Source organism: Cyanistes caeruleus, unplaced genomic scaffold (genome assembly GCF_971803275.1).
Source record: "Cyanistes caeruleus unplaced genomic scaffold, bCyaCae1.hap1.1 HAP1_SCAFFOLD_123, whole genome shotgun sequence".
In the NCBI taxonomy this organism is placed as follows: Eukaryota; Metazoa; Chordata; class Aves; order Passeriformes; family Paridae; genus Cyanistes; species Cyanistes caeruleus.
The window spans coordinates 455,999-596,908 of record NW_028255920.1 but is presented as its reverse complement, the minus strand read 5'-3'; the positions used below and the strand labels follow the sequence as shown (position 1 = coordinate 596,908).

Below are 140,910 nucleotides of genomic sequence, written 5' to 3'. Positions count from 1 at the left end.
CTGTCCCAAATCAGTATTTGAGTCACTTTTTGACTCAGCAATTTGACCCTATTAATATGACAGCTGGATCAATTTTGAAGTGAGCTTGGAGAATCATTTCCAGAGGTGGTGATCCAGTCCTTCACTGATGATTTTTCGTTTCTGTTTGTTTGCTAACTATGGGATGCTGGTGCAGTGTTTTAGTAATTAATAGTAGTTTTATATTACATATCTTATTAATAATGTTTATGATTTATTGATTTTTAACTGCTATAGGTTCTTACTGATTGTTTATGGTTTTGTGTTAATGTTGATGTTTATAACAGAAGTACATCTCATTTTATTTTTTTTTAAAAAAAAAACGGGGGAAATTGATGCTCTAAAAGCATTTGATTAGTGTAATTTATTAACTTCAAGGGGAGAAGTGTCTGTGTTTTGTTGGTAGGTTCAAAAAGGTCACCTGTCCCTCTGACCAGACTGTGTGCCTCTGAACACACGAGATCCAGTGAACAGAGAAGTCACCACACAGCCTTGGTACTCCAGACATGGATCAGAAGTGGAGCTGTCAGGACACAGTTGTGTCTGAACACTATACAGACAGTTTACCAACAGAAATTTTATGTTGTTATTATGATGTTGTGTCTCTACCAATTTTTCAGTTATCCTTTGTTTTAAGATTTAGAAGGATGTGAAGAACAACCTGAACATCAAAGCCCTCAGTCACCGATCAGCTGCCAGCTGACATCACGGGAGCAGTGAACGTTCCAAGACTGAATCTTGTTAAATCATAGTCTGTTTGTGAAGGAAATTCTGTAGAAGGTCTAAGAAAAGTGTAGAGACTCCATCTAACTGTATATAAAGCAAATTGTAGTTGTGTGTTTACCCTTTCAGCAAATTGCTTCCACACTTAGACTACATATATACCAGAGCACCTGTGTTAAAAGTAGTTAGATAATAGTTTAAGATAAAGAGTTTAGCCTGTGTAGTAATTGTTATATTAGTATAAACTATAAGCATTCCCCCCTTCAAGAGGTAGTGTAAGCATCTTTGAAAGTTCATTTAACGTTAAAGTTTAGCTGTGAGTTTGCAAGTATGGTGTCATTTACATGGAACAGACTGCTTATGGTAATTGTGTTGTGTATAGTCCTGACCAACTGTCTGCTAACTAACATCCAAAAGTGACAGAACATATGGGTCACTCTGGCACACTGAACTGGCCAAAGGTCAATGTGTCTGAGCCTAGCCACACCTGGAGATCCTTCCACACCTGTCTCATAGGAGACCCTGAATGGGATCCTCAAGCAGCATTTAAAGGTTTAATTAGTAATGAGACTCGACTGAATCAATTTGCAATGTTGCAAGAGTGCAATTGCACTGTTGGCTTCACATTAAGACAACTTGAAGCCTGCTGGCAAGCAAAAATTACCAAAGTTCTCAATGTTACTATGCAGCCCTCAGAAGAATTAGATTTGTTAGGTTCCACCAATACCTCAGGTGGATGGATAATGTTTGAACCCCCAACAAAACGTCATTCTAACAAAGTAATGCAGCACTGGGCTGCAGACAACCCTATAGCTGATCTCGTTACTACACAGAGTAAAGCCTTTATTAGTGGTGCAATCTCACAGAACAATTACCAAAGCGATTAATTAGTTCCATATTCCTAATCTGTGGAGATAGAGCATGGAATGAGATTCCTGCTAATCCACATAGAAAACCCTGTTATTTTGGGAAACTTACTTTGTTTCCATCCAAGCTTACACCAATTGCTGAATGTAGTTGATAAAATAAAAAACATCAGTCAGTCAAAGTGAAGCCTGAATGAATTAAAGCTTAGCAACTCTAAAAAGGCTCGCTTGTTAGACTAAGAAAGAATTGAATTTAACATCCACAATGTTAAGTGAGCTTCAGCCGATGTGAGTAGTGTACATCATGCAGTATTACAAAATCGAGCCGCAATTGACTTTTTGCTCTTAGCACAAGGACATGGTTGTGAGGAGTTTGAAGGCATGTGCTGTCTGAATCTTACTGATCATTCAGCTTCCATCCATGAGCAACTACAACAGCTACAGGATGGGTTACATGCCCTGAAAGAAGATAGTGACCCCACTGGAAGTTGGTTCTCAAGCTGGGGCATCACCGGATGGTTGAGGTCTCTTGTGCTAGAAGGGGGACGGACTTTATTTATAATGTTAATGGGGATGAAAGTCTAAGTTGTGTGTTATCTTGTCTTCATAAGAGTATAGAATGAGTCACATCCAAAGCCTGGTTTGTGCAAAAAGAGAAAGGGGGAATGGTTGCTATATTTTATATATTAGTAAAGGCCTGTCTGCACAAACCAGTCTTTGAAATAAGTCGTGATATTAAAGGCTAAAGTCCTTGAAACCTTCCTGCAGAAGAGAGAGTAAAGCAAAACAATATCTTTGTGTGTAGGAGAAAAAATGTAAACCTGTGTGTGTTAGCCAATAGTAACTTGCTCTGCCCGCGGGCCCTGTAGAACCCTAGAAAAGGTGTGCTAAAGATAGAAATAAACGGCGTTCACATTTACTTCTGTGAAGAGCGGTGAGTTGCTGGCGGTCCTCCAATAAAGTTCTACAAATGAAACATAACAAATGTCATTGGGGTGCAGAGGCATTGGTGAAATTGATGAAACAAAAATTAATCTCGGTACGGATGCTAACAATGGCAAAATCAGTAATGTCAAAATGTGAAATCTGCTTAAAAAACAACTCAGTGGCTAGACACAGGCATAGCTAGGGAAGATTAGGATAGGAACAGAATCAGGGTGACACTTGGCAAGAAGCCTCTAGTAGAGTGAAATTTGGGTGGACCCTAGAGTCTTTACTTGGCCCTATAGCAAACTATCAGAATAAAGAAATGTTGTACAAACTTACAGGTCCGGCAGATAAATTAGCAAGAGTGACCAGAGAAAGATTTAAAGAACTAAACGTACAATTACAATTTACTACTCCTGAAAGAGCATGGAGTGTGTGAGTTTTTTAAAGAGATGGATTGATCATTGCTGCATCCACACCGCAAATGTAACTGCACATGTAGAATATGACATCAATCAATTGCAACAAATAGAGCACGAAGCATAGGAAGAGCAAAAGGATTTGTCTCCAAGGTGGTTAGGCAAAATCTTCAAAGGTTTAGGGTGGAATGTGAGTTCATGGATTAAATCTATCATTGAGAGTGTGATCATCTTACTAACTGTATTCTTAGCAATTTGGTTAGTTGACAGCATCTTCAAGGGAGAAATACAGAAGAAAATGTCCTGGAACCAGAAAATAATAAAGGCACTGATGTGAGGTCCACACCCACCATCTTCTGGTTCTCCAATTTGTGACAACATCCAGGACAAAGCTTACATCAATAAAGGATTCGAAGAACATCAAGTATAAACTCAGAAACAAAGGATTGTATCAAGTGAAAACATTTGCACTTCTAGTGAAATAAAAATGCTTTCTAAGGGGGGAATAATAGTAAAAGGTCTTAAAATCTTAGAAAATTCAGGGACTTAGAAATAAAGTTAGGTTTGGCAAGCCTGGGAAAAGTAGGCTCTGGGAAATGTCAGGCCTTGTCCTTGCTAAAGATCAGGTGAAACTGCACCTGTGTTAGCAGTATATAATAAATGATACAATTGTTAGATGTGATTAGATATTATTATTGTTTAAAGAACATGAGGAACAATGTTAGGGGTCTGAGGGGGATCATGAGAAATCCATGCTTGGGTAACATCAATGTATACAATAGAATGATGTAAGTTTAATAATTAATATATAAGTTATATAACGATAGAGTAGAAAAACATGTTCAACTCAAAACCAAGTCGGGTCAGATTTGGGTATGTGTACCCCTGACACCCAGATGTCTTAATAAAGCACCTGCATATAATCATTCGTGATTGTGCTCCTGAACGCTAACAATTTCATCAGATTTTACTGGAATTTTGTGAGAAATTTGTGGAATTTTGTGTGATATTTTGTAAAATTTTGTGAGATATTGAGGAGATTTAGGGAATTTTGTGGGAAATTTTCTGGAATTTTGAGGATTTTTCTAGAATTTTGTGGGATTCTGAGAAGACTTGAAGAGTTTTTTGGTATTTTTCTGGAATTTTGTGGAACACTGTGGAGATTTTGTGGATGTTTCTGGAATTTGGTAGGGTTTTGTGAAGATTTAGGGAATTTTGTGGGATTTTTCTGGAATTTGGTGGGATTTTTCTTGAATTTTGTGGGGCTTTTCAACAATTTTGTGATTTTTTTTTTTCTGGAATTCTGTGTAAATAGGAGGAGATTCTGTGGGATGTTTCTGGAAATTGGTATGGTTTTGATAAGATTGAGAGGTTTTTTTATTTTTCTGCAATTTTATGGGATTTTTCTGGAATTTTGTAGAAATTTATGAAGATACTTTGGGATGTTTCTGGAAATGTGTAGGGTTTTGAGAAGTTTTCGGAAATTTTGTGGGTGCTTTCTGCCATTTTGTGGGATTTTAAGGAGACTTGAAATATTTTGTGGGAGGTTTATAGAATTATTGGGATTTTTATGGAATGTTGTGGGGTTTTTGTGGAATTTTGTGGGATTTTGAGGAGACGAGGAATTTTGAGGGATTTTTCTTAGGCTTTGTGGAAATTGGAGCAGATTTTTTAGGATGTTTCTGGAATTCGGTAGGGTTTTGAGAGGTTTCAGGGATTTTTGTCGGATTTTTCTGGAATTTCATGTGATTTTTCTGAGCTTTTGTGGGATTTTGATAAAATTTAAATACTTTTGTGGGATTTTTTTGGAATTTTGTGGGATTTTTTTTGAATGTTGTAAAATTTTGTGGGATTTTGAGAAGTCTTGAAGAATTTTTGGGGGATTTTTCTGGAATATTGTGGGATTGTTCCTTAAATTTTGTGTGATGCTTCTGGAGTTTCGTGGGGGTTTTATGGAATTTTGAGGGATATTGAGGAGACATGAAGAATTTTCAGGCATCTTTCTTAGATTTTGTGGGAATTTGTGGAGATTTTGTGGGATGTTTCAAAAATTTGATTCAGTTTTGAGAAGATTTAAGGACTTATTTTATTTTTTTCTGCAATTTTGAGGGATTTATATGCTATTTTTTGGGATTTTTTTTTAATTTTGTGGGATTTTTCTGGAATGTTGTGGGATAATGAAGAGACTTGAAGAATTTTGAGGGATATTTCTGGAATTTTGTTGAAAGTGGAAGAGATCTGTGTGGATGTTTCTGGAATTTTGAGGAAATATTTTGGAATGTTGTGGAAATTGGAAGAGATTTTTTTTATGTTTCTGGAATTTGGTGGCATTTTGAAGAATTTTGTGGCACTTTTGTGGAATTTTTGTAGAATTTTGTGGGATTTTGAGAAGACTTGAACAATTTTGTGGGATTTTTCTTAGATTGTGTGGAAATTTGTGGAGATTTTGTGGGATATTTCCAGAATTTGGAGGGGGTATTGTAGAATTTTGAGGGATATTGAGGAAACATGTAGAATTCCACGGGATTTTTCTTAGATTTTGTGGAACTTTGTGGAGATTTTGTGGGATGTTTCATAAATTTGGTAGGGTTATGAGAAGATTTAAGGATTTTTTGGGGTTTTTGCTGCAATTTTGTAGGATTTTTCTGGAATTTTGTGATATATTGAGGAAACTTGATGAATTTTGAGGGATATTTCTAATATTTTCTGGAAATTAGTGGAGATTTTGTGAGATGTTTCTGGAATTTGGTGAAGGGAGAAAATTTAGGTAATTTTCTGGTATTTTTTTCAAATGTTGTCAAACTTCTCTTAAATTTTGTGGAATTTTCTCAAATTTTGAGGAATTTTTGTAGAATTTTGTGGAAATTGTGGAGATTTTGTGGGATGTTTCTGGAATTCAGTAAAGTTTTGAGAAGATTTAGGGAATTTTGTGGTATTTTTTTCTTTAATGTTGTGTGATTTTTTTTAAAATTTTGTGGGATATTGAAGAGATTTTTGTGGAATTTTCTTGAATTTTGTGAGATTTTTTTCGAATTTTGAAACATTTTGAAGACTCATGAAAAGTTTTTTTAGGCATTTTTCTTAGATTGTGTGGAAATTTGTGGAGAATTTTGTGGGATATATCTGGAATTTCGTGAGCCTGTGAGAAGATTTAAGGAATTTCTTGCTTTTTTTCTAGAATTTTGTGGGATATTTCAAGAATTTTTGGGATTTTTTTTTTGAATGTTTTGGGGTATTGTGGATCATTGTGGGATATTGAGGGGACTTGAAGAATTTTGAGGGATTTTTCTAAGGTTTTGTGGAAATTTGTAAAGATTATGTGGGATGATTCTGGAATGTCGTAAGGTTTTGAGAAGATTTAGGAAATTTTGTGGGTGTTTTCTGCCATTTTTTGGGATTTTTCTGGAATTTTGAGGGATGTTTCTGGAATTTTGTGATGTTTTGGTGTAACTTGGGTGATTTTGAGGAGACTTGAGGAATTTTGATGGCCTTTTTCTTAGATTTTGTGGAAATTAGTGGAGATTTTGTAGGGTGTTTTTGGAATTTGGTAGGCTTATGAGAAGATTAAGGTAATTTCATGGGTTTTTTCTGGAATTTTGTGGACTATTTCTGGAATTTTGTGTTATTTTGAGGAGACTTGAAGAATTTTGAGGGGTTTTTCTTAGATTGTGTGGAAATTTGTGGAGATTTTGTGGGATATTTCTGGAATTTGGTGGGCTTATGAGAAGATTCAGGAACTTTTCCGGAATTTTGAGGGAATGTATCTGGAATTTGGTGGGATTTTTTTTGAATGTTGTGGAATTGTATGGAATTTTGTGGGATTTTGAGGAGACTTGAAGGATTTTGTGGGGTGTTTCTAGAAGTGTTAGGATTTTTTTGGAATGTTTTGTGGTTTCTGTGGAATTTTGTGGGATATTGAGGAGACTTGAAGAATTTTTAAGGATTTTTCTTAGGTTTAGTTGAAATTTGTAAAGATTATGAGGGACATTTCTAGAATTTAGTGGGGTTTTGATAAGATTTTGGAACTTTTGTGGGTGTTTTCTGCCATTTTTTGGAATTTTTCTGGAATTTGGTGGGATGTTTCTGGAATTTTGTGGGTTTTTTTGTAATTTGGGTGATTTTGTAGAGACTTGAAGAATTTTGAGTACATTTTTCTTAGATTTTGTGGAAATTAGTGGAGATTTTGTGGGGATATTTCAAGAATTTGGTAGGGTTTTCTGAAGTTTTATGGAATTTTGTGGGATTTTTTGGAAAGTTGTGGTAATTTTCTGGAATTTTGTGGGATTTTAAGCAGCCTTGATGAATTGTGTGGGATTTTTCTTAGATTGCATGGAAATGTGTGGAGATTTTTGTGGGATATTTCTGGAATGTGGTAAGCTTATGAGAAGATTTTGGGAATTTTGTGGATTTTTTTCAGAAATTTTGTGTAATGTTTATGGAATTTTGTGGGATTTTGAGGAGACTTGAAGAATTCTGAAAGGTTTTTCTTAGATTGCGTGGAAATTTGTGGAGATTTTATGGGATATTTCTGGAATTTGGTGGGCTTATAAGAAGATCTGGGGAATTTTGTGGATTTTTTCAGTAATTTTGTGAGGTATTTCTGGAGTTTGATGGGATTTCTTTAGAATGTTATGGAATGGTCTGGAATTTTGTGGGATTTTGAGGAGACTTGAAGGATTTTGTGGGATGTTTCTAGAATTTTTTGGATTTTTTTGGAATGTTTGGGGTTTCTGTGGAATTTTGTAGGATATAGAGGAGCCCTGAAGAATTATGTGGGATTTTTGTTAGAATGTGTGGAAACTTGTGGAGATTTTTTGGGGGATATTTCTGGAATTTGGTAGGGTTTTGAGAAGATTTAGGTAATTTTGTGGTTTTTTTCTGGAATTTTGTGGAATGTTTCTGAAATTTTGTGAGATTTTGAGGAAGGAGACTTGAAGAATTTTGAGGGGTTTTTCTTAGATTGCGTGGAAACTTGTGGAGATTTTGTGGCATATTTCTGGAATTTGGTAGGCTTATGAGAAGATTTTGGGAATTTTGTGGATTTTTTCTGGAATTTTTTGAGGTGTTTCTGGAATTTGGTGGGATTTCTTTGGAATGTTGTGGAATTGTCTGGAATTTTGTGGGATTCTGAGGAGACTTGAAGAACTTTGAGTACATTTTTCTTAGATTGTGTGGAAATTAGTGGAGATTTTGTGGGATGTTTCTGGAATTTGGTAGGGTTATGAGAAGATTTTTGGAATTTGTGGGATTTTTTTGGAATGTTGTGGTAATTGTCTGCAATTTTGTGGGACTTTGAGGAGACCTGAGAGATTTTGTGGGTTGTTTCTAGAATTGTTAGGATTTTTTTTGAATGTTGTGGGGTTTTTGAGGAATTTTGTAGGATATTGAGGAGCCTTGAAGAATTTTGTGGGATTTTTCTTAGGCTTTGTGGAAATTTGTGAAGATTAAGTGGGATATTTCTGGAATTTGGTAGGGTTTTGAGAAGATTTAGGGAATTTTGTGGGTTTTTTCTGTAATATTGTTGAATGTTTCTGGAATTTTGTAGGATTTTGAGGAGACTTGAAGAATTGTGTGGGATTTTTCTTAGATTGCGTGGAAACTTGTGGAGATTTTTGTGGGATATTTCCGGAGTTTTGTAAGCTTATGAGAAGATTTAGGGAATTTCGTGGGGTTTTTTCTGGAATTTTGTTCAATGTTTCTGGAATTTTGTGGGATTTTGAGGAGACTTGAAGGAATTTGTGGGATGTTTCTGGAATTTTTAGGATTTTTTTTTTGAATGTTGTGGAGTTTCTGTGGAATTTTGTGGGATATTGAGGAGACTTGAAGAACTTTGAGGGATCTTTCTTAGGTTTAGTGGAAATTTGTAAAGATTATGTGGGATGTATCTGGAAGTTGGTGGGCTTATGAGAAGATTTTGGGGACTTCGTGGGGGTTTTTTTTGGAAGTTTGTGAGGTGTTTCTGGAATTTGGTGGGATTGTTTTGGAATGTTGTGGTAATTTTCTGGAATTTTGTGGGATTTTGAGAAGACTTGAAGAATTTTGAGTACATTTTTCTTAGATTGTGTGGAAATTAGTGGAGATTTTGTGGGATGTTTCTAAAATTTGGTGGGCTTACGAGAAGATTTTTGGAATTTGGTGGGATTTTTTTGGAATGTTGTGGTAATTTTCTTGAATTTTGTGGGATTTTGAGGAGCCTTGAAGAATTGTGTGGGATTTTCCTTAGATTTTGCGGAAATTAGTGGAGATTTTTGTGGTGATTTTATGGAATTTGGTGGGGTTTTCAGAAGATTTAGGGAATTTTGTTGGATTTTTTTGGAATGTTGTGGCAGTTTTCTTGGATTTTGTGGGATTTTGAGGAGCCTTGAAGAATTGTGTGGGATTTTTCTTAGATTGTGTGGAAATTTGAGGCGATTTTGTGGGATATTTCTGGAATTTGGTGGGCTTATGAGAAGATATTGGGGGTTTTGTGGATTTTTTTCTGGAATTTTGTGGGATGTTTCTGGAATTTGGTGGGATTTCTTTAGAATGTTTTGGAATTGTCTGGAATTCTGTGGGATTCTGAGGAGACTTGAAGAATTTTGAGGGCCTTTTTCTTTGATTGCGTGGAAATTAGTGGATATTTTGTAGGGTGTTTCTGGAATTTGGTGGGGTTTTCAGAAGTTTAAGGGAATTTTCTGGAATTTACTTGTAAAGTTGTGGTAATTTTCGTGAATATTGTAGGATATTGAGGAGCCTTGAAGAATTGTGTGGGATTTTTCTTAGATTTTGTGGAAATTAGTGGAGATTTTCTGTAATTTTGTGGGGTTTTCAGAAGATTTAGGGAATTTTGTTGGATTTTTTTTGAATGTTGTGGCTGTTTTCGTGGATTTTGTGGGATTTTGAGGAGACTTGAAGAATTGTGTGGGGTTTTTCTTAGATTGCGTGGAAACTTGTGGAGATTTTTTGGGATATTTCTGGAATTTGGTAGGCTTATGAGAAGATTCTGGGTAATTTTGCTTTTTTTTTCTGGAATTTTGTGAGATGTTTCTGGAATTTGGTGGGATTTCTTTGGAATGTTGAGGAATTGTCTGGAATTTTGTAACATTTTGAGGAGACTTGAAGGAATTTGTGGGGTGTTTCTGGAATTTTTAGGATTTTTTTGGAATGTTGTGGAGTTTCTGTGGAATTTTGTGGGATATTGAGGAGACTTAAAGAACTTTGAGGGATCTTTCTTAGGTTTAGTGAAAATTTGTAAAGATTGTGCGGGATGTATCTGGAAGTTGGTGGGCTTATGAGAAGATTTTGGGGACTTCGTGGGGGTTTTTTTTGGAAGTTTGTGAGGTGTTTCTGGAATTTGGTGGGATTGTTTTGGAATGTTGTGGTAATTTTCTGGAATTTTGTGGGATTTTGAGGAGCCTTGAAGAATTGTGTGGGATTTTCCTTAGATTGTGCGGAAATTAGTGGAGATTTTTGTGGAGATTTTCTGGAATTTGGTGGGGTTTTCAGAAGATTTAGGGAATTTTGTTGGATTTTTTTGGAATGTTGTGGCAGTTTTCTTGGATTTTGTGGGATTTTGAGGAGCCTTGAAGAATTGTGTGGGATTTTTCTTAGATTGTGTGGAAATTTGAGGCGATTTTGTGTGATATTTCTGGAATTTGGTAGGCTTATGAGAAGATATTGGGGGTTTTGTGGATTTTTTTCTGGAATTTGGTGGGATGTTTCTGGCATTTGGTGGGATTTCTTTGGCATGTTTTGGAATTGTCTGGAATTTTGTGGGATTCTGCGGAGACTTGAAGAATTTTGAGGGCCTTTTTCTTAGATTGCGTGGAAATTAGTGGAGATTTTGTAGGGTGTTTCTGGAATTTGGTGGGGTTTTCAGAAGTTTAAGGGAATTTTCTGGAATTTTCTTGTAAAGTTGTGGTAATTTTCTTGAATTTTGTGTGATTTTGAGGAGCCTTGAAGAATTGTGTGATATTTTTCTTAGACTTTGTGGAAATTTGTGGAGTTTTTTTGGAGATTTTCTGGAATTTTGTGAGATGTTTCTGAAATTTGGTGGGATTTCTTTGGAATGTTTTGGAATTGTCTGGAATTTTGTGGGATTCTGAGAAGACTGGAAGAATTTTGAAAGCCTTTTTCCTTGATTGCGTGGAAATTAGTGGAGATTTTGTAGGGTGTTTCTGGAATTTGGTGGGGTTTTCAGAAGTTTAAGGGAATTTTCTGGAATTTTCTTGTAAAGTTGTGGTAATTGTCTTCAATTTTGTGGGATTTTGAGGAGACATGAAGAATTTTGAGGGGTTTTTCTTAGATTGTGTGGAAATCTGTGGAGATTTTGTGGGATGTTTCTGGAATTTGGTGGGCTTATGAGAAGATTTTGGGAATTTTGTGGATTTTTTTGGAATGTTGTGGTAATTTTCTTGAATTTTGTGGGATTTTGAGGAGCCTTGAAGAATTGTGTGGGATTTTCCTTAGATTGTGCGGAAATTAGTGGAGATTTTTGTGGTGATTTTCTGGAATTTTGTGGGGGTTTCAGAAGATTTAGGGAATTTTATTGGATTTTTTTGGAATGTTGTGGCAGTTTTCTTGGATTTTGTGGGATTTTGAGGAGCCTTGGAGAATTGTGTGGGATTTTTCTTAGATTTTGTGGAAATTAGTGGAGATTTTCTGTAATTTTGTGGGGTTTTCAGAAGATTTAGGGAATTTTGTTGGATTTTTTTGGAATGTTGTGGCTGTTTTCGTGGATTTTGTGGGATTTTGAGGAGACTTGAAGAATTGTGTGGGGTTTTTCTTAGATTGCGTGGAAACTTGTGGAGATTTTTTGGGATATTTTTGGAATTTGGTAGGCTTATGAGAAGATTCTGGGTAATTTTGCTTTTTTTTTCTGGAATTTTGTGAGATGTTTCTGGAATTTGGTGGGATTTCTTTGGAATGTTGAGGAATTGTCTGGAATTTTGTAACATTTTGAGGAGACTTGAAGGAATTTGTGGGGTGTTTCTGGAATTTTTAGGATTTTTTTGGAATGTTGTGGAGTTTCTGTGGAATTTTGTGGGATATTGAGGAGACTTGAAGAACTTTGAGGGATCTTTCTTAGGTTTAGTGAAAATTTGTAAAGATTGTGCGGGATGTATCTGGAAGTTGGTGGGCTTATGAGAAGATTTTGGGGACTTCGTGGGGGTTTTTTTTGGAAGTTTGTGAGGTGTTTCTGGAATTTGGTGGGATTGTTTTGGAATGTTGTGGTAATTTTCTGGAATTTTGTGGGATTTTGAGAAGACTTGAAGAATTGTGTGGGATTTTCCTTAGATTGTGCGGAAATTAGTGGAGATTTTTGTGGAGATTTTCTGGAATTTGGTGGGGTTTTCAGAAGATTTAGGGAATTTTGTTGGATTTTTTTGGAATGTTGTGGCAGTTTTCTTGGATTTTGTGGGATTTTGAGGAGCCTTGAAGAATTGTGTGGGATTTTTCTTAGATTGTGTGGAAATTTGAGGCGATTTTGTGTGATATTTCTGGAATTTGGTAGGCTTATGAGAAGATATTGGGGGTTTTGTGGATTTTTTTCTGGAATTTGGTGGGATGTTTCTGGAATTTGGTGGGATTTCTTTGGCATGTTTTGGAATTGTCTGGAATTTTGTGGGATTCTGCGGAGACTTGAAGAATTTTGAGGGCCTTTTTCTTAGATTGCGTGGAAATTAGTGGAGATTTTGTAGGGTGTTTCTGGAATTTGGTGGGGTTTTCAGAAGTTTAAGGGAATTTTCTGGAATTTACTTGTAAAGTTGTGGTAATTTTCTTGAATTTTGTGTGATTTTGAGGAGCCTTGAAGAATTGTGTGATATTTTTCTTAGACTTTGTGGAAATTTGTGGAGTTTTCTTGGAGATTTTCTGGAATTTTGTGAGATGTTTCTGAAATTTGGTGGGATTTCTTTGGAATGTTTTGGAATTGTCTGGAATTTTGTGGGATTCTGAGAAGACTGGAAGAATTTTGAAAGCCTTTTTCCTTGATTGCGTGGAAATTAGTGGAGATTTTGTAGGGTGTTTCTGGAATTTGGTGGGGTTTTCAGAAGTTTAAGGGAATTTTCTGGAATTTTCTTGTAAAGTTGTGGTAATTGTCTTCAATTTTGTGGGATTTTGAGGAGACTTGAAGAATTTTGAGGGGTTTTTCTTAGATTGTGTGGAAATCTGTGGAGATTTTGTGGGATGTTTCTGGAATTTGGTGGGCTTATGAGAAGATTTTGGGAATTTTGTGGATTTTTTTGGAATGTTGTGGTAATTTTCTTGAATTTTGTGGGATTTTGAGGAGCCTTGAAGAATTGTGTGGGATTTTCCTTAGATTGTGCGGAAATTAGTGGAGATTTTTGTGGTGATTTTCTGGAATTTTGTGGGGGTTTCAGAAGATTTAGGGAATTTTATTGGATTTTTTTGGAATGTTGTGGCAGTTTTCTTGGATTTTGTGGGATTTTGAGGAGCCTTGGAGAATTGTGTGGGATTTTTCTTAGATTTTGTGGAAATTAGTGGAGATTTTCTGTAATTTTGTGGGGTTTTCAGAAGATTTAGGGAATTTTGTTGGATTTTTTTGGAATGTTGTGGCTGTTTTCGTGGATTTTGTGGGATTTTGAGGAGACTTGAAGAATTGTGTGGGGTTTTTCTTAGATTGCGTGGAAACTTGTGGAGATTTTTTGGGATATTTTTGGAATTTGGTAGGCTTATGAGAAGATTCTGGGTAATTTTGCTTTTTTTTTCTGGAATTTTGTGAGATGTTTCTGGAATTTGGTGGGATTTCTTTGGAATGTTGAGGAATTGTCTGGAATTTTGTAACATTTTGAGGAGACTTGAAGGAATTTGTGGGGTGTTTCTGGAATTTTTAGGATTTTTTTGGAATGTTGTGGAGTTTCTGTGGAATTTTGTGGGATATTGAGGAGACTTGAAGAACTTTGAGGGATCTTTCTTAGGTTTAGTGAAAATTTGTAAAGATTGTGCGGGATGTATCTGGAAGTTGGTGGGCTTATGAGAAGATTTTGGGGACTTCGTGGGGGTTTTTTTTGGAAGTTTGTGAGGTGTTTCTGGAATTTGGTGGGATTGTTTTGGAATGTTGTGGTAATTTTCTGGAATTTTGTGGGATTTTGAGAAGACTTGAAGAATTGTGTGGGATTTTCCTTAGATTGTGCGGAAATTAGTGGAGATTTTTGTGGAGATTTTCTGGAATTTGGTGGGGTTTTCAGAAGATTTAGGGAATTTTGTTGGATTTTTTTGGAATGTTGTGGCAGTTTTCTTGGATTTTGTGGGATTTTGAGGAGCCTTGAAGAATTGTGTGGGATTTTTCTTAGATTGTGTGGAAATTTGAGGCGATTTTGTGTGATATTTCTGGAATTTGGTAGGCTTATGAGAAGATATTGGGGGTTTTGTGGATTTTTTTCTGGAATTTGGTGGGATGTTTCTGGAATTTGGTGGGATTTCTTTGGCATGTTTTGGAATTGTCTGGAATTTTGTGGGATTCTGCGGAGACTTGAAGAATTTTGAGGGCCTTTTTCTTAGATTGCGTGGAAATTAGTGGAGATTTTGTAGGGTGTTTCTGGAATTTGGTGGGGTTTTCAGAAGTTTAAGGGAATTTTCTGGAATTTACTTGTAAAGTTGTGGTAATTTTCTTGAATTTTGTGTGATTTTGAGGAGCCTTGAAGAATTGTGTGATATTTTTCTTAGACTTTGTGGAAATTTGTGGAGTTTTCTTGGAGATTTTCTGGAATTTTGTGAGATGTTTCTGAAATTTGGTGGGATTTCTTTGGAATGTTTTGGAATTGTCTGGAATTTTGTGGGATTCTGAGAAGACTGGAAGAATTTTGAAAGCCTTTTTCCTTGATTGCGTGGAAATTAGTGGAGATTTTGTAGGGTGTTTCTGGAATTTGGTGGGGTTTTCAGAAGTTTAAGGGAATTTTCTGGAATTTTCTTGTAAAGTTGTGGTAATTGTCTTCAATTTTGTGGGATTTTGAGGAGACTTGAAGAATTTTGAGGGGTTTTTCTTAGATTGTGTGGAAATCTGTGGAGATTTTGTGGGATGTTTCTGGAATTTGGTGGGCTTATGAGAAGATTTTGGGAATTTTGTGTATTTTTTTGGAATGTTGTGGTAATTTTCTTGAATTTTGTGGGATTTTGAGGAGCCTTGAAGAATTGTGTGGGATTTTCCTTAGATTGTGCGGAAATTAGTGGAGATTTTTGTGGTGATTTTCTGGAATTTTGTGGGGGTTTCAGAAGATTTAGGGAATTTTATTGGATTTTTTTGGAATGTTGTGGCAGTTTTCTTGGATTTTGTGGGATTTTGAGGAGCCTTGGAGAATTGTGTGGGATTTTTGTTAGAATGTGTGGAAACTTGTGGAGATTTTGTGGGATATTTCTGGAGTTTGGTAGGCTTATGAGAAGATTCTGGGTAATTTTGCTTTTTTTTTCTGGAATTTTGTGAGATGTTTCTGGAATTTGGTGGGATTTCTTTGGAATGTTGAGGAATTGTCTGGAATTTTGTGGGATTTTGAGGAGACTTGAAGGAATTTGTGGGATGTTTCTGGAATTTTTAGGATTTTTTTTTGAATGTCGTGGAGTTTCTGTGGAATTTTGTGGCATATTGAGGAGACTTGAAGAACTTTGAGGGATCTTTCTTAGGTTTAGTGGAAATTTGTAAAGATTATGTGGGATGTATCTGGAAGTTGGTGGGCTTATGAGAAGATTTTGGGGACTTCGTGGGGGTTTTTTTTGGAAGTTTGTGAGGTGTTTCTGGAATTTGGTGGGATTGTTTTGGAATGTTGTGGTAATTTTCTGGAATTTTGTGGGATTTTGAGAAGACTTGAAGAATTTTGAGTACATTTTTCTTAGATTGTGTGGAAATTAGTGGAGATTTTGTGGGATGTTTCTGAAATTTGGTGGGCTTACGAGAAGATTTTTGGAATTTGGTGGGATTTTTTTGGAATGTTGTGGTAATTTTCTTGAATTTTGTGGGATTTTGAGGAGCCTTGAAGAATTGTGTGGGATTTTCCTTAGATTTTGCAGAAATTAGTGGAGATTTTTGTGGTGATTTTATGGAATTTGGTGGGGTTTTCAGAAGATTTAGGGAATTTTGTTGGATTTTTTTGGAATGTTGTGGCAGTTTTCTTGGATTTTGTGGGATTTTGAGGAGCCTTGAAGAATTGTGTGGGATTTTTCTTAGATTGTGTGGAAATTTGAGGCGATTTTGTGGGATATTTCTGGAATTTGGTGGGCTTATGAGAAGATATTGGGGGTTTTGTGGATTTTTTTCTGGAATTTTGTGGGATGTTTCTGGAATTTGGTGGGATTTCTTTGGAATGTTTTGGAATTGTCTGGAATTCTGTGGGATTCTGAGGAGACTTGAAGAATTTTGAGGGCCTTTTTCTTTGATTGCGTGGAAATTAGTGGATATTTTGTAGGGTGTTTCTGGAATTTGGTGGGGTTTTCAGAAGTTTAAGGGAATTTTCTGGAATTTACTTGTAAAGTTGTGGTAATTTTCGTGAATATTGTAGGATATTGAGGAGCCTTGAAGAATTGTGTGGGATTTTTCTTAGATTTTGTGGAAATTAGTGGAGATTTTCTGTAATTTTGTGGGGTTTTCAGAAGATTTAGGGAATTTTGTTGGATTTTTTTGGAATGTTGTGGCTGTTTTCGTGGATTTTGTGGGATTTTGAGGAGACTTGAAGAATTGTGTGGGGTTTTTCTTAGATTGCGTGGAAACTTGTGGAGATTTTTTGGGGTATTTCTGGAATTTGGTAGGCTTATGAGAAGATTCTGGGTAATTTTGCTTTTTTTTTCTGGAATTTTGTGAGATGTTTCTGGAATTTGGTGGGATTTCTTTGGAATGTTGAGGAATTGTCTGGAATTTTGTAACATTTTGAGGAGACTTGAAGGAATTTGTGGGGTGTTTCTGGAATTTTTAGGATTTTTTTGGAATGTTGTGGAGTTTCTGTGGAATTTTGTGGGATATTGAGGAGACTTGAAGAACTTTGAGGGATCTTTCTTAGGTTTAGTGAAAATTTGTAAAGATTGTGCGGGATGTATCTGGAAGTTGGTGGGCTTATGAGAAGATTTTGGGGACTTCGTGGGGGTTTTTTTTGGAAGTTTGTGAGGTGTTTCTGGAATTTGGTGGGATTGTTTTGGAATGTTGTGGTAATTTTCTGGAATTTTGTGGGATTTTGAGGAGCCTTGAAGAATTGTGTGGGATTTTCCTTAGATTGTGCGGAAATTAGTGGAGATTTTTGTGGAGATTTTCTGGAATTTGGTGGGGTTTTCAGAAGATTTAGGGAATTTTGTTGGATTTTTTTGGAATGTTGTGGCAGTTTTCTTGGATTTTGTGGGATTTTGAGGAGCCTTGAAGAATTGTGTGGGATTTTTCTTAGATTGTGTGGAAATTTGAGGCGATTTTGTGTGATATTTCTGGAATTTGGTAGGCTTATGAGAAGATATTGGGGGTTTTGTGGATTTTTTTCTGGAATTTGGTGGGATGTTTCTGGAATTTGGTGGGATTTCTTTGGCATGTTTTGGAATTGTCTGGAATTTTGTGGGATTCTGCGGAGACTTGAAGAATTTTGAGGGCCTTTTTCTTAGATTGCGTGGAAATTAGTGGAGATTTTGTAGGGTGTTTCTGGAATTTGGTGGGGTTTTCAGAAGTTTAAGGGAATTTTCTGGAATTTTCTTGTAAAGTTGTGGTAATTTTCTTGAATTTTGTGTGATTTTGAGGAGCCTTGAAGAATTGTGTGATATTTTTCTTAGACTTTGTGGAAATTTGTGGAGTTTTTTTGGAGATTTTCTGGAATTTTGTGAGATGTTTCTGAAATTTGGTGGGATTTCTTTGGAATGTTTTGGAATTGTCTGGAATTTTGTGGGATTCTGAGAAGACTGGAAGAATTTTGAAAGCCTTTTTCCTTGATTGCGTGGAAATTAGTGGAGATTTTGTAGGGTGTTTCTGGAATTTGGTGGGGTTTTCAGAAGTTTAAGGGAATTTTCTGGAATTTTCTTGTAAAGTTGTGGTAATTGTCTTCAATTTTGTGGGATTTTGAGGAGACTTGAAGAATTTTGAGGGGTTTTTCTTAGATTGTGTGGAAATCTGTGGAGATTTTGTGGGATGTTTCTGGAATTTGGTGGGCTTATGAGAAGATTTTGGGAATTTTGTGGATTTTTTTGGAATGTTGTGGTAATTTTCTTGAATTTTGTGGGATTTTGAGGAGCCTTGAAGAATTGTGTGGGATTTTCCTTAGATTGTGCGGAAATTAGTGGAGATTTTTGTGGTGATTTTCTTTAATTTTGTGGGGGTTTCAGAAGATTTAGGGAATTTTATTGGATTTTTTTGGAATGTTGTGGCAGTTTTCTTGGATTTTGTGGGATTTTGAGGAGCCTTGGAGAATTGTGTGGGATTTTTGTTAGAATGTGTGGAAACTTGTGGAGATTTTGTGGGATATTTCTGGAGTTTGGTAGGCTTATGAGAAGATTCTGGGTAATTTTGCTTTTTTTTTCTGGAATTTTGTGAGATGTTTCTGGAATTTGGTGGGATTTCTTTGGAATGTTGAGGAATTGTCTGGAATTTTGTGGGATTTTGAGGAGACTTGAAGGAATTTGTGGGATGTTTCTGGAATTTTTAGGATTTTTTTTTGAATGTCGTGGAGTTTCTGTGGAATTTTGTGGCATATTGAGGAGACTTGAAGAACTTTGAGGGATCTTTCTTAGGTTTAGTGGAAATTTGTAAAGATTATGTGGGATGTATCTGGAAGTTGGTGGGCTTATGAGAAGATTTTGGGGACTTCGTGGGGGTTTTTTTTGGAAGTTTGTGAGGTGTTTCTGGAATTTGGTGGGATTGTTTTGGAATGTTGTGGTAATTTTCTGGAATTTTGTGGGATTTTGAGAAGACTTGAAGAATTTTGAGTACATTTTTCTTAGATTGTGTGGAAATTAGTGGAGATTTTGTGGGATGTTTCTGAAATTTGGTGGGCTTACGAGAAGATTTTTGGAATTTGGTGGGATTTTTTTGGAATGTTGTGGTAATTTTCTTGAATTTTGTGGGATTTTGAGGAGCCTTGAAGAATTGTGTGGGATTTTCCTTAGATTTTGCGGAAATTAGTGGAGATTTTTGTGGTGATTTTATGGAATTTGGTGGGGTTTTCAGAAGATTTAGGGAATTTTGTTGGATTTTTTTGGAATGTTGTGGCAGTTTTCTTGGATTTTGTGGGATTTTGAGGAGCCTTGAAGAATTGTGTGGGATTTTTCTTAGATTGTGTGGAAATTTGAGGCGATTTTGTGGGATATTTCTGGAATTTGGTGGGCTTATGAGAAGATATTGGGGGTTTTGTGCATTTTTTTCTGGAATTTTGTGGGATGTTTCTGGAATTTGGTGGGATTTCTTTGGAATGTTTTGGAATTGTCTGGAATTCTGTGGGATTCTGAGTGGACTTGAAGAATTTTGAGGGCCTTTTTCTTTGATTGCGTGGAAATTAGTGGATATTTTGTAGGGTGTTTCTGGAATTTGGTGGGGTTTTCAGAAGTTTAAGGGAATTTTCTGGAATTTACTTGTAAAGTTGTGGTAATTTTCGTGAATATTGTAGGATATTGAGGAGCCTTGAAGAATTGTGTGGGATTTTTCTTAGATTTTGTGGAAATTAGTGGAGATTTTCTGTAATTTTGTGGGGTTTTCAGAAGATTTAGGGAATTTTGTTGGATTTTTTTGGAATGTTGTGGCTGTTTTCGTGGATTTTGTGGGATTTTGAGGAGACTTGAAGAATTGTGTGGGGTTTTTCTTAGATTGCGTGGAAACTTGTGGAGATTTTTTGGGGTATTTCTGGAATTTGGTAGGCTTATGAGAAGATTCTGGGTAATTTTGCTTTTTTTTTCTGGAATTTTGTGAGATGTTTCTGGAATTTGGTGGGATTTCTTTGGAATGTTGAGGAATTGTCTGGAATTTTGTAACATTTTGAGGAGACTTGAAGGAATTTGTGGGGTGTTTCTGGAATTTTTAGGATTTTTTTGGAATGTTGTGGAGTTTCTGTGGAATTTTGTGGGATATTGAGGAGACTTGAAGAACTTTGAGGGATCTTTCTTAGGTTTAGTGAAAATTTGTAAAGATTGTGCGGGATGTATCTGGAAGTTGGTGGGCTTATGAGAAGATTTTGGGGACTTCGTGGGGGTTTTTTTTGGAAGTTTGTGAGGTGTTTCTGGAATTTGGTGGGATTGTTTTGGAATGTTGTGGTAATTTTCTGGAATTTTGTGGGATTTTGAGGAGCCTTGAAGAATTGTGTGGGATTTTCCTTAGATTGTGCGGAAATTAGTGGAGATTTTTGTGGAGATTTTCTGGAATTTGGTGGGGTTTTCAGAAGATTTAGGGAATTTTGTTGGATTTTTTTGGAATGTTGTGGCAGTTTTCTTGGATTTTGTGGGATTTTGAGGAGCCTTGAAGAATTGTGTGGGATTTTTCTTAGATTGTGTGGAAATTTGAGGCGATTTTGTGTGATATTTCTGGAATTTGGTAGGCTTATGAGAAGATATTGGGGGTTTTGTGGATTTTTTTCTGGAATTTGGTGGGATGTTTCTGGAATTTGGTGGGATTTCTTTGGCATGTTTTGGAATTGTCTGGAATTTTGTGGGATTCTGCGGAGACTTGAAGAATTTTGAGGGCCTTTTTCTTAGATTGCGTGGAAATTAGTGGAGATTTTGTAGGGTGTTTCTGGAATTTGGTGGGGTTTTCAGAAGTTTAAGGGAATTTTCTGGAATTTTCTTGTAAAGTTGTGGTAATTTTCTTGAATTTTGTGTGATTTTGAGGAGCCTTGAAGAATTGTGTGATATTTTTCTTAGACTTTGTGGAAATTTGTGGAGTTTTTTTGGAGATTTTCTGGAATTTTGTGAGATGTTTCTGAAATTTGGTGGGATTTCTTTGGAATGTTTTGGAATTGTCTGGAATTTTGTGGGATTCTGAGAAGACTGGATGAATTTTGAAAGCCTTTTTCCTTGATTGCGTGGAAATTAGTGGAGATTTTGTAGGGTGTTTCTGGAATTTGGTGGGGTTTTCAGAAGTTTAAGGGAATTTTCTGGAATTTTCTTGTAAAGTTGTGGTAATTGTCTTCAATTTTGTGGGATTTTGAGGAGACTTGAAGAATTTTGAGGGGTTTTTCTTAGATTGTGTGGAAATCTGTGGAGATTTTGTGGGATGTTTCTGGAATTTGGTGGGCTTATGAGAAGATTTTGGGAATTTTGTGGATTTTTTTGGAATGTTGTGGTAATTTTCTTGAATTTTGTGGGATTTTGAGGAGCCTTGAAGAATTGTGTGGGATTTTCCTTAGATTGTGCGGAAATTAGTGGAGATTTTTGTGGTGATTTTCTGGAATTTTGTGGGGGTTTCAGAAGATTTAGGGAATTTTATTGGATTTTTTTGGAATGTTGTGGCAGTTTTCTTGGATTTTGTGGGATTTTGAGGAGCCTTGGAGAATTGTGTGGGATTTTTGTTAGAATGTGTGGAAACTTGTGGAGATTTTGTGGGATATTTCTGGAGTTTGGTAGGCTTATGAGAAGATTCTGGGTAATTTTGCTTTTTTTTTCTGGAATTTTGTGAGATGTTTCTGGAATTTGGTGGGATTTCTTTGGAATGTTGAGGAATTGTCTGGAATTTTGTGGGATTTTGAGGAGACTTGAAGGAATTTGTGGGATGTTTCTGGAATTTTTAGGATTTTTTTTTGAATGTCGTGGAGTTTCTGTGGAATTTTGTGGCATATTGAGGAGACTTGAAGAACTTTGAGGGATCTTTCTTAGGTTTAGTGGAAATTTGTAAAGATTATGTGGGATGTATCTGGAAGTTGGTGGGCTTATGAGAAGATTTTGGGGACTTCGTGGGGGTTTTTTTTGGAAGTTTGTGAGGTGTTTCTGGAATTTGGTGGGATTGTTTTGGAATGTTGTGGTAATTTTCTGGAATTTTGTGGGATTTTGAGAAGACTTGAAGAATTTTGAGTACATTTTTCTTAGATTGTGTGGAAATTAGTGGAGATTTTGTGGGATGTTTCTGAAATTTGGTGGGCTTACGAGAAGATTTTTGGAATTTGGTGGGATTTTTTTGGAATGTTGTGGTAATTTTCTTGAATTTTGTGGGATTTTGAGGAGCCTTGAAGAATTGTGTGGGATTTTCCTTAGATTTTGCGGAAATTAGTGGAGATTTTTGTGGTGATTTTATGGAATTTGGTGGGGTTTTCAGAAGATTTAGGGAATTTTGTTGGATTTTTTTGGAATGTTGTGGCAGTTTTCTTGGATTTTGTGGGATTTTGAGGAGCCTTGAAGAATTGTGTGGGATTTTTCTTAGATTGTGTGGAAATTTGAGGCGATTTTGTGGGATATTTCTGGAATTTGGTGGGCTTATGAGAAGATATTGGGGGTTTTGTGGATTTTTTTCTGGAATTTTGTGGGATGTTTCTGGAATTTGGTGGGATTTCTTTGGAATGTTTTGGAATTGTCTGGAATTCTGTGGGATTCTGAGGAGACTTGAAGAATTTTGAGGGCCTTTTTCTTTGATTGCGTGGAAATTAGTGGATATTTTGTAGGGTGTTTCTGGAATTTGGTGGGGTTTTCAGAAGTTTAAGGGAATTTTCTGGAATTTACTTGTAAAGTTGTGGTAATTTTCGTGAATATTGTAGGATATTGAGGAGCCTTGAAGAATTGTGTGGGATTTTTCTTAGATTTTGTGGAAATTAGTGGAGATTTTCTGTAATTTTGTGGGGTTTTCAGAAGATTTAGGGAATTTTGTTGGATTTTTTTGGAATGTTGTGGCTGTTTTCGTGGATTTTGTGGGATTTTGAGGAGACTTGAAGAATTGTGTGGGGTTTTTCTTAGATTGCGTGGAAACTTGTGGAGATTTTTTGGGGTATTTCTGGAATTTGGTAGGCTTATGAGAAGATTCTGGGTAATTTTGCTTTTTTTTTCTGGAATTTTGTGAGATGTTTCTGGAATTTGGTGGGATTTCTTTGGAATGTTGAGGAATTGTCTGGAATTTTGTAACATTTTGAGGAGACTTGAAGGAATTTGTGGGGTGTTTCTGGAATTTTTAGGATTTTTTTGGAATGTTGTGGAGTTTCTGTGGAATTTTGTGGGATATTGAGGAGACTTGAAGAACTTTGAGGGATCTTTCTTAGGTTTAGTGAAAATTTGTAAAGATTGTGCGGGATGTATCTGGAAGTTGGTGGGCTTATGAGAAGATTTTGGGGACTTCGTGGGGGTTTTTTTTGGAAGTTTGTGAGGTGTTTCTGGAATTTGGTGGGATTGTTTTGGAATGTTGTGGTAATTTTCTGGAATTTTGTGGGATTTTGAGGAGCCTTGAAGAATTGTGTGGGATTTTCCTTAGATTGTGCGGAAATTAGTGGAGATTTTTGTGGAGATTTTCTGGAATTTGGTGGGGTTTTCAGAAGATTTAGGGAATTTTGTTGGATTTTTTTGGAATGTTGTGGCAGTTTTCTTGGATTTTGTGGGATTTTGAGGAGCCTTGAAGAATTGTGTGGGATTTTTCTTAGATTGTGTGGAAATTTGAGGCGATTTTGTGTGATATTTCTGGAATTTGGTAGGCTTATGAGAAGATATTGGGGGTTTTGTGGATTTTTTTCTGGAATTTGGTGGGATGTTTCTGGAATTTGGTGGGATTTCTTTGGCATGTTTTGGAATTGTCTGGAATTTTGTGGGATTCTGCGGAGACTTGAAGAATTTTGAGGGCCTTTTTCTTAGATTGCGTGGAAATTAGTGGAGATTTTGTAGGGTGTTTCTGGAATTTGGTGGGGTTTTCAGAAGTTTAAGGGAATTTTCTGGAATTTTCTTGTAAAGTTGTGGTAATTTTCTTGAATTTTGTGTGATTTTGAGGAGCCTTGAAGAATTGTGTGATATTTTTCTTAGACTTTGTGGAAATTTGTGGAGTTTTTTTGGAGATTTTCTGGAATTTTGTGAGATGTTTCTGAAATTTGGTGGGATTTCTTTGGAATGTTTTGGAATTGTCTGGAATTTTGTGGGATTCTGAGAAGACTGGATGAATTTTGAAAGCCTTTTTCCTTGATTGCGTGGAAATTAGTGGAGATTTTGTAGGGTGTTTCTGGAATTTGGTGGGGTTTTCAGAAGTTTAAGGGAATTTTCTGGAATTTTCTTGTAAAGTTGTGGTAATTGTCTTCAATTTTGTGGGATTTTGAGGAGACTTGAAGAATTTTGAGGGGTTTTTCTTAGATTGTGTGGAAATCTGTGGAGATTTTGTGGGATGTTTCTGGAATTTGGTGGGCTTATGAGAAGATTTTGGGAATTTTGTGGATTTTTTTGGAATGTTGTGGTAATTTTCTTGAATTTTGTGGGATTTTGAGGAGCCTTGAAGAATTGTGTGGGATTTTCCTTAGATTGTGCGGAAATTAGTGGAGATTTTTGTGGTGATTTTCTGGAATTTTGTGGGGGTTTCAGAAGATTTAGGGAATTTTATTGGATTTTTTTGGAATGTTGTGGCAGTTTTCTTGGATTTTGTGGGATTTTGAGGAGCCTTGGAGAATTGTGTGGGATTTTTGTTAGAATGTGTGGAAACTTGTGGAGATTTTGTGGGATATTTCTGGAGTTTGGTAGGCTTATGAGAAGATTCTGGGTAATTTTGCTTTTTTTTTCTGGAATTTTGTGAGATGTTTCTGGAATTTGGTGGGATTTCTTTGGAATGTTGAGGAATTGTCTGGAATTTTGTGGGATTTTGAGGAGACTTGAAGGAATTTGTGGGATGTTTCTGGAATTTTTAGGATTTTTTTTTGAATGTCGTGGAGTTTCTGTGGAATTTTGTGGCATATTGAGGAGACTTGAAGAACTTTGAGGGATCTTTCTTAGGTTTAGTGGAAATTTGTAAAGATTATGTGGGATGTATCTGGAAGTTGGTGGGCTTATGAGAAGATTTTGGGGACTTCGTGGGGGTTTTTTTTGGAAGTTTGTGAGGTGTTTCTGGAATTTGGTGGGATTGTTTTGGAATGTTGTGGTAATTTTCTGGAATTTTGTGGGATTTTGAGAAGACTTGAAGAATTTTGAGTACATTTTTCTTAGATTGTGTGGAAATTAGTGGAGATTTTGTGGGATGTTTCTGAAATTTGGTGGGCTTACGAGAAGATTTTTGGAATTTGGTGGGATTTTTTTGGAATGTTGTGGTAATTTTCTTGAATTTTGTGGGATTTTGAGGAGCCTTGAAGAATTGTGTGGGATTTTCCTTAGATTTTGCGGAAATTAGTGGAGATTTTTGTGGTGATTTTATGGAATTTGGTGGGGTTTTCAGAAGATTTAGGGAATTTTGTTGGATTTTTTTGGAATGTTGTGGCAGTTTTCTTGGATTTTGTGGGATTTTGAGGAGCCTTGAAGAATTGTGTGGGATTTTTCTTAGATTGTGTGGAAATTTGAGGCGATTTTGTGGGATATTTCTGGAATTTGGTGGGCTTATGAGAAGATATTGGGGGTTTTGTGGATTTTTTTCTGGAATTTTGTGGGATGTTTCTGGAATTTGGTGGGATTTCTTTGGAATGTTTTGGAATTGTCTGGAATTCTGTGGGATTCTGAGGAGACTTGAAGAATTTTGAGGGCCTTTTTCTTTGATTGCGTGGAAATTAGTGGATATTTTGTAGGGTGTTTCTGGAATTTGGTGGGGTTTTCAGAAGTTTAAGGGAATTTTCTGGAATTTACTTGTAAAGTTGTGGTAATTTTCGTGAATATTGTAGGATATTGAGGAGCCTTGAAGAATTGTGTGGGATTTTTCTTAGATTTTGTGGAAATTAGTGGAGATTTTCTGTAATTTTGTGGGGTTTTCAGAAGATTTAGGGAATTTTGTTGGATTTTTTTGGAATGTTGTGGCTGTTTTCGTGGATTTTGTGGGATTTTGAGGAGACTTGAAGAATTGTGTGGGGTTTTTCTTAGATTGCGTGGAAACTTGTGGAGATTTTTTGGGATATTTCTGGAATTTGGTAGGCTTATGAGAAGATTCTGGGTAATTTTGCTTTTTTTTTCTGGAATTTTGTGAGATGTTTCTGGAATTTGGTGGGATTTCTTTGGAATGTTGAGGAATTGTCTGGAATTTTGTAACATTTTGAGGAGACTTGAAGGAATTTGTGGGATGTTTCTGGAATTTTTAGGATTTTTTTTTGAATGTCGTGGAGTTTCTGTGGAATTTTGTGGGATATTGAGGAGACTTGAAGAACTTTGAGGGATCTTTCTTAGGTTTAGTGAAAATTTGTAAAGATTGTGTGGGATGTATCTGGAAGTTGGTGGGCTTATGAGAAGATTTTGGGGACTTCGTGGGGGGTTTTTTTGTAAGTTTGTGAGGTGTTTCTGGAATTTGGTGGGATTGTTTTGGAATGTTGTGGTAATTTTCTGGAATTTTGTGGGATTTTGAGGAGCCTTGAAGAATTGTGTGGGATTTTTCTTTGATTGTGTGGAAATTTGAGGCGATTTTGTGGGATATTTCTGGAATTTGGTGGGCTTATGAGAAGATATTGGGGGTTTTGTGGATTTTTTTCTGGAATTTGGTGGGATGTTTCTGGAATTGTGTGGGATTTCTTTGGAATGTTTTGGAATTGTCTGGAATTTTGTGGGATTCTGCGGAGACTTGAAGAATTTTGAGGGCCTTTTTCTTAGATTGCGTGGAAATTAGTGGCGATTTTGTAGGGTGTTTCTGGAATTTGCTGGGGTTTTCAGAAGTTTAAGTGTATTTTCTGGAATTTTCTTGTAAAGTTGTGGAAATTTTCTTGAATTTTGTGGGATTTTGAGGAGCCTTGAAGAATTTTGTGGGTTTTTTCTTAGACTGTGTGGAAATTTGTGGAGATTTTTGTGGGATGTTTCTAGAATTTGGTGGGCTTATGAGAAGATTTTAGGAAATTCGTGCGGGTTTTTTTGCAAGTTTGTGGGGTGTTTCTGGAATTTTGTGGGATTTTGAGGAGCCTATAAGAATTGTGTGGGATTTTTCTTTGTGTGGAAATTTTTGGAGATTTTTGTGGGATATTTCTGGAATTTGGTAGGCTTATGAGAAGATTTAGGGAAATTTGTGGATTTTTTTCTGAAATTTTGTGAGGTTTTTCTGGAATTTTGTGGGATTTTGAGGAGTCTTGAAGAGTTTTGAGGGGTTTTTCTTAGATTGTGCGGAAATTTTTGGAGATTATGTGCGATGCTTCTGGAATTTGGTAGGGTTTTGAGAAGACTTAGGAAATTTTGTGGGTGTTTTCTGCCATTTTTTGGGATTTTTCTGGAATTTTGAGGGATGTTTCTGGAATTTTGTGATGTGTTTGTGTAATTTGGGTGATTGTCCTGGTTTAGGGTAAATTTGGGAGAAAACCTCCAGTGGGTTCCCCCCGGGAAGCAAACCCACGTGGCCCCTTTCTCCCACCCCCCATCCAGTTCGGGAAGAGATTTCCCTGAGAGGAGTGGAAAAAACCTGTTTATTTCCCAGGCACAGCACTACCCAGCACAAAAATGAACGATATCAAATTACAAAACCTCTCGCCCTTCAGCAGAGATGAGGAACTTCAGAGGGTCTCTTTCCTGGGGGTGTTGGCTCTGTTATCAGTCCCTCTGGCGCTGGAAAATGCCGCTGCCCAGGCCGGGCTCCCGGTAGTCCAGGGGTGCTCCCGGTGCTCCCCCGAGTCCCCAGTCCAGAGCAGCTTCGATTCGTTTCAGGAAAAGGGAAAGAAAACAGTCCAGGAAGACCTCTCTGCTCCGGCTAGCTGGAAAGCCAAGGCGATCTGTGTCTTGTTGTCTGTCTGTGCTGTAGTCAAAACTCCCGATGCGGGGGGAGCAAGTGCAGTCTGATAACAGACTTGGTGCTTCTTTTCCACTCACTTTTACTCTCAGATGGAATTTTAAGAATACAAAACCTGTGTCGGGGTTAGGTGGACGAATGGGGATACAATTTAACATCATAATCAACCCAGGACACACGCCCACTGTGCTTTCCAGCTGCTTTGCTCCAGCTCCCCCCAAATCACCACGAATTCCACTGAACTGAAACAAATCCAAATCCTCGTGGGTCGGGACAAGGGCAGGGAGAGGTCACTCAGGGATCACCATCAGGGGCACAACAGCCCGACACGGGGAAATGAACTGAATTTAGGACTGAGCAAATCAGACCAGGAGAATGAGGATTAAAATCAATCTTGAGAAACGCCTCCTCCCGCTCCTGAACTTTTCTGTCCGGGCCGCTGCTCGCGGGGCACAGAGAGGGGCCCGGCCGTGTCCCTCCAGACCTCCCTGGGAATCACCCCAGAGCCCCCAGCCTTCCTTGTGCCCATCCCCGGGGCCCCTTGTCCCTCCCAATGGCTCCCGTGGCTCTCCCAGTCCATCCCAGCCTCTCCCAGTCCATCCCAGTCACTCCCAGTGACCCCGCCTGTCCATGTCGCCTTTCCGTGGATCTGCCGCCGCTCAGCCAATCAGAGCGCGCCTCTCTGATGACTCATCAGTTGCCGGGCAGATCCACAGAGCCGAGAGCCCCGCGCTGGACTCGGCCGCCCAGTGCCGCGCGCTTCATTCCCAGTCCCGTCCAGTGCCACCACAGTCCCTCCCATTGACACCACAGTCCCTCCCAGTGCCACCACAGTCCCGCCCAGTGCCACCACAGTCCCTCCCAGTGCCACCACAGCCCCTCCCAGTGCCACCACAGTCCCTCCCAGTGCCACCACAGCCCCTCCCAGTGCCACCACAGTCCCTCCCAGTGCCATCACAGTCCCGCCCAGAGGCCCGGGAGTCTCTCCCACTCCTTTTAGCCCATTCCCAGTCCATTTCGGATTCATTCCTCCTTCCACTCCCAGACATCTGCGCCTTCATCCAGTGTCCCAGTATCCACTCTCATCTCTTTCAGCGCCATCCCAGTCCCTGACAGCCTGTTCCCGGTCCCACCCGACGCCACACCACTCCTCTCCCATCTCTCCCAGTTACCCCCCAAGCTCATGCCAGTCTGTCCCCGCTGATCCCCAGTGCCCATCCCAGCGTGTCCATCTCGCTGGTGCCCTCCAGCTCCCAGCCCGGCCCCGGCCGCCTGCTCTGCTCCCTGATGGATTTCTCCCCTGCCCACATCCAGCTGAGCTGCTCCCAGGGCCAGCAGCAGCTCTCGGGCCACGTGCTGGCCACTGCCGTGCTCCCCAGCGGGGACTGGAGCCAGCAGCTCCTGGTGCTGCTGGAAACCGCCCCCGGCAATGCGGGCTCAGCTCCAGCTGCCAGGTGGAGCACGGCAGCCTGGAGCACCCCCTGAGCCGGCACTGGGGCACGGCCCGGCCCCCACAGCGCCGGGGGCAGCGGGGGAGGCACTGGGGGGGCCCAGAGGGGGACTGGGGTGTGCTGGGAGGAACTGGGAGGGAGTTTGAGATGGCCTGGTTTAAACTGGGGAAGGGATTGAGGTGCTTAGGATGGCTGGGAAGGGGATTAAAGGATGTTGGGGAGGGTGGGATGGGGTTCTGGGGGTCCTGGTGGAAACTGGGAGGGAGTTTGGGGGTGCTGGGTGTCACTGGGAGGGATTTGAGTGAGCCTGGAGGGGCTGGAAGGAGATTGGGGATTGGAAAGCAGGGATTGGGATGAGGTTGGTTGTGCTGGGAAGAGACTGGGAGGAGTCTTGATGAGTCCTGGTGGGGCTGGGAAGGGACTGGGGTAGGGTTTGGGGGTCCAGGGGAAGTGGGGAGAAATTGGGAGGGGGCTGTGGGATCCTGAGAGGAACAGGAGGGGCTCTGCTGGGTCCTGGGGAGGCTGGGAAGAGACTGGCAGTGATTTACCAAAATAGCAATATTGATCCAGTATCAACATCAATCTGTTAATGGACAAAAAACCTCTCCAACAGTTTAAAGTTACAAAGTGGATGTTTAATCACAGCACTGGGCGAGTGCGGGAGTCACCCCTTAATACGCACTGCAGGTTGACAAAAGATTCCAGTGTCTATTTATTTACAAAAGTCTTGAATATCCAAAATACTAATACATATTAATACTTATGCATATGCATAATGCTAACACTTTCTGTTCCCCACTTTGGATTAAAATGCACGGTAATGAGTTTAAAAAGTCATTCTGCCTGTGTGGTTGGCTCCCTAATTTGAGGAGGAGGTCGTTTTGGTGAGGAGGGGTCATCAAGAGATGAAGGAAAACCGCTCTTCCTCACTCTCACCTTTCTACCTTTACAATGGTTGACATTACAAATGACATTTGGTGCAACTCCAGTTTCCTCCCTTGTGACTTTGAAATGGGTTTCCAGATGTAAGGTCTCTGATCTTCCTGAACCCGTTTATCAGTTTCTCTTTTCTCATTATAAGCACAGCTGAACAAACATACAATGACAAGTAATTTTTTACCTAAGTCCAAGACTCATTATCTCAAATCCTGCTTCTCACTCAATCATTAACTCGAAATACTTCCAGCAAGGCCTATCTCTATCTACGATCTCCAATTTTTCTACAGCACCTAATTGTTTAAAATTAGTGACTCCAAAGGAGGTTTCAGAGGGTCCTGGGTGGGCTGGGAAAGACTGGGAGGGTCCTTGGAGGGGCTTGGGGTGTCTCTGAGAAGTTTTGGGGGTCCTGACCTCTGCAGACCCCCCAGGGATACTGTCAGACGCCACCCACAGCAAGATGCTGACGGGGATTGGAGTCTCCGTGTTGGGCTTCGTCTTCCTGGCACTGGGGCTCGGCTTCTGCCTGTGCAGGAAGGTGAGGGGGGATCCCGGGGATCGTGTCCTCCCCCCCCAACAGAGTGAGTGTGCTCCCCTCAGAGCCCCCAAGCCCGGTGTCACCCCCTTTTCTCTGCTCACACAGCTCCTGAGGCAAAAGCTTCTCGAGGATTGAAAGTCAACAATTCCCATTGTCATTCTGTATCCCATTGGATTTTCATTCCCCTGCTTTCATCCAGGTGCCCACAGGGAGCCAGGAAGATGTGGAGCCTCCCAGCCAGGTGTCTTCCCAACACGCATCACCAGGACCACGGATCACCAGGGCTCTGCCCAACGGGGGTCACTGGGGGTCATCCAACGCCCATCCTCCCATGGGGGATGGAGCTGGAGCAGCGCACGAAGCTCTTCCCGCACTCGGGGCACTCGCAGGGCTTCCCTTACTGGTGCCTCCGTTGGTGTTGGGTCAAGTTAGATCTCTGTGAGAAGCTCTTCCCACACTGGGGACACTCGTAGGGCCTCTCCCCACTGTGGATGCGCTGGTGGACGGTGAGGTTGCCGTTGCGGTTGAAGCACTTCCCGCAGTCGGGGCAGCGGAAGGGCCTCTCGTCTGTGTGAATCCGCTCATGTTTGAGGACATCAGAGCTGGTCTGAAACCTCTTCCCACACTGGGGACACTTGTAGGGCCTCTCCCCAGTGTGGATGCGCCGGTGTGCCCACAGACTGGAGCTCTGACCAAAATTCTTCCCACATTCCGAGCAGGTGTAGGGCTGTTCCCCTGTGTGGATCACCTGGTGTGTCATCAAATTAGAGATCTCTCTGAAGCTCTTCCCACATTTCCCACACTCATAGGGCTTTACCCCAGTGTGAATCTTCTGGTGTTTCCTCAGGTTGGAGCTCTGGCTGAAGCTCTTCCCACATTCTCCACACTCGTAGGGCTTTTCCCCAGAGTGGATCCTCTGGTGCTGGATGAGCTGGGAGCTCTTTCTGAAGCCCTTCCCACATTCCAAGCACTTGTGGGGCTTCTCCCCCAGCTCTGAGCTCCGGCTGGATCTCTGGCCGTGTTCCTGGCACTGGGGGGATCTTTCCTCCTCGCAGCTCCCTGGACTGCGTTTGCAGCCCCTCCTCGTGCGGGATCTCCAGGGCTTTTCCTCCTCCTCTTCCATCTGGTAGAAATTTGGAATGAAAATTCATGATTAGGTGGAAAAAAAGAGAGGAGAGTGCCTTGGGCTGGGGATGCCTCTGTTGGGAAGGCAGAATTAAAAAGAAATTATAAATATGTCTCTTTAGCCAAAAAGGCTAAGGAAGAAATACAAATGAAAGCATGGTTTGAATAAGTCAAAGAAACCAGGCTGGTGTGCCAGAACACGTTCTTTCCCCCAGTAAAACCAAGCTGAGACCCCTCTTCCCAGCCTTATAAGGAAAGGTCTGAAGAACCCTGAGATAACTAAAAATATGCAAAACCAGCGATTTCTATAGGTTGAACACAAATGTTACTGTATTAGGATACTTAGAAAGATTGGTCAGTAAAGGAATAGAATATTCAATGTATAGGTTATATAAGTAATTGTAAAAGAGAGTTCTCTCTCTTGGCTCTCTTTGTTCTCTTAGTCTCTCTTAACTCTTGGCTCTCTTGCTACTCTCTCTTGGCTCTCTCTTAGCTTTCTTGTTTCTCTTAGCCTTCTTGCCTCATGCTTTCTACACTCTTGCTGCTCTCTTTTTCCTGTTCTTTCCTGCTCTTCTTTATCCTCTTTTTCCTGGCTCTCTCACTTCTGTTCTGTTATTCTCTTTCTTAGCAATCTTAAAGTCTTGAACTCATGTATTCATATTTTACCCCCTTTTGTATTGTTCTCTCTGAGCCTGCTTTGTGCTCTATCTGTCGGCTCATGGCAGGCTCTCCCTCTCTCTCTCTCCCACGCCCTGAAATAAACAACTAACATCTAACTCGACTATAGAGGTCTCTGCCGAGTCTCAGACCGTCCACCCCCGATGTGTCTCCTGCATGCCTCCTTGCCCAGGTTCGTCTCAGAAAGACATTGGGCATCTTGCGTCTGTAAGAACCTCAAAAACAACAGGATTCAGCCCAAACAACAAAACACAGATCACAAACAAACCAAACAACAAGATTCAGCCAAAACCCCCTGCACAATAGAAAGGTTCAGCTCCTGCAAGAAACTAAAGCACCAACGTTTACCACAGTAAGGCTCAGAAACACCAAGATTCTGCCCCATAAAAATTGTGGATAGCCCACTGTGGTCACCCGCTGCATGTGGGGAGGCACTGCACCTGAGGCTGGGGGAGCTGCAGATACAGGGATGAACTTCGTGCTGCTTCCTCTCCCTGCTCCTCCTCCTCCTCCTGTGTCCCTACTCGACCTCACACTCCTCCTCCTCCTTCTGCACAACCCCAGGTACATATATTTTGACCGTCTTTTTCCTCAACCCTGCTTCTCCTTCCCTTCTCCTCCTGCCCCCAGGCCCAGCACCCACTGCCGCCTCCCTCTTCCCCCCCAGTCCCACAGCATCCCACCGCAGGGGCACGGATGCAGCTGGGCCAGCTCGGCCTGGGGCAGCGCTGGGCTCTCGGCCGCTTCCGCCCGCACTCGCTCCCCACTGCAGCCGCTCCCGCCACCACAGCGCGGGGGGGCCCGGCCTTGGCGCTCCCCCCTCCCACCTCCCCAAATTCCCCTCCAGGGGGGCGCCAAGGCCCGGGGGGGAGGGGCGCAGCTGGGCTCCAGCTGGGGAACGCTGGCACCTGCGGCTCTGCCTGGACACTGATGAGTCATCAGCGCCGCGCGCTCTGATTGGCTCAGCCCTGCCTGAGCCCTGCGCCTGCACCAAGGGGGGACACCCTGCTCCAGGGGGGATGGCCCCAAAACGGGGCAACCCCAGCAAAGGAACAACAACAAAGCCTCTTTACAAACTCATCCCCTCAACCTCATTGCACATAGGGCCAGGGACGTGGACATAAGGAAGTGACACGAGGAGCCAGCAGCTGCACAAAATGTTATGAATTGATGACACAGACTGCTGCTCAGCCAAGGTCCTGCTAAATTCATCAACTTCCAGAAGAACAACAAAGACTTAACACAGCCATCAACATCGTTAGCTATACAAGAGTGGGGTGCATATTAAGGGGGTATGTAGGAGGTGCATTGGGAAGTCTGTGCCTGTCCAGGACTTCAGCCAATGGGGAAAGGGAGATGTGACCAAGAAAATCAGGATGAAAAGGAGGCTGTGTATGCCAACAACAGGAGAGACACCATGGGAAATGTCCCATGGGCACACCCTTTTTTATGAATGAAATTACTGTTACAGGACTCCTCTGTCTTCCTTGTGGACAGAAACCTGTGGGGATGTCAATTTCTCCACACACCTTGGGGCTCCTCCGCAATTCCTTCCACCGTCCGGGCCGGCGGGCAGTGAGTGCAGCTGAAGGGGCCTCACCCAGTTTGGGGGATCGGCTCCCTCGGCTGGCGGCGGCACCGGGCATTGATTGGGTACCCGAGAGTGAGCAGGAGACAGACGAGTGACGGATCAGGGCGGCTCTCAAGAGTCGGCAGGGAGAGAGCACTGAAAATCTCAGCAGTGACTACAGTGGCATCTTCGGGGAGTGAACATGGCAGGGCACCCAGGGAGGGGACAAAAGGGAAAGCCACAATGGGGTCCCAGCAAAAGGGATGAGGATCCAAAAATATCTCTCAAGGGTCCCATGGGAGCATGTGGAGGTTGTTTGCTCATTCTTCCAGAGGGAATTAAGGACATGGACACCCAGAGGGGAGGCAAGAAGGGAAGTCCAGAAGGGATTTAAACAGGGGATGGATGGTGTTGGTGTGCTGGGAAGGGATTGGCTGAAGGGGAGTGTGCAGGAATGTGCTTAAGGCAAGAAGCAGCAGGAGGAATCCATGGGGTAAAAAAAATGATGATGGAAGAGGAAGAAAGAAATACTGAGTACTGGGATGTTTTCCAGAAGGGTCTTATCCTCAGAATTTGCCAGCTGACTCAGATCCTTTGTATCCCAGTTTTCCAGGACAGGAAAACAAGGAGGTGAGGATTTCAGGGGGTTTCTCTGAGCTGGGAACAGCAGGAGTGGGCGCAGAGCTGCGGCACCGGGAGCACGGGCTGGGGGCCTGTGGGGAGCTGTGGGGCCGGGCCGGGGCTGTGGGGCAGCCGGGGCTCAGCGCCGGGCGCTGCCTGAGCCCAGCACCCCCCGGGCAGGGCCGGCAGTGGCCCCCGGCCCCCAGGAGGCTGCGGGACGCCCCGGCCGCTGCCCGGCCCCGTGGAGCTGCCGGCCCTGCCCGCCGGGGGGGCCGCCTTTGGACACTGCGGCAGGACAGGGACCGGCTCTGGGATACGGGCTGGGGAGGGGAGCCTCAGCACAGCCAGCACGAGGAAGGAACAGCTCACAAATGGCGATTAGACCTGCAAGGATCCACATGATCTTTTAAGCATTTCCTGCTGGGTCCCTGGAGAAAGGAAGGATTTTGCAGAAAGCTCAGCAGCTGCCACAGGATGAGCACCCACAGGCACTGAGGGGGCTGCAGCAGCGACAGAAGAAGCCCCTGCAGCACTTGCTCACAAAGGCTCAGCAGCTGAATGCAGCAAGGGATGAGCAAAAGGCCAAGCTGAAGGCAAAGGCCATGGCGCAGTTCCTACAGCCCCTGAGGGATCAAGCCCAGGGCCCAAGGGGGCCCCAGCACCCAGGGGACACCCTCGGCCACAAGCACCTGGCACAGGCATTGCCCTCCTGGCCAGGGCACAGCCCACCCAAACAGCCCCTGGCAAGGAATCAGCCTTCCAGCTGCAGGGCACAAGGACACTGCAAGCACAGACAGCAGCACCCTCAGCACCAGCAAGTCCAGCCCTTGATGGACACGCATTCTTAGCGGTGGCACAGCTCCCATTCCACCAGGGACCCACCACACTGCAGCCCTTGGGAACATTCAGGGTGGGGCTGGATCCAGAGGAGACCTTTCCTGATGGACACAGGGGCCTCTCCATCCACTCGGAATCTTACACCTAAAGGTGCTAAGGAATATATAAATTATTAAGACACTAAGTGGGAAAGATAAGTGGGTGTGTTTTATTGAGACACTATTAGCAGATGTGGAGGATGGGTTTAAAATGCAGGGATTTTTATTTGCTCACAATTGTGATTGTAATTTACTGGGAAGGGATTTGATGGCTAAATTTGGAATGCAAATTAATGTTGCAAAAGGTGATACAGAGGCTGGTTCTGTTGTATCTCTGTGTCAAATGTCTGGCAGAGCCACGGCTGAAGTGAACCCACAAGTGTGGGCAGCCCCAGGGAAATTGGCAAAATTAGATATGGAGCCTCTCCAAATTTCCCTGAAGCAACCAGGACAAGAGGTGTCCAAAAGCAATCCCCTGTTCCAAGGGAGGGAAGGAAGGGCTCACAGCCTGTCTGGGAGTCCTGCTCAAGGCACGGCTTGGGGAGCCAGGGATGGCTCCCTAGAATGCTCCTATCCTGCCGAACAAGAAATCCAATGGAATCCACAGAATGCTGCAGGACCCAAGAAGAAGAAATGAGATGATGAAACCGAGGCACCCCATACTCTCAGATCCTTACACCAGCCTCAACCAGGTGCCCTCCTCACACTGCTGCCATTCACAACTTGATGCAAAAGATGCTTTCTGGGGATCTACCCACTTCCAGAGGATGCAAACACAATTCTGCCTTGGGCTGGCAACAAGAGCTAGAAGGGAAAATGCTCAAGACATGGACGGTCCTTCTGCAGGGATGCACGGAAGCACCGGCCTGATTGGGGCAAGCCTTGCAGGAAATATCAAAGGAATTGACCTCACCCCCAGGGACTGGCTTAATGCAGGATGTGGATGACTTGATCCAGTCAGAAAAACAAGGAGAAGAGGCAGAGGAAGCCTCTGTGAAATGGCTTCATTTTCAGGCTAAAAAGCAGCTTTGAGTATCTGAAAAAAAACAAAGGGCAAATGGTAGAGAAAATGGTTAAATATTTGGGACCTGTGTTGATGGAAGTTTTGACTTGTATTGACCCTGAGAGGGTTCAGGGAATCTCAGAAATAACATGACCTCAAACTAAAATAGTGCTGCAGCAATTCTTAGGATTAACAGGGAATTGTAGGAGCTGGACTGAGGATTCTATCTTTTAGCCAGAACATTCTGTGACTTCTTTAGCCCCAGATAGTCTCAATGTTATGGGGTGGACATAAGAAAGAGAACAAAACTTAACAAAACGAAAAAAATAAAATGATTGATGCCCCAGCCATGGCTTTTCCAGACTCAGAAATCTGAATTGCAAGGGAATATTAAACAGGCCACCCCTGAGCCTGCACTGAAGGCAACGCAGCAGCAGCCAGGGCTCCCCAGCGGGGGAAGCTCCTGGGCCTGCCCACAGATCCTCTGCTCAAATCCTCGGCCTGGCCACCCTCCTTTGCCATCTCCAGCCACTGCGGGACAATCCTTGCTCTCACTCTTGCACCTTCAGGCCTTTCTGTGCCTGCCCTCGCCACAGCTGCTGGGGAAGGCACCGGGACAATTCCACTCTGCCTCTCAATTCCACTCACACTATGCCCTGCCTGGGATTAGCTGCTGGCAAAATAGACCAACTTGAAAATGGCTTCAAATCTTATTTCTCTAAAGGAACTTGGTTTGCATTTGCCTTGGGGAAAGGAATTTTAATGTTTCTTTTCCACCACTCAGCAGAAATGTGTTTAACATCTCAACAGACTGGGAATAGCCCAAAAGATTCCCCCCAAGATAACGACCATCAAAAAAACATCAACAGCCAGCAGCAAACATCAACCAACATCTACCCTGTAATGTAATGTAATTCCCATCACAGGCACAGAAATCCGGGTGCAACAGTAAACCAAATCCTAACACCTCCACACCTTCAAACCAATTGAGAGGAATGACAGGTTTGTCTTTACAAACAAGCTGTGGGTCTGCTGATAAGATGCAGCTATCAGTGAGAAACAACAGAAACAATGGGATGGATTCCACTAAAAGATCAAAGAGGCACTGAAAGAGTACCATGAATTCCACAAAAGTTAAGAATTAAGAAGAGATTATGCGTGGGGGGGGAAAAGGTACCCCAGGTATCAGGCGTTCCAGGAAGCCTGTACCTCTCAAGTACCTCAGCCTATGGCGAAAGAGAGAAGGGACAAGGGGCCGGGAATTAGGATAAAAAGGAGGCTGCGCCCTCCAAAAATTTTAGAGACTCCAGGGGAATGCCCCGTGGCCTCTCCCTTTATTCGAATAAAGTAAAAGGACTCCTCTGTCTCCTTTTTGGACATAAACCTCTGGTGTTCGTGGATTAATTTTCCTGACACAATGAACAATAAACCAATGGATTTCTATGGTGTCAAGAGTGTATAAATTTAGGAAAATCAAGACAAACTCATGTGTCATGGAATGATTTTCTCTGTACACCCAGCCTAAGTGTGCATGAAATTATTCCTGTTGCACATTCTGGCCAGAATCAAGTAATGCCTTATTTTTCTAAAGACATTGTTGAATAGTTTTTGCTTTCCTCAGTTTCAGTGAAAGGATTACACCGTTAGAGTAATTTTTTGTAATAATTTTACTTCTCTATTGTCGGTTCTGTTTGGGCCAGTGGTGTGAGAATCAGTTTTTAGTCCTAGGAGAATGAAAACACTTGATTGCTTTCTCATTTTTGTTTTATATTTGTACTTGACTCTTAGTGATGACAAAATGATGGTATGAGTTTTTTGATGTTCCCCTTTAAGCTGCACTTTGAAAACTAGAAGAGCTTTAAAGTTGGTGCTTTAACACATAAACAGTTACTAGAATATTGTTTTAAAAAAATAAATAGCAGATCTGTGGGGGGCCACGTGTGAGTCAGGGGATGTCTGCCCTGGAAGAGAAGCTTTGCTCCAGGCAGCCAGGAGAGGAGCTTTAGAAATGCAAATGAACACTGATGGCCCAAAGCCTGCACAATGGCCCAGGGGCTTCCTGCCTGCAGGAGGAATTGGGCTGATTCCAGGAAGAAAAAACAGAGGCAATGAGTGAATCTGCTTGGAGATAGGGCCAGGGACTTGTACATAAGGCAACAATGGGAGAAACCATCAGTTTCAGAAAATGTTACTAATTGACAAGGACTGCTGCTCAGACCAAGTCCCGATACATTCCTGAACTTCCAAAAGAACAAACACTTCACAGAGCCAGGAATATCGGGTGTTATACAAAAAGGACATGCAGCAGGCGGATCGGGAAGGCTGAACCTTCCAAGCACCTCGGCCAGTGTTGGGCAAAGGGACAGGGACATGCGGCCGGGAAAATCAGGACAAAAACGAGGCCGCGTCCTCCAAGAACTGGAGAGAGCGCACGGCAAATGCCCCATGGCCTCTCCCTTTGGGCAGCAATAAAGTCACTTGCACACCACTCCTCTGGCTCCTTGGGCCACACAAACCTCTGGCGCCGGGAATTTTCCCGCCCGGCCCCGGGCCCAGCGCAGCCACCTCCGGCCTCCCGACACGAAGTGGGACGAGCCAGCGCTGCTCCGCCACCGCCTCCTGCCGAGGCCCCAGCGGCAAGGAGACCGCGGGCAGCCGCTCCCGCAGCGCCCTCAGCCCAGGGCCAACACGGGCCGGCCACGGCACAAGCCACCCGCCACAGCCCCCTGCCGCCCCCTCCCGGGCCCGCAGCGAGCCCCGAGCCCCCGCAGAACCGAGCGCGGCTCCCACCTGCGATGGCCGGGGCCGCCTCCGAGCTCCGCCGCCGCCTCACCGGGCTCCGGCCGCTGCTGCCGCCGCTGCCGGGCCCGCACAGACGCTCCGGCAATGGCGGCTCTCCTGCCCCACGGCCGTCCTGGGGGCGCCAGCGGGGCCGGGCTTGTTCCCGCTCTGCCCAATCAGCGCGCGCCAGAACCACGAGTGACGGCAGAAACAGCCAATGGCAGCCAGCGGCGGGCTCTGCACACGGCACAGCCCCGCCCCGCGCTCTCAGGGCCCGCCCCGGGCTGCGTGAGGGGAAAGGCGGGGATGAGGAACAGCCCTGGAACGGGCCCGGCCCGAGCCGCCATTGAGCTCCCAACACAAACAAAGTTCTCCGCACCTCCCGGCCCGCCTTGCCCAGCCCTGGCTGCTGGGTGCCTCCGGCTCAGCGGGAAGCCCTGGACCCTCATGCACATCTAATGAGGAGTATCAGTGCATCGCTGTGATTTCCCCCAAAAAAGGGAACCCCCCCCGCCCCTTTGGCTGAGTGGAGGAGAGATTTCTTGCACTAAACTCCCAAAATTGCCAAAACCAAAGCGAAGTGAACCGGGACCCCCCAGCAGCGCCTCTCTGCCGTCCCAGCTGAAGCCCTCGCTGGCTGCTCCAGGCTGGAGCGGCACACTGGGAGCACTGGGAAGGGGCCCCGGCTCGGGGCGCAGCCCCCGGGGCAGCCCCACGGCCCCCACGGCAGCTCCAAGGCTCCGCCAGCCGGGATGGAACGTGGGACAGGGAGCAGGGGAAGGGATGGGGCTACCGGAGCCGAGGGAATAACGAGGGTCACCGGGGGCACTTCACAAGCATTTAATGCAAAAGATAAAATCATAAGGGAGGGGAAAAGCAACAGGACCTGTAGCACCATAGCACAGGGCCACACAAGGACATGTCCCACTGCTGTGGGGTGATGCTGGCCCAAGTCCAGGCACCCACCACAGCTGCTCTCTCACTGCCCTCCACAGCCACACAGGGAGAGAAAATTTAACCAAGGGTTCATGAGTTAAGGACCTGAGACTGTTTCCTCATCAAACACAGTCATGGGCAAAACAGGAGATATAAATTGACTTTATTGCCAATAAGCTCAGAGCAGGAGAATAAGAAGACCCTTAAAACCACCGTCCTTCCACCCCTCCCTCCTTCCAGCTCTGCATCCTAACCTGGCAGTGCAGGGATACAGGGAATGGAGGCATGGTCAGTTCATCTCCCAGGGCTTTTCCTGCTGTTCAAGGACAGGAGTCATTCCCCTGCTGCACTCTGGGATCTCTCCCACCAGAGAGGTCTCCAGGAACTTCTCCAACCTGAGTCCATTCCATGGAAGCAGCCCCCTCACAGTGCTGCAGCATGGGTCACTCTGCCACGGGGTCAGACCTTCCAGGACAGGCGGCTCCAGCAGGGATCCCTCTGTCCACAGGTGTCCCCCAGGGTCACAGCCTCATCTCAGGCATTCCCCTGCTCAGGTATGGGCTTCTCCAGGGGCTTTGGGTGTATCTTTATTCTGATGAATCTTCAGGGGCTGTCAATCTGCAATTCCCATTGTTGGTCTGTGTTCTGATGGATGTTCCTGCCCCTGTGTTCATCCAGGTGCCCACAGGGAGTCAGGAAAATGTGTTTGGTCAAGACTGAGCTCTGTGAGAAGCTCTTCCCACACTGGGGACACTCGTAGGGCCTCACCCCAGTGTGGATGTGCCGGTGCCTGATGAGGGTGCAGTTTTGTGAAGCCCTTCCCACAGTCAGGGCAGTGGAAGGGCCTCTCCTCTGTGTGAATCCACTGATGTTTGATGAGACCTGAGCTCCTTGGAAATCTCTTCCCACACTCAGGATGCACCGGTGTGCCCCAAGGTTGGAGCTCCAGCTGAAGCTCTTCCCACATTCCAAGCATTTGTGGGGCTTCTCCCTGCCATGAGCTCTCTCCCCCAGCTCTGAGCTCCGGCAGGATCTCCAGATGCCTTCCTGGCACAGGGGGGATCTTTCCTCCTTGCAGCTCCCTGGGCTGGGTTTGCAGCCCCTCCTCATGCAGGATCTCTGGGGATTTTCCTCCTCCTCCATCTGGCCATGGCTTGGGAATGACAAATCCTGGTTTGGGGTAAACAAAGTGGGAGTGCCTTGGAGTAGAGGCTCCTCCTACCCAAGTCCATGTCTAGAGCTCAGCAGGAGTCTTGTGGCCATGAAAATCTCCAAAATATCAAGATTCAGCCCAAAAAAGTCTCCCAGGATTTCCCTATTTCTTGTCTTTCCTATTTGGGCTTCCAGAGGTTTCAGTTCCCTGGGATGATGGGGGTCCAAGGGCTCCAGGGGTTCCCCCTCCTCTGGGGTCCTCCTTAGCAATGATCCAGGGGCTTTTGGGGGTCCATGGGCTCCCTTCTCCCCTGATCTCTGCTTTGAGATCCCAGGGATCCCAGGAGTCTCTCCTCTCCAGGCTCCCACCTCTCCAAGCTGCCAGGGTCCCCCAGCTCTGGGATCGCCTTTCTCTGCTCTCCCCACTCTGGGGGTCCCAGGGGTTCCTCTCCTCTGCGCTCCCAGGGGTCCCCAGGACCAATGTCCTCCCCAGCCAATACTGGGCAATGGCCACGTGGACCCCAAAGATCCCCCAAGGGGCTCAGCTTTGGGGTCCTGCAAGATCCAAACCTACCCACACAGAGGGAAAAAACCTCCCAGGGAGGCCAGACAATATTTGGGGCTCAATTCCGCAATCTGCAAGTTCCAAACACACTCCAATAAAAAGACCCTCTCAGGGACCCCCTGACAGATTTGGGACCAGCTCCCCCTCCCTGCTCACCTGCAGGATGAGGTGGGGGCGATGGGCCAGTGGCCGGGGGTGCTGCGGACACAGGGGGCACTGGAACCTCCAGATTCTTCTTCTATTCCTGTTCCTGCTCCTCCTTTTCCTTTCTCCCTCCTCCTGCTCCTCCTCCTTCCTAATCCCACCTTCTCCCCAGTTCCTGCCTTCTGTATGTTTAGAGTGGAGAACCTTGCTTGTTTTTAGAACTAGAACAAAGATTCCAGATGGAACAAGCCTTGCTGGTTTTATTCAGCAGTATCAGTGACTACAGGTCGTGTTTGCTCTGGTTTGGTGCTGTCCTCGTTCCTCCTCAGTGCTCAGGCTGGGCTATGGGGTGTCCTTGTTTGCTGCATTTTCAGAGTTCCTCTTGGATCCTTTGGGCAATAGGCCGTGCCCTGGGAGGATTCTTTGTGCTCCTTTGTGACACAGGAGAAGCTTCCAGGCGGTTTTTGCGTGAGCGGCTGCTGTGGTGTCACAGGAGCGTTGCCACGTCCCCGTGGTGTTCCCGTTGCTGTGGGACACGGAGGCCTCAGTGTCCAGAGCGGCTCTGGGCGCCTGCTCGTTGCCAGAGGATCCTCCTGCCCGAGGCATTCTCAGCAGCCAGCCCAGCCCCTGACGGGTGTCCTTCTGTGCTTGCAGGGGTACAGTCTGCAGACGTGTGCAGCGCAGCCAAAATGATGCAGCAAGTGGTTGCTGCAGTTGGCACTCTGTTCTCTGTGGCTTATTCGGGGTATTTTTTAACCCACTTGGCACGTAAGTTGAGGTTTTGCCTCGGTGCAGCCTCTGTGGCTTTGGGCTTGCTGTGTGCTTTCTGTTCTTCCACTGGAACAGAGTTGACTCTGTAACCAAATTGCCATGAGGACAGGGTTGGTTTGGGAGAGCTCCTGCCAGCAGCTGCAGCTGAAAAAGGGGGTGTCTGCAGCCAGCGGGGCGTGCACAGCATTTGCAATGAGGCCTGGGGGGGTTCTGTTCCCTCAAGCGGGGAGTCTGTGGCAGCGGAGCCTGGAACTCCCTCCGTTTGCTGCTCCAGCCAAGAGCTGACACAGCCCAGTATTTTGTGCTGCTCTCTTGCTTGCTGTGTGAAGGACCTGTGGCTCCTGGAGGGATGCTGTGAAAGCAAAATGCTCTCTCGGGCTTGCCTTGCTCATTTCCCACCACAGGCAGTTTTTTCCTAACAACATCTGGTTCACGTTCCCTCTCCCGTTGCAGGGCACCTCACGCGTGGATCCCCAGCAGCTCCTCCTTCGGTGAGTGGCAAAGGAAGCTTTGGTGTTCAGAATTGTGCAGCAAGTTGTGAGCTCGGCGTGTGGCAGCCGAGTGCCAGCCTGGGAGGCTGAAGGAAAGTTCCTGTCAGTGTCTTTGCAGCAGCAGCAGCAAAGAGATCCCTGGCAGTTTTCTCTGTTTCTGCTGAAGAGCTTTTGAAGAGCTGTAGGACTGGTTTTGCAGGCAGAAGGTTGCTTGCTGGCTTTAGCCATGCTGGAATATGGAATTCCCAACAATAAGTGGCAATGTCGGCTTTAGCCCATTGTTAGTTTGAACAGCTCTGAACCCTATTTCTGCTTAGTGCAGCTGGATGTGTAGCTGAGGATAAAGAAGGTGATAACTGAGATAGAACTTCCCGTCCCTCACGCTCCCGTCTGTCCACAGGGCACCAAAGCAGCATCAGCACCTCCTCTGGCTCCCTCTGCTTGCAAAGAGGAGGCCAAAGAGGAGGAAGAGAGCAGTGAACTTCCCGCTGTTCTGGGAGACGAGGGCGAACACCCCGCGGTTTGGGAATACAACGGCGAGGCTCCCGCGGTGTGGGACAAGGACAGTGGACATCTCCCGGTGTGGGACGAGGATGGTGGACATCCTGTGGCTTGGGAAGAGGAGGGTGAACATCTTCCAGCATGTGAAGCGGACAGAGAATGTCCCATGGCTTGGAAAGATGATGATGAACCTGCATCTTTTTGGGAAGAGGACAGAGAAGCTGCAGCATTTTGGGAAGAGGACAGAGAAGCTGCACTGCTTTGGGAAGAGGACGAGGAACCTCCCTCTGCTCCTGAAGAGGACACCGAAGCTCCCTGTGCTGCAGGATCCTGGGCTGAACATTCTGACAGCAGCACAGCCCTGCAGCCAGAGGGGAGCGGGGAGTGGAGCCTGATGCAGCTGAGTACGTCTGCTCTGTTCCTGTGTGCCAGAGCAGGGTGCTGTGTGTGTGTCTCAGCATCAGCTGCACCCAGGGTTGCTCTGCAGCTGAATGGCACAGGGTCATTTATTGTCCTTCCCCAGCTGAGAGCAAGGGGCTCCCGGCCCCAGGGAGTGGGGCTGCATTCTGGCTCTCATCTGAGAGGGAGCATCTTCCCCCTGGTTTCTTTCAGGGAACACCGTGAGCGTGGGGGAGCCTGCCGAGAAATACCTGGAACTGGAGCAGCTTGGCCAAGGGTAAGTGCAAGGCAGTTACTTCTGCACAAGCAGGGCCCAGGTATTTTGCTGGTGCAGGATCCAGTGAGAAGTCAGGAGAGCTCCAAACCCCTTCAGACACTGGGGTACGATGCTGCTGCCTCTCAGTGCTGATCAGAATTGATAACTGTGGTCAGAAGGCACCTTGCATGGCAGAGGGCTGGTGGCTGCTGTGCTGTTGTTTGAAGGGTGGATGCACTCGGGTGTTTTGTGAACGCTGCAGGCAGCAGAGATCTCCTGTCTGGGCTGGCTTTCACTGCCAAGGCCTAAAGCGCTGCTTCTTTCTTCTCTGCTGTTTTGTCTCCAGGGCTTTTGGAACCGTTTCCAAAGGACTCGACAGGGCCACGGGAGGAGAGGTCAGTGTCAACACGCCCGGCACGTCTGGCAGCTCTCGAGGGCTTTCCCCTCTGCTGGGAGCTGTGGCTGGAGCTGTGGGGCCCAGCAGAGCTTTCCTGCACAGGCTGCTCCTCTGAAGGCAGAGCAGGGTCAGCCTGCAGAGCACAGCTGGGACAGACTTGGTCCTTCTCAAGTGCCCAAAGGAAGGCAAGGAGGGCAGCGGTGTCTGTCAGAGCAGGACACGCTGGCCTGGTCTTCATGTCTAAAAGTGTGAATGCATCAGCTGCTGGAGACTGAGGCCCAATTTACCTTCATCCCAACCTCAGACAGGAACACTATTTAGCAGTTTTATCATCCTGAGTTCCATCAGGATACCTCAAGGCCTAATTAAGGAGAGATCCTGCTTGGGCTCAGTTTGGGGTTTTAGTCCTACTGCAGCTGTTCCCACAGAGACAGGAGAGAAATGAGAAGATGGATGTGCAGAGCAAAGCTCTCTCCTAAACCCTGCAGCTGTGTTTGGGTCTGGTGTCAGTGGCAGCTGGGACAGGGATTATCTGAGCAATGGATGTGCACGTTTGCTTTGTTGTGCTATCCCAAACAGGGCAGGGACATTTGAAATCCTGGCCAAATGCCATAGAATTGCTAAAGGGTTCCCGGCTGTTTTGCTCTGTGTGCACAGAAACAGAATTACCTCCTGCTTGCAAAATGTGTTGGAATAATAATCCTAAGAGTGCTGAGGCCATTTGAGAAGACTGTAGGCGCAGAGAATGTTGTTAGAGCTTTGAGGCTGACAGCTGAAGGAGCATTTCTGCAGAGCTTACAGAGCCAAATGTCTCTGGCCATGAGTCCTGTAACAGCCCCAGCAAGCAGAGCAATGGGCTGTGGGAATGGCACTTGCTGAGCTCTGGTGTCCCATCCCAAGGCAGTTTGGCACAGCCCGGCTCGCTCGCTCCAAAAAGACTCGCTCCGTGTTTGCTGTGGCCTCCTGCCACAGACTGCTCCAGTTAAAGGTCTGCAATGTCCCTTCAGGTGGCCATCAAGAAAATGAGTCTCAGAGGGCACAACAGGGAACGAGCTGTGAATGAGGTCGTGGTCCTGAAGGACAAGAAGAACCCCAACATTGTCAACTCTCTGGACAGGTGAGTGCTTCAGGTCTTTTCCCATACACGGGCCCTGCGTTCATCTTTCCTGGCATCCCCAGTCTGTAGCCTGTTCTGAAAATGCCTGACCCGGCCATATCTTCCCAGAACAACAGCCTGGCACTTCACTCCTTCCATGTGCTTTTGTTGCTTTGCTTTGGCTTTTTCTTCAAGTTGACCCCATTTGCTGTGTTTTACAGCAAGTGCTGATAAACCCTGGTAGAAATTATTTTCCTTGGCTTCTTCTTCCCAGCCCTGTCCCATTGCTGCAGGTGACAGGAAGACCAGGTTCTTGTTTCCAGAAATGCCTCATTTGCCCATTTTTCCATGGCCCTGCCTATTTCTGAAGGGACTTTGTGCAAGGTTTTCCAAGCATTTGACTGCTTTTGCCCCAAGTGCTGCACGGCCTCCTCCCCTGGATAACTCTGGAAGTTGTGTTGCCTTGTTCCGGAGGGAATGGTGGAACTGATGAGTTCAGATGCTGAAGCAGCTGGGGACAAGTGTTGTGGTTCCACGTTGAGCTGGGCTGTTGCTAAAGTGCGTTTTTCACCTGCTTGCCATCTAAGGCCTCTCCTTTCTCCCGGGTGCCTCCTTCTCCTTTAGACTGTGCAGATTCCAAGGCCTGTGCAGCCTGGCAGGAATGTCTCTCCATCTGATTCTGTCCTCACTGACAAGTTACCTGGGAACAAAACTCCACTCTGGGCTTTTCCCTGGGGGAATTGAGCAATGCACATTCATCTCTGTGCCATTGTTCTCCTCTTCCAGCTTCCTTGTTGATGGAGATCTCTGGCTGGTGATGGAATACATGGATGGAGGAACTTTGCAGGACGTTGTCAGACAGACACGCATGGCTGAAGGAGAGATGGCAGCTGTCAGTCAGGAGGTGAGGGATCCTGCTTGTGCTTCCCATGGCTGGGACACCATGGTCCTTCCAAAGAGGCTGTGAGAGCAGAGTGGCTCCATGCTCAGGCCTTTGTTTCTGTGTTGTTTTTATGAGCTGGAGAGGAAAAAGCCTCTGAAGTGAATGGCCTGCAAATATCACTGCATTTCTACTCTGTTCTTGTGTTCTTTCCTGCTGTTGTGGTACTCTCTGTCTTTTTTGGATCTGATTTCCTGGTCTCAGCTTTGCCTTGAACCTTTTGCCTGGAGCTTGTCTGCACTGCACTCCTGGGCTGTCACAGCAAAGTTGCTGCTGGCAGAATTCTAAACTGTCCTTTCTTGTGTGATATATTCCAGCCTCTGATTTTTTCCCTCGTGTTTCTTGTTGTCTCTCAGTGTCTGCAGGGCCTGGATTTCCTCCATTCCAACCGGGTGATCCACAGAGATCTGAAGAGCTCCAACATCCTTCTGGGAATGGACGGCTCTGTCAAGCTGGGTGGGTGTTCCTGGCCAGGCACGGCGCTCCCGGGGTGCGGCTGTGGGGCTGCTTCCCAGTGAGGGCCAGAGCCCCACAAGTGCTGCTGGTGGCACTGCCCGGCCCCTGCTGCCAGCTGAGAGCGGCTGCCCCGTGCAGAGAGCTCAGGAGAGAAGCAGGCTGTCAGGAGTGCCTTTGCTCTGGGAATGGCCCTCCCAGAGGGGCAGGAGTTGCAATCTAAAGCTTCAAAGGAAATCAGTAAAGCCAAGCATGAAGGCTGAGGGCTTCTTTAAGGGTCCAGTTCCATCTTTCCTTGGCTACAGCCCTGAAGATGTTTCCAGCTGGATTCAGCACTGCATTCTCAGACTGAGAGTGGGGAATCTTTGTGCTTGGTTTCCTCATTGCAGCTGCCTTTGACAGTGCTTGTTTCTGTCCTCAGCTGATTTTGGCCTCTGTGCTCAGCTCAGCCCTGAGCAGGACCAGTGCAGCTCCATGGTGGGCACTGCTCACTGGATGGCCCCAGAAGTTGTGACCAGTTCTCCTTACGGCCCCAAGGTGGACATCTGGTCCTTTGGCATTGTGACCATCGAGATGGTGGAAGGAGAACCTCCTTACTTCCAGCAAACGGGGGCCATGGTAAGAGGCAAATTCTCCAGGCTTTGCAGAGGCCTGTGAGCACAGGGTGACCCTGCACTGGGAGGAGCAGCTGGAGGTTTCTGCACATCGCAAAGGGAATTCCCACAGCACCTGAGCCTGAACACAGACAAATATTCTGCAGTCTCCAGCAAAAATTTGCTTTGGCATTTAAGTTGTTGCAGCTCTTGTGAGGATGACCCAAATACATGAAGCAAGTGCATCAGCTCTAATGCTGTCTTGCAGAAAACCCCAAACCAACCCCAACACCCACACCCAAACCCAACAAGATTTCTGGAGGAGTTTCTGAAAGAGGTTTTGTGAGATGAACCCCCCCTGGCTCTTCTCACTGGGAAACTTGTCTAAAACATGAAGATGATTGTTTAACATCCCCACACTCTAACATATTTCTTTCCTTCCTTTTACTTTCTCTGTGTCACCAAGCCTGAGCTTTCAGCCACACAAACCTGCTGTTCCTTGCCTGGCAGTTTCTGGCATGGGGCATCAGGAATGCTTTTACTTGAGTGTCAGTGGCACTGCAGAGATGCATTTGATGTAAGAATCCCTTCAAATAACACAGGCAGACCACACTGACTCTTGCAAATGGCCTGTAAAGCTGGTGTCTGTATTTGGAGAAGCAAAATGGGCTATTTCTGATGGAGGTTCCTACTGACAAAGTCAGCCAATGCAGTCGGCTCTGAAGGCAAGATCATTTGGATGTTGCAATGGCTGTGGCTGCACCAGGGTTTGGGTTTTTTGGCTGGCCCAGAAGAATGAGCTGTGAGCAGCAGCATCTGTGCCAGGGAGGAAAGTGCCCGGGGAGCTGGGGCAGAGAAAGCGGGCAGGATGTGAGCACGTGTGGGTGTGGAGGAAGCTGTCAGAGCGCTGTGTTTGCTTTTCCTGCAGGCCCGCGCTCTGATCCGGCAGAACGGGAGCCCGCAGCTGCAGGAGCCCAGGCGCCTGTCGGCTCTGCTGCGGGACTTCCTCGAGTGCAGCCTGGAGCCGGACGAGGAGCGGCGCTTCTCTGCCCAGGAGCTGCTGCAGGTGAATGCCAAGCGGCTGCGGGGGAAACGGCAGCGCCAGGGAGGGCTTTTCTTGTGGGGCCCCCCTCCCATCATCTCCAGTCCCGCTGCTTTTCACACGCAAAGCCAGCAGAATCCTCGCCTGCTTTGGCTTGGCAGGCTCCTGTCGAGCTCATCTGGAGCTGGTGCCCCGCCACGAGCGGGGACATCTTCAAGCACATCAGGTGGCTCAGAGCCCTGCCTGACCTGAGCCTGGATGTTTCCAGGGAGGAGCCACCTCCCACATCTCTGGGCTCCCTCTCTCAGTGTTTCCCCACTCTCCTGCTACAGCAATTCTTCTTTACATCTAATCTGAGCCTGCTTCCCTCTCTTGACTTTCAAACCATTCCCCTTTGTCCTGTTGCAACAGAGCCTGTGAGGAACTTGAGTCTGGAAAGTAACAGTTCATTTCTTTCTTTTTTATCCCTTGGGCAGCACCCATTTTTGTCATCAGCCAAGCCTCTCTCCAGCCTGACCCCTCTGATCACTGCAGCAAAGCAACTGAGGGAGCAGCGCAGGAGGAGATGAAGCCCTGGAGGCCAGCTTTTCATTATAGTAGTTAGGACAAGTTATGTTAGTTATGTTAGTTAACACTGTTAGTTAGTTAGAGTAGGTTAGGACAGCCTGTTTGTTATGGCAGTTATTTGAATAAAATCTCTGTTAAACCTCAATCCCTTGAGGTGTCCTGTCCTTCTCCCGCTGTGACTCAGCTGCCCGGAGCACTGCGAGGGGAGAGCGGGCCCAGCCTCGCCCAGAGCTGAGCCCCAGCAGAGCCTGGCAGAGCCCAGAGCAGCCTCGGCATCTGCAGAGTCAGCCTGGAAGGAGGCGCTTGGAGCCTTCTGGGCTGCAGCCGGCTCTTGCTTACAAACTGTGTGCGCTGGAAAATGCCTCTGGTTCTGCGGGAGGGCAGAAGGGGCCCGGGGAAGGCCCAAGTGCTCCATGCAAGGGAAAAACCTGCCCTGTGTTTGTGATAAAGAACTATGTTGTTGTTGCCCTTTGCTATTATGTGCTGGCTTTTGCAAATTATTATAATCACAACGATTTTGATATAGCACAGTTTGTAATCACTTTTAACTGCTTTTGATATAGTAGTGTTATAAATGACTTTCAAATTTCCAAACAATCAAATCTAATTAATTGATAACATAGCTTAATAAATTGGATACAAAATAATAAAAGAATAGAATTTAGTAAAAGAATACAATTTAGTAAAAAAGAGATACAATTTAGTAGATATATTCAGATAGATATTTTTATATATATATATATATATATATATATATATATATATGTGAATATAATTGGCCAGTGGTTACAAATGCTTAAGGCATAAGTAAAACTGATGGGGTGTAGGGGGGACGCTTCTCACCTCACCTCACGTACGAAACAAAGCACTTCAAGCTAAACTTATATACTGTATGCTTATACATATTCATTAATGTTTCCCATAAGTTTCCTCCTTTTTCTGATTTTACTGACCATTTATTTTCTAAACTACATCCTGTACCTTAATTTTGACATGTAACATCTGCAAAGGGGTGCATCTGCTTTATAACACTGATTCTTGATCGTTTCTAATGATAACTTTAGTAACAGTTGCAATTTAAGTAGCACGAATCAATTCCATTTATTACACTGGGAATGGGGAACCCCTGCACTTCCATTTCCGGGCAAACCCCCCTTCCTGGGCACAGAGACCCCCTTGAACTTTCATTTTGGGGCACTGGGAACCCTGGAACTCCCTTACCCACCCCCAAAAACCCCTGCACCCCCTTATCTGGAACCTGGAATCCCCTGAACACCCATTCTCGGGAATGGAAACCTCCCAGAACCCCCATTCCTGGGCACCAGAACCCCCCTGAACCTCCATTTTCAGGCACCGGGACCCCTTGAACCCCAGAACAGAGGAAGGGATCCCCCTGAACTCCCATTCCGCTGCAGCAGGACCCCCGTGCACCCCTGTATCCAGGACTGGAACCCTCCCAAACCCTCCATCCTCACACCCTGGGACCCCCCTGCAGCCAAGCCAGGCTGTTACCCCCCTGCTTTGTTGGTTTAACCCAAAGTTATCTCCTCCCCTGCCCTGCCCATCATTGTATCCCAACCCCTTTTTCCAGCACCTTCCCTATCAATCTTGTCCACCCTGCCCCTTGTTCCCAAATGTTCCCTGTCAATCCTGCCTTATGCCAACCCCCTGCTTGGACGTCCCCTTTGGAAATCCCCTAATCCACAGCACCCCATTGGTCCATGTGTCCTATTCCCCTCCCCAGGATATCCCTCACTGGTTGAAGTTTTGTATCCACCCCTGGGCCCTCCCCATATATAAATTGCTGTACGCTTGTGTTCTGTGTCTTTTGTCCCTGGACCCTTGGGCGGTTAAGCGTTTTCCTGAACCCCAATATAAAAGACCTTCCCCCCATTCTTGCCTCCACACTGTGTCTGTCAGCTGTTAAGTGCTGTAGAGCATTGCTCTAAGCCACACCTCGGGTCATCCTGCTCCAGAGGTGTGTTCCACTCCTGGCGTGGAGCTGAGGAAGAGCTGACCGGCCTTGGCACCATTTCACACCCAGCTGATCCCAGTGTGTCCCCACTCTCTCCCAGTGCCCTCCAGCGTGTCCATCTCGCTGGTGCCCTTGAGCTGGAGCCAGCAGCTCCTGGTGCTGCTGGAAACCGCCCCCGGCAATGCGGGCTCAGCTCCAGCTGCCAGGTGGAGCACGGCAGCCTGGAGCACCCCCTGAGCCGGCACTGGGGCACGGCCCGGCCCCCACAGCGCCGGGGGCAGCGGGGGAGGCACTGGGGGGGCCCAGAGGGGGATTGGGGTGTGCTGGGAGAATGGATGTTAACTATGAGCAAAAGTAGGGAGCACAGTGCCTGTAGAATAGCAGGCTGCATAACTTTCTCAGTCCCGCCTGAGAAAGTGGCCTGGGAAATCATGGGGAGGAATTAAAACAATCCTCAGAGATAGAGAACAGCCCTGCAGGTGCTTGCAAGAGAAGGTCGAGGGGTGGTGTACCCCAGTGACCAATGATGGTGATGTGTTAGTTCACTGACCAATAAGTTTTACCTTTCTGTACTTTCATGTATCGGTCTATAAAAAAAGATCTGAGGTAATAAACCTTAAGAGCTCTCCTGTTCAACTCACAAGAGAGTCTGTGTTGTTCTTCTCACCATTCCCAATAGAGCGACACTGGGAGTAACTGTGAGGGAGTTTGAGATAGACTGATTTAAACTGGGAGAGGGGTTTGTGGGCCAAGAATGGCTGAGAAGGGGATTAAAGGTTATTGGGGAGGGTGGGATGGGGTTCTGGGGGTCCTGGTGGAAACTGGGAGGGAGTTTAGGGGTGCTGGGTGTCACTGGGAGGGATTTGAGTGAGCCTGGAGGGACTGGAAGGAGATTGGGGATTGGAAAGCAGGGATTGGGATGAGGTTCATTGCACTGGGAAGAGACTGAGAGGGTTCCTGATGAGTCCTGGTGGGGCTGGGAAGGAACTGGGAGGGGGTCCTGGGGCTCCTGTGGTGGTGAGGGGCAACTGGGAGGGGGCTGTGGGATCCTGATAGGGACAGGAGGGGCTTTGGTGGATCCTGGGGAGGCTGGGAAGGGACTGGGAGGATGTTTCAGAGGTCCTGGTGGGGTGGGTGAGAGTGGAAGGGTGCTTGGAAGGGCTTGGGGTGTCTGTGAGAGGTTTTAGGGGGGATCCCGACCCCTGCAGACTTCCCAGAGATGTTGCTGTACACTGCCCGCAGGAAGATGCTGATATGGATCGAGGGCTCCATGTTGGGCTTCGTCTTCCTGGCACTGGGGCTCAGCTTCTGCCTACACAAGAAGGTGAGGGGGGGTCCTGGGGGTCATATCCTCCCTCTCCCGGAACGTGTGTGCTCCCCCGGGGCCCCCAGCCCAGTGTCACCCCCTTTTCTCTGCCCACAGAGCTCCTGAGCCGCTGGCAGCCGCAGCCCCTCCCCATGGCTTCAGGCCCAGCCAGCACCCCCCGCTCCATCCCTGGGCTGATTTTGGAGGGGTTGTGTGTGTCCCCAGCCCTACTGTCACTCTGCCCCCGGCCGGCTGCTCCCAGTGTTCCCAGTAAAGCTTCCCAGTTCGCCCCTGTCCCATTTATGGGGGGCAGTGGGGAGGGACTTGGGGAGACCCCATGGGGGTACCCTGTCAGGGACAGATGCTGCCCCAGGTTGGATCAGGACCCCCGTGTGTCCCCCTGATCTGTCACGCTGTTCTGGGGACTCCTTGGGAGACACCAAACTCCAGCATGGCACCCAGCAAACCCTAAAAAGGGCTGGGACCCCTGAAGCGACCAGGGAAATTTGGGGAGGGGGCACATGGGTGGTACCTGGACCATGCCAAGAGCCCAGTGCTGCCCCAGCCCAACCTGCCCCAGCTCCATCCTGGCTCCTCCTGTGGGATGTGAAGGAATTGGAAAAATGGGGATCCAAGGCTGGGCGCTGGGCTCAGGGGAGCAGAAGAGATGGAGGAGGAGGAGGAGGGCAGAGGAAGTAGCGGGAGAAGGGCTGGAGAGGAGAAGGAGGCAGGATGAAGAAGAAGGAGGAGTGAGACTCATCCAAACCCAATATGGAGCTCCCATGCGCCCCTTGTCCTCTGCACTTCCACCCCTGCCCCACTGCCGCCCAATCCATCACCCCACCCCTCTGCTTGGTTTTGGGAGTTCCAGATCCCTCCTGTTCAATCTGAGCCTCCCATCCCCCCTTTCACTCAATTCTGGCAGCTCCTGGCAGCCTTTTCCTGGGCAGAATCCCAGAGTTTGGGAATTATGAGGTGCAGTTCTGGAGGAACGCCGCGGTGGTGTCGATGGCAGGGGTGCCACAACTACCCTGAAGAAGCCGTCCTGAAAAGGACTGTCCAGGGGCACAGGCACATCCTCTGCCCAGTGAGTGATCTCAGCTCAGCAGCAGCGTGCAGGCGACAGGGAGAGAGGCTAGGGAGCTGTATGGCATTCCACTGAGAAATAGCCTTTATTATAGCAGGGCCCTCAGTGAAGGGAGCCAGTGACAGCAGCTGCCTGAACTGGGGAAAAACCTGGGGTTGATATAGGGAAGGAGAGGGGCGGGGAAAACTGGGATACATGTATCAGGGTGGATTGACAGGGAGGAAAACCGATGGGGTGTAACAAATTAACATGTTCAACTCAAAGGCCTCTGGGAGTGACACTTTTTCTCTCCATGAGAGCAAAGTGTCTCACCTAGGGAGAAGCTCTCCAGGGGAGAGCAAAAATCTCTGAGCTGGCAGGTTCTTTGGGCTCCACAGAGGAAGACAGCGCTGTCTGCTGTGGCCTCTCAGCTGTCCCCCACACCCTGGGGGTGCTGGGATTTCCCTCCTGGGCACAAGGACGTTCATTCCCTTCCAGGAGCCCAATGCCCGGCTGGGGCTCCAGGCCAGGGGGTTCTTGAGCAGCTGCCCCACAACCTCTGCCAGGGGCTCCCAGCGCAGCTGCAGCCGCTCGGCCAGGGCTCCCCAAAGCCCTCAGCAAGCCCCAAGTCCCTGCCAGGAACCCTCAACTCCCTCAAACCCAGCATCCCCCACAGCCCCTGCAAGTTCTCCCCATGGCAGCGGCCAAGGCCATGGCCCCACACGTCACTGGCCATGGCCCCACATGTCCTCACCCATGGCTGTGTCCCCACCATGTTTCTACCCCTGGCATTGTCCCCCACGTCTCCATCTGTGCCCGTGTCCCCCCATGTCCCCATGAATGGCCATGTCCATGTGTCACCATGTCACTCTCCATGTCCCACCATGTCTATGTCCCTCAATGTTCTCACCCGTGTCTTAATTCAATGTCTTTATTTTTACCACAAAATTAGATATTTTAAAGGAAAGAAGAGAAATGAAAAGCAAATCACGGCCAAAACAAAAGGATTTCTTTCTGCTGACTGAGCATCCCTGTGATTGAGTGGGAGGGAAGAAGCTTTTTTGGAGAGGTTTCCACCCCACTGTCTCCAAAACCTTGATCTTTGCCCCACTTCATCACCATTTGGCTGTGGAAGACACCCTTGGGCAATAGGAAATCAAAATTGTGAATTCAGTGAGGTTGGAAAAGACCTCCAAGACCATCCAGTTATTCCTCGATGCCACCAGAAGATAAGATTGAATGCAAAAGATTTTCTGGGATTGAAAGTCAACAAATCCACTCTCTCCAAGGAATTCCCATTGCTGGTCTGTGTCCCAATGGATGTTCCCGCCCCGGTGTTCATCCAGGTGCCCACAGGGAGCCAGGAAGATGTGGAGCCTCCCAGCCAGGTGTCTTCCCAACACGGATCACCAGGACCACTGATCACCAGGGCTCTGCCCAACGGGGGTCACTGGGGATCATCCAACGCCCATCCTCCCATGGGGGATGGAGCTGGAGCAGCGCACGAAGCTCTTCCCGCACTCGGGGCACTCGCAGGGCTTCCCTTACTGGTGCCTCCGTTGGTGTTGGGTCAAGTGAGAGCTCTGTGAGAAGCTCTTCCCACACTGGGGACACTCGTAGGGCCTCTCCCCACTGTGGATGCGCTGGTGCCTGACGAGGTTGGAGTTGCGGTTGAAGCCCTTCCCGCAGTCGGGGCAGCGGAAGGGCCTCTCGTCTGTGTGTGTTTTCTGATGCCTGAGGAGATTTGACCTGGTCTGAAATCCTTTCCCACACTCGGGACACTCATAGGGCCGTTCCCCTGTGTGCTGGCGCATGTGGGGGATGAGATGGGAGGTGCAGTTGAAGCTCTTCCCACATTCCAAGCACTTGTAGGGCCATTGCCCCGTGTGTACTTGGTGGTGGATGAAGAGGTGGGAGGTGTGGCTGAAGCTCTTCCCACATTCCAAGCACCTGTAGGGCTTCTCCCCGGCATGAAGCTGCTCATGGACCACCAGGTTGGATCTCTGGATGAAGCCAAGTGGGGGTCTTTTCTCCTCAGAGCAGCCTGGGATGAGTTTGGAGCCCCTCCCTGTGGGGGATCCCTTTGGCATTTCCTCCCCATTGGATTCCTGCCCCTTGGAGCTGCTCAAAACGGCCTCGTCCACGAGGTTCTGCTGCAGGGATTTGTCCTCCCTGGTCTCCCTCAGCAGCTCAGTGCCTGGGGGAGGAAGGACAAGGGGAGGAAGGGACAAGGAAAGGAAGGAGTGAGGAAGGAAGGGAAGAACAAGGAGAAGAAGGAGGGTAGAGAAGGATGAAGGAGTGGAAGGGACAGTAAGAAAAAAGGGAAAAAGAAAGGGATCAAGAAGGTACAGAAACAAGAAGAGGAAAGACAAGGGGAGGGAGGGAGGGAGGGAGGGAGGGAGGGAGGGAGGGAGGGAGGGAGGGAGGGAGGGAGGGAGGGAGGGAGGGAGGGAGGGAGGGAGGGAGGGAGGGAGGGAGGGAGGGAGGGAGGGAGGATTTGTCTCCAAGCCACAGGGAAGGGGAAGGAGCTCTGCCCAGTCTGTCCCTGGTAGGACGGCATCTGCAGCAGGGTTGTCCTTCAGCCGGGGGCCATCCTGGGCTGGGAGATGGAGCAGAAGAGAGGGGGAAAGGGGCAGTGACTTCCTCCTCACCTGCCTGGGGGTCCCAGAGCATCTTCCTCTCTGCCTCCTCCATTTGTCTAATGCTTGGGCATGAGAAGTCTGGTTTGGGGGGAAAAAAAGGGGTGACCACCTAGGATTCAGGGTTCCTCCTGCCCAAGTCCATCTCTGGAAGTCATCAGCCATGAAAATCTCCAAAGCATCAGGACTGAGATAAAAATCCCTCCCTGCGGTTTCCCTTCCCTGGGGTCCCCACTTTGGTGTCCCAGGGCTTCCCCCTCTGCAGGCTCATCCCTTCTCCGGGCTGCCCCTTCTCCAGGCTCCCCTCACTCCCGGCTCTCGGGGTCCCCCCTCTCCAGGCCCCCATTTCAGGCTCCGGGACTCCCGGGGCTCCCCCCTTTTCGCTGCTCCCCTCCCCCTGCCGGTACCGGGCATCTCAGCTCAGCTTTGGAGTCCTGCAAGATCCAGACATCGCTCTGCCCGGCCCGGCCCCAGAAAAAGGAACAGGGGTCCCCAAAGCTACTTCGAGTGAGCTCCAAATATCCCTTCCCCTGTAAACAAATCCTGCCAGGACGGCCCAAGAGCTTCGGGGCGAGGTTCCCGTCCCCGGTGAGCTGCGGGCTGCGGGGCCCGATGCTCCCGGCGCGAAGGGGCTGCAGATCCAGAGAGCGATGGACGCACCTGGGTGATTTGCGGAATAAAAGGAACTCTATAACTCACAGAGTAGTTATAAGAGCAGGTATGAATTTATTCAGCGCTGAGGTGCATGGGGGATATCTCCTCCAAAATGCATGCACACCTTTTTGATTGGGTTTTCCCTTTTTATCCTTTACAGAGCAGGTTTACACGATACGGCTAATACATATTAATTTCCTAACCCCGCCTGTCTTCACTTCATATTAAAATTAGCCCTGTGCCCCTTTCAGTCCTTTGGCCGCTTTTTGGTTGGGGAGGGGGACTTCAAATCCATTTCCTCCGGCTTAGGGTCCAGGAATCTCCTTTATCCTGTGGTGCCTTTGTCTTTGCATCTTGTTTGTGTATTCCAGCTCCTTATCTTATCTTGCAGTCTGACTCTTTTTCCTGTTCTTGTGGATTAGGGTGTCAGGGTCTGGTTTTTGTCAGACACCCCTTTTAAACATTTCTTCTTAATTCTTAATTTCTTTGTTTCATGGGGCCTCCTCTGCTGCTCCTCTTGCAGTTCCTGCTCCTCCTCTACCCCTCCTCTTCCTCCCGCTCCTCCGCTTTCCCCTCCTTGCCCTCCTCCTCCTCCATCTCTCGGCTGCTGGCGAGGAGCTCTGGGGTGAGCGGAGCGGGGCCGGGAGCCGGTGGGAAAGGGCTGGGGGAGGGGGATGAGGGGAGCTGGGCCAGGGGGAGAGGGGTTCTCAAGGAGGGGCTGCCAGTTAAGGCCAGGAGCCCCAAATCCCCTCCGTGTCCTGCCAGCCCCTGCCCCCGGCGCTGTGGGGGCCGGGCCGTGCCCCAGTGCCGGCTCAGGGGGTGCTCCAGGCTGCCGTGCTCCACCTGGCAGCTGGAGCTGAGCCCGCATTGCCGGGGGCGGTTTCCAGCAGCACCAGGAGCTGCTGGCTCCAGTCCCCGCTGGGGAGCACGGCAGTGGCCAGCACGTGGCCCGAGAGCTGCTGCTGGCCCTGGGAGCAGCTCAGCTGGATGTGGGCAGGGGAGAAATCCATCAGGGAGCAGAGCAGGCGGCCGGGGCCGGGCTGGGAGCTGGAGGGCACCAGCGAGATGGACACGCTGGGATGGGCAGGGGGCTTGGGGACCCCCCAGTGCAGATCTTCCTCCCCACAAGCCGCAGGGAATCGCTCCAGGGATCGAGTGCTGTGGGACAGGGAACCACGTTTCTTTCACCCCAGCCCCACCTTTCCCTCTCCTCTCCCTCTTTCTCCTCCTTCCCCCAATCCATTGCCCCCTCACGCTGCAATTTGGGTTTCCCAGCACCCTCCCCCACGCTTTGGGGGGGTCCCAGCCCTCTCTTTTTCCCACTCTTTCCCCTTCCCAATCGTCCCTCCAATCTCCAGCCTCCTCCCCCGTGCTTGGATTTATGGGTTCCAGGCCCCTCCTGCTCAGTCTGGGGGTCCCATCCCCCCTTTCACTCAATTCAGGAAGACCCTAGCAGGTTTTTTTCTGGTAGGAATCCCCGAGTTACAGGATTTTTGGGGTGTAGGTTTGAAGGGGGACAGCTCTGTCTGGCATTTGTTTAACCCATGGTCTGCCAGGGAAGCACAAAAATGTTTCCCATTCCCATCCTTTCCTCATTTGGTCTGGTTCATGAGCTGCTTTCTTGTTTCCTTTGGTATCTGTTCTCATCTATTTGTCAACAGCAGTTTGAGTCATTTACTTTTCCACAAATTCTGTCTCCTTCTGCTAATAGATAATGTGATCCCATCCCGTGGTGAAATGTTGTGTTCCTCATCTGAGTGGATTGGCTGGGGGGAAGGTCAGGAGCTGGAGCTGTGTGGTTGGTTATTATTTCAATGACATCCTGTAATCTAATTATCCTATTGAAATGAGAAATGGTTTCTCTGGTACCTGCTATGAATTCATCAGGGTTCCCAGGGTCTGGTCCGTGGTGTTGCAGCATTTGTTCTGGTGGCCATTCATCTTTTCCCCATTTCTGGGCGCTCCCTTTAGCCAGGGCTGCATCAATTGTCAGCTTTTCTCATTAAATCATCACATACTTGGATTCCCAACTGATTTCCCTGAACTTGGGGTAGCAAATAAACCCCAGTGGTCTGATCCACCCTATATAACATGGACAGTGACAGCTTTGGGCCATCAGTGTTCATTTGCATTTCTAAAGCTCCTCTCCTGGCTGCCTGGAACAAAGCTTCCCCTCCAGGGCAGTCATGGGATGACTCACATTTGCCAGTGCCACAATGTGGTTGTTTTTTGTTTTGGTTTATTTTTTTAACAGTACTCTAGTAAGTGTTTATGAGATAAAGGGTCACCTTTAAAGCTTTTCTGGTTTTGAGAAACAGCCTACAAGTGAACATCCAAAAACCCATATAAAATTTTTGCCGTAACTATGAGCCAGGCACAAACATTCCCAAAACATTTTCAAGGCAATTGAATTTTTCCTACTTCTCTCTCGGCCTAAAAATTGATTCTCCCTACCCTGGCCCAAACTGAACTGACAATATAAAATCAGGATTATTACAAGAAAATAAAAAATCTAATGCTGTAATCCTTTCACTGAAACTTTGCAAAAATCAAAAACTCTCCCACAATGTCTTTAGTGCTAGAGAGTCAAGGCACAACGTGATTCTGGCCAGGATGTGCAAAAGAAATCATTAAATCCACACTTAGGCTGGGTGTGCTGAGAAAATCATTCCATGACACATGAGTTTGACTAGATTTTTCCTAAATTCATACACTCTGACCCCATAGAAATCCCTTGGTTTAATGTTCATTGGTTTGAAGGTGTGGAGTTGTTAGGATTTGGTTTCCTGTTGCACCCGGATTTCTGTGCCTGTGATGGGAATTAGGTGGGCACTCCTGGATTTCCTGCTCAGCCTTTTCCAGACCAGGTGTCTCCAGCTGTGCCTGGGGCAGGGTCTGGGGAGATGTTGGTTGATGTTTGCTGCTGGGTGTTGATGTTTTGTTGATGGTCATTATCTTGGGGAGAATCTTTTGGGCTATTCCCAGTCTGTTGAGATGTTAATTTCATCTCTGCTGAGTGCTGGAAAAGAAAGATTAAAATTCCTTTCCCCAAGGCAAAGGCAAACCAAGTTCCTTTAGAGAAATAAGATTTGAAGCCATTTTCAAGTTGGTCTATTTTCCCAGACTGTAATCCCAGGCAGGGCAGAGTGTGAGTGGAATTGAGAGGCAGAGTGGAATTGTCCCAGTGCCTTCCCCAGCAGCTGTGGCGAGGGCAGGCACAGAAAGGCCTGAAGCTGCAAGAGTGAGAGCAAGGATTGTCCCACAGTGGCTGGAGATGGCAAAGGAGGGTGCCCAGGCCGAGGATTTGAGCAGAGGATCTGTGGGCAGGCGCAGGGGCTTCCCCCGCTGGGGAGCCCTGGCTGCTGCTGCGTTGCCTTCAGTGCAGGCTCAGGGGTGGCCTGTTTAATATTCCCTTCCAATTCAGATTTCTGAGTCTGGAAGAGCCATGGCTGGGGCATCAATCATTTTATTTTTTTCGTTTTGTTAAGTTTTGTTCTCTTTCTTATGTCTACCCCATAACATTGAGACTATCTGGGGGTAAAAAATTCACAGAATATTCTGGCTAGAAGAGAGAATCCTCAATCCAGCTCCTGCAATTCCCTGTTAATCCTAAGAATTGCTGCAGCTCCTTTTTAGTCCAGGGAAACATTTTTTCTGAGATTCCCTGAACCCTGTCAGGGTCAATACAAGACAAAGCTTCAGTTAAAATAGGTCCCAAATATTTAACCATTTTTTCTACCGTTTGCCATTTTTTTCCAGATACTCAAAGCTGCTTTTTAGCCTGAAAATGAAGCCATTTCACAGAGGCTTCCTCTACCTCTTCTCCTTGTCCTCCTGACTGGATCAAGTCATCCACATCCTGCATGAAGCCAGTCCCTGGGGGTGAGGTCAATTCCTTTGATATTTCCTGCAAGGCTTGCCCCAATCAGGCCGGTGCTTCCGTGCATCCCTGCAGAAGGACCGTCCATGTCTTGAGCATTTTCCCTTCTACCTCTTGTTGCCAGCCCAAGGCAGAATTGTGTTTGCATCCTCTGGAAGTGGGCAGATCCCCAGAAAGCATCTTTTGCATCAAGCTCTGAATGGCAGCAGTGTGAGGAGGGCACCTGGTTGAGGCTGGTGTAAGGATCTGAGAGTGTGGGGTGCCTCGGTTTCATCATCTCATTTCTTCTTCTTGGGTCCTGCAGCATTCTGTGGATTCCATTGGATTTCTTGTTTGTCAGGATAGGAGCATTCTAGGGAGCCATCCCTGGCTGCCCAAGCCGTGCCTTGAGCAGGACTCCCAGACAGGCTGTGAGCCCTTCCTTCCCTCCCTTGGAACAGGGGATTGCTTTTGGACACCTCTTGTCCTGGTTGCTTCAGGGAAATTTGGAGAGGCTCCATATCTAATTTTGCCAATTTCCCTGGGGCTGCCCACACTAGTGGGTTCACTTCAGCCTAGGCTCTGCCAGATATTTGATCTTGATCCTTGCAGGTCTAATCGCCATTTGTGAGCTGTTCCTTCCTCGTGCTGGCTGTGCTGAGGCTCCCCTCCCCAGCCCGTATCCCAGAGCCGGTCCCTGTCCTGCCGCAGTGTCCAAAGGCGGCCCCCCCGGCGGGCAGGGCCGGCAGCTCCACGGGGCCGGGCAGCGGCCGGGGCGTCCCGCAGCCTCCTGGGGGCCGGGGGCCACTGCCGGCCCTGCCCGGGGGGTGCTGGGCTCAGGCAGCGCCCGGCGCTGAGCCCCGGCTGACCCACAGCCCCGGCCCGGCCCCACAGCTCCCCACAGGCCCCCAGCCCGTGCTCCCGGTGCCGCAGCTCTGTGCCCGCTCCTGCCGCTCCCAGCTCAGAGAAACCCCCTGAAATCCTCACCTCCTTGTTTTCCTCTCCTGGAAACTGGGATACAAAGGATCTGAGTCACCTGGCAATTTCTGCGGATAAGAGTCTTCTGAAAAACATCCCAGTCCTCAGTATTTTTTTCTTCCTCCTCTTTTCCATCATCCTTTTTCTTACCCCATGGATTCCTTCTGCTACTTCTTGCCTTAAGCACATTCCTGCACACTCCCCTTCAGCCAATCCCTTCCCAGCACACCAACACCATCCATCCCCTGTTGTCTGAATCCCTTCTGGACTTCCCTTCTTGCCCCTGTGGGTGTCCATATCCCTAGTTAGCTCTGGGACAATGTGCAAACGACCTCCACATGCTCCCAAGGGACCCTTGAGAGAGATTTTGGGGTCATCATCCCTTTGTCCAGGATGCCCTTCTAACATTCCATTTTCTTCCCTCAATGGTCTTACCTGGACCCCACCTGTGCCTCCCCGGGCCTTGGCGCCCCCCTGGAGGGGAATTTGGGGAGGTGGGAGGGGGGAGCGCCAAGGCCGGGCCCCCCCGCGCTGTGGTGGCGGGAGCGGCTGCAGTGGGGAGCGAGTGCGGGCGGAAGCGGCCGAGAGCCCAGCGCTGCCCCAGGCCGAGCTGGCCCAGCTGCATCCGTGCCCCTGCGGTGGGATGCTGTGGGACTGGGGGGGAAGAGGGAGGCGGCAGTGGGTGCTGGGCCTGGGGGCAGCAGGAGGAGAAGGGAAGGAGAAGCGGGGTTGAAGAACAAAATGGTCAAAGGATTCATGTGGGAGGAAAAGGTGGGATTATTCAGGAGGAGAAATAGTAGGAGGAAGCAGAGTGTGAGGAAGAGTAGGAACACATGAGGAGGAGGAGCAGGAAGAGGAAGCAGCACAAGGTTCCACCCTCCCTGTATGTGCAGTCCCAGGAGTGTTGCCCTGGAGGTGACTGGGGAGGGGATCCACGATTTTGATGGGGCTGAATCTTGGTGTTTCTGAGCTTTATTGGGCTAAATGTTGGTGCTTTGTTTTTTTGCAGGGGCTGAATCTTTGTATTCTGGAGGGGGTTTTTCCTGAATTTGGTGTTTGGGTAGTTTTTCATCATTGTTTTGATGTTTGGGCTGAATCTTGGTGCTTTGCTTTGTTACAGACACAAGATGCCCAATGACTTCCTGAGATGAACTTGGGCATGGAGGAACCCCCAGTCCAAGGCGCTCTCCTCTCCTTTTCCTCCTAACCAGGAATTTTCATTCCCAAGCTGTGTCCAGATGGAAGAGGAGGAGAAAAAGCCTCAGAGATCCTGCATGAGGAGGGGCTGCAAACCCAGTCCAGGGAGCTGCGAGGAGGAAAGATCCCCCCAGTGCCAGGAACACGGCCAGAGATCCAGCCGGAGCTCAGAGCTGGGGGAGAAGCCCCACAAGTGTTTGGAATGTGGGAAGGGCTTCAGAAAGAGCTCTGAGCTGCTCCAGCACCAGAGGATCCACACTGGGAAAAAGCCCTATGAGTGTGGGAAATGTGGGAAGAGCTTCAGAGATACCTCTAACCTGATGAGACACCAGGTGATCCACACAGGGGAACGGCCCTACACCTGCTTGGAATGTGGGAAGAGCTTTGGGTGGAGCGCTGCCCTGAGGGCACACCAGCGCATCCACACTGGGGAGAGGCCCTACGAGTGTCCCCAGTGTGGGAAGAGGTTTCAGACCAGCTCTGATGTCCTCGTACATGAGCGGATTCACACAGACGAGAGGCCCTTCCGCTGCCCCAACTGCGGGAAGGACTTCAAGCACAACTCTCATCTCAACAGACATCGGCGCATCCACACTGGGGAGAGGCCCTACGAGTGTCCCCAGTGTGGGAAGAGCTTCTCACAGAGCTCTCACTTGACCCAACACCAACGGAGTCACCAGTAAGGGAAGCCCTGTGAGTGCCCTGAGTGTGGGAAGAGCTTCGTGCGCTGCTCCAGCTCCATCCCCCATGGGAGGATGGGCGTTGGATGATCCCCAGTGACCCCCGTTGGGCAGAGCCCTGGTGATCCGTGGTCCTGGTGATGCGTGTTGGGAAGACACCTGGCTGGGAGGCTCCACATCTTCCTGGCTCCCTGTGGGCACCTGGATGAAATCAGGGGAATGAAAATCCATCAGGACACAGACCAACAATGGGAATTCCTTGGGGAGAGTGGATTTGTTAACTTTCAATCCTGGAGAACCTTTTGTCGCTGCTTCAGGAGCTCTGTGGACAAAGAAAAGGGTGTGACACCAGGCTTGGGGTCCCTGAGGAGAGCACACACACTCTGGGGGAGGCGATATCCCAACCTAAGGACCCCCTCTCACATTTTTGCTCAGGTAGAAGCCGAGCCCCAGTGCCAGGAAGACAAAGCCCAACACGGAGACTCCAATTCCCGTCAGCATCTTGCTGTGGGCAGTGTTTGACGGCATCTCTGGGGGGTCTGCAAAGGTCAGGACCTCCAGAACCTCTCAGAGACACCCCAAGCCCCTCCAAGCACCCTCCCAGTGTCCCCCAGCCCACCCAGGACATTCTGAAACATCCTTTGGGGTCACTAATTTTAAATAATTAGGTATTGTAGAAAAATTAGAGATCTTAGCTAGAGATAGGCCTTTGTGGAACTAGTTTGAGTTGATGATGAAGTGATGTCATGGAGTTAATTTACCTTTAAGGGAGTTGTAGTTGCTGGGAAGTGCTTGGAGTCTTTTCTCCTGACTAATTATCGGTCATTGCTGGGAATTGACAGCAGTTTAGGCCATTGAAAAGTGGGATCAACTTGTGAACCCTACCTTAAAGTGTAAAAGCAGAGCTCTCTGGGGGCTCTTTGTTTTCTGGCTGTGGAGGGTGGCAGAGCTCCAGGCCTCCCGTCCCTGCCCAGGCCATGCAGCCGGACGGGGATGGGGCCGGGCCTGCCCCGTCTCCCGGCCGGGAGATGGGGGGGGCCTGGGGAAGGTTTTCCCCGGGCCTGGCCGAGCCGATCTCTGGCTCGGCTGCAGGTTTTGCTGTAACTACATTCACTAGAAACTGCCCAGTGAAGAAAGAGAGAGGCCCTGGACTTGCAGCAGGTTGGAACAGCGACCACACGCTCCAGAGCAGCCATGAGGAACCTTCCATCGCAGACGGCTCCAGCTCCTGTTCGGCAGAGATCCTCGAACCATCTACAAAAGCCTGGGCAAGATTTTAACTCTTTCATTACCCAGATGAGAGTTGCGGATTAATCTTTTTATCCAGAGAGAGAGAGAGAGAGAGATCAACATGAAAAGAGACTTTATAAACTACCAGTGACAGGAAAGAAAAGAAGCTTCAAGGAAGGTAGAGAATTAAGAAGATGCTTTAATTAAGCTGAAATATCTCCCTGTTAAAACTATGGATATGAATAATGAAGTCCTGAAAAGAACTCCTTTAATTCATGATATAGGATCTAGAGAGGAATAGTGTTCAAAGTGTAAATTTGAGTAAAGAGTAATTATAGTATAGTGAAGTACTGGGAGATTAAAAGCCTTGAGAGGCCATGAGAAAACTGTTGAGAGATTTGAAGCCCTGAAAGGCCATGAGAAAACTGTTTTCTAGTGAAGCTCACAGAAACAGATGAAGAAGACTTTTTTTTTCTTTTTTTGCCTTTGAATAACTTATCCTTAAAAATGCTATCTCTAGACGCATGGCCCATACACACTTCAGAGTGATGTGAGAATGGGAGGAGTGAACTCTAATAATAGCATCTCTGGACAGCTAACATTAGGGCAATAGAAAACTATAACAAAAATAGTTTTCTTGTGAGAAACTCCATAAATTAACAGGAAGAAACTTCTGTTTCTCTATAAAGATTAGTAAAAAGACTAGCAAGAATTGAGACTGTTTTAACCATCAGTTCCAGAGTTTTTGTCTCTGTTGTCATGTGAACAAGAGAATAGTGGGTGGATAGGGGATGGAAAGGTTTTTTCTGGAAGTTTATTCTGGTGTTCTTATTATTGTGGTTTGTCAATAAACTTTCTTTTTTTCCCCCTTTTAAGTTGTATGCCTGTTTTGCTCTTATTCTAATCCATATCTCACAGCAAGAAGTAAGTAATTTTCTTAGTTAGTGGTTTAAAACCACAACAAGTGAGAAGCAGGATTTGAGATAATGAGTCTTGGACTTAGGTAAAAAATTACTTGTCATTGTATGTTTGTTTAGCTGTGCTTATCATGAGAAAAGAGAAACTGATAAACGGGTTCAGGAAGATCACAGACCTTACATCTGGAAACCCATTTAAATGTCACAAGGGAGGAAACTGGAGTTGTACCAAATGTCCTTTGTAATGTCAACCATTGTAAAGGTAGAAAGGTGAGAGTGAGGAAGAACAGTTTTCCTTCATCTCTTGATAACTCCTCCTCGCCAAAACTACCCCCTCCTCAAATTACGGAGTTAACCACGCAGGCATAGTGACGTTTTAAACTCATTACCATGAATTTTAGTCTGAAGTGGAGCATGGGAGGTGTTAAGCATTAGGAATATGTATTAGTATTAATATGTATTAATATTTTGGATATTCAAGACTTCTGTAAATAGACACTGGAATCTTTTTTCAATTTGCAGTGCATATTAAGGGGATGACTCCTGCACTCTCCCAGTGCTGTGATTAAACATCCACTTTGTAACTTTAAACTGTTGGAGAGGATTTTTGTCCATTAACAGATTGATGTTGATACTGGATTGTTGCCGCCAATTTGTTTACTTTTATTAAGTTCAGAGTTGGTTTATCCCAGTTGCTCCCCCGTTATCCAAAATGGTTTGTCCCCAGTTGCCCATCATTGTAAACCCTTCCCTTTTTCCAGATTGTTCCCCATCCATCACCCCAATCCTGCCCCCGAGTCCTATCAATCTATGTAAACCCCACCTTTTGTTCCAGTTCTTTCCCTGCCTATCATGCCTTCCTTTACGCCCTATTGATTGTACAACTGCCTTCCCTCCCCCGGGTCCCTGCCATTGGTTCTGCGTATTGTAATCCCCACCCACAACTCCTCCCCTGCTGCTGTCCCATTGGTCGCTGTATGGGCCGCCCACAGTCCTTAAACCTGGCGCAGGGCGGTGCCCAGTGTTCTTGGCTCAGACCTCTTCCCTTCAATTCTGGCCCGTACCTTGTCTCCTTCCCCTACACCTGTTGGAATAAACTTGGTCCTGGGAAATTGGGAGAGCCTGAGCACTCTTTCTCCCTTCGCCACAACCCGTGTCGCCCTGTGAGCTATAACGCCAGAGCGCAGAGGAGCTCTGGAGGTTCCAGGTTGAGCCACGCAGTGCTCGCCTGGTTCCCCACTCCTGTCGCTGCCGTCGGCCAGAACTAGCCGAGGCGTGAAGGGCCGAGCGGGCAGCAACAGCGGATCAATATCGCTATTTTGGTAAATCGCTCCCAGTCTCTTCCCAGCCTCCCCAGGATCCACCAGAGCCCCTCCTGTTCCTCTCAGGATCCCACAGCCCCCTCCCGATTTCTCCCCATTGCCCCTGGACCCCCAAACCCTCTCCCAGTCCCTTCCCAGCCCCACCAGGACTCATCAAGTCTCCTCCCAGTCTCTTCCCAGCACAACCAACCTCATCCCAATCCCTGCTTTCCAATCTCCTTCCAGCTCCTCCAGGCTCACTCAAATCCCTCCCTGTGACACCCAGCACCCCCAAACTCCCTCCCAGTTTCCACCAGGAACGCCAGAACCCCATCTCACCCTCCTCAGCATCCTTCAAACCCCTTCCCAGCCATTCTTGACCCCCAAACCCCTCTCCCGGTTTAAACCAGTCTGTCTCAAACTCCCTCCCAGTTCTTCCCAGCACACCCCAATCCCCCTCTGGGCCCCCCCAGTGCCTCCCCCGCTGCCCCCGGCGCTGTGGGGGCCGGGCCGTGCCCCAGTGCCGGCTCAGGGGGTGCTCCAGGCTGCCGTGCTCCACCTGGCAGCTGGAGCTGAGCCCGCATTGCCGGGGGCGGTTTCCAGCAGCACCAGGAGCTGCTGGCTCCAGTCCCCGCTGGGGAGCACGGCAGTGGCCAGCACGTGGCCCGAGAGCTGCTGCTGGCCCTGGGAGCAGCTCAGCTGGATGTGGGCAGGGGAGAAATCCATCAGGGAGCAGAGCAGGCGGCCGGGGCCGGGCTGGGAGCTGGAGGGCACCAGCGAGATGGACACGCTGGGATGGGCACTGGGGATCAGCGGGGACAGACTGGGATGAGCTTGGGGGGTAACTGGGAGAGATGGGAGAGGCGTGGTGTGGCGTCGGGTGGGACCGGGAACAGGCTGTCAGGGACTGGGGAGGCGCTGAAAGAGATGAGAGTGGATACTGGGACACTGGATGAAGGCGCAGATGTCTGGGAGTGGAAGGAGGAATGAATTCGAAATGGACTGGGAATGGGCTAAAAGGCGTGGGAGAGACTCCCGGGCACTGGGAGGGACTGTGGTGGCACTGGGAGGGACTGTGGTGGCACTGGGCGGGACTGTGGTGGCACTGGGAGGGACTGTGGTGGCACTGGGAGGGACTGTGGTGGCACTGGGAGGGACTGTGGTGGCACTGGGAGGGACTGTGGTGGCACTGGGAGGGACTGGGAATGAAGTGCGCGGCACTGGGAGGCCGAGTCCAGCGCGGGGCTCTCGGCTCTGTGGATCTGCCCGGCAACTGATGAGTCATCAGAGAGACGCGCTCTGATTGGCTGAGGGGCGGCAGATCCACGGAGAGGCGAGATGGACAGGCGGGGTCACTGGGAGAGGCTGGGATGGACTGGGAGAGGCTGGGATGGACTGGGAGAGCCACGGGAGCCATTGGGAGGGACAAGGGGCCCCGGGGATGGGCACAAGGAAGCCTGAGGGCTCTGGGGCGATTCCCAGGGAGGTTTCGAGGGACAAGGCCAGGCCCCTCTCTGTGCCCCGCGAGCAGCGGCCCGGACAGAAAAGTTCAGGAGCGGGAGGAGGTGTTTCTCAAGATTGATTTTAATCCTCATTCTCCTGGTCTGATTTGCTCAGTCCTAAGTTCAGTGCATTTCCCCATGTTGGGCTGTTGTGCCCCTGTTGGTGATCCCTGAGTGACCTCTCCCTGCCCTTGTCCCGACCCACGAGGATTTGGATTTGTTTCAGTTCAGTGGAATTCGTGGTGATTTGGGGGGAGCTGGAGCAAAGCAGCTGGAAAGCACAGTGGGCTTGAGAGGGACTGAACCAGGGCAGGAGTTGGGGCTGCCTCGAGTGAGCTCTCACAGTGTGAACCTTCATGGGGTCTTTCTAAGGGAATTTTGTTGAAGTTTGACATTCTTTATTAAAAAGCAGAGTCACAAGTGGAGCTCTGCTTTCAGTTTGAAATGAGGGGATGGAACGTGGGCACTGGGACTTCTGTAACCTCAAGTTGTTCCTTGATGCTGGACACTTTAGCTTTGGCAATCTGAAGCCCTTCAGCAGCAATGTCTCTGCCACCCCCTGGTTTCTGGCTCAGACCCAGCTCGCAGCTTGGACAAGGTCTGGGCTTTGTCCTCTTGAGCTTCAGGAGCCTCCCGGGAAGCACCAGCCCTCCCCAGCCCACCCTTGGCAGGACTTTTTCTTTTCTCTCTGCTGATGATTTTATCCCCAAAACTGCCGTGGGAACGTTGTATCCAAGCACATCCTCCAGCGCTGCACTTTCCTCCTGTGAATTCCCTGTGCAGGGAATGTGTCTGTGCTTTTCCCTGCTCTGTTCACTGACAAACAAACCTGAGCCCGTGGGACTGTCAGAGCTCCTTCATGCAATGAAATCAGGTTGTGTTTCTCATGGCATGTTCTGGAGGAGCTTTTCTTGGTGTGTCTTGTGCTGCTGGAAATGACACAAGAGCCAGGAGGGAACAGAAGCTGCTGCTGCCCGTTGGCTCAGGGCCAGGGAACCAAGTTGTGCTCCCGGGCAGTTGGGCCCTGCTGGAAGCAGAGCCGCGTTTCCCTTGAGCAGCTCAAGCTTGTGACAGCTCCAAACAGGAAACCTCAGCAGAAAACTCTTCCTCCAAACTCAGCTGCTTTCCCTCCTGCAGCTGTTTGGGAAAGAGCCTCAAAGCACAGACTCTGCTGGGAGCCATTGGTGCATTTCCTCCCTCCCGGCAGCAGCAGCTCCTGAGCCCTTCACGGGCTCCTGGCCCTTCCCAAACCCTTCAGCTCCCTTGGAACTCTCAGCATGCACTAACATATGTATTTCTTTCATATTTAAACTGAATTTAAACTTCTCCTTTTCTCTCCTCTCTATCTTTTTTATCTCCTCTTTATCTCCTTTAATCCCATCAGCACCAGTAGGATGGGGATGGAGTCTTGGGGTGGGTGTGGGATGAACTGAGGATCCAGCAGAGAAGGGCAAGGCAGAGGGGAGAGGACTCAGCCAACCCTTCTCCTGCTCTCTCCTCCCCCAGGCTCCAGCTAAAGCAAGTCAGACTGGAAAGGATCCCACAAATGCTGTGTTCTCCTCCCTCTGAGCTTGGCTGGGGATCCTCAGCTTCAGCCTGGTGCAGTGGCTGAGATTCGCTAATTTGAGATTTTTGGCTAATGCACTAAATTGAAGAGGTTTATTATTACTTAATCACCTTTCACCTTTGCCAAGTTCTGCTGCACTGTGTCTGCTTTTCACCCAATACACTGCTAGCTCACCTACACACATGTGCTTCTTAGGATAATATTTAGATTCATAGCTTACTCTATAAAATCACACAATCACAGATGAAAACTCTCCACCATCTCACTCAATACAGTTTTTTATTTACTTATGGCATATTCTTACTTGCAGCTATAGGAACATAAGCTTACGAATTCTCGACTCAACGTCTGTGAACCTTTAGCATTGCATGAACCCAAGCTCCTTCCAAGGCTGGAAATGAAACCCTTCAGTATCTGTGGAAGTTTCTGTCTTTCCATTTCCCACAGCCCAGCAAAGGATTTGTGACACTTTGTGACAGAGGAGAACCTGCCAGGCAATTTTGTGTTTGCTGTAGGGAAGGTTGGGTTGCTCTGCATGAATTCCCAGAGCAGCGCAGAGCATTGGCTTTGTGATGTCAGGGCATGGATGCCACCTTGTCGTGGTGACATCCCAAGGTTGCCTTGGTGCACGGAAGGCCTCAGGGTCAGAGCAGCTCTTGGGCTTGCTCAGTGCAGGAGCATCCTCCTGCTTGAGGCGTTTGTCAGTGGGCAGCTGCACACTGACAGGAGCCTTGTTTGTTTTTGTTGTGGAGCAGAGTGTGCAAACTGGCACAGCAGTGCTACAATGATGGAGCAGCTCGCTGTTGCAGTTTGCGCCATTTATGGCATTGGCTATGCCGGCTATTACCTCACCAACCTGGCACGTAAGTAGAGGTTTTCCCTGGCTGGAACCTGAGCTGGCTTTTGTAGGTCTCCCTGCTCTTTCTTAGTGACTGGGTTGCTATTGAAACACAAAGACCATGAGGATGCCCCTGGTTTGGTAAAGCTCCTGTCAACACCTTCAGCAAAACACGGGGTGTCTGTAGCCAGGGGGCTGCGGGCAGCATTTGCAGGGCTTCTGTTCCCTCCATGGGAGAGCCTGTGGCAGCAGAGTCTGGCATTTCCTCACTTTGCTGGCTCAATCTCTTGGGGTGACTTTACTTTTAAGATAGCTCTGAGAGCTCGGGAAGTTGAAACTGCTGGAGGCTGATGGGAGTTTTTTCTCCTGACTAATTCCTGGCCATGGGTGAGAATTGGCAGCGGTTTTAACTATTGAGAAGTGAGATCAACCTGTGAACACCACCTGAAGATGTGAGGCCGGGAATTTCTTGCTCTCTTTGGTTTCTGGCTTCTGACGAGGTCACAGGGCTCTGTCTCGGCCTCCTCCCCCCCTCCAGGCTGGACAAGGCTGCAGAGGGCGGGGTGGGGGGAGAAACAGAGCCGGCCAGCCTGACTTGGTTTGCAGTTTCTGCCACTGAACTGAAACCTGACACCATCAACATCTGCAGCTTTAGCAAGATTTTAACTCTTTTACTGCCTGCATGAGACTTCCAGATTAATCCTTTTTTTCCAGAGAGAGAGAGAGGGAGTGATCAACCATCTACCCATCAAAGAGAGTGAAGAAAAACATTAAATCGAGAGGGGGAAGAGAAATAAGGAGATGCTTTAATAAGCTGAAATATTTTTCTGTTAAAGCTATGGGCATGGACAGTAGTGTTCTGAAAAAAACTCCTTTAATTCATGACAGAGTATATTGGGAGGAATGGAGTGTTTCCAAGTGTGGATTTTGAGCAAATGATGAAGTAGTTGTGACACTGTGAGATGCTGGAACAGAGGGGGAGAAGTAATAGTTGAAGATTTGTGGCTTTTAAGAAGCAAAAAGAAAACTTCTGTTTCCAGGAGGCCTCACAAAAACAGATAAAGAGAACTTTTGCCTTTGAATAACTCAATCATAAAAATGACATCCCTAGACTCATGACCCATAACACACCTCAGAGTGATGGGAAATGGGAGGAGACAACTGATGGCAGATTTCCGGGCAGCTGGCATCAGAGAAATAGAAAGCTATGAAGAAAAATAGTTTTCATGTGAAAAACTCCATAGATAGCAGAAGAAGACTTCTGTTTCTCTACAAAGACTGATGAAAAGACTCCAGCAGGAATTGGGACTGTTGTAAACACCAAAGTTCCAAAGTTTTTTGTCTCCATGTTGTCATGTAAACAAGGGAATGGTTGGGTAGTGGGGGAGAAAAGGGTTGTTCTGGAAGTTTTATTCTGGTTTCTTATTCTTGTAGTTTTTGTCAATAAACTTTCTTTATTCCATTTAAGTTTTAAGCCTGTTTTGCTCTTGTTCTAATCCATATCTCACAGGAAGAAATAAGTAAGTTTTCTAGTGATTTTTTAGTTGCTGCTTTAAACCACACCAGTCAAGCAGGACACCTTTGAAAATGCAGACTGGGAGATCTTCTCAGATGCTGCTCTAAATAGGCCACGGTTCTCTCCAGTTTTCTCAAAGAATTTGGTTCCTTTTCCTTGCCCACTGCAGGTCATCTGAGCCGTGTGTTCAGAGGTGCCGATCCTGAGGTGAGTCAGAAAGGAACATTTGATGCTCCTGGTGTTTCAGAATTGTGCAGGGAACTGTGAGCTTGGCCTGTGGCAGTAGAGTGCAGAGGGCCAGCTGGGTGGGCTGAAAGAAGATCCATTTCCATGTTTACAACAGCAATAGCAAAGGCATTGTTGGCTATTTCCTAATTTTCCATTGCAGAGCTTTAAAAGAACTCAAAGCTCAGATTTGCAGAGAGAACGTTGCTTGCTGATAGTAGCCAGGGTGAACTCTCTAATTCAGAACTATTTGCAGCCTGGCTGAATTAACCCATTTTAATTTAGTTGGAGAGACTTAGAATCCCATTGCTATCAAAGCTGATGATTTGTGCTTGGTAGAGCTGGTTGTAGAAATCGAGCTGAAGAGAAATAAGGTTCTAAATGATAGGAGCTGCCTGTCCCTAACTCCACCATCTGTCCACAGAGCCCAGAAGCAAGAGCAGACTCTGCTGTGGCTCCCTCTGCTCCTGGAGAAGAGGCCAAAGAGGAGCAAAATGAGCAAAAGGAGCACGAGCCTCCAGCTGTGGTCACAGCCCAGCCTGACCATGCCCAGACAGTAAGTGCCAGTGCTGGGTGCTGCTGTCTTTAGTGCAAGGCAGAGCTGCAAGTTTCTGAGCAGCCAGCACTTGCTGTTGCTGGCTGAGGATGCTGAGTGCTGGAGTCCTGCCAGCACCCAGCCATTCCCCCATCCCGTGGCAGCTGGAAATTGGGCTTTGAGCCGTCGTGCTGAGGCCCCAAAGCGCTGCTGCCTGCGGGTGAGCAGCTGGCTGCTTGGCTCAGGGAAGCTCTGTCTCTTGGCTTCTGCCAAGCCATGGCCAAGGGCTCACACGGCATTTCTGGGGCTCACAGGGCTTGCTTTGTTTGCTGTCCCTTTTTGGAAACCTCAGGATGACCTGGAGAAGTGTTCTGCAGTTTTCTGGAGTAATTCTTCACTTCTGCAGAGTCTTTTAGGCCACCTGTCTTTTGGCTTTTGATAAGCTGCAAGGAGATGATTGTGTTGTCCATGAAGCTGTGGCCAGCCATTCTTGTCCTGTGTGGCCAAAGAAACAAACTGTGTAGTTCTGAACCCTTCTTCTGAGGCAAAATCCACAAGTGGCAAGTTTCTCTTGATACGTTTTGTGGTGAAGTCTGCAGCTTTGGAAACTGCATTGGAGCCTAGTGTGGGGGCAAAGCTGCAAGTACTTGAGTGCTGTCTTGTGTTGCTAAGAACCCCTTTAGAGATGGTTGTTTTTTCTCCTCAGAGCTGTTTTCCTCCTCCTGCCTCTTCTGTCCTGACACTCCCTGTTTAACCTATAAATTTCTGCCTGTCCTACTGAGGTGGGACAATTCCATGGTTTAGGTGGTTTTTGCTGACTTTGGTCATACATGCATTACATGACCCATGGCTTCCTTCACTGGCATCCCTAGGGGTGTGTCAATTAATTTGTTGATGGGGCCTTTTGAGGATCTCTGTCAGTGCCACTCAGAATTCTCAGCTGACAAAAGAGGGAGGAGAAACACCTTGGTCCTCTTCCATATCCTGAGGTGGCCATAGAGGCTCTCTGACCTGCAGCAGAGGATCCAATTGCACACATCCTTGTCTCCTGAATGAGCAGGATTTCTAACAAGAGTGTAGATGTCAGAAGGGCAGGAGTGGCAGGGCAGGCCTGAAAAGAACATGAACTCCAGCAGTGTCTCTCCCAAGGGCTGAGCTCACCCAGGAAGCCCCTGCAGAGCCAGGATGGAGCTGTGGGACAGGGCTGGCTGTCAGTCACTAGGGAGAGACAAGCAGGACACAGCAGAAGGGGAAGGAGGCCCTTGAGAAATGCCCCACATTTCCTGTCAGCTGTCCAAGAGTCTGTTGGAGATTCAGTGCCAGATGGGCCCTGATTGCACTGCCAGGGTCACTTTGGAATCTGTGCTTCCCCACGGGCAGAGAACAAGGCAGGAGAGCAGCAGCACAGAGCTTTGGGAACGTGGGAGCCCATCAGCCTTTGAGTCTTGGCCCACAAATGTTGGATGAGAAGTTGAAGCCCATCTTCTCTTGCTTTCTCTGCAGGTCCTCCTAGAGAAAGAGCAGGAGCAGATTGTTTTATCAGGACGGCCGTGCCAGCCTGAGGGAGAGCTGTTCCCAGCCCAAGAGCAGGAAGAGCAGCTGGGGCAGCAGGTGGAAGAGCCACTGGAGAATGGCCAGGTAAGGCTGACCCAGTAGGGGACAGAGTGAAGGGCAGGAAGAGTGGCATAAAACGCAGCTCTTGGGACTGAACAGGCCACAAGTGCCAGAGGCCCTGAAAGCAAAGAGCCTCTGCAGAGATCAGCAGCGGGACAGGAGGTTACAGTGGAAGCAGAGGTGGGTAGGGAAGCAGAAAGAAGTGACTGAATGAGTGTGATTTTGAGGCTGAAACTGAGGAAGAAGCTGAGCCTGATGGCAGCTCCCAGGCACTTGCTCTCCATTTGTGTGTACAGAACATCGAGGCAGAGCCCCAGGCAGAGCTGCCTGAAGCTCCGAGGGCCATCATGGCAGTGAAGAGGAGGCCTGAGGAAGACAGAAGCATCGAAGAGGAGATGAATCTCCCCTGGCAGAGAGGAAATCAACAGAACCAGGTGAGTGAAAGTGTGGCCGACACTCCACTCATGGACATTCCTCTCTGTCATTCTTCACAGGCCTCCGAGGAGGAGCTTCTGGCAGAGCTGCAGGAAGCTGAGGCTAGGATCAGGGAAAGGGAGAACAGGCTGGAGGAAGAAAGAAGAATCATCGAAGAGAAATTCCATCTCCTCGTTCAGCAGCAAGAGGCTCTAGAAAATCGAGTGAGTGAAAGAGCGATAGGCACAGCAGTCACTGCAGTCTGGTGCTTTCTGCCCTTCTTGCCTTTCCTCTGCAGAGCAGCAGGGGGCTGGGCTGATGCCTCTCAGTGCCATCCTGCTGTAGTGTCTATCCCAGCTGCTTGGAAGGACATTTCCTGCTGTGCTCAATCTCAGCTGCTGCCCTGGACAGTGGCACCAGTCATTTGCCCCTTTTGCCAGCACTCATCTCAAGGGATTCCTGCTGGCCTGCTCCTGCTCTCCTTGTTTCTTCAGGGCTTTTTGCAAGTGAACACAGTCCCCCAGACAGATTTGGAATACAAGCTGCAAGCTGTCTGTATCCCTTGGTGAATCTGCTGCTGTCCTGCTCCTTCCCTTTGCTCACAGTCAATGAGCCTTGGCACACAGGGACAAGCTGTGGTCTCTGACTGCTTTGTTCTCTTTGACTTGAGGTGGACGTGTTGATATCTCACCTGGCAGCCTGCGAAGGCTTCCAGCAAATGCCGGCTGATGAAGAGCCCCAAGGTCGGCGGCAGGCACAGGTACTGTCCCAAGCACAAGTGCTGCAGGCTGAGCACCTTCTGAAGATGGTGCAGGAAAAGAGGACTGAGGGGGAGGAGCTCCAACATTAGAACAAGGAGCTGCAAATGTGTCTGCAGCCCTTGGAGGGGGAAAGGGATCCTTGGGAGGAAGTGGAATGGTCGTTGTTGCAGTCATCCTTCAGAAAATCCAGGAAAATGGAATATGAAACTGGCCATCAACTTGATTAAAACCAACCTTGGGTTTTGACCATTTGGTTCCAGAAGTGGGCATCCAAAAATCCAGTTGATGAGCTTTGCATGTGGCTAACAGCAACTTCCTAAGTGCTTGCATTTGAAAAGGGAACTCGGGGTAATCTCTGCCAGCCAGCTTTCTGACACAAACTCCTTTCTTCTCGCAGATCTACGCAGGCTCTTCCATTCCATCTGCTGCAGCAGCAGCAGCAGCAGCAGCATCTAAAGGAGCCTTTGTTGCCCAAGCTGAGCAGTGGAGCCGGGGCAGTTTGTCCATTTCCAGCAGTGACACATCTGCTGCTCAGCTCCAGGAGAGCCAGGGAGACTTCGTGGAGCAACTGAGTACGTCTGGTGTATTTCTTGTCTGAGGGACAGTGTATTGTGTGCACGTGCCAGCAGAGCTGTAGCAAATGATCCTCCTCACTTTGGTGTCCCAGAGACATTTAGGACTCCCCACAGGAACTGCTGTGCTCTGAGGCAGCGAGAGAGCGCTCTGGCTGCTCCTGCTGCCTCTGAGGGCAGCTTGGACTGGCTCGGCTTTGCCTGGCATTCCCTTGCCACTAAAGGCAGAAGCAGGAATTGTTCTTGGATCAGCAGGAGGCTGTGGCCTAGCAAATGATCTATGCAAGTCCTGTGTGCTAGTGGCCAAACTGAACAGAATATTTGATTCCTAAATTCTCATTAGACTCCAGACTTCCCAGCACTTGTCAGAACCAAAAGACTTCAGAGATACTGATTGGTTTTGGGGTTTTGTCTTTTTGTTGTGGTTCCGTTTTTAGTTTTCAGTTTTTATCCTTGTTTGGTTTTGCATTTAGGGGTTTTTGCTTTTTCTCCATCCTGAAAGAGCTGTTCTGCCCCATGTGTCTTACTGGTGTCATTTTTAGGACTGTTCTTATTGCCTCTACTACATCTACAAGGTTTTTATGAGAATGCTGTATTTTTGTCAGTGAGGACTCCTTTGAAACTACATCAGGTGACAGCAGAAACAGAGAGCAAGAGATGTTTTCATTGGGCCCACAATGAAGAAACAGATACTTGTATAACAATCTGTAATTAATATCCTAGTTTTATTCTTATAAAGATGTGTCCAAGAGACACATCCACGTGGTGTGATCAGATAAAACAGCACTGCAGGCATTTCTCAGGAGCGAGCCTGCAGCCCCTGTGCTGTGTATTCCTCAGATCCATGGCACTTTTTCATACCTGATTCCCAGCCATTCCCATGACTCTTAGAATCCTACCTATTGGCCCAAGCCCTGCTCAGATCAGTCTCTGGGAAAACACATCAAGCCCTTTGTGATTCTGCAGCACAACCCATTTAATCTGCTTCTTGCCCATAACAGCTGCCAGTGCTGTGCTCTCAGAAAAGACCTGGTGGGGCTGAGAAAAGATCCCAGCTGATTTGGTGTCTACCTTCACCTGCTGGGACACAAAAGGGCCTTGATCTGCACCTGGCTGTGTCTGATCTCCAAGGCAATGCTGTTGTGTCCTGAACAGGGGCCACAGCTTGTCAGGGGCTCAGGCTGGCTGTGTCTTCTTGCCATTGCTTGTCAGTGCTCATGCTTGGCCTTTGCCAGCCTTGTGCTGTGCCCTGCTGTGCTCTCTGCGCTTCATTTCCTTCCAAGGACTGGACAAAATCAGTCTCTCTGCTGCCCATTTGTACTGCACAACTGCCTGTCTTGTTGCTGCTGTGCTTGCTGCCCAGCTGACCACAGAGGGTTCAGAGCCCCAGACAGCGGGGCTGCCTTTGGCATCTCCTGCAAGTTGGGATCTCTGCCTGAAAGTCAGCATCTTGCATTTTGTTTCCCTCAGGGAGAATGGTGAACAACGAAAATCCCATCACAAAATACATTGAACTGGAAAGTCTTGGCAGCGGGTGAGTCCAACCACAGTCACTTCTACACAGCCATGGGCCAGGTGTTTCACTGGGGGAATATCCATCAAGTGGGAAGTCAGACAAGTTGTCCACATGTTTAGGCAGCGGGCTTAGTCTGCCCCATCTCTCAGTACTGGCCAGAATTTGTCAAGTGTGCTCAGAAGGCATTGTCAAAGACATCTCCATGCTGCCAAGGTCTTGCCTGCAGCAAGGAACAGAACCTGGGAAATCTGCTTGTCTCTCAAGTGTGGGACAGCTCAGGATTCATTTCCTTCGCATTTTGGGATGTCTCCAAATCATCTGGCCACACTAATGAAAGGAGAAGAATCTTGCTTGCCTGAAAGCATAACCTACCTCCTATGAGAGCTGTCAGATAACAGTTCTCAGGAACATTTCTCTCCAAGAGTTTGCTAAAGGAAATACTCCGTGCTCAGGATTAGAATTGCACAGTTTAGAAGCTGATAGTCGAGATGAAGGAATAAGCTGCCTTTTGGAGCTGAGGCAGTAAAGCCCAAGGCTTCAGGAACAGGCCCAGTGCCCAGGCACTTGAGGGGAAAATGCATCATCTGCCTTCTGGCAGACCCCTCCTGCAACCTGCAGCTTTTAGGCATTTACAGCAGAGCTCTCCTGTCTGGACTGGCTTCCACTGCAAGATCTAAATGGCTTCTCCTTTCTTTGCTGCTGTTTTGTTTCTAGGGGTTTTGGAGAGGTTTCCAGAGCACTTGACATTGCAACAGGAGGAGAGGTAAATGTCAACAGCCCCTGCAGCCTCTGCTGCTCTCCAGGCCTTTCCCCACTGCTGACAGCTGTGGCTGGAGCTTTGAGTAGAGCTGTGCTGAAAAGGCACAAGAAGCACAGACTGGAGCCAGCCTGCAAATTGCACTTGGAACAGGCTTTGTGGACAAGGCAAATCGCCAGTGGCCACATGTCCTGTAACTGACCCCCAAGGGAGCAGAGAAATGGGCTGTTGGAATGTCACTTCCTAATTACTCCAGTGATGAGGTCTAATCACAAGGCACTTTGGCACAGCTTGGCTGTGCCATTCCAAAATCACTTGCTCCATGTGTGTTGTGGTCTCATGCTACCAATTTTCTCCAATTACTCCTTTTCAATGTCATTTGAGGTGGCCATAAAGAAAATAAATGTGCAAGGAGTGAGTAGGAAGATACTAACCATGAATGAAATCAGGATCATGGAGAGTAATAGGAGTCCCAGGATCGTGAATTACTTAGCCAGGTGAGTGGTCACGGTCCTATCCCTTGAATGTTTGTTTACATACTACAAGCATGAGAGCCTAAAAACCCACTTTGGTCCATGGCAGGAAATAGAGCTGTTAATGATTATTTCTCTACTTATCTCCAATGGATGGGAAGAGACTGCATTTTGTCTGCATGAATCCACCCTGGCAAATGCAGACTGAAAATTGTCCAAAAACCTGCATCAGCCCTATCTTAAGAATTCAATACCTTCTAAGTTCATTGCCTCCACAGTTCTTTGGGCTTGAGTTTTTCAAGTTTCTTAAATGCTGATGAACCATCCAAGAGAGGATTGCCCTTGCATTGTTGCCCCTCTTTTCCATTGCTGTGCATGTCAGGAAGACTAGGTGCTTATTTCCAGAAATGCCATGCGTGACAGGTTTTTTATCTGGGCTCTTCCTAAACTGCCTTTCTCCTTGAGACAGCACAGACTGCAAACACTGCACAGCCTAGAGGCAATGTCTATGCCTTTACTTCTGCCCTTGTCTCCAAGGGACACAGAAACAAGACTCAAGCAAAAAACCAACCTAGCCATGCATGTTCACCTGCATGGCCTTGTTTCCTTTTTTCAGCTACCTTGTGCATGAGGAACTCTGGCTGGTGATGGAGTACATGGACGGAGGCACTCTGAGAGATCTCATCGACGAGATTCAAATGTCTGAAGGAGAGATTGCAGCTGTCAGTCGGGAGGTCAGGGATCCCATCTGTGCTTCCAAGGCCTTGAGCTGCATTGTCTGGGAAACAGGGGCTCAGAAGGGGAGTGATTTCATGGGCCAAGCTTGGTTTCTGTGCTGCTGCTCGGCTATGGGCAAGCAAGAGCATCTCAAGGGAACTGTCTGCCAGTGCCCCTACACTCCCTGGACTCACTTCCTGTACTCTTATCCCCTGCTCTTGTATTCTAGCTCTGTCTCTTCCATTGGCATTTGCACTTCTCCACCTTGCCTAGCTGAACTTTTGCCTGTCTGCACTACGTTCCTTGGCTCTAAAGCAAAGGTGTGCTGGGAGGATTTGAAACCAACAGGAAAGAAACAAAGAGAGACTAATTTCTTTTATTCCTCAGCTGAAAAGGATAGTAGTGCAGCCCAAATGCTGTTTGCTTCTGAGCACATGCACTGCAGCTGCAGTCACCCTGGCTGCTTTGCAGGGGACAGTCTACAACAGCAGTTGCTGGTGCTCTTTCAAAAGCTGACATGCCTTTCCTGAGAAAGGTGCTGCTCTGCTCCTGTGGGAGCAGCAGGCTCTCGCTCTCAATGGCGCTGTGTTCTGCCATTCCTCCCCATTCCCCTGCAAAGGGAACCTTCCACAGCTGTTCCTTGCTTGTGCGATGAACTCACAGCACTACTTTTTGCCCCCCTGGTTCTGTTTTCTCTCTCAGTGCCTGCAAGGACTGGATTTTCTTCACTCCAACCACGTGATCCATCGAGATGTCAAGAGCAACAACATCCTTCTCAGAACCGACGGCTCTGTCAAGCTGGGTCAGTGTATTCTTGCTCAGCTTCAGCCTTCCAGGAATGGGGGGTGTGGGGCTGCTTTCAGTGACTGCCAGCTCCCCAAAAATGCTGCTGCTGGCAGTGCAGGGGTCCCCCCTGCTGTGGGCTGAAGGCACAGTTGCAGGGTGCACACAGCTATGACAAGGAACCACAAGCAGCCAAGAGTGCTATTGCTCTGTGTGTGTCTGTGTGTGTTCCTTCCAGAGGGAGGGAGCTGCAATCTAAACCTTCAGGGGAACAAAAGGCACTGCTGGAGGAAGTGTAAAAAATGGGGGGATGTTTGAAGTAGCCAATTCATATTTCCTTGGCTAAAGCCCTAAGGAAAGAGAGCAGGGAGTGTTGTCCAGGAAATTCAACTGCACATTCTCAAACTTCCACTGGGGAATTCTCTGGCTTGGCTTCCTAATTGACAGTATGAAAATTAAAAGAGTATTTTGCTTTCTCCTCAGCTGATTTTGGCCTTTCTGCTCAGCTCACCCCTGAGCAAAATCAGCGGTGCTCGGTGACCGGGACTCCTTGGTGGATGGCACCTGAAGTGGTGAAGCGTCAACCATATGGCCCCAAAGTGGACGTGTGGTCTTTTGGAATTGTGGCAATTGAAATGGCCGAACAAAAAACTCCTTATGACAGTTTCACTGCTCGATCGGTAAGGAGCAAATACTCTCTGATCCCGCTGTCTTTCTCACCTGTCCCGTGTTCTCTGCTCACTGCACAAAATCCCATGGTCATCTGCTGGAAGTACTTCCACCAAGGCCCCTTCTACAAATGGCCCTGCAGCACATCAGCATCTGCTGGAGCTTTGATTGCAGCAGGGGGGGAACTCAAGCCTTACCTCGCCCAAACCATCTCCATTCTCAGGCAGCATTTTGCTTTGCCTTAGAAGTTGTTCCAGCTCTTTTGGCTGTGTAGATGGCCCCAAGAATAGGAAACAAGCATCTCAGAGCTGCTGTTATCTTTCCAGAAATGAAGCAAAGAAACTCAAACCAAACCAAGTTTCTAAAACAGTGCTTTTGAGAGAAGAAGTGCAGCCCCATTCTTCTCACAGGGAAACTTGCCTGAAACCTGGAGATGAGGCTGTAAAGCCAGAGTCTCTTCTGCTTCTTGTGCAGTGCTGCTGAGACACTCACTGACCACCTTCTTTCCTAACCCAAGCCACTTTCTCCATATCACCAAGCTGGAGCCTGGTGACGGGGAGAGCCTGCCAAAACCTCCTGTTTGTTTCCTGGCACTTTCTGGGATGGGCACAGCGTTAATGCATTGACTTGAGAATCCAACGAGCACAGGCTTACCACAGGGATGACACTTCTGATTTCACCATGAATATTTTCCTTTTGCCACCTAAGGGAACCTGAAATTTTCAGAGTGCTGAGAGACAGAGCTGCAGGTGGCTCCTGTGTGCCCAAACAGGCATTTTCAACCCAATACATTTGTGGAGGCATCTTAATGTGTCTGTGTTGAAAATGAGATTCCAAAGGTTTGTTTCCTTCCCTGAGGAACACCTGCTGCATTTCCTTTCTTTTCTTCCAATTACCATCATTTTCAAGAACAAGACAAAAAGCCTGATGAGTTTTGTTTTATGGCAGCTGTGCTTAAGGGACCAACAAGCACTGCAGAGATTCTTTTCATGTAAGAATCCTTGGAATAGTAGAGTTACTTAGAATAGCAAAATCCCTCTTCCAAAAAGGCTGCCAAGCTGCTGGGAATCCTCCGAGAAGGAAACACGTATTTGCTGATGTAGTTGCCACTAACTAGAGCAGGCAATGAAATCAGCTGCCAAGGCAAGATCTGCTGGATGTTGGCAAAGCTGTGGCTTTGGGGCTTGGGTTTTTTCATGATACAGGAAAGTCGTCATCCAAATGCTACAGGAAAGTCATGTCTGCCTCTCTGCCAGGGCAAAAACTGCCACTGCAGAGTGGAGCTGAAATAATGGGCTCTGGGAGAGCAGTTCCAGATGGGAAAGAAGCAGGTGGAGCCTTGTGTTTCCTTTTTCTCCAGGCTAAATTCCACATAGCCACAGAAGGGACCCCACAGCTGCGGCAGCCCGAGCAATTCTCGCCTTTGCTGCGTGACTTCCTGAGATGCTGCCTGCAGAAAGGCGAGGCGCAGCGCTGGTCTGCCAAGGAGCTGCTGCAGGTAAAATGCCAAAAGGGCTGCAGGTGAAACAGTGTCCCAGGGATGGGCTCCTCCTCCACTGAAATCCAAGGCATCAGATGAGCCCCCATCCTCCTCACTTCCAACCTTGGTGCTGTTCAGCTGACAGTGGGGAGCAGTCCTAGACTGGGCTGGGCTGACAGGGAGTGCTGGGTTTTAGCGCTGGCTAAAATCACCAGGGCACTTACTCATTTCTTGCTGGGAGCTATGGATTAGGAGAAGGGCAAAACAGGCTTCAAACTTCAAAGGAATAACAAATTTTATTATCAGGCCCACAAGAGTAAGAAAGGTCTCATCTGTGCAGTGAAAGGGTTCAATCTCACCCAGGTCATGGCAGTCACGGTGTTGGATTTCAGGCTGTGCTGGGCCCCTCTCTCTGCCCGGGAGCCGCTGGGAGGGGAGGCTCGGCCTGGAGCCGTCGCTGCACGCCGGGGAGAGGGTTTAGTGTGGGCAAGATGTCAGCAGCCGTGGCCTGGCCCAGCCTGGGGCCGGGGTCCCGCAGCCTCCATCCCCCGCCCGGGAGCCGCTGGGCTCTGGCCCGGCCTCCCCCAGGAGCACAGGCCGTGGGCGAGCAGGGCCGGCCTCACCAGAGCTCCGTTACCTTCGGGCTCCGGAAGCAAAGAGGGCCAGTGCCTGGGCTGGTGGTTTTCAAAATGTGTATCATCACAGAGGCGCATCTCATTTCTAAATGGTGCAAAATGTTGTCAGTTCTCAGAACTAGCCAGCCATTGGCCTGTCTCAGGCACAGGGGAAGCTCCCAGCAGCTTCTCTCAAAGAAATCACTTCCGTGCGGGGTTTCTTACTTCTTTCCCTAAATGTCAATTCATCTCAAACTAACACACAGGGACATGGAAAGGTCATCTAGTCTGTGTCCTGCAATGAGCAGAGACATCTTTCAAGAGATCAGGATACTCACACCTCAGATATTTCCAGGGATGGGCCACCTACCAGCTCTTGGGGCAACCTGTGCCACTCTTGCCCCATGCCCCTGACCTACTCTGACTCAATCCCCTTTCCATTTAAAAAGTATTCCCCTGCCTTTGAAGCTCTTAGATTGGAAAATCATGCTTTCTTGTTGTTTTCATTTCCTTTCTGCAGCATCAATTTATAACATCGGCCATGCCTGGGTCCAGCCTGGCACCTCTCATCGTTGCAGTAAAGAAGTGGAAGGAGGAGGCAGGAATGCAACAATTAATTTAGAACTGTCTTCTCCATGGCCAATTTAGAGTAGGATTATGGAGTAGGATTGCAGAGTAGGATTGCAGAGTAGGATTGTAGAGTAGGATTATAGAGTAGGATTGTAGTGCAGGATGGTAGTGTAGGTTTGTAGTGTAGGATTGTAGAGTAGGATTTTAAATAAAATTTCTAAAATCTCAACTCCTTTGGAACATTTCTCTCCTTCTGACCCTGTGAGAAAGCTCAACATTTCCTTCTGAATTGTCAGTTTTTTCTTAGAGGTGGAAAGGGACATTGATGGCTTCTTTGGTACAGTTTGTAAGGGGGGAAGGCTCCTCTTCATTCATCCTCTCCAGACCACACTGCCTTTGGAATATGGCCAACTGGCCAAGTTTTTCCCAGCTGTGGCATTTCTATTTGAGGCAGAAACAGCAATGGCATTTGCAGGAAAAACCAAAGGAGGAGCGGTGCAACACAAACATCCTGTGCAAATGCAGGTTGTGCAGATGTGACTCGAGAGTATTTGGGTTCCTGCCACTTGGATTTGTATCCCTAAGAGAAATCTCTTTGGCTGGAGGAGAGTCTGGCTGAAGAGAGAAAGCAGAAAGAGCAGTGAGGGTGCTGTGCAAGGTCTCCTGTGGTGCAGAGCTGTCAGCGCCTGTGAGGTGAGAGCGGGCCCGGCCTTGGCCAGGCTGGAGCCCCAGCAGAGCCCTGGCAGAGCCCGGAGAAGCCTGAGCCTCGGCACAGGCAGGCTGGAAGGAGGCCCTTGGAGCTGCAAGAGGCAGCAGCCTGGCCCTGGCTGCCTCTTGCTGGCCCCAGGCAAATCCTCCGCTCTCAGAGCCAAGCTGGCAGCTGGCTGCTCCTGAGGGGAAGCGGCGCCGTGCTGGGCACAGCACACACTGGTGCCATGGGCTATCTGGAGTCTGCACAGGACGAGAGAAAGGCAAAGAGCAGCCCAGGGCTGCTGCCCTGCCTGACCACTGCTGCTCTTCTGCCACCTGCCCTGGAACTCCTGGCAATGGTCAGCAGTGTGTGCAGCACTCTGGGCACAGGGGGAGGGAGCCGGGCTGCTCCGCAGGCTCCAGCACAGGGCAGTGTCCTTCAGGCACGGCATTTCTGCCAGGGGAACCAAGGCCAGCGTGAGGCACTGACAGCAAGTCAGGGCACATCTGCACGAGCCAGTGCCTCACACAGCTCTGGGACCAAGCGCCTGCAATCCTGGAGCTCTGCACTGAGCCACAGCAAAGGTGTGAAATGCAGAGGGTTTTGCAGAAATATTCAGGGGCACCAGGCCAGCCTGCTTGGTGCTCTCTGGGGCACAGCAAGCACTGTGCAATGCAGCTCGGAGCTGCTGGCAGAGAGGGACTATGGGCATGTGCCTGAGGCTTGTTCTTGAGTAGTGATTTGGGAGGGAGCAGAAGGGTCTCAGTAGGCAATTTGTGTTTTCTTCATGAATTGCTGAATGAAAGACACAATGTGGCCTCACACAGCAAGAGAACTTGCAGAACTTACTGACCATAAGTTTGTGTTGAATTCCCAGAAAAGGAAAGTGTTGAAGTGTAACAAATAGGGCTTTTGAATTCAGGTAGCTCCTGAGCCTTCATCCAAAACAACCACCAGGAGGCTGACAACTACCTCATGCAGAGCCCTGCTGCAAGGGCTTCCACAATCATGGAATTAGAAAATATGAAGCTTAGGAAAGTAGAATGTGCCCATTAAGTTTAAAAAGTTTAAAAGCTTGTCCTGTGCAAAGAATGGACAAGTGAGTTTGTGGTGGAGCTTCCCCCTCACTCCTGGTGTTGAATAAACGAATCCCTGCTCTACAGGCCCTACACTATGGAGTACTGTTTTCTTGACTACTATTTGTGCATCATAATCACGCTATGCTTTTCATTGTCTTCTTAGAACCTTCCAGGCATAAAGTGAGTAAGACAGTGAGTTGTGTATTGATAGGGCCGAAGAAACATTTCCAAATGCCATCCTGGGAAAGGAAAGGACGTGAAACAGCGCTGGGGAAGAGCGTCCCTCGCACAGCCCTCAGAGCTGCCACAATGCACAAGATGGCGGCCGGGGCTGAGGCTGTGCCACCATGCACAAGATGGCGGCCGGGGCTGAGGCTGTGCCACCGTGCACAAGATGGCGGCCGGGGCTGAGGCTGTGCCACCGTGCACAAGATGCCGGCCGGGGCTGAGGCTGTGCCTCTCAGAGCGCTCTGCAGCCTCTGCCAGCCCAGCCCCAGCCCCGGAGCAGCGCAGGGCGGGCAGAGCCCCCTTCCAGCCGTCTGCTTCAATGGACATTGACAGACACCCGGGCCACGCACACAGGCTGACACCTTTGCTCTGTGCACACAAACATGTACCACACACTTGGGAACCTCGGCTGGCAGCATTTTAAGGTGAAAATACAAAGAAACTCCAGGGTTTGAAGGTTTTCAAATAGAATATTTCATTTGCCAATGTTATATATGCAATGGCAGATTAAAGATTAACAAAGATTAATTTATTATAAATTAATAAAGCAACAAACAGCGAGGAAAAAACCACAATAAATGGACAGCGCAGCGCTGGGTGGACAGGGTCTATACGCAAGGTATAGGTGTTCCCAAATCCACGTCTGAGGGTTCTCTGGCCTGGGTTTTTATAGGGATTTTATGTCCCCAGGCTAGAATTCCAACCAGTTTCCATTCACCAAATGTCCCTGATTGTCTGCTGAATGGATTTCCTGGCCTAGAACATTGAGTCAGTAAGTATCCGGGCAGAGTCTCCTCAAATGCAAAGTGAGTCTGTATGTATTTTAACATATTTCATCACAGCAGGATTGAGAGATCCGGGCTAGCACCGATGGATATCTCGGAGGAGTAGTCTCTTCTTTGTCTTTCTTGATTGAGTTTCTGTAGTATGGGTTTGGCGGGTGTGGTGTTCGATTCTGGCAACGACCATTTTCCTGAGGCTCGTCCCTTTTGTCTTGCTTGATGGTCTTCGGCTGAAATCGGCCGGGCGTTGCCTTTCTCTGGAGGTAGACTTTTAGGCTGTTTCTTTTGTTTCTATGATGGCCTGTGTCCTGTCCTTTCCTCCAAGTTGATGAGTCTGCTGAAACCTGTTATCTGGGGGGGTTCTTTTGCAATCCGTGATTTTTGGAAGAGGAATTCTACCTCGACCGGGAGGAGAATTCCTTATTCCATACTTTCATTTAGTTATAATTATACATACTTTATTTAAACTTCTTATTTCCGAATTTTTATTTACCCAATTCTTTATTACAGTCCCCCACCTAATAATTTGAACATATTAAAAATTCGTGTTTTCATACTTTTTCAGAGGAATATCAGGTTAAATAATGTCGTTTTCCTCTTGGTCTAACTCTTCTATATTTTCTGTGGACAACATATGTTTATTTTCAAATTCCCTCAATGCCTTAACCGCATTTCTATTCTCTTTTTCTTCTTCTAACTTCATGATTTTTGAAAGAAGGGTAGTGTTTCCTTGTGCCTTTTCTGGGTCTATTGGGAGAGAGGCAATCTGCATTCCTTGAACGACAGAATGTATCAGTCTGATCAGACAAGGAATTAGGCAGGGTAGGAAGATGACTCCGGCAATTGAACATCCTATAAAGAATACTAGCTTTTTCCACCATGCCCCTTGCCCAAAAATTTGATCCCACCAAGAGGCTTGTAAAATCGAATTCCACTTCTGGACGGGTACATGGGCTACTTTCTTTATTTCAGCAGCTAGACCCTTTATAGTTTCTCCGAAGTCATCTATCTCCATGCAACACTCTGACTCGTTATATCTGCCACACACTCCTCCCTCCTCAGCTAGCAAATAGTCGAGAGCGAGTCTGTTTTGGTAGACAAAGGCTCTCATCTGAGAATGATGTTTTGCTAGGAGTTCCAGGGCTTCTGAAGTGTGGTTTGAAACAACTTCTACCACAGCCTGTAACCTAATGAGCCGATTGAGGAGGTAGATTGGGGTCCTGTATCCCCAGCTGCCATCATTTGCCCATGTTGCCGGTCCATAATATTGTATGATTCTTTCGGCGGGCCATTCCTCCCCCTTCCACTGGTGGTTACCTCCGGCTATTGGTAGTTCCCGTTTCAATTCCCTCTTTTGTCGGGCTAGGGTTTCAAAGAGGGGAGCACCTAAAGACCTGCTTTCATCTTTAGGTAGTGTAAAGAAGAAAGGCCGAATTATTCCGAGTGTGCATGACCCTTTCCAATTTCTGGGCAATTCACTGTATGCTTTCTTTCCGCATATCCAGTAAATCCCATCCGGTGCCTTCCAATCTCTGTTAAGTTTTGCCGGGTCCTCCCAATATTCCCTCAGGCCGAGAAAGGCATGGAAGGGATTCGCCCCGTCCTGTTTGTTCCAACATAAACCAATTAGATCTATCCATTCGCAATTATTTTCCCGAGATTGGCTCCAATAGCCCTCGGGTGATTCCGGCTGCCAAATTTTTGTCTTTTTATCTGAATTTACCGAGAGAGTTTTTACACACGGGGTGTAACCAACTAGCTCGGTGAATTCCCTTCCTTCCCGACTGACACAAAAGGTTCCAATGATTCTTTTATCAATCACCCACCCCTCTGGTCGCCGGGTTGTTTTGGATAATTTTAATCCCGTCCACTTAAGCAATTGTTCTGGGGTCAATCCTTCTCCCTTCCATGGCCATCTTTCGGCTGATTTCAGGCCACCACATATCCAACAATTAGTCAATCCCAATTTGGTAGCTATTTCCTGCATCAGATCTATGAATAGATTCTGATTAGGGCTAGGTAGCTTCCAATTATCGTATTGTTTTTCTAGTTGTTCGTATTGCTCACTGAGAGAGTTTAACCTCTCTTGTTCGAGTCTTTTTTTCTTATTTTCCATTTCCTGCCTTTTTAGTTCAAGAGTTAATTGTTTTATTTTATTTTCAGGGTCTGAACCATCCTCATCTTTTGCGAAACAGATCACCTGATCAAACTGCAGACACACTCTATCATCGTCATTTTTCAGTAAATCCAAAACTATCGGTTCATTACTGAATGACACTTTTGTTTCATGTTTCAGGTTCTTCCCTTCCCAGTACAATTTCCCCCCCATGGCACAATATTTTAAGTTTGCTTTATTGTAACACAAGGGGTTGACTCTGTGGTACGCAATGAACGTTGACTGTTTCTTTCCTCCAATCCAGACAGTTTTATTACACTGCCCGCAGACCGAGATTGGGGAAACCCCTCCTATATCTCTCTTATTTCGTAGGTGGGTCGCTTGGACCTCTTTTTCCCCTGTGTTATGGGGTTGCCTTTTTCCAGTACCTATCCCCGGGATGGAGCACCAAATTTTTCCTTCCAGCTTACACAGGTCCATTTGGGTACCGTTTGCCCAACATTCTCCTGCGTGCAATTCCGGAGGGCAGGCGATCCATGGCTCGGTTCGCGAGGCAGTTTGGCACTGCTCACACTTCCCCAGGGAGGTCGTCCCCGGAGGCGCCTCGGGGCCCGTTCTCTCGGTCCAGCACATGGCTAGGTTCAGGATCGTCAGGATTCCCCACAATCGCATCCCTCTGCCATTCCCTCCGCCCGTACAAGAACATACGGCGGGGATAACCATCTTCTCGGCAGCAAGGACTGTCTTCAGGGGCCCTTGACGTTCTGATGGCAAACCTCCTTTTAAAGGTTGCCCACCGAGATGCCTTGATCGTGCCACTCCTGCACGGTACCTTTACGTTTCGGCGGCACTCTATTATTAGAGGTTCCGCTTTACAGTCCAAATGGCCTCGTAATCCTTTTTGAAAAAATCGGAACCACTCAGGAGAGTCGAGTTCCAAGATACCCACCCGGGTAGCAAGTGCTAGAAAAAGGTTGGTCTGTTCTAATTCCTCTTTGTAACACGCGGCACACAACCCTCTTGGTTTTTGCCCTCCCAAACAATGAGTCACCCACGTTTGTTTACAATATGCACACTTAAAATGTACAAAAGGAAAACAATAACATTCAAAATTGGTGCAACTTATCCTGTCTTCGTTGCTCATTTGTTGTTCCGCTGAAGCCTGATTTTCAATTCTCCCGGAGGGGTTGCAATTTTCCACTCGGGGGAGTCGCGAACCGAAACTTTCTTCACTCGGGAAGAGTGTGTCCAGCCCTTTTCAGCCGTACGCACCGCGGTGTCTGTAGTCAGGAGGACGAGGAAAGGTCCTTCCCAGTGAGGACTGAGGGGTTGCTCTTTCCACACTTTGATCAGTTCCTTGTCCCCTGGTTGAATTTGGTGGATCGGAAATCCCAATGTGCTGCTTTGAGGAATCAATCCTCTTCTCCTTAACTCCTGTAAGTTTTTATTTATAGAAATGAGATAAGGTTGGAGTTGAACATCCTCTGTTTGAAGATGTTCAACCGGCATACCATGCTTGTACGGCATTCCATACAACATTTCAAAGGGGGACAGCCCTGTTTCTGAGTTCGGCATGGTTCTTATATTCAACAATGCCAAGGGGAGACATTTGACCCAGGACATCTTTGTTTCAATTGTCAATTTGGATATTTGTGACTTCAATGTCTGATTCATCCTTTCCACTTGCCCCGAGCTCTGAGGGTGCCAAGGAGTATGATATTGCCACCTGATCCCTAACGCATCGGACAACTGTTTGATAATTTTTGAGGTGAAATGTGTACCCTGATCCGAATCAATATGGTCTATAATACCATATCTAGGAATTATTTCCTCCAGTAGAATTTTAGACACTGTTTGAGCCGTGGCCTTAGCTCTGGGAAAAGCCTCTACCCAGTGTGTCAATTTATCTACGATAACTAACAAATATTTATTTCTGCCAATTTTCGGTAATTCCGTGAAATCCACTTGGATTCTTTCGAATGGTCGATATGAGATTGGCCGACCTCCCCAATTGGTTTGCCGAAAATTCGCTCTGTTTACCTTTTGGCATATCACACATCCCTGTACCTCTTGTTTTGCAAGCTCGAAGATTCCCTTACACCCGAAGAATTTTAAAAATTGTTCAGCTAATGCCCTGGTTCCCCAATGGGTTTGTGCATGTAGTCTTTTGAGTATTCCTTTTGCTATCCCCTTCGGGACCAACTCCCTCCCGTCGGGTAACCACCATTTACCCTCTTTGAAATGTCCCCCTACCTTTTTGAAGTCTTCCTGCTCCTTTTCCGAAGGAAGCACTGAAACCTCTGGAGGTTCCCTTGGGGCTAGCTCAGAAATACTTACGGTCAACAATGCCGCTCTTTTCGCCTCTTTATCCGCTAAATTGTTTCCCCTTGTATGGAATTGTCGTCCGGTCTGGTGTCCTTTTACATGAACCACAGATACCTCCAGTGGCTCCCTGACCGCTTCTAAAATTTGTCTAATTATTTCCTCATGTACCAATCCTTTTCCTTTAGTGTTGATCAGACCCCTTTCTTCCCAAATTTTCCCGAAGGTATGCACTATCCCAAATGCATATCTTGAATCGGTATAGATGGTTCCCCTTTTTCCCTTCAAGCCTTTGAGGGCTTTTAGGAGAGCAAAGAGTTCACATGCCTGTGCTGACCAATTTGCTTTTAGGGGACCCGATTCTACAGTCTGTCCTGTTATACCATTTATGATGGCATAACCCGATTTACGTTTTCCCTCCATCATTCTCGAGGAACCATCGATAAACCATTTTTCTCCTCCTTCCAATTCCTGATCCTCCAGATCGGGTCTTACTTTAGTCTGTAATTCCACTGCTTCAATACAATTATGTAGTAGCTTTCCCGTTGGTTCCCGGTACAAAAATTGCGCAGGGTTTTGTGCAGAGGTTGTCCTTAATTCCAGTCCTGGCGAGCTGATTAACATGGCTTCATATTTCAGAAGCCTTGAATCAGTCAACCATTTCTCTGCTTTTTGTTGTAAGATATTTCTTACATCATGTGGAGTATAAACTATCAGGGGAGCTCCAAACGTTACCTTTTTGGCTTCCCCAACCAACAGTGCTACTGCCACAATTGCTTGCAGACACGTAGGCCAGCCCCGACTGACTGGATCTAGGATTTTGGACAAAAATCCTATGGGTTTCTTCTTTTCTGCCCATTCCTGGGTTAAAACTCCCTGTGCTGTTTGTCCACTTATGTCGACAAACAGTTGAAACTCTTTTCTGATGTCTGGTAATGTTAGAACTGGAGCAGTGACAAGGGCATTCTTTAGTTCTTGAAATTTAATTTCGTCTTGTCCTGTCCATTTTAATCGATCTGTATTTAGCCTTTCATACAGAAATTTCACCTTTTCACTGTATCCCTCAATCCACTGTCTGCAATATCCCATGAGCCCTAAAAATTGCCTAATTTGTCTCTTGGTTTGTGGGGCAGGAAGTTCAAGGATTCCCACCACCCTCTCGGGATCTAATTTCTTTTTCCCTTGTGATATCCAATGTCCAAGATATTTTACTTCGGGCTCGGTGAATTGCAACTTGGATTTAGACACTTTCAACCCCTTTTGTCCCAGAAAATTCAGCAGGGAAATGGTACATTTCTTCACCTGCTCTTCCGTGATCCCGGCGATTAGCAAATCGTCTACATATTGTAATAGTTTTGTCCCCTCCTCTGGAGTGAATTGAGTGAGTAGCTGCTCTAAGGCTTGTCCGAACAAGTTCGGAGATTCCACGAATCCTTGTGGAAGGACCGTCCACCGCAATTGCTGATTTCGATTGGTATCTGGGTCCTCCCACTGGAAAGCAAAAAAATTCCTACTCCCTTCATCCAGAAGACATGTCCAGAAAGCATCTTTTAAATCAATTACACTATACCATACATCCTCTGGTGAGAGTCTGTTTAGTAAAGTGTAAGGATTTGCTACCACCGGAAACCTGGTTCGGGTTCTAGCATTTACAGCTCTCAAGTCCTGAACCAATCGGAAGTTCCCATCGGCTTTCTTTACTGCCAGGATGGGGGTGTTATGTGGGGACATGCAGGGCTCGAGCGTGCCTCCTTTAAGCAGCTCGTCAATTATTAATTTCAAACCCTTCCTCCCTTCGGCTGGGATGGGGTATTGTCGGATCCTTATCGGATTCTCTGGATTTTCAATTTCAATATTGATGGGAGCAATATCTAATTTTCCCACTTCCCCCTTTGAGTGCCATACTCGGGGGTCAATTTCCTTTTCATCTTTTGAAGTTAAATGCAACATCTTCACTACTAATTCTGAATTTTTCACAATGATATTTATTCCTAAAGCTATGATCATGTCTCTTCCCAATAGATTGTAGTCGGCTTCTTCTACAAGCAACAAATTTCCTAAACATATCTTATTTTCTGACTCGATTTCCACCTCCTTGATTACCGAGACTTTAAATGGATCTCCCTTTGCGCCAATTACAATTACTTTTTCTTTACTCGTTTCACACCCTATAGGCAACTTCTGCAGGGTGCTTCTCTCAGCCCCGGTATCAACCAGGAAGCTCATTTCCTGGCGGTGGGGACCTACCTTCAATTTTATCAAGGGCTCTTTTGCTGTTACTGTCCCCATTTGAAAGAGCCCAAGACTTCCCTAATCTTCTTTAAATATTTGTTCATCTTTTATTCGTTTCCTGCAATCCTTTTTTATGTGTCCTACTTTCTTACAGTAGAAGCACTCAGGAAGATCCTTTCGAGGAGGAGTTTCCTCCTTTTGAGATCCTTTTTGTTTTTTAGGTATCTGTTTACCCTGTTTCTGTTCGTGTTTTTGAACTTCTTTTACTGCAGCCACTAATATTTTGGCTTGAAGTTTCTGTTTTTCGTCTTCTCTCCTCATATAAACCTTCTGAGCTTCCCTTAGAAGCTCTTGGAGACTCTTCTCCTGCCATCCATCAATTTTCTCAAGTTTCTTCCTAATGTCCTCCCATGATTTAGCCACAAACTGCGTTTTCAGCAGGACCTCCCCCACCGGAGAACTGGGATCAGTCCCGGAGTAAATCTGCAGACTTCTCCGCAGCCTTTCTACCCATTCGGTAGGGGATTCCTCTTTTCCCTGACATTCCCCAAATACTTTGCTAATGTTCTGTCCTCTGGGGACCGCCTCTCTTATTCCTTGCACGATGATATTCCTCAAATCCATCATGCTTCTTCTCCCTTCTTCGGTCTGGGCGCTCCAACTCGGGCTCACGCTCGGCCACTTTTGGTCACCGGGTGTTCCCTGCGGGTGCCGCCTTTCCCAATCCCTGATGCCCGCCTGTTTAATCATCTCTCTCTCTTCCTGGCTAAACAGGGATCTCAGGATGGCCATGAGATCTTCGTAGGTGTAAATACTACTTCCTAGAAAATCGTCTAATCTTTCGGCCACTCCAAATGGGTCATCTAGCAGTCGCCCCATTTCTTTTTTGAATGCTCGTACATCCCCTGAGTTAAGGGGCACGTTTACAAATCCAATTACTCCGGGGGCGGTTGGCACTTCCCTGAGAGGGAACATTCGATGCCCATTTTCCGTCTCTCCCCATTCTCCATTCCCTATTTTTGATTTCCACCGAGTCCTGCTTGCAGGAGGGGAACTGGAGTTTGCGGGAGGGTTTCCCCTCATTGCTGGCGGGATGTCTGCCGCAGCTACGTGACTCAGAGGGTTCCCTTCTGATACTTTCGGTGGTCCCAGCTGTGGTGGCCGGACCGGGATTTGTGGAGGGGGTAAGCCCCATCTTTGCGCCAACACCGACTCCAAAGAGGGTGTGGTGGCTGGGTTTTCTGCAGGTGGGGGTGTAGTGAGGGTTTCTGGCACTACTCCCGGTGGTTGAGGGGAGCGTGCTTCTGCTAGTTGCCCCATGGAACCCTCAGGTGCTGATGGTACTACTTGGTCCATCACCGGAGGCTCTACTGGCCCGCGGTATGGAGGGGGTAAGTGATCCAGGGGTTCCCAGGTCTCTGTCTTATGTTCGTTTTTCTGTTTCACTGGAAACAGCCGCACTCTGGTATTTAACCAGAGTTTGGCATATTCTTTCTCCTCGGCGTCTGACGAGACCTTTTTCTCTACGTGTGCGAGTAATTCCCTGCACGTCCATTTATCAAATGTTCCCAATACTGGCCAAGTGAGACAGTTTCTCAATTCCTGTCCTCCCCAAATCTCGGCACAGTAATAAATCATTTTTGCCTTAGATTTTCCCCGTTTCTCGGGACAAATTTCCCAATTTCTCAACATCCACCCTAAAGGACTCTCTGGTGGGATGTCTAGCATTTGTTTTGATTCCTCTGATGGGCTTTTCTCGTTATCTAGTTTCTGCGTTCTACTTTTTCTCTGTCCCATTTTCTTACGATTCTTACCTGCTCTGCGTTGTGTTCGTCTTTCTTTTTTCTTCGTCTGAAAGTCCTAGATCGCACCAATACTTACCTCTCGGTTAGCTGTACCGGGGTTTTCTCGATGTTCCGACTTTCTAAATCTTTTGGCTGAGGGAGTTTACCAGTTCCAGAGCTCGACTGGACGTCCCTTCCTCTCTCAGCCCCCTTTGATCGGTCCCCTGAGACTCCCTTTAGCCTCAGGCTTTACGAGTAAGGAAAGAGAGACCCTTTCACACAGAATCGCTTCCTTCGCGGCCGGCCAATTCCCTCGCGGGAGGATGGAAACGCGGCCTTGAAGTCCACACTCGCTTCGTGACCAGGTCACGTCTCTCACAAACTCGCCCGATCACCCGCTCAACCTCACAGTACTTACAGCAATTTCCTGCGAGGGCGTCTTCGTGCACGTATGACTTTTTATGAGCTACCAAGCCGCGGCTTTCCCGAAGGCTCCTGCCTTCTCGAGCTCTCTGGATCCGTTCCCCTTTTTTATTATGGTTTTTCCTCAGCCTAAATTTGGTTCGGCAATCGGAGTGAACTGCGGAGGGTCTCTGCTCCCCAGGCCGCTGAAATCAGCGGGGGTACCCCCCTGGACAGCAAGATTCTCCCACAGTTTCTTCCGATCCGAGTCACGGCACCAATCTGTTATATATGCAACGGCAGATTAAAGATTAACAAAGATTAATTTATTATAAATTAATAAAGCAACAAACAGCGAGGAAAAAACCACAATAAATGGACAGCGCAGCGCTGGGTGGACAGGGTCTATACGCAAGGTATAGGTGTTCCCAAATCCACGTCTGAGGGTTCTCTGGCCTGGGTTTTTATAGGGATTTTATGTCCCCAGGCTAGAATTCCAACCAGTTTCCATTCACCAAATGTCCCTGATTGTCTGCTGAATGGATTTCCTGGCCTAGAACATTGAGTCAGTAAGTATCCGGGCAGAGTCTCCTCAAATGCAAAGTGAGTCTGTATGTATTTTAACATATTTCATCACAGCAGGATTGAGAGATCCGGGCTAGCACCGATGGATATCTCGGAGGAGTAGTCTCTTCTTTGTCTTTCTTGATTGAGTTTCTGTAGTATGGGTTTGGCGGGTGTGGTGTTCGATTCTGGCAACGACCATTTTCCTGAGGCTCGTCCCTTTTGTCTTGCTTGATGGTCTTCGGCTGAAATCGGCCGGGCGTTGCCTTTCTCTGGAGGTAGACTTTTAGGCTGTTTCTTTTGTTTCTATGATGGCCTGTGTCCTGTCCTTTCCTCCGAGTTGATGAGTCTGCTGAAACCTGTTATCTGGGGGGGTTCTTTTGCAATTCGTGATTTTTGGAAGAGGAATTCTACCTCGACCGGGAGGAGAATTCCTTATTCCATACTTTCATTTAGTTATAATTATACATACTTTATTTAAACTTCTTATTTCCGAATTTTTATTTACCCAATTCTTTATTACAGCCAATAAAAAGATTAAAAGCAGAAAGGGGCATCTAAGCCTGTTTCTTCCATGCAGGAATAGTGTCACAGTGACTGTGAGCTGATGAAGACGGAGATGGGATTTAATCCAAAGCAGATTGTGCAGTGGGTGCTCACCTGTGATATGTATCCCTCACAGTACCTATTTATTTGGAACACTAGGAAGATTATGAGCCTGGGCAAGATATTAACCCTTTCAATACACGGATGAGACCTACAAACCTTGTTCATCTCTCCAGGGACAGAAAAGAACAGAGTAATAACACACAAAAAAAACAACATAAAAACATCAAAGTCAGTAAAAAAAAGAAGTCAAACATTAGATAGAAAAGTAATGAAAAAATGGTAATTGAAACAAAAATATTCTTATAGTAAAGCCATAGAAATAAACAATGATATACAAAATAACTCCTTTAAATAATGAAAAAAGTATAAAAATATATTAAAACTGTAAATCTAAACAAAAGCATCCATTAAAGAAACCAAACACATGTTAAAGTAACTGTTATCCCATAAAAGTTTGAACAGAAAAACAAATAAAAACAATGACATGCCCTTTGCCCCCAGGGAGAGAAGAAAACTTCTGTTTCCAACGATGATCACAAAAACAAATGAAAAGAACCTTTGCCTTCAAACAACTCATCGTTAAAATAAAACCCCATGAATTCATAATCCATTGACACACCTCTAGGAGGGCTGTAAAAATCAGGAAAATGTCACGACAGAAAAATTTCTTCCCAGGCGGCTGCTATTTGTAAAAATGAAAAAGCACAAAAAAATCCATTCCTTGTAAAAAAGCCTCCATGACATAACAGGAAAAAACTTCTCTCCCTACAAAAACTAATACAAAACTATTGTGTAATTAATACTGTGTTAACATCCCAAGTTCTATCTCTACAGTGTCAGGAAAAAAAAAAAGGAGAGGAAAGGCGTTCTGAAAGTTTTATTAGAGTTTCTCATTCTTGTAGTCCTGTTAATAAAGTTCCTTTAGTCCTTCTAAGTTTTAAGCCTATTTTGCCCTTCTCCTAATCCATATCTCACAGTGAGAAATGAGTAAGTGCCCTGGAGATTTCAGCCAGCGCTAAACCCACCACATTATTTAGTGCATTAGCCAAAAAACTCAAATTAGCGAATCTCAGCCACTGCACCAGGCTGAAGCTGAGGATCCCCAGCCAAGCTCAGAGGGAGGAGAACACAGCATTTGTGGGATCCTTTCCAGTCTGACTTGCTTTAGCTGGAGCCTGGGGGAGGAGAGAGCAGGAGAAGGGTTGGCTGAGTCCTCTCCCCTCTGCCTTGCCCTTCTCTGCTGGATCCTCAGTTCATCCCACACCCACCCCAAGACTCCATCCCCATCCTACTGGTGCTGACGGGATTAAAGGAGATAAAGAGGAGATTAAATAGATAGAGAGGAGAGAAAAAGAGAGGTTTAAATGCAGTTTAAATATGAAAGAAATGCACATGTTAGTGAGTGCTGAGAGTTGAAAGGGAGCTGAACGGTTTGCGAAGGGCCAGGAGCCCGTGAAGGGCTCAGGAGCTGCTGCTGCCGGGAGGGAGGAAATGCACCAATGGCTCCCAGCAGAGTCTGTGCTTTGAGGCTCTTTCCCAAACAGCTGCAGGAGGGAAAGCAGCTGAGTTTGGAGGAAGAGTTTTCTGCTGAGGTTTCCTGTTTGGAGCTGTCACAAGCTTGAGCTGCTCAAGGGAAACGCGGCTCTGCTTCCAGCAGGGCCCAACTGCCCGGGAGCACAACTTGGTTCCCTGGCCCTGAGCCAACGGGCAGCAGCAGCTTCTGTTCCCTCCTGGCTCTTGTGTCATTTCCAGCAGCACAAGACACACCAAGAAAAGCTCCTCCAGAACATGCCATGAGAAACACAACCTGATTTCATTGCATGAAGGAGCTCTGACAGTCCCACGGGCTCAGAGGGAAAAGCACAGGCACATTCCCTGCACAGGGAATTCCCAGGAGGAAAGTGCAGCGCTGGAGGATGTGCTTGGATACAACGTTCCCACGGCAGTTTTGGGGATAAAATCGTCAGGAGAGAGAAAAGAAAAAGTGCTACCAAGGGTGGTCTGGGGAGGGCTGGTGCTTCCCGAGAGGCTCCCGAAGCTCAACAGTGTGAAAGAGTGGCTAGCTAACAAAGGTCGTGTTCCCATGCAGCAATTAGCTGAGAAAGAATTAAACAACAGTAGAGTGTAGTTGGTATGAGATGTTGCAATGTCAGAAAGACCTTAGTGATAACTGTGAACTGAGAACAGGACACTGTGATCAGAAGAATGTGAATTCAGCACAGATGAATGACCACAAGAATGTGGAACTAGGTGGAGTTGTCCTTAAACGAAATACCCAATAATGAGCTTGCTTTTGCACTAGGTGTGAGCCTAATTATTGATGTTATATAGGGAGTTTGGAATTGCCAATAAATGAGACTTTCTGATCATTCATATTGAGTGCTGCTTGTCTCCCGCCGAACTCATCAAATGGCGCCCGAACAAATGGGACCCTTGGGACCTTTGGGACCTTTGGGACATTAAAAAGCGAAGGCCACGGGAGTCGGCGACAGGGGACGGGTCCTCCGCAGCAAGGACGGCGAAAAGCAACGGTGCCACGCCCCAGGCGACCTCAGAGGAGAGTCCTGGCCGTAACGTGCTGCCAAACCTTGTAGGGCTGCAACAGCGCTGACGGTAAGATGGAAAGGCAAGCAGCACATGATTTATTTACCTGCTTTTTAGAAAAGCCACAGGTTAAGGGTTTTGATTTGCGCAAGGAGCTCCCTGGACTTCTTGCTTGTGGGTATGCTCACGCCTTTGCCTCCCACTGCTGGGCAAACACTCCTATCTGTGCTGCCCATGGAAAGAGGGAGGGAGAGTCAGAGAGAAGGAAATAATAAGAAAGAAATTCCAGAGCAAACGCTGAAACAACGAACAGAATCTGTTCAGTTATGGCAGGATGTGATATATCCTGAACTATTTGCTTCACTTTTGGAGTCACTCTTAACATTACAATCTTATTTAAGTTCCAACTTTGCTACCCTGGAGGAAAAGAATCCAAATTTAGATTGGTTTCCACCCGAACCAGGGGGACATGGGGGAGCACTGAGGTGTGCGCAGAGACCGGGGGCACCCCTGGGGCAGAAGCAGTGCAGAAAAAGTTCCACGGCCACACTGAACAATTACAGAAACAGCTGAGCAGAAACAGGTGGCTCAGACAGCTTCAAAAAGTGACAAAATAGCCAAAATTCACAAACTATATGGTACCTAGTTCGAAATTCATCACTGTAATTAGAAGTTGATAAGCTGCAATGGTCACCATTGTTAGCACCTGACCGTGAGAGACTTTTCGTGTAACATCGCCTGCTTTTGTAAAAATTGTGCCCCTTTTTTCCTCTATCAGCGAACAAGAGAGATTGAGAGAAACAACTCTATGTGTTAAAGTTAACTTTGTGAGGTGTTTTTTTGTTGTTTTTTTTCTGCAAGAGCATGTGGAGAATGTGAAGAAAGATAACAGCAGCAGAGAGCAGCAGCAGGGCGGGCAGTCCACCCCCCCGCTCCCTCTCTAAGAAAAAGCACCGGGATAGTACCAGTTTGTTAAAAAGTCATGATTCATGGGTTTTTAAAAATGTTTTTATATACCCTGTTAGAGTTAATTTTGTGTTTTAAGTAATTATGAGTTAATGCAATTGCAGTTTATTGAGTTTTACTGGAGAAATTATTGTGATTCTTTGAAAGTTTAAAAAGGCCCCTTTTCAAAAAAAAAGGTGTTTAAGGTGAATATTAACAGAAGTTACCTTGCAATAATTAGCCTTAAAACCTAAGGTTAAAATATGGTATAATTTACAGCTACTAAGAAAACCTTCCAATTGATGTTATCTACAAAAGATATTTATGGTTTGAAAAAATTAATTAGTTAAGAGAACTTTACTGTACAAGACAAAGTTAAGTTAAAGTATATATTACCCATTTGCTTGTTTTTTCCGCAATTCTAATAAGGTAATTTCAGTGTGAGTCCTTTTGTTATATAAAACACATATAACTGCATATATACCAATTTGGATTTTGGATTTTAGTTTAAGAATTAGACTTAATGTTTCTGAAAAGTGCTACAAAAGCTGAATGGCAACTTGCCAAATCCTGTGTTGTTGTGGTTTTTCTCTAGAAAAACTGCACTTTAAAATCCTAACCAATTTGAACATATACTAGGCAAATTCCTGTTTTGAATGAGTATTTTTAGTACCATTTGCAGTTATTGTGGGTTATTCTCAAAGCTAGATGACATAGAATTGTCATATACTTGTTACATTTTTATAATCTTCATAGTGAATCCATGTTACTATTATATTGTGTTTAAAAGGTATATATCAAACTTTTAGTTGCCTCTTTGTAGTAACAGAATAAGATTAAGTTATGTTTTTATTTAATATAGATTAAGTGTTAATAGAATTAAGAAAAGTCAAGTTTTATTATGTTTAGGCTTGAATGTTTTTAAGTTAAGTTTTATAACTTAGATATTCTTTTAAGGTTAAGTTTTGTTATTTCCTTTTGTTATAATTAATTTTATTAATTTTAAATACTGTTTAATTTAAATTGCTTATGTTTTATTGGAGATACTTGTCTAAACTACAAAGTATAGTTATTTTCCTAGAGAGATGAAGATAGCCACATCTGAAACAGCTGTGACAGAGCACTGATGAACACCTGCTTGTGGATAGAAGGGAATGCAGTCTGTGACACCCTTGACTTCATCAGGAGTTCTATTGGTTGTTACAATCTCTGCAGTTTTGTTTGTTATAGCTTTCTTATTTTTCAGTGTTTCTAGAATTTTAAGATGTACCATTGCTGAGGATCAGCTGCCATGGGAGAGGCTTCAGATTAAACCAACTGCTGCATGGTTTAATTGGTCTGGTACCTGAGGCTTCTGATCATTTGCTTTGTACAAATGCATTTTAACAGTTTGCTGTGCTGTGAGCATCTCCTAGCTGCTACTATTGAGAACCTTGTTTTAGAAATGAGTTAAGAGGCATCTTTCCAGTTTAAAGCCAGGCCCTGGCCAAGACTTAACTTTACCTGGACAGAATGTTTGCCAGCAGATCCAGATGTTTTCTGTACCAAATCAGTATTTGAGTCACTTTTTGACTCAGCAATTTGACCCTATTAATATGACAGCTGGATCAATTTTGAAGTGAGCTTGGAGAATCATTTCCGGAGGTGGTTATCCAATCCTTCACTGATGATTTTTTGTTTCTGTTTGTTTGCTAACTATGGGATGCTGATGCAGTGTTTTAGTAATTAATAGTAGTTTTATATTACATATCTTATTAATAATGTTTATGATTTAATTCATTTTTTACCTGCTATAGGTTCTTAATCCTTGTATATATGGGTTTGTGTTGATGTTGATGTTTATAACAGAAGTACATCTCATTTTTATTTTTTTTTAAGAAAACGGGGAAAATTGATATCCTAAAAGCATTTTGATTAGTGTAATTCATTAACTTCAAGGGGAGAAGTGTCTGTGTTTTGTTGGCAGGTTCAAAAAGGTCACCTGTCCATCTGACCAGACTGTCTGCCTCTGAACACACGAGATCCAGTGAACAGAGATGTCACCACACAGCCTTGGTACTCCAGACATGGATCAGAAGTGGAGCTGTCAGGACACAGTTGTGTCTGAGCACTACACAGACGGCTGCCAACAGAAATTTTATGTTGTTATTATGATGTTGTGTCTCTACCAATTTTTTAGTTTTCTTTTGTTTTAAGGTTTAGAAGGATGTGAAGAACAACCTGAACATCAAAGCCCTCAGTCACCGATCAGCTGCCAGCTGACATCATGGGAGCAGTGAATGTTCCAAGACTGAATTGTGTTAAATCATAGTCTGTTTGTGAAGGAAATTCTGTAGAAGATCTAAGAAAAGTGTAGAGACTCCATCTAACTGTATATAAAGCAAATTGTAGTTGTGTGTTTACCCTTTCAGCAAATTGCTTCCACGCTTAGACTACATATATACCAGAGCATGTGTGTTAAAAGTAGTTAGATAATAGTTTAAGAGTTTAGCCTGTGTAGTAATTGTTATGTTAGTATAAAGTATAAGCATTTCCCCCTTCAAGAGGTAGTGTAAGCATCTTTGAAAGTTCATTTAACGTTCAAGTTTAGCTGTGAGTTTGCAAGTATGGTGTCATTTACATGGAACAAACTGCTTATGGTAATTGTGTTGTGTATAGTCCTGACCAACTGTCTGCTAACTAACATTCAAAAGTGACAGAACATATGGGTCACTCTGGCACACTGAACTGGCCAAAGGTCAATGTGTCTGAGCCTAGCCACACCTGGAGATCCTTTTCACACCTGTCTCATAGGAGCCCCTGAATGGGATCCTCAAGCAGCATTTAAAGGTTTAATTAGTAATGAGACTCGACTGAATCAATTGGCAATGTTGCAAGGGTGCAATTGCACTGTTGGCTTCACATTAAGACAACTTGAAGCCTGCTGGCAAGCAAAAATTACCAAAGTTCTCAATGTTACCATGCAGCCCTCAGAAGAATTAGATTTGTTAGGTTCCACCAATACCTTAGGTGGATGGATAATGTTTGAACCCCCAACAAAACGTCATTCCAACAAAGTAATGCAGCACTGGGCTGCAGACAACCCTATAGCTGATCTCGTTACTCACACTGACAGTAAAGCCTTTATTAGTGGTGCAATCTCACAGAACAATTACCAAAGTGATTACCTAGTTCCATATTCCTAATCTGTGGAGATAGAGCATAGAATTAGATTCCTGCTAATCCACATAGAAAACCCTGTTATTTTGGGAAACTTACTTTGTTTCCATCCAAGCTTACATCAATTGTAGAATGTAGCTGATAAAATAAAAAACATCAGTCAAAGTGAAGCCTGAATGAATTAAAGCTTAGCAACTCTAAAAAGGCTTGCTTGTTAGACTAATAAAAAATTGAATTTAATATCCACAATGTTAAGTGAACTTTCAGCTGATGTGAGTAGTGTACGTCATGCAGTATTATAAAATCGAGCTGCAATTGACTTTTTGCTCTTAGCACAAGGACATGGTTGTAAGGAGTTTGAAGGCATGTGCTGTCTGAATCTTACTGATCATTCAGTTTCCATCCATGGGCAACTACAACAGCTACAGGATGGGTTACATGCCCTGGAGGAAGATAGTGACCCCATTGGAAGTTGGTTCGCCAGCTGGGGCATCACTGGATGGTTGAGGTCTCTTGTGCTGGAGGGGGGACGGACTTTACTTATAATGTTAATTGGGATGAAAGTCTAGTTTGTGTGTTATCTTGGCTTCATGAAACTATAGAATGAGTCACATCCAAAGCCTGGTTTGTGCAAAAAGTGAAAGGGGGAATTGTTGCTATATTTTATATATTAGTAAAGGCCTGTCTGCACAAACCAGTCTTTGAAATAAGTCGTGATATTAAAGGCTAAAGTCCTTGAAACCCTCCTGCAGAAGAGAGAGTAAAGCAAAACAAAATCCTTGTGTCCAGGAGAAAAAATGTAAACCTGTGTGTGTTAGCCAATAGTAACTTGCTCTGCCTGCAGGCCCTGTAGAACCCTATAAAAGGTGTGCTAAAGATAGAAATAAACGGGGTTCACGTTTACTTCTGTGAAGAGCGGTGGGTTGCTGGCGGTCCTCCAATAAAGTTCTACAAATGAAACATAACAAATGTCATTGGGGTGCAGAGGCATTGGTGAAATTGATGAAACAAAAATTAATCTCGGTACGGATGCTAACAATGGCAAAATCAGTAATGTCAAAATGTGAAATCTGCTTAAAAAACAACTCAGTGACTAGACACAGGCATAGCTAGGGAAGATTAGGATAGGAACAGAATCAGGATGACACTTGGCAAGAAGCCTCTAGTAGAGTGAAATTTGGGTGGGCCCTAGAGTCTTTGCTTGGTCCTATAGCAAACTATCAGAAGAGAGAAATGTTGTACAAACTTAGAGGTCCGGTAGATAAATTAGCAAGAGTGATCTGAGAAAGATTTAAAGAACTAAGCGTACAATTACAATTTACTACTCCTGAAAGAGCATGGAGTGTGTGAGTTTTTTAAAGGGACGGATTGATCATTGCTGCATCCACACCGCAAATGTGACTGCAGATGTAGAATATGACATCAATCAATTGCAACAAATAGAGCACGGAGCACAGGAAGAGCAAAAGGATTTGTCTACAAGTTGGTTAGGCAAAATCTTCAAAGGGTTAGGGTGGAATGTGAGTTCATGGATTAAATCTATCATTGAGAGTGTGATCATCTTACTAACTGTATTCTTAGCAATTTGGTTAGTTGACAGCATCTTCAAGGGAGAAATACAGAAGAAAACGTCCTGGAACCAGAAAATAATAAAGGCACTGATGTGAGATCCTCACCCACCATCTTCTGGTTCTCCAGTTCGTGACAACATCCAGGACAACGCTTACATCAATCAAGGATTCGAAGAACATCAAGTATAAACTCAGAAACAAAGGACTGTATCAAGTGAAAACATTTGCACTTATAGTGAAGTGAAAATGCTTTCAAAGGGGGGAATGATAGTAAAAGGCTTTGAAATCATAGAAAATTCAGGGACTTAGAAAGAAAGTTAGGTTTGGCAAGCCTGGGAAAAGTAGGCCATGGAAAATGTTAGGCCTTGTGCTTGCTAAAGATCAGGTGAAACTGCACCTGTGTAGTCAGTAGATGATAAATGATACAATTGTTAGATGTGATTAGATATAATTATTGTTTAAAGAACATGAGGAACAATGTTAGGGGGCTGGGGGGGATCATGAGAAATCCATGTAACATCAATGTATACAATAGAACAATGTAAGTTTAACAATTAATATGTAAGTTATATAACGATAGAGTACAAAAACATGTTCAACTCAAAACCAAGTCGGGTCAGATTTGGGTATGTGTACCCATAAATCCCAAATCTCTACAATAAAGCACCTTCATATAATCATTCTGTGATTGTCTGTGTTCTTGAACGATAACAATTTCATCAGATTTTACTGGAATTTTGTGGGATTTTCTGTAAAATTTTGTGGGATATTGAGGAGATTTAGGGAATTTTGTGGAAATTTTTCTGGAATCTTGTGTATCTTTTTGGAATTTTGTGCAACTTTGTGGTGATTTTGTGGGATGTTCCAGGAATTTGGTGACATTTTTAAGAATTTTGTGGAATTTTTGTGGAATTTGGTAAGGTTTTGAGAAGTTTTAAAGAATTTTGTGGGAGTTTTCTGCCATTTTATGGAATTTTTCTGGAATGTTGTGGGATATTGATAAGAATTGAAAAATGTTGAAGGATATTTCTGGAATTGTGTGGAAATTGGAGGAGATTTTATGGGATGTTTCTGGAATTTGGTGACAAGTTTAAGAATTTTTTGGAATTTTTGTGGAAATTTTTGGAATTTTGAGGATACTTGAAGAATTTTGTGGGATTTTTCTTAGATTGTGTGGAAATTTGTGGAGATTTTGTGGGATGTTTCAGGAATTTGGTAGGGTTTTGAAAAGTTTTAGGGAATTTGTTGGGAGTTTTCTGCCATTTTGTGGGATTGTTCCTTAAATTTTTGGGCTGTTTCTGGAATTACGTGGGGGTTTTGTGGAATTTTGAGGGATATTGAGGAGACAAGAAGAATTTTGTGGAATTATCTTAGATTCTGTGGAACTTGGTAAAGATTTTGTGGGATATTTCAAATATTTGATATGGTTTTGAGAAGATTTAAGGATTTTATTGTGACTTTTCTACAATTTTGTGGGATTTTTCTGCAATTTTGTGGATTTTTTCTGAATGTTGTGGGATTTTTCTGGAATGTTGTGGGATATTGATGAGACTTGAAGAATTTTGAAGGATATTTCTGGAATTGTGTGGAAATTGGAGGAGATTTTGTGGGATGTTTCTGGAATTTGGTGACAAGTTTAAGAATTCTGTGGAATTTTTTCTGGAATTTTGTGGAATTATGAGGAGACTTGAAGAATTTTTTTTGATTTTTCTTAGATTGTGTGGAAATTTGTGGAGATTTTGTGGGATGTTTCTTGAATTTGTTCGTGTATAGAGACGATTTAGGGAATTTTGTGGAAGTTTATTGCCATTTTGTGGGATTGTTCCTTAAATTTTGTGGGATATTTCTGGAATTACATGGGGGTTTTGTGGAATTTTGAGGGATATTGATGAGACTTGAAGAATTTTGAAGGATATTTGTGGAATTTTGTGGGAATTGGAGGTGATTTTTTGGGATGTTTCTGGAATTTGGTGACATTTTGAAGAATTTTGTGGAATTTTTGTGGAATTTTGTGGGATTCTGAGGAGACTTGAAGAATTTTGTGGAATTTTCTTCGATTGTGTGGAAATTTGTGGAGATTTTGTGGGATGTTTCTGGAATCTGGTAGGGTTTTGAGAGGGTGTTGGGAATTTGGTGGGAGTTTTCTGCCATTTTATGGGGTTTTCTTTTAATTTTGTGGGATATTGAGGAGATTTTGTGGGATGTTTCTGGAATTTGTTGACATTTTTAAGAATTTTGTGGAATTTTTGTGGAATTTTGTGGGATTCTGAGGAGACAAAGAATTTTGTGGAATTTTCTTAGATTGTGTGGAAATTTGTGGAGATTTTGTGGGATGTTTCTGGAATTTGGTAGGGTTTTGAGAAGTTTTAGGGAATTTGGTGGGAGTTTTCTGCCATTTTATGGGATTTTTGCATCTATTTTGTGGGATGTTTCTGGAATTACGTGTGGGTTTTGTGGAATTTTGAGGGATATTGAGGAGACTTGAAGAATTTTGAAGGATATTTCTGGAATTTTGAGGAAATTGGAGGTGATTTTTTGGGATGTTTCTGGAATTTGGTAACATTTTTAAGAATTTTGTAGAATTTTGGTGGAATTTTTTTAGAATTTTGAGGGATTCTGAGGAGACCTGAAGAATTTTGTGGGATTTTTCTTAGATTGTGTGGAAATTTGTGGAGATTTTGTGGGATGTTTCAGGAATTTGGTAGAGTTTTGAGAAGTTTTAGGGAATTTGGTGGGAGTTTTCTGCCATTTTGTGGGATTGTTCCTTAAATTTTGTGGGCTGTTTCTGGAATTACGTGTGGGTTTTGTGGAATTTTGAGGGATATTGAGGAGACAGGAAGAATTTTGAGTCAATTATCTTAGATTCTGTGGAACTTGGTAAAGATTTTGTGGGATATTTCAAATATTTGATATGGTTTTGAGAAGATTTAAGGATTTTATTGTGACTTTTCTGCAATTTTGTGGGATTTGGCTGCAATTTTGTGGGATTCTTTCTGAATGTTGTGGGATTTTTCTGGAATTTTGAGGGATATTGATGAGACTTGAAGAATTTTGAAGGATATTTCTGGAATTGTGTGGAAATTGGAGGAGGTTTTGTGGGATGTTTCTGGAATTTGGTGACAAGTTTAAAAATTCTGTGGAATTTTTGTGGAATTTTGTGGAATTATGAGGAGACTTGAAGAATTTTTTTTGATTTTTCTTAGATTGTGTGGAAATTTGTGGAGATTTTGTGGGATGTTTCTTGAATTTGTTCGTGTATAGAGACAATTTTTAGGGAATTTTGTGGAAGTTTATTGCCATTTTGTTGGATTGTTCCTTAAATTTTGTGGGATATTTCTGGAATTACATGGGGGTTTTGTGGAAGGTTGTGGGATATTGATGAGACTTGAAGAATTTTGAAGGATATTTCTGGAATTGTGTGGAAATTGGAGGAGATTTTTTGGGATGTTTCTGGAATTTGGTGACAAGTTTAAGAATTTTGTGGAATTTTTGTGGAATTTTGTGGGATTCTGAGGAGACTTGAAGAATTTTGTGGAATTTTCTTCGATTGTGTGGAAATCTGTGGAGATTTTGTGGGATGTTTCTGGAATCTGGTAGGGTTTTGAGAAGGTGTAGGGAATTTGGTGGGAGTTTTCTGCCATTTTATGGGGTTTTCTTTTAATTTTGTGGGATATTGAGGAGATTTTGTGGGATGTTTCTGGAATTTGTTGACATTTTTAAGAATTTTGTGGAATTTTTGTGGAATTTTGTGGGATTCTGAGGAGACAAAGAATTTTGTGGAATTTTCTTAGATTGTGTGGAAATTTGTGGAGATTTTGTGGGATGTTTCTGGAATTTGGTAGGGTTTTGAGAAGTTTTAGGGAATTTGGTGGGAGTTTTCTGCCATTTTATGGGATTTTTGCATCTATTTTGTGGGATGTTTCTGGAATTACGTGTGGGTTTTGTGGAATTTTGAGGGATATTGAGGAGACTTGAAGAATTTTGAAGGATATTTCTGGAATTTTGAGGAAATTGGAGGTGATTTTTTGGGATGTTTCTGGAATTTGGTAACATTTTTAAGAATTTTGTAGAATTTTGGTGGAATTTTTTTAGAATTTTAAGGGATTCTGAGGAGACCTGAAGAATTTTGTGGGATTTTTCTTAGATTGTGTGGAAATTTGTGGAGATTTTGTGGGATGTTTCAGGAATTTGGTAGAGTTTTGAGAAGTTTTAGGGAATTTGGTGGGAGTTTTCTGCCATTTTGTGGGATTGTTCCTTAAATTTTGTGGGCTGTTTCTGGACTTACGTGGGGGTTTTGTGGAATTTTGAGGGATATTGAGGAGACAGGAAGAATTTTGAGTCAATTATCTTAGATTCTGTGGAACTTGGTAAAGATTTTGTGGGATATTTCAAATATTTGATATGGTTTTGAGAAGATTTAAGGATTTTATTGTGACTTTTCTGCAATTTTGTGGGATTTGGCTGCAATTTTGTGGGATTCTTTCTGAATGTTGTGGGATTTTTCTGGAATTTTGAGGGATATTGATGAGACTTGAAGAATTTTGAAGGATATTTCTGGAATTGTGTGGAAATTGGAGGAGATTTTGTGGGATGTTTCTGGAATTTGGTGACAAGTTTAAGAATTCTGTGGAATTTTTTTTGGAATTTTGTGGAATTATGAGGAGACTTGAAGAATTTTTTTTGATTTTTCTTAGATTGTGTGGAAATTTGTGGAGATTTTGTGGGATGTTTCTTGAATTTGTTCGTGTATAGAGACGATTTAGGGAATTTTGTGGAAGTTTATTGCCATTTTGTGGGATTGTTCCTTAAATTTTGTGGGATATTTCTGGAATTACATGGGGGTTTTGTGGAATTTTGAGGGATATTGATGAGACTTGAAGAATTTTGAAGGATATTTGTGGAATTTTGTGGGAATTGGAGGTGATTTTTTGGGATGTTTCTGGAATTTGGTGACATTTTGAAGAATTTTGTGGAATTTTTGTGGAATTTTGTGGGATTCTGAGGAGACTTGAAGAATTTTGTGGAATTTTCTTCGATTGTGTGGAAATCTGTGGAGATTTTGTGGGATGTTTCTGGAATCTGGTAGGGTTTTGAGAAGGTGTAGGGAATTTGGTGGGAGTTTTCTGCCATTTTATGGGGTTTTCTTTTAATTTTGTGGGATATTGAGGAGATTTTGTGGGATGTTTCTGGAATTTGTTGACATTTTTAAGAATTTTGTGGAATTTTTGTGGAATTTTGTGGGATTCTGAGGAGACAAAGAATTTTGTGGAATTTTCTTAGATTGTGTGGAAATTTGTGGAGATTTTGTGGGATGTTTCTGGAATTTGGTAGGGTTTTGAGAAGTTTTAGGGAATTTGGTGGGAGTTTTCTGCCATTTTATGGGATTTTTGCATCTATTTTGTGGGATGTTTCTGGAATTACGTGTGGGTTTTGTGGAATTTTGAGGGATATTGAGGAGACTTGAAGAATTTTGAAGGATATTTCTGGAATTTTGAGGAAATTGGAGGTGATTTTTTGGGATGTTTCTGGAATTTGGTAACATTTTTAAGAATTTTGTAGAATTTTGGTGGAATTTTTTTAGAATTTTGAGGGATTCTGAGGAGACCTGAAGAATTTTGTGGGATTTTTCTTAGATTGTGTGGAAATTTGTGGAGATTTTGTGGGATGTTTCAGGAATTTGGTAGAGTTTTGAGAAGTTTTAGGGAATTTGGTGGGAGTTTTCTGCCATTTTGTGGGATTGTTCCTTAAATTTTGTGGGCTGTTTCTGGAATTACGTGGGGGTTTTGTGGAATTTTGAGGGATATTGAGGAGACAGGAAGAATTTTGAGTCAATTATCTTAGATTCTGTGGAACTTGGTAAAGATTTTGTGGGATATTTCAAATATTTGATATGGTTTTGAGAAGATTTAAGGATTTTATTGTGACTTTTCTGCAATTTTGTGGGATTTGGCTGCAATTTTGTGGGATTCTTTCTGAATGTTGTGGGATTTTTCTGGAATTTTGAGGGATATTGATGAGACTTGAAGAATTTTGAAGGATATTTCTGGAATTGTGTGGAAATTGGAGGAGATTTTGTGGGATGTTTCTGGAATTTGGTGACAAGTTTAAAAATTCTGTGGAATTTTTTTTGGAATTTTGTGGAATTATGAGGAGACTTGAAGAATTTTTTTTGATTTTTCTTAGATTGTGTGGAAATTTGTGGAGATTTTGTGGGATGTTTCTTGAATTTGTTCGTGTATAGAGACGATTTAGGGAATTTTGTGGAAGTTTATTGCCATTTTGTGGGATTGTTCCTTAAATTTTGTGGGATATTTCTGGAATTACATGGGGGTTTTGTGGAATTTTGAGGGATATTGATGAGACTTGAAGAATTTTGAAGGATATTTGTGGAATTTTGTGGGAATTGGAGGTGATTTTTTGGGATGTTTCTGGAATTTGGTGACATTTTTAAGAATTTTGTGGAATTTTTGTGGAATTTTGTGGGATTCTGAGGAGACTTGAAGAATTTTGTGGAATTTTCTTCGATTGTGTGGAAATCTGTGGAGATTTTGTGGGATGTTTCTGGAATCTGGTAGGGTTTTGAGAAGGTGTAGGGAATTTGGTGGGAGTTTTCTGCCATTTTATGGGGTTTTCTATTAATTTTGTGGGATATTGAGGAGATTTTGTGGGATGTTTCTGGAATTTGGTGACAAGTTTAAGAATTCTGTGGAATTTCTTTTGGAATTTTGTGGAATTATGAGGAGACTTGAAGAATTTTTTTTGATTTTTCTTAGATTGTGTGGAAATTTGTGGAGATTTTGTGGGATGTTTCTTGAATTTGTTCGTGTATAGAGACGATTTAGGGAATTTTGTGGAAGTTTATTGCCATTTTGTGGGATTGTTCCTTAAATTTTGTGGGATATTTCTGGAATTACATGGGGGTTTTGTGGAATTTTGAGGGATATTGATGAGACTTGAAGAATTTTGAAGGATATTTGTGGAATTTTGTGGGAATTAGAGGTGATTTTTTGGGATGTTTCTGGAATTTGGTGACATTTTGAAGAATTTTGTGGAATTTTTGTGGAATTTTGTGGGATTCTGAGGAGACTTGAAGAATTTTGTGGAATTTTCTTCGATTGTGTGGAAATCTGTGGAGATTTTGTGGGATGTTTCTGGAATCTGGTAGGGTTTTGAGAGGGTGTTGGGAATTTGGTGGGAGTTTTCTGCCATTTTATGGGGTTTTCTTTTAATTTTGTGGGATATTGAGGAGATTTTGTGGGATGTTTCTGGAATTTGTTGACATTTTTAAGAATTTTGTGGAATTTTTGTGGAATTTTGTGGGATTCTGAGGAGACAAAGAATTTTGTGGAATTTTCTTAGATTGTGTGGAAATTTGTGGAGATTTTGTGGGATGTTTCTGGAATTTGGTAGGGTTTTGAGAAGTTTTAGGGAATTTGGTGGGAGTTTTCTGCCATTTTATGGGATTTTTGCATCTATTTTGTGGGATGTTTCTGGAATTACGTGTGGGTTTTGTGGAATTTTGAGGGATATTGAGGAGACTTGAAGAATTTTGAAGGATATTTCTGGAATTTTGAGGAAATTGGAGGTGATTTTTTGGGATGTTTCTGGAATTTGGTAACATTTTTAAGAATTTTGTAGAATTTTGGTGGAATTTTTTTAGAATTTTGAGGGATTCTGAGGAGACCTGAAGAATTTTGTGGGATTTTTCTTAGATTGTGTGGAAATTTGTGGAGATTTTGTGGGATGTTTCAGGAATTTGGTAGAGTTTTGAGAAGTTTTAGGGAATTTGGTGGGAGTTTTCTGCCATTTTGTGGGATTGTTCCTTAAATTTTGTGGGCTGTTTCTGGAATTACGTGGGGGTTTTGTGGAATTTTGAGGGATATTGAGGAGACAGGAAGAATTTTGAGTCAATTATCTTAGATTCTGTGGAACTTGGTAAAGATTTTGTGGGATATTTCAAATATTTGATATGGTTTTGAGAAGATTTAAGGATTTTATTGTGACTTTTCTGCAATTTTGTGGGATTTGGCTGCAATTTTGTGGGATTCTTTCTGAATGTTGTGGGATTTTTCTGGAATTTTGAGGGATATTGATGAGACTTGAAGAATTTTGAAGGATATTTCTGGAATTGTGTGGAAATTGGAGGAGATTTTGTGGGATGTTTCTGGAATTTGGTGACAAGTTTAAGAATTCTGTGGAATTTTTTCTGGAATTTTGTGGAATTATGAGGAGACTTGAAGAATTTTTTTTGATTTTTCTTAGATTGTGTGGAAATTTGTGGAGATTTTGTGGGATGTTTCTGGAATCTGGTAGGGTTTTGAGAAGGTGTAGGGAATTTGGTGGGAGTTTTCTGCCATTTTATGGGGTTTTCTTTTAATTTTGTGGGATATTGAGGAGATTTTGTGGGATGTTTCTGGAATTTGTTGACATTTTTAAGAATTTTGTGGAATTTTTGTGGAATTTTGTGGGATTCTGAGGAGACATGAAGAATTTTGTGGAATTTTCTTCGATTGTGTGGAAATCTGTGGAGATTTTGTGGGATGTTTCTGGAATCTGGTAGGGTTTTGAGAAGGTGTAGGGAATTTGGTGGGAGTTTTCTGCCATTTTATGGGGTTTTCTTTTAATTTTGTGGGATATTGAGGAGATTTTGTGGGATGTTTCTGGAATTTGTTGACATTTTTAAGAATTTTGTGGAATTTTTGTGGAATTTTGTGGGATTCTGAGGAGACAAAGAATTTTGTGGAATTTTCTTAGATTGTGTGGAAATCTGTGGAGATTTTTTGGGATGTTTCTGGAATCTGGTAGGGTTTTGAGAAGGTGTAGGGAATTTGGTGGGAGTTTTCTGCCATTTTATGGGATTTTTGCATCTATTTTGTGGGATGTTTCTGGAATTACGTGTGGGTTTTGTGGAATTTTGAGGGATATTGAGGAGACTTGAAGAATTTTGAAGGATATTTCTGGAATTTTGAGGAAATTGGAGGTGATTTTTTGGGATGTTTCTGGAATTTGGTAACATTTTTAAGAATTTTGTAGAATTTTGGTGGAATTTTTTTAGAATTTTGAGGGATTCTGAGGAGACCTGAAGAATTTTGTGGGATTTTTCTTAGATTGTGTGGAAATTTGTGGAGATTTTGTGGGATGTTTCAGGAATTTGGTAGAGTTTTGAGAAGTTTTAGGGAATTTGGTGGGAGTTTTCTGCCATTTTGTGGGATTGTTCCTTAAATTTTGTGGGCTGTTTCTGGAATTACGTGGGGGTTTTGTGGAATTTTGAGGGATATTGAGGAGACAGGAAGAATTTTGAGTCAATTATCTTAGATTCTGTGGAACTTGGTAAAGATTTTGTGGGATATTTCAAATATTTGATATGGTTTTGAGAAGATTTAAGGATTTTATTGTGACTTTTCTGCAATTTTGTGGGATTTGGCTGCAATTTTGTGGGATTCTTTCTGAATGTTGTGGGATTTTTCTGGAATTTTGAGGGATATTGATGAGACTTGAAGAATTTTGAAGGATATTTCTGGAATTGTGTGGAAATTGGAGGAGATTTTGTGGGATGTTTCTGGAATTTGGTGACAAGTTTAAAAATTCTGTGGAATTTTTTTTGGAATTTTGTGGAATTATGAGGAGACTTGAAGAATTTTTTTTGATTTTTCTTAGATTGTGTGGAAATTTGTGGAGATTTTGTGGGATGTTTCTTGAATTTGTTCGTGTATAGAGACGATTTAGGGAATTTTGTGGAAGTTTATTGCCATTTTGTGGGATTGTTCCTTAAATTTTGTGGGATATTTCTGGAATTACATGGGGGTTTTGTGGAATTTTGAGGGATATTGATGAGACTTGAAGAATTTTGAAGGATATTTGTGGAATTTTGTGGGAATTGGAGGTGATTTTTTGGGATGTTTCTGGAATTTGGTGACATTTTTAAGAATTTTGTGGAATTTTTGTGGAATTTTGTGGGATTCTGAGGAGACTTGAAGAATTTTGTGGAATTTTCTTCGATTGTGTGGAAATCTGTGGAGATTTTGTGGGATGTTTCTGGAATCTGGTAGGGTTTTGAGAAGGTGTAGGGAATTTGGTGGGAGTTTTCTGCCATTTTATGGGGTTTTCTATTAATTTTGTGGGATATTGAGGAGATTTTGTGGGATGTTTCTGGAATTTGGTGACAAGTTTAAGAATTCTGTGGAATTTCTTTTGGAATTTTGTGGAATTATGAGGAGACTTGAAGAATTTTTTTTGATTTTTCTTAGATTGTGTGGAAATTTGTGGAGATTTTGTGGGATGTTTCTTGAATTTGTTCGTGTATAGAGACGATTTAGGGAATTTTGTGGAAGTTTATTGCCATTTTGTGGGATTGTTCCTTAAATTTTGTGGGATATTTCTGGAATTACATGGGGGTTTTGTGGAATTTTGAGGGATATTGATGAGACTTGAAGAATTTTGAAGGATATTTGTGGAATTTTGTGGGAATTAGAGGTGATTTTTTGGGATGTTTCTGGAATTTGGTGACATTTTGAAGAATTTTGTGGAATTTTTGTGGAATTTTGTGGGATTCTGAGGAGACTTGAAGAATTTTGTGGAATTTTCTTCGATTGTGTGGAAATCTGTGGAGATTTTGTGGGATGTTTCTGGAATCTGGTAGGGTTTTGAGAGGGTGTTGGGAATTTGGTGGGAGTTTTCTGCCATTTTATGGGGTTTTCTTTTAATTTTGTGGGATATTGAGGAGATTTTGTGGGATGTTTCTGGAATTTGTTGACATTTTTAAGAATTTTGTGGAATTTTTGTGGAATTTTGTGGGATTCTGAGGAGACAAAGAATTTTGTGGAATTTTCTTAGATTGTGTGGAAATTTGTGGAGATTTTGTGGGATGTTTCTGGAATTTGGTAGGGTTTTGAGAAGTTTTAGGGAATTTGGTGGGAGTTTTCTGCCATTTTATGGGATTTTTGCATCTATTTTGTGGGATGTTTCTGGAATTACGTGTGGGTTTTGTGGAATTTTGAGGGATATTGAGGAGACTTGAAGAATTTTGAAGGATATTTCTGGAATTTTGAGGAAATTGGAGGTGATTTTTTGGGATGTTTCTGGAATTTGGTAACATTTTTAAGAATTTTGTAGAATTTTGGTGGAATTTTTTTAGAATTTTGAGGGATTCTGAGGAGACCTGAAGAATTTTGTGGGATTTTTCTTAGATTGTGTGGAAATTTGTGGAGATTTTGTGGGATGTTTCAGGAATTTGGTAGAGTTTTGAGAAGTTTTAGGGAATTTGGTGGGAGTTTTCTGCCATTTTGTGGGATTGTTCCTTAAATTTTGTGGGCTGTTTCTGGAATTACGTGGGGGTTTTGTGGAATTTTGAGGGATATTGAGGAGACAGGAAGAATTTTGAGTCAATTATCTTAGATTCTGTGGAACTTGGTAAAGATTTTGTGGGATATTTCAAATATTTGATATGGTTTTGAGAAGATTTAAGGATTTTATTGTGACTTTTCTGCAATTTTGTGGGATTTGGCTGCAATTTTGTGGGATTCTTTCTGAATGTTGTGGGATTTTTCTGGAATTTTGAGGGATATTGATGAGACTTGAAGAATTTTGAAGGATATTTCTGGAATTGTGTGGAAATTGGAGGAGATTTTGTGGGATGTTTCTGGAATTTGGTGACAAGTTTAAGAATTCTGTGGAATTTTTTCTGGAATTTTGTGGAATTATGAGGAGACTTGAAGAATTTTTTTTGATTTTTCTTAGATTGTGTGGAAATTTGTGGAGATTTTGTGGGATGTTTCTGGAATCTGGTAGGGTTTTGAGAAGGTGTAGGGAATTTGGTGGGAGTTTTCTGCCATTTTATGGGGTTTTCTTTTAATTTTGTGGGATATTGAGGAGATTTTGTGGGATGTTTCTGGAATTTGTTGACATTTTTAAGAATTTTGTGGAATTTTTGTGGAATTTTGTGGGATTCTGAGGAGACATGAAGAATTTTGTGGAATTTTCTTCGATTGTGTGGAAATCTGTGGAGATTTTGTGGGATGTTTCTGGAATCTGGTAGGGTTTTGAGAAGGTGTAGGGAATTTGGTGGGAGTTTTCTGCCATTTTATGGGGTTTTCTTTTAATTTTGTGGGATATTGAGGAGATTTTGTGGGATGTTTCTGGAATTTGTTGACATTTTTAAGAATTTTGTGGAATTTTTGTGGAATTTTGTGGGATTCTGAGGAGACAAAGAATTTTGTGGAATTTTCTTAGATTGTGTGGAAATCTGTGGAGATTTTGTGGGATGTTTCTGGAATCTGGTAGGGTTTTGAGAAGGTGTAGGGAATTTGGTGGGAGTTTTCTGCCATTTTATGGGATTTTTGCATCTATTTTGTGGGATGTTTCTGGAATTACGTGTGGGTTTTGTGGAATTTTGAGGGATATTGAGGAGACTTGAAGAATTTTGAAGGATATTTCTGGAATTTTGAGGAAATTGGAGGTGATTTTTTGGGATGTTTCTGGAATTTGGTAACATTTTTAAGAATTTTGTAGAATTTTGGTGGAATTTTTTTAGAATTTTGAGGGATTCTGAGGAGACTTGAAGAATTTTGTGGGATTTTTCTTAGATTGTGTGGAAATTTGTGGAGATTTTGTGGGATGTTTCAGGAATTTGGTAGAGTTTTGAGAAGTTTTAGGGAATTTGGTGGGAGTTTTCTGCCATTTTGTGGGATTGTTCCTTAAATTTTGTGGGCTGTTTCTGGACTTACGTGGGGGTTTTGTGGAATTTTGAGGGATATTGAGGAGACAGGAAGAATTTTGAGTCAATTATCTTAGATTCTGTGGAACTTGGTAAAGATTTTGTGGGATATTTCAAATATTTGATATGGTTTTGAGAAGATTTAAGGATTTTATTGTGACTTTTCTGCAATTTTGTGGGATTTGGCTGCAATTTTGTGGGATTCTTTCTGAATGTTGTGGGATTTTTCTGGAATTTTGAGGGATATTGATGAGACTTGAAGAATTTTGAAGGATATTTCTGGAATTGTGTGGAAATTGGAGGAGATTTTGTGGGATGTTTCTGGAATTTGGTGACAAGTTTAAGAATTCTGTGGAATTTTTTCTGGAATTTTGTGGAATTATGAGGAGACTTGAAGAATTTTTTTTGATTTTTCTTAGATTGTGTGGAAATTTGTGGAGATTTTGTGGGATGTTTCTTGAATTTGTTCGTGTATAGAGACGATTTAGGGAATTTTGTGGAAGTTTATTACCATTTTGTTGGATTGTTCCTTAAATTTTGTGGGATATTTCTGGAATTACATGGGGGTTTTGTGGAATTTTGAGGGATATTGATGAGACTTGAAGAATTTTGAAGGATATTTGTGGAATTTTGTGGGAATTGGAGGTGATTTTTTGGGATGTTTCTGGAATTTGGTGACATTTTGAAGAATTTTGTGGAATTTTTGTGGAATTTTGTGGGATTCTGAGGAGACTTGAAGAATTTTGTGGAATTTTCTTAGATTGTGTGGAAATCTGTGGAGATTTTGTGGGATGTTTCTGGAATCTGGTAGGGTTTTGAGAAGGTGTAGGGAATTTGGTGGGAGTTTTCTGCCATTTTATGGGGTTTTCTATTAATTTTGTGGGATATTGAGGAGATTTTGTGGGATGTTTCTGGAATTTGGTGACAAGTTTAAGAATTCTGTGGAATTTCTTTTGGAATTTTGTGGAATTATGAGGAGACTTGAAGAATTTTTTTTGATTTTTCTTAGATTGTGTGGAAATTTGTGGAGATTTTGTGGGATGTTTCTTGAATTTGTTCGTGTATAGAGACGATTTAGGGAATTTTGTGGAAGTTTATTGCCATTTTGTGGGATTGTTCCTTAAATTTTGTGGGATATTTCTGGAATTACATGGGGGTTTTGTGGAATTTTGAGGGATATTGATGAGACTTGAAGAATTTTGAAGGATATTTGTGGAATTTTGTGGGAATTAGAGGTGATTTTTTGGGATGTTTCTGGAATTTGGTGACATTTTGAAGAATTTTGTGGAATTTTTGTGGAATTTTGTGGGATTCTGAGGAGACTTGAAGAATTTTGTGGAATTTTCTTCGATTGTGTGGAAATCTGTGGAGATTTTGTGGGATGTTTCTGGAATCTGGTAGGGTTTTGAGAGGGTGTTGGGAATTTGGTGGGAGTTTTCTGCCATTTTATGGGGTTTTCTTTTAATTTTTTGGGATATTGAGGAGATTTTGTGGGATGTTTCTGGAATTTGTTGACATTTTTAAGAATTTTGGTGGGATTTTGTGGGATTCTGAGGAGACGAAGAATTTTGTGGAATTTTCTTAGATTGTGTGGAAATTTGTGGAGATTTTGTGGGATGTTTCTGGAATTTGGTAGGGTTTTGAGAAGTTTTAGGGAAGTTGGTGGGAGTTTTCTGCCATTTTATGGGATTTTTGCATCTATTTTGTGGGATGTTTCTGGAATTACGTGTGGGTTTTGTGGAATTTTGAGGGATATTGAGGAGACTTGAAGAATTTTGAAGGATATTTCTGGAATTTTGAGGAAATTGGAGGTGATTTTTTGGGATGTTTCTGGAATTTGGTAACATTTTTAAGAATTTTGTAGAATTTTGGTGGAATTTTTTTAGAATTTTGAGGGATTCTGAGGAGACCTGAAGAATTTTGTGGGATTTTTCTTAGATTGTGTGGAAATTTGTGGAGATTTTGTGGGATGTTTCAGGAATTTGGTAGAGTTTTGAGAAGTTTTAGGGAATTTGGTGGGAGTTTTCTGCCATTTTGTGGGATTGTTCCTTAAATTTTGTGGGCTGTTTCTGGACTTACGTGGGGGTTTTGTGGAATTTTGAGGGATATTGAGGAGACAGGAAGAATTTTGAGTCAATTATCTTAGATTCTGTGGAACTTGGTAAAGATTTTGTGGGATATTTCAAATATTTGATATGGTTTTGAGAAGATTTAAGGATTTTATTGTGACTTTTCTGCAATTTTGTGGGATTTGGCTGCAATTTTGTGGGATTCTTTCTGAATGTTGTGGGATTTTTCTGGAATTTTGAGGGATATTGATGAGACTTGAAGAATTTTGAAGGATATTTCTGGAATTGTGTGGAAATTGGAGGAGATTTTGTGGGATGTTTCTGGAATTTGGTGACAAGTTTAAGAATTCTGTGGAATTTTTTCTGGAATTTTGTGGAATTATGAGGAGACTTGAAGAATTTTTTTTGATTTTTCTTAGATTGTGTGGAAATTTGTGGAGATTTTGTGGGATGTTTCTGGAATCTGGTAGGGTTTTGAGAAGGTGTAGGGAATTTGGTGGGAGTTTTCTGCCATTTTATGGGGTTTTCTTTTAATTTTGTGGGATATTGAGGAGATTTTGTGGGATGTTTCTGGAATTTGTTGACATTTTTAAGAATTTTGTGGAATTTTTGTGGAATTTTGTGGGATTCTGAGGAGACATGAAGAATTTTGTGGAATTTTCTTCGATTGTGTGGAAATCTGTGGAGATTTTGTGGGATGTTTCTGGAATCTGGTAGGGTTTTGAGAAGGTGTAGGGAATTTGGTGGGAGTTTTCTGCCATTTTATGGGGTTTTCTTTTAATTTTGTGGGATATTGAGGAGATTTTGTGGGATGTTTCTGGAATTTGTTGACATTTTGAAGAATTTTGTGGAATTTTTGTGGAATTTTGTGGGATTCTGAGGAGACAAAGAATTTTGTGGAATTTTCTTAGATTGTGTGGAAATCTGTGGAGATTTTGTGGGATGTTTCTGGAATCTGGTAGGGTTTTGAGAAGGTGTAGGGAATTTGGTGGGAGTTTTCTGCCATTTTATGGGATTTTTGCATCTATTTTGTGGGATGTTTCTGGAATTACGTGTGGGTTTTGTGGAATTTTGAGGGATATTGAGGAGACTTGAAGAATTTTGAAGGATATTTCTGGAATTTTGAGGAAATTGGAGGTGATTTTTTGGGATGTTTCTGGAATTTGGTAACATTTTTAAGAATTTTGTAGAATTTTGGTGGAATTTTTTTAGAATTTTGAGGGATTCTGAGGAGACTTGAAGAATTTTGTGGGATTTTTCTTAGATTGTGTGGAAATTTGTGGAGATTTTGTGGGATGTTTCAGGAATTTGGTAGAGTTTTGAGAAGTTTTAGGGAATTTGGTGGGAGTTTTCTGCCATTTTGTGGGATTGTTCCTTAAATTTTGTGGGCTGTTTCTGGACTTACGTGGGGGTTTTGTGGAATTTTGAGGGATATTGAGGAGACAGGAAGAATTTTGAGTCAATTATCTTAGATTCTGTGGAACTTGGTAAAGATTTTGTGGGATATTTCAAATATTTGATATGGTTTTGAGAAGATTTAAGGATTTTATTGTGACTTTTCTGCAATTTTGTGGGATTTGGCTGCAATTTTGTGGGATTCTTTCTGAATGTTGTGGGATTTTTCTGGAATTTTGAGGGATATTGATGAGACTTGAAGAATTTTGAAGGATATTTCTGGAATTGTGTGGAAATTGGAGGAGATTTTGTGGGATGTTTCTGGAATTTGGTGACAAGTTTAAGAATTCTGTGGAATTTTTTCTGGAATTTTGTGGAATTATGAGGAGACTTGAAGAATTTTTTTTGATTTTTCTTAGATTGTGTGGAAATTTGTGGAGATTTTGTGGGATGTTTCTGGAATCTGGTAGGGTTTTGAGAAGGTGTAGGGAATTTGGTGGGAGTTTTCTGCCATTTTATGGGGTTTTCTTTTAATTTTGTGGGATATTGAGGAGATTTTGTGGGATGTTTCTGGAATTTGTTGACATTTTTAAGAATTTTGTGGAATTTTTGTGGAATTTTGTGGGATTCTGAGGAGACTTGAAGAATTTTGTGGAATTTTCTTCGATTGTGTGGAAATCTGTGGAGATTTTGTGGGATGTTTCTGGAATCTGGTAGGGTTTTGAGAAGGTGTAGGGAATTTGGTGGGAGTTTTCTGCCATTTTATGGGGTTTTCTTTTAATTTTGTGGGATATTGAGGAGATTTTGTGGGATGTTTCTGGAATTTGTTGACATTTTTAAGAATTTTGTGGAATTTTTGTGGAATTTTGTGGGATTCTGAGGAGACAAAGAATTTTGTGGAATTTTCTTAGATTGTGTGGAAATTTGTGGAGATTTTGTGGGATGTTTCTGGAATTTGGTAGGGTTTTGAGAAGTTTTAGGGAATTTGGTGGGAGTTTTCTGCCATTTTATGGGATTTTTGCATCTATTTTGTGGGATGTTTCTGGAATTACGTGTGGGTTTTGTGGAATTTTGAGGGATATTGAGGAGACTTGAAGAATTTTGAAGGATATTTCTGGAATTTTGAGGAAATTGGAGGTGATTTTTTGGGATGTTTCTGGAATTTGGTAACATTTTTAAGAATTTTGTAGAATTTTGGTGGAATTTTTTTAGAATTTTGAGGGATTCTGAGGAGACCTGAAGAATTTTGTGGGATTTTTCTTAGATTGTGTGGAAATTTGTGGAGATTTTGTGGGATGTTTCTGGAATTTGGTAGAGTTTTGAGAAGTTTTAGGGAATTTGGTGGGAGTTTTCTGCCATTTTGTGGGATTGTTCCTTAAATTTTGTGGGATATTTCTGGAATTACGTGGGGGTTTTGTGGAATTTTGAGGGATATTGATGAGACTTGAAGAATTTTGAAGGATATTTGTGGAATTTTGTGGGAATTGGAGGGGATTTTTTGGGATGTTTCTGGAATTTGGTAACATTTTTAAGAATTTTGTAGAATTTTGGTGGAATTTTTTTAGAATTTTGAGGGATTCTGAGGAGACCTGAAGAATTTTGTGGGATTTTTCTTAGATTGTGTGGAAATTTGTGGAGATTTTGTGGGATGTTTCAGGAATTTGGTAGAGTTTTGAGAAGTTTTAGGGAATTTGGTGGGAGTTTTCTGCCATTTTGTGGGATTGTTCCTTAAATTTTGTGGGATATTTCTGGAATTACGTGGGGGTTTTGTGGAATTTTGAGGGATATTGAGGAGACTTGAAGAATTTTGAAGGATATTTGTGGAATTTTGTGGGAATTGGAGGTGATTTTTTGGGATGTTTCTGGAATTTGGTGACATTTTGAAGAATTTTGTGGAATTTTTGTGGAATTTTGTGGGATTCTGAGGAGACTTGAAGAATTTTGTGGAATTTTCTTCGATTGTGTGGAAATCTGTGGAGATTTTGTGGGATGTTTCTGGAATCTGGTAGGGTTTTGAGAAGGTGTAGGGAATTTGGTGGGAGTTTTCTGCCATTTTATGGGGTTTTCTTTTAATTTTGTGGGATATTGAGGAGATTTTGTGGGATGTTTCTGGAATTTGTTGACATTTTTAAGAATTTTGTGGAATTTTTGTGGAATTTTGTGGGATTCTGAGGAGACAAAGAATTTTGTGGAATTTTCTTAGATTGTGTGGAAATTTGTGGAGATTTTGTGGGATGTTTCTGGAATTTGGTAGGGTTTTGAGAAGTTTTAGGGAAGTTGGTGGGAGTTTTCTGCCATTTTATGGGATTTTTGCATCTATTTTGTGGGATGTTTCTGGAATTACGTGTGGGTTTTGTGGAATTTTGAGGGATATTGAAGAGACTTGAAGAATTTTGAAGGATATTTCTGGAATTTTGAGGAAATTGGAGGTGATTTTTTGGGATGTTTCTGGAATTTGGTAACATTTTTAAGAATTTTGTAGAATTTTGGTGGAATTTTTTTAGAATTTTGAGGGATTCTGAGGAGACCTGAAGAATTTTGTGGGATTTTTCTTAGATTGTGTGGAAATTTGTGGAGATTTTGTGGGATGTTTCAGGAATTTGGTAGAGTTTTGAGAAGTTTTAGGGAATTTGGTGGGAGTTTTCTGCCATTTTGTGGGATTGTTCCTTAAATTTTGTGGGCTGTTTCTGGAATTACGTGGGGGTTTTGTGGAATTTTGAGGGATATTGAGGAGACAGGAAGAATTTTGAGTCAATTATCTTAGATTCTGTGGAACTTGGTAAAGATTTTGTGGGATATTTCAAATATTTGATATGGTTTTGAGAAGATTTAAGGATTTTATTGTGACTTTTCTGCAATTTTGTGGGATTTGGCTGCAATTTTGTGGGATTCTTTCTGAATGTTGTGGGATTTTTCTGGAATTTTGAGGGATATTGATGAGACTTGAAGAATTTTGAAGGATATTTCTGGAATTGTGTGGAAATTGGAGGAGATTTTGTGGGATGTTTCTGGAATTTGGTGACAAGTTTAAAAATTCTGTGGAATTTTTTTTGGAATTTTGTGGAATTATGAGGAGACTTGAAGAATTTTTTTTGATTTTTCTTAGATTGTGTGGAAATTTGTGGAGATTTTGTGGGATGTTTCTTGAATTTGTTCGTGTATAGAGACGATTTAGGGAATTTTGTGGAAGTTTATTGCCATTTTGTGGGATTGTTCCTTAAATTTTGTGGGATATTTCTGGAATTACATGGGGGTTTTGTGGAATTTTGAGGGATATTGATGAGACTTGAAGAATTTTGAAGGATATTTGTGGAATTTTGTGGGAATTGGAGGTGATTTTTTGGGATGTTTCTGGAATTTGGTGACATTTTGAAGAATTTTGTGGAATTTTTGTGGAATTTTGTGGGATTCTGAGGAGACTTGAAGAATTTTGTGGAATTTTCTTCGATTGTGTGGAAATCTGTGGAGATTTTGTGGGATGTTTCTGGAATCTGGTAGGGTTTTGAGAGGGTGTAGGGAATTTGGTGGGAGTTTTCTGCCATCTTATGGGGTTTTCTTTTAATTTTTTGGGATATTGAGGAGATTTTGTGGGATGTTTCTGGAATTTGTTGACATTTTTAAGAATTTTGGTGGGATTTTGTGGGATTCTGAGGAGACGAAGAATTTTGTGGAATTTTCTTAGATTGTGTGGAAATTTGTGGAGATTTTGTGGGATGTTTCTGGAATTTGGTAGGGTTTTGAGAAGTTTTAGGGAAGTTGGTGGGAGTTTTCTGCCATTTTATGGGATTTTTGCATCTATTTTGTGGGATGTTTCTGGAATTACGTGTGGGTTTTGTGGAATTTTGAGGGATATTGAGGAGACTTGAAGAATTTTGAAGGATATTTCTGGAATTTTGAGGAAATTGGAGGTGATTTTTTGGGATGTTTCTGGAATTTGGTAACATTTTTAAGAATTTTGTAGAATTTTGGTGGAATTTTTTTAGAATTTTGAGGGATTCTGAGGAGACCTGAAGAATTTTGTGGGATTTTTCTTAGATTGTGTGGAAATTTGTGGAGATTTTGTGGGATGTTTCAGGAATTTGGTAGAGTTTTGAGAAGTTTTAGGGAATTTGGTGGGAGTTTTCTGCCATTTTGTGGGATTGTTCCTTAAATTTTGTGGGCTGTTTCTGGACTTACGTGGGGGTTTTGTGGAATTTTGAGGGATATTGAGGAGACAGGAAGAATTTTGAGTCAATTATCTTAGATTCTGTGGAACTTGGTAAAGATTTTGTGGGATATTTCAAATATTTGATATGGTTTTGAGAAGATTTAAGGATTTTATTGTGACTTTTCTGCAATTTTGTGGGATTTGGCTGCAATTTTGTGGGATTCTTTCTGAATGTTGTGGGATTTTTCTGGAATTTTGAGGGATATTGATGAGACTTGAAGAATTTTGAAGGATATTTCTGGAATTGTGTGGAAATTGGAGGAGATTTTGTGGGATGTTTCTGGAATTTGGTGACAAGTTTAAGAATTCTGTGGAATTTTTTCTGGAATTTTGTGGAATTATGAGGAGACTTGAAGAATTTTTTTTGATTTTTCTTAGATTGTGTGGAAATTTGTGGAGATTTTGTGGGATGTTTCTGGAATCTGGTAGGGTTTTGAGAAGGTGTAGGGAATTTGGTGGGAGTTTTCTGCCATTTTATGGGGTTTTCTTTTAATTTTGTGGGATATTGAGGAGATTTTGTGGGATGTTTCTGGAATTTGTTGACATTTTTAAGAATTTTGTGGAATTTTTGTGGAATTTTGTGGGATTCTGAGGAGACATGAAGAATTTTGTGGAATTTTCTTCGATTGTGTGGAAATCTGTGGAGATTTTGTGGGATGTTTCTGGAATCTGGTAGGGTTTTGAGAAGGTGTAGGGAATTTGGTGGGAGTTTTCTGCCATTTTATGGGGTTTTCTTTTAATTTTGTGGGATATTGAGGAGATTTTGTGGGATGTTTCTGGAATTTGTTGACATTTTGAAGAATTTTGTGGAATTTTTGTGGAATTTTGTGGGATTCTGAGGAGACTTGAAGAATTTTGTGGAATTTTCTTAGATTGTGTGGAAATCTGTGGAGATTTTTTGGGATGTTTCTGGAATCTGGTAGGGTTTTGAGAAGGTGTAGGGAATTTGGTGGGAGTTTTCTGCCATTTTATGCGGTTTTCTATTAATTTTGTGGGATATTGAGGAGATTTTGTGGGATGTTTCTGGAATTTGGTGACAAGTTTAAGAATTCTGTGGAATTTCTTTTGGAATTTTGTGGAATTATGAGGAGACTTGAAGAATTTTTTTTGATTTTTCTTAGATTGTGTGGAAATTTGTGGAGATTTTGTGGGATGTTTCTTGAATTTGTTCGTGTATAGAGACGATTTAGGGAATTTTGTGGAAGTTTATTGCCATTTTGTTGGATTGTTCCTTAAATTTTGTGGGATATTTCTGGAATTACGTGGGGGTTTTGTGGAATTTTGAGGGATATTGAGGAGACTTGAAGAATTTTGAAGGATATTTGTGGAATTTTGTGGGAATTGGAGGTGATTTTTTGGGATGTTTCTGGAATTTGGTGACATTTTGAAGAATTTTGTGGAATTTTTGTGGAATTTTGTGGGATTCTGAGGAGACTTGAAGAATTTTGTGGAATTTTCTTCGATTGTGTGGAAATCTGTGGAGATTTTGTGGGATGTTTCTGGAATCTGGTAGGGTTTTGAGAAGTTTTAGGGAATTTGGTGGGAGTTTTCTGCCATTTTATGGGGTTTTCTTTTAATTTTGTGGGATATTGAGGAGATTTTGTGGGATGTTTCTGGAATTTGTTGACATTTTTAAGAATTTTGTGGAATTTTTGTGGAATTTTGTGGGATTCTGAGGAGACAAAGAATTTTGTGGAATTTTCTTAGATTGTGTGGAAATTTGTGGAGATTTTGTGGGATGTTTCTGGAATTTGGTAGGGTTTTGAGAAGTTTTAGGGAAGTTGGTGGGAGTTTTCTGCCATTTTATGGGATTTTTGCATCTATTTTGTGGGATGTTTCTGGAATTACGTGTGGGTTTTGTGGAATTTTGAGGGATATTGAAGAGACTTGAAGAATTTTGAAGGATATTTCTGGAATTTTGAGGAAATTGGAGGTGATTTTTTGGGATGTTTCTGGAATTTGGTAACATTTTTAAGAATTTTGTAGAATTTTGGTGGAATTTTTTTAGAATTTTGAGGGATTCTGAGGAGACCTGAAGAATTTTGTGGGATTTTTCTTAGATTGTGTGGAAATTTGTGGAGATTTTGTGGGATGTTTCAGGAATTTGGTAGAGTTTTGAGAAGTTTTAGGGAATTTGGTGGGAGTTTTCTGCCATTTTGTGGGATTGTTCCTTAAATTTTGTGGGCTGTTTCTGGAATTACGTGGGGGTTTTGTGGAATTTTGAGGGATATTGAGGAGACAGGAAGAATTTTGAGTCAATTATCTTAGATTCTGTGGAACTTGGTAAAGATTTTGTGGGATATTTCAAATATTTGATATGGTTTTGAGAAGATTTAAGGATTTTATTGTGACTTTTCTGCAATTTTGTGGGATTTGGCTGCAATTTTGTGGGATTCTTTCTGAATGTTGTGGGATTTTTCTGGAATTTTGAGGGATATTGATGAGACTTGAAGAATTTTGAAGGATATTTCTGGAATTGTGTGGAAATTGGAGGAGATTTTGTGGGATGTTTCTGGAATTTGGTGACAAGTTTAAAAATTCTGTGGAATTTTTTTTGGAATTTTGTGGAATTATGAGGAGACTTGAAGAATTTTTTTTGATTTTTCTTAGATTGTGTGGAAATTTGTGGAGATTTTGTGGGATGTTTCTTGAATTTGTTCGTGTATAGAGACGATTTAGGGAATTTTGTGGAAGTTTATTGCCATTTTGTGGGATTGTTCCTTAAATTTTGTGGGATATTTCTGGAATTACATGGGGGTTTTGTGGAATTTTGAGGGATATTGATGAGACTTGAAGAATTTTGAAGGATATTTGTGGAATTTTGTGGGAATTGGAGGTGATTTTTTGGGATGTTTCTGGAATTTGGTGACATTTTGAAGAATTTTGTGGAATTTTTGTGGAATTTTGTGGGATTCTGAGGAGACTTGAAGAATTTTGTGGAATTTTCTTCGATTGTGTGGAAATCTGTGGAGATTTTGTGGGATGTTTCTGGAATCTGGTAGGGTTTTGAGAGGGTGTAGGGAATTTGGTGGGAGTTTTCTGCCATCTTATGGGGTTTTCTTTTAATTTTTTGGGATATTGAGGAGATTTTGTGGGATGTTTCTGGAATTTGTTGACATTTTTAAGAATTTTGGTGGGATTTTGTGGGATTCTGAGGAGACGAAGAATTTTGTGGAATTTTCTTAGATTGTGTGGAAATTTGTGGAGATTTTGTGGGATGTTTCTGGAATTTGGTAGGGTTTTGAGAAGTTTTAGGGAAGTTGGTGGGAGTTTTCTGCCATTTTATGGGATTTTTGCATCTATTTTGTGGGATGTTTCTGGAATTACGTGTGGGTTTTGTGGAATTTTGAGGGATATTGAGGAGACTTGAAGAATTTTGAAGGATATTTCTGGAATTTTGAGGAAATTGGAGGTGATTTTTTGGGATGTTTCTGGAATTTGGTAACATTTTTAAGAATTTTGTAGAATTTTGGTGGAATTTTTTTAGAATTTTGAGGGATTCTGAGGAGACCTGAAGAATTTTGTGGGATTTTTCTTAGATTGTGTGGAAATTTGTGGAGATTTTGTGGGATGTTTCAGGAATTTGGTAGAGTTTTGAGAAGTTTTAGGGAATTTGGTGGGAGTTTTCTGCCATTTTGTGGGATTGTTCCTTAAATTTTGTGGGCTGTTTCTGGACTTACGTGGGGGTTTTGTGGAATTTTGAGGGATATTGAGGAGACAGGAAGAATTTTGAGTCAATTATCTTAGATTCTGTGGAACTTGGTAAAGATTTTGTGGGATATTTCAAATATTTGATATGGTTTTGAGAAGATTTAAGGATTTTATTGTGACTTTTCTGCAATTTTGTGGGATTTGGCTGCAATTTTGTGGGATTCTTTCTGAATGTTGTGGGATTTTTCTGGAATTTTGAGGGATATTGATGAGACTTGAAGAATTTTGAAGGATATTTCTGGAATTGTGTGGAAATTGGAGGAGATTTTGTGGGATGTTTCTGGAATTTGGTGACAAGTTTAAGAATTCTGTGGAATTTTTTCTGGAATTTTGTGGAATTATGAGGAGACTTGAAGAATTTTTTTTGATTTTTCTTAGATTGTGTGGAAATTTGTGGAGATTTTGTGGGATGTTTCTGGAATCTGGTAGGGTTTTGAGAAGGTGTAGGGAATTTGGTGGGAGTTTTCTGCCATTTTATGGGGTTTTCTTTTAATTTTGTGGGATATTGAGGAGATTTTGTGGGATGTTTCTGGAATTTGTTGACATTTTTAAGAATTTTGTGGAATTTTTGTGGAATTTTGTGGGATTCTGAGGAGACATGAAGAATTTTGTGGAATTTTCTTCGATTGTGTGGAAATCTGTGGAGATTTTGTGGGATGTTTCTGGAATCTGGTAGGGTTTTGAGAAGGTGTAGGGAATTTGGTGGGAGTTTTCTGCCATTTTATGGGGTTTTCTTTTAATTTTGTGGGATATTGAGGAGATTTTGTGGGATGTTTCTGGAATTTGTTGACATTTTGAAGAATTTTGTGGAATTTTTGTGGAATTTTGTGGGATTCTGAGGAGACTTGAAGAATTTTGTGGAATTTTCTTCGATTGTGTGGAAATCTGTGGAGATTTTTTGGGATGTTTCTGGAATCTGGTAGGGTTTTGAGAAGGTGTAGGGAATTTGGTGGGAGTTTTCTGCCATTTTATGCGGTTTTCTATTAATTTTGTGGGATATTGAGGAGATTTTGTGGGATGTTTCTGGAATTTGGTGACAAGTTTAAGAATTCTGTGGAATTTCTTTTGGAATTTTGTGGAATTATGAGGAGACTTGAAGAATTTTTTTTGATTTTTCTTAGATTGTGTGGAAATTTGTGGAGATTTTGTGGGATGTTTCTTGAATTTGTTCGTGTATAGAGACGATTTAGGGAATTTTGTGGAAGTTTATTGCCATTTTGTTGGATTGTTCCTTAAATTTTGTGGGATATTTCTGGAATTACATGGGGGTTTTGTGGAATTTTGAGGGATATTGATGAGACTTGAAGAATTTTGAAGGATATTTGTGGAATTTTGTGGGAATTGGAGGTGATTTTTTGGGATGTTTCTGGAATTTGGTGACATTTTGAAGAATTTTGTGGAATTTTTGTGGAATTTTGTGGGATTCTGAGGAGACTTGAAGAATTTTGTGGAATTTTCTTAGATTGTGTGGAAATCTGTGGAGATTTTGTGGGATGTTTCTGGAATCTGGTAGGGTTTTGAGAAGGTGTAGGGAATTTGGTGGGAGTTTTCTGCCATTTTATGGGGTTTTCTATTAATTTTGTGGGATATTGAGGAGATTTTGTGGGATGTTTCTGGAATTTGGTGACAAGTTTAAGAATTCTGTGGAATTTCTTTTGGAGTTTTGTGGAATTATGAGGAGACTTGAAGAATTTTTTTTGATTTTTCTTAGATTGTGTGGAAATTTGTGGAGATTTTGTGGGATGTTTCTTGAATTTGTTCGTGTATAGAGACGATTTAGGGAATTTTGTGGAAGTTTATTGCCATTTTGTGGGATTGTTCCTTAAATTTTGTGGGATATTTCTGGAATTACATGGGGGTTTTGTGGAATTTTGAGGGATATTGATGAGACTTGAAGAATTTTGAAGGATATTTGTGGAATTTTGTGGGAATTGGAGGTGATTTTTTGGGATGTTTCTGGAATTTGTTGACATTTTTAAGAATTTTGTGGAATTTTTGTGGAATTTTGTGGGATTCTGAGGAGACAAAGAATTTTGTGGAATTTTCTTAGATTGTGTGGAAATTTGTGGAGATTTTGTGGGATGTTTCTGGAATTTGGTAGGGTTTTGAGAAGTTTTAGGGAATTTGGTGGGAGTTTTCTGCCATTTTATGGGATTTTTGCATCTATTTTGTGGGATGTTTCTGGAATTACGTGTGGGTTTTGTGGAATTTTGAGGGATATTGAGGAGACTTGAAGAATTTTGAAGGATATTTCTGGAATTTTGAGGAAATTGGAGGTGATTTTTTGGGATGTTTCTGGAATTTGGTAACATTTTTAAGAATTTTGTAGAATTTTGGTGGAATTTTTTTAGAATTTTGAGGGATTCTGAGGAGACCTGAAGAATTTTGTGGGATTTTTCTTAGATTGTGTGGAAATTTGTGGAGATTTTGTGGGATGTTTCAGGAATTTGGTAGAGTTTTGAGAAGTTTTAGGGAATTTGGTGGGAGTTTTCTGCCATTTTGTGGGATTGTTCCTTAAATTTTGTGGGCTGTTTCTGGACTTACGTGGGGGTTTTGTGGAATTTTGAGGGATATTGAGGAGACAGGAAGAATTTTGAGTCAATTATCTTAGATTCTGTGGAACTTGGTAAAGATTTTGTGGGATATTTCAAATATTTGATATGGTTTTGAGAAGATTTAAGGATTTTATTGTGACTTTTCTGCAATTTTGTGGGATTTGGCTGCAATTTTGTGGGATTCTTTCTGAATGTTGTGGGATTTTTCTGGAATTTTGAGGGATATTGATGAGACTTGAAGAATTTTGAAGGATATTTCTGGAATTGTGTGGAAATTGGAGGAGATTTTGTGGGATGTTTCTGGAATTTGGTGACAAGTTTAAAAATTCTGTGGAATTTTTTTTGGAATTTTGTGGAATTATGAGGAGACTTGAAGAATTTTTTTTGATTTTTCTTAGATTGTGTGGAAATTTGTGGAGATTTTGTGGGATGTTTCTTGAATTTGTTCGTGTATAGAGACGATTTAGGGAATTTTGTGGAAGTTTATTGCCATTTTGTGGGATTGTTCCTTAAATTTTGTGGGATATTTCTGGAATTACATGGGGGTTTTGTGGAATTTTGAGGGATATTGATGAGACTTGAAGAATTTTGAAGGATATTTGTGGAATTTTGTGGGAATTGGAGGTGATTTTTTGGGATGTTTCTGGAATTTGGTGACATTTTGAAGAATTTTGTGGAATTTTTGTGGAATTTTGTGGGATTCTGAGGAGACTTGAAGAATTTTGTGGAATTTTCTTCGATTGTGTGGAAATCTGTGGAGATTTTGTGGGATGTTTCTGGAATCTGGTAGGGTTTTGAGAGGGTGTAGGGAATTTGGTGGGAGTTTTCTGCCATCTTATGGGGTTTTCTTTTAATTTTTTGGGATATTGAGGAGATTTTGTGGGATGTTTCTGGAATTTGTTGACATTTTTAAGAATTTTGGTGGGATTTTGTGGGATTCTGAGGAGACGAAGAATTTTGTGGAATTTTCTTAGATTGTGTGGAAATTTGTGGAGATTTTGTGGGATGTTTCTGGAATTTGGTAGGGTTTTGAGAAGTTTTAGGGAAGTTGGTGGGAGTTTTCTGCCATTTTATGGGATTTTTGCATCTATTTTGTGGGATGTTTCTGGAATTACGTGTGGGTTTTGTGGAATTTTGAGGGATATTGAGGAGACTTGAAGAATTTTGAAGGATATTTCTGGAATTTTGAGGAAATTGGAGGTGATTTTTTGGGATGTTTCTGGAATTTGGTAACATTTTTAAGAATTTTGTAGAATTTTGGTGGAATTTTTTTAGAATTTTGAGGGATTCTGAGGAGACCTGAAGAATTTTGTGGGATTTTTCTTAGATTGTGTGGAAATTTGTGGAGATTTTGTGGGATGTTTCAGGAATTTGGTAGAGTTTTGAGAAGTTTTAGGGAATTTGGTGGGAGTTTTCTGCCATTTTGTGGGATTGTTCCTTAAATTTTGTGGGCTGTTTCTGGACTTACGTGGGGGTTTTGTGGAATTTTGAGGGATATTGAGGAGACAGGAAGAATTTTGAGACAATTATCTTAGATTCTGTGGAACTTGGTAAAGATTTTGTGGGATATTTCAAATATTTGATATGGTTTTGAGAAGATTTAAGGATTTTATTGTGACTTTTCTGCAATTTTGTGGGATTTGGCTGCAATTTTGTGGGATTCTTTCTGAATGTTGTGGGATTTTTCTGGAATTTTGAGGGATATTGATGAGACTTGAAGAATTTTGAAGGATATTTCTGGAATTGTGTGGAAATTGGAGGAGATTTTGTGGGATGTTTCTGGAATTTGGTGACAAGTTTAAGAATTCTGTGGAATTTTTTCTGGAATTTTGTGGAATTATGAGGAGACTTGAAGAATTTTTTTTGATTTTTCTTAGATTGTGTGGAAATTTGTGGAGATTTTGTGGGATGTTTCTGGAATCTGGTAGGGTTTTGAGAAGGTGTAGGGAATTTGGTGGGAGTTTTCTGCCATTTTATGGGGTTTTCTTTTAATTTTGTGGGATATTGAGGAGATTTTGTGGGATGTTTCTGGAATTTGTTGACATTTTTAAGAATTTTGTGGAATTTTTGTGGAATTTTGTGGGATTCTGAGGAGACATGAAGAATTTTGTGGAATTTTCTTCGATTGTGTGGAAATCTGTGGAGATTTTGTGGGATGTTTCTGGAATCTGGTAGGGTTTTGAGAAGGTGTAGGGAATTTGGTGGGAGTTTTCTGCCATTTTATGGGGTTTTCTTTTAATTTTGTGGGATATTGAGGAGATTTTGTGGGATGTTTCTGGAATTTGTTGACATTTTTAAGAATTTTGTGGAATTTTTGTGGAATTTTGTGGGATTCTGAGGAGACAAAGAATTTTGTGGAATTTTCTTAGATTGTGTGGAAATCTGTGGAGATTTTGTGGGATGTTTCTGGAATTTGGTAGGGTTTTGAGAAGGTGTAGGGAATTTGGTGGGAGTTTTCTGCCATTTTATGGGATTTTTGCATCTATTTTGTGGGATGTTTCTGGAATTACGTGTGGGTTTTGTGGAATTTTGAGGGATATTGAGGAGACTTGAAGAATTTTGAAGGATATTTCTGGAATTTTGAGGAAATTGGAGGTGATTTTTTGGGATGTTTCTGGAATTTGGTAACATTTTTAAGAATTTTGTAGAATTTTGGTGGAATTTTTTTAGAATTTTGAGGGATTCTGAGGAGACCTGAAGAATTTTGTGGGATTTTTCTTAGATTGTGTGGAAATTTGTGGAGATTTTGTGGGATGTTTCAGGAATTTGGTAGAGTTTTGAGAAGTTTTAGGGAATTTGGTGGGAGTTTTCTGCCATTTTGTGGGATTGTTCCTTAAATTTTGTGGGCTGTTTCTGGACTTACGTGGGGGTTTTGTGGAATTTTGAGGGATATTGAGGAGACAAGAAGAATTTTGAGTCAATTATCTTAGATTCTGTGGAACTTGGTAAAGATTTTGTGGGATATTTCAAATATTTGATATGGTTTTGAGAAGATTCAAGGATTTTTTTGTGACTTTTCTGCAATTTTGTGGGATTTGGCTGCAATTTTGTGGGATTCTTTCTGAATGTTGTGGGATTTTTCTGGAATTTTGAGGGATATTGATGAGACTTGAAGAATTTTGAAGGATATTTCTGGAATTGTGTGGAAATTGGAGGAGATTTTGTGGGATGTTTCTGGAATTTGGTGACAAGTTTAAGAATTCTGTGGAATTTTTTTTGGAATTTTGTGGAATTATGAGGAGACTTGAAGAATTTTTTTTGATTTTTCTTAGATTGTGTGGAAATTTGTGGAGATTTTGTGGGATGTTTCTTGAATTTGTTCGTGTATAGAGACGATTTAGGGAATTTTGTGGAAGTTTATTGCCATTTTGTTGGATTGTTCCTTAAATTTTGTGGGATATTTCTGGAATTACATGGGGGTTTTGTGGAATTTTGAGGGATATTGATGAGACTTGAAGAATTTTGAAGGATATTTGTGGAATTTTGTGGGAATTGGAGGTGATTTTTTGGGATGTTTCTGGAATTTGGTGACATTTTGAAGAATTTTGTGGAATTTTTGTGGAATTTTGTGGGATTCTGAGGAGACTTGAAGAATTTTGTGGAATTTTCTTCGATTGTGTGGAAATCTGTGGAGATTTTGTGGGATGTTTCTGGAATCTGGTAGGGTTTTGAGAGGGTGTTGGGAATTTGGTGGGAGTTTTCTGCCATTTTATGGGGTTTTCTTTTAATTTTTTGGGATATTGAGGAGATTTTGTGGGATGTTTCTGGAATTTGTTGACATTTTTAAGAATTTTGGTGGGATTTTGTGGGATTCTGAGGAGACGAAGAATTTTGTGGAATTTTCTTAGATTGTGTGGAAATTTGTGGAGATTTTGTGGGATGTTTCTGGAATTTGGTAGGGTTTTGAGAAGTTTTAGGGAAGTTGGTGGGAGTTTTCTGCCATTTTATGGGATTTTTGCATCTATTTTGTGGGATGTTTCTGGAATTACGTGTGGGTTTTGTGGAATTTTGAGGGATATTGAGGAGACTTGAAGAATTTTGAAGGATATTTCTGGAATTTTGAGGAAATTGGAGGTGATTTTTTGGGATGTTTCTGGAATTTGGTAACATTTTTAAGAATTTTGTAGAATTTTGGTGGAATTTTTTTAGAATTTTGAGGGATTCTGAGGAGACCTGAAGAATTTTGTGGGATTTTTCTTAGATTGTGTGGAAATTTGTGGAGATTTTGTGGGATGTTTCAGGAATTTGGTAGAGTTTTGAGAAGTTTTAGGGAATTTGGTGGGAGTTTTCTGCCATTTTGTGGGATTGTTCCTTAAATTTTGTGGGCTGTTTCTGGACTTACGTGGGGGTTTTGTGGAATTTTGAGGGATATTGAGGAGACAGGAAGAATTTTGAGTCAATTATCTTAGATTCTGTGGAACTTGGTAAAGATTTTGTGGGATATTTCAAATATTTGATATGGTTTTGAGAAGATTTAAGGATTTTATTGTGACTTTTCTGCAATTTTGTGGGATTTGGCTGCAATTTTGTGGGATTCTTTCTGAATGTTGTGGGATTTTTCTGGAATTTTGAGGGATATTGATGAGACTTGAAGAATTTTGAAGGATATTTCTGGAATTGTGTGGAAATTGGAGGAGATTTTGTGGGATGTTTCTGGAATTTGGTGACAAGTTTAAGAATTCTGTGGAATTTTTTCTGGAATTTTGTGGAATTATGAGGAGACTTGAAGAATTTTTTTTGATTTTTCTTAGATTGTGTGGAAATTTGTGGAGATTTTGTGGGATGTTTCTGGAATCTGGTAGGGTTTTGAGAAGGTGTAGGGAATTTGGTGGGAGTTTTCTGCCATTTTATGGGGTTTTCTTTTAATTTTGTGGGATATTGAGGAGATTTTGTGGGATGTTTCTGGAATTTGTTGACATTTTTAAGAATTTTGTGGAATTTTTGTGGAATTTTGTGGGATTCTGAGGAGACATGAAGAATTTTGTGGAATTTTCTTCGATTGTGTGGAAATCTGTGGAGATTTTGTGGGATGTTTCTGGAATCTGGTAGGGTTTTGAGAAGGTGTAGGGAATTTGGTGGGAGTTTTCTGCCATTTTATGGGGTTTTCTTTTAATTTTGTGGGATATTGAGGAGATTTTGTGGGATGTTTCTGGAATTTGTTGACATTTTTAAGAATTTTGTGGAATTTTTGTGGAATTTTGTGGGATTCTGAGGAGACAAAGAATTTTGTGGAATTTTCTTAGATTGTGTGGAAATCTGTGGAGATTTTGTGGGATGTTTCTGGAATCTGGTAGGGTTTTGAGAAGGTGTAGGGAATTTGGTGGGAGTTTTCTGCCATTTTATGGGATTTTTGCATCTATTTTGTGGGATGTTTCTGGAATTACGTGTGGGTTTTGTGGAATTTTGAGGGATATTGAGGAGACTTGAAGAATTTTGAAGGATATTTCTGGAATTTTGAGGAAATTGGAGGTGATTTTTTGGGATGTTTCTGGAATTTGGTAACATTTTTAAGAATTTTGTAGAATTTTGGTGGAATTTTTTTAGAATTTTGAGGGATTCTGAGGAGACTTGAAGAATTTTGTGGGATTTTTCTTAGATTGTGTGGAAATTTGTGGAGATTTTGTGGGATGTTTCAGGAATTTGGTAGAGTTTTGAGAAGTTTTAGGGAATTTGGTGGGAGTTTTCTGCCATTTTGTGGGATTGTTCCTTAAATTTTGTGGGCTGTTTCTGGAATTACGTGGGGGTTTTGTGGAATTTTGAGGGATATTGAGGAGACAGGAAGAATTTTGAGTCAATTATCTTAGATTCTGTGGAACTTGGTAAAGATTTTGTGGGATATTTCAAATATTTGATATGGTTTTGAGAAGATTTAAGGATTTTATTGTGACTTTTCTGCAATTTTGTGGGATTTGGCTGCAATTTTGTGGGATTCTTTCTGAATGTTGTGGGATTTTTCTGGAATTTTGAGGGATATTGATGAGACTTGAAGAATTTTGAAGGATATTTCTGGAATTGTGTGGAAATTGGAGGAGATTTTGTGGGATGTTTCTGGAATTTGGTGACAAGTTTAAGAATTCTGTGGAATTTTTTCTGGAATTTTGTGGAATTATGAGGAGACTTGAAGAATTTTTTTTGATTTTTCTTAGATTGTGTGGAAATTTGTGGAGATTTTGTGGGATGTTTCTGGAATCTGGTAGGGTTTTGAGAAGGTGTAGGGAATTTGGTGGGAGTTTTCTTCCATTTTATGGGGTTTTCTTTTAATTTTGTGGGATATTGAGGAGATTTTGTGGGATGTTTCTGGAATTTGTTGACATTTTTAAGAATTTTGTGGAATTTTTGTGGAATTTTGTGGGATTCTGAGGAGACTTGAAGAATTTTGTGGAATTTTCTTCGATTGTGTGGAAATCTGTGGAGATTTTGTGGGATGTTTCTGGAATCTGGTAGGGTTTTGAGAAGGTGTAGGGAATTTGGTGGGAGTTTTCTGCCATTTTATGGGGTTTTCTTTTAATTTTGTGGGATATTGAGGAGATTTTGTGGGATGTTTCTGGAATTTGTTGACATTTTTAAGAATTTTGTGGAATTTTTGTGGAATTTTGTGGGATTCTGAGGAGACAAAGAATTTTGTGGAATTTTCTTAGATTGTGTGGAAATTTGTGGAGATTTTGTGGGATGTTTCTGGAATTTGGTAGGGTTTTGAGAAGTTTTAGGGAAGTTGGTGGGAGTTTTCTGCCATTTTATGGGATTTTTGCATCTATTTTGTGGGATGTTTCTGGAATTACGTGTGGGTTTTGTGGAATTTTGAGGGATATTGAGGAGACTTGAAGAATTTTGAAGGATATTTCTGGAATTTTGAGGAAATTGGAGGTGATTTTTTGGGATGTTTCTGGAATTTGGTAACATTTTTAAGAATTTTGTAGAATTTTGGTGGAATTTTTTTAGAATTTTGAGGGATTCTGAGGAGACTTGAAGAATTTTGTGGGATTTTTCTTAGATTGTGTGGAAATTTGTGGAGATTTTGTGGGATGTTTCAGGAATTTGGTAGAGTTTTGAGAAGTTTTAGGGAATTTGGTGGGAGTTTTCTGCCATTTTGTGGGATTGTTCCTTAAATTTTGTGGGCTGTTTCTGGACTTACGTGGGGGTTTTGTGGAATTTTGAGGGATATTGAGGAGACAGGAAGAATTTTGAGTCAATTATCTTAGATTCTGTGGAACTTGGTAAAGATTTTGTGGGATATTTCAAATATTTGATATGGTTTTGAGAAGATTTAAGGATTTTATTGTGACTTTTCTGCAATTTTGTGGGATTTGGCTGCAATTTTGTGGGATTCTTTCTGAATGTTGTGGGATTTTTCTGGAATTTTGAGGGATATTGATGAGACTTGAAGAATTTTGAAGGATATTTCTGGAATTGTGTGGAAATTGGAGGAGATTTTGTGGGATGTTTCTGGAATTTGGTGACAAGTTTAAGAATTCTGTGGAATTTTTTCTGGAATTTTGTGGAATTATGAGGAGACTTGAAGAATTTTTTTTGATTTTTCTTAGATTGTGTGGAAATTTGTGGAGATTTTGTGGGATGTTTCTGGAATCTGGTAGGGTTTTGAGAAGGTGTAGGGAATTTGGTGGGAGTTTTCTGCCATTTTATGGGGTTTTCTTTTAATTTTGTGGGATATTGAGGAGATTTTGTGGGATGTTTCTGGAATTTGTTGACATTTTTAAGAATTTTGTGGAATTTTTGTGGAATTTTGTGGGATTCTGAGGAGACTTGAAGAATTTTGTGGAATTTTCTTCGATTGTGTGGAAATCTGTGGAGATTTTGTGGGATGTTTCTGGAATTTGGTAGGGTTTTGAGAAGGTGTAGGGAATTTGGTGGGAGTTTTCTGCCATTTTATGGGGTTTTCTTTTAATTTTGTGGGATATTGAGGAGATTTTGTGGGATGTTTCTGGAATTTGTTGACATTTTTAAGAATTTTGTGGAATTTTTGTGGAATTTTGTGGGATTCTGAGGAGACAAAGAATTTTGTGGAATTTTCTTAGATTGTGTGGAAATTTGTGGAGATTTTGTGGGATGTTTCTGGAATTTGGTAGGGTTTTGAGAAGTTTTAGGGAAGTTGGTGGGAGTTTTCTGCCATTTTATGGGATTTTTGCATCTATTTTGTGGGATGTTTCTGGAATTACGTGTGGGTTTTGTGGAATTTTGAGGGATATTGAGGAGACTTGAAGAATTTTGAAGGATATTTCTGGAATTTTGAGGAAATTGGAGGTGATTTTTTGGGATGTTTCTGGAATTTGGTAACATTTTTAAGAATTTTGTAGAATTTTGGTGGAATTTTTTTAGAATTTTGAGGGATTCTGAGGAGACCTGAAGAATTTTGTGGGATTTTTCTTAGATTGTGTGGAAATTTGTGGAGATTTTGTGGGATGTTTCTGGAATTTGGTAGAGTTTTGAGAAGTTTTAGGGAATTTGGTGGGAGTTTTCTGCCATTTTGTGGGATTGTTCCTTAAATTTTGTGGGATATTTCTGGAATTACGTGGGGGTTTTGTGGAATTTTGAGGGATATTGATGAGACTTGAAGAATTTTGAAGGATATTTGTGGAATTTTGTGGGAATTGGAGGGGATTTTTTGGGATGTTTCTGGAATTTGGTGACATTTTGAAGAATTTTGTGGAATTTTTGTGGAATTTTGTGGGATTCTGAGGAGACTTGAAGAATTTTGTGGAATTTTCTTAGATTGTGTGGAAATCTGTGGAGATTTTGTG

General features: G+C 43.8%; 4 protein-coding genes across 5 annotated transcripts; 3 read left to right on the top strand and 1 right to left on the bottom strand.

Annotated features, from left to right (window-relative positions):
• Nucleotides 1-30,959: 30,959 nt before the first annotated feature.
• On the bottom strand, nt 30,960-55,989 carry LOC147646123 (uncharacterized). The gene is given in 2 exon segments (XM_086873927.1): nt 30,960-31,626; nt 55,405-55,989. Coding segments are annotated over 2 exon segments (1,218 nt in total). The 3' UTR covers nt 30,960-30,993.
• LOC147646124 (serine/threonine-protein kinase PAK 3-like) lies at nt 39,534-49,697 on the top strand. Of its 2 annotated transcripts, none has more exons than XM_086873924.1 (11): nt 39,534-40,739; nt 43,271-43,308; nt 43,709-44,213; nt 44,422-44,485; nt 44,811-44,859; nt 45,869-45,978; nt 46,744-46,861; nt 47,254-47,353; nt 47,772-47,968; nt 48,872-49,009; nt 49,462-49,697. In XM_086873924.1, exons 1-11 carry the CDS (start codon nt 40,463-40,465, stop codon nt 49,552-49,554), a joined length of 1,689 nt encoding a protein of 562 aa, XP_086730050.1. In that variant the 5' UTR covers nt 39,534-40,462; the 3' UTR covers nt 49,555-49,697. The 2 variants fall into 2 exon arrangements, with proteins under 2 accessions (XP_086730050.1, XP_086730049.1); XM_086873923.1 differs by lacking the exon at nt 39,534-40,739 and adding an exon at nt 42,145-42,814.
• Nucleotides 55,990-63,046: 7,057 nt separating the features above from the next.
• Nucleotides 63,047-64,647, top strand: LOC147646122 (uncharacterized). The gene has a single exon (XM_086873925.1). The coding sequence runs from the start codon at nt 63,268-63,270 to the stop codon at nt 63,907-63,909; it is 642 nt and encodes a 213-aa protein (XP_086730051.1). The 5' UTR covers nt 63,047-63,267; the 3' UTR covers nt 63,910-64,647.
• Nucleotides 64,648-71,022: 6,375 nt separating this feature from the next.
• LOC147646121 (uncharacterized) lies at nt 71,023-86,431 on the top strand. The gene is made up of 14 exons (XM_086873926.1): nt 71,023-71,286; nt 72,947-72,984; nt 73,427-73,558; nt 75,041-75,175; nt 75,448-75,789; nt 76,236-76,325; nt 76,724-76,898; nt 78,369-78,432; nt 79,129-79,177; nt 79,448-79,668; nt 80,261-80,378; nt 81,064-81,163; nt 81,628-81,824; nt 86,411-86,431. The coding sequence occupies exons 1-14, from the start codon at nt 71,208-71,210 to the stop codon at nt 86,429-86,431; spliced, it is 1,761 nt and encodes a 586-aa protein (XP_086730052.1). The 5' UTR covers nt 71,023-71,207.
• Nucleotides 86,432-140,910: the final 54,479 nt, after the last annotated feature.

Bases quoted from the DNA above. Each gene is read 5' to 3' on its own strand.
- LOC147646124 (XM_086873923.1), top strand. From the start codon at position 42,286: ATGGAACAAGCCTTGCTGGTTTTATTCAGCAGTATCAGTGACTACAGG. The intron at 43,309-43,708 runs GTGAGTGGCAAA...GTCTGTCCACAG, and splicing joins CCCCAGCAGCTCCTCCTTCG to GGCACCAAAGCAGCATCAGC. The intron at 49,010-49,461 runs GTGAATGCCAAG...TCCCTTGGGCAG, and splicing joins CTGCCCAGGAGCTGCTGCAG to CACCCATTTTTGTCATCAGC.
- LOC147646122 (XM_086873925.1), top strand. From the start codon at position 63,268: ATGGAAGAGGAGGAGAAAAAGCCTCAGAGATCCTGCATGAGGAGGGGC.
- LOC147646121 (XM_086873926.1), top strand. From the start codon at position 71,208: ATGATGGAGCAGCTCGCTGTTGCAGTTTGCGCCATTTATGGCATTGGC. The intron at 75,790-76,235 runs GTGAGTGAAAGA...CTTTGACTTGAG, and splicing joins AAGAGGCTCTAGAAAATCGA to GTGGACGTGTTGATATCTCA. The intron at 79,669-80,260 runs GTGAGTGGTCAC...TCCTTTTTTCAG, and splicing joins ATCGTGAATTACTTAGCCAG to CTACCTTGTGCATGAGGAAC.